General features: G+C 51.7%; 3 protein-coding genes across 10 annotated transcripts; all 3 read right to left on the bottom strand.

Annotated features, from left to right (window-relative positions):
• Window positions 1-7201: 7201 nt before the first annotated feature.
• Window positions 7202-34244, bottom strand: LTBP4 (latent transforming growth factor beta binding protein 4). 6 transcript variants are annotated; one of them, XM_074314301.1, is made up of 33 exons: window positions 33963-34244; window positions 32084-32142; window positions 31767-31907; window positions 31145-31254; window positions 26210-26401; window positions 25779-26026; window positions 25600-25702; window positions 25134-25208; window positions 24910-25032; window positions 24221-24385; window positions 23320-23469; window positions 23084-23191; window positions 22362-22493; window positions 22151-22276; window positions 21296-21421; window positions 20508-20750; window positions 19922-20047; window positions 19714-19833; window positions 18650-18778; window positions 18305-18430; window positions 17951-18073; window positions 17625-17756; window positions 15977-16108; window positions 15772-15897; window positions 14509-14655; window positions 12901-13167; window positions 12529-12600; window positions 12106-12234; window positions 11771-11917; window positions 10622-10774; window positions 9260-9640; window positions 8750-8902; window positions 7202-7642 (listed from the first exon to the last, which is right to left on the bottom strand). In XM_074314301.1, the coding sequence occupies exons 1-33, from the start codon at window positions 34227-34229 to the stop codon at window positions 7488-7490; spliced, it is 4986 nt and encodes a 1661-aa protein (XP_074170402.1). In that variant the 5' UTR covers window positions 34230-34244; the 3' UTR covers window positions 7202-7487. The 6 variants fall into 6 exon arrangements, with proteins under 6 accessions (XP_074170402.1, XP_074170403.1, XP_074170404.1 ...); XM_074314302.1 differs by having other exon boundaries at window positions 31767-31917; window positions 33963-34138; XM_074314303.1 differs by lacking the exon at window positions 19922-20047.
• Window positions 34245-37840: 3596 nt separating this feature from the next.
• SHKBP1 (SH3KBP1 binding protein 1) lies at window positions 37841-48851 on the bottom strand. Its single transcript, XM_019751372.2, has 18 exons — window positions 48469-48851; window positions 48187-48240; window positions 48011-48056; window positions 47830-47903; window positions 47449-47507; window positions 47143-47223; window positions 46018-46179; window positions 45817-45907; window positions 45542-45732; window positions 44894-45009; window positions 43985-44072; window positions 43755-43871; window positions 41618-41788; window positions 40375-40530; window positions 39899-39995; window positions 38780-38958; window positions 38378-38492; window positions 37841-38256 (listed from the first exon to the last, which is right to left on the bottom strand). The coding sequence occupies exons 1-18, from the start codon at window positions 48657-48659 to the stop codon at window positions 38025-38027; spliced, it is 2220 nt and encodes a 739-aa protein (XP_019606931.2). The 5' UTR covers window positions 48660-48851; the 3' UTR covers window positions 37841-38024.
• A 118-nt stretch (window positions 48852-48969) lies between these two features.
• SPTBN4 (spectrin beta, non-erythrocytic 4) lies at window positions 48970-120959 on the bottom strand. Of its 3 annotated transcripts, XM_074314307.1 has the most exons (37): window positions 120805-120958; window positions 119821-119925; window positions 118216-118402; window positions 108628-108779; window positions 107358-107531; window positions 104517-104608; window positions 103380-103460; window positions 102136-102251; window positions 99651-99763; window positions 99367-99554; window positions 99175-99292; window positions 98762-98920; window positions 97740-98042; window positions 96828-96978; window positions 92574-93504; window positions 91105-91242; window positions 88147-88897; window positions 85968-86170; window positions 81861-81951; window positions 78233-78379; window positions 76481-76744; window positions 66386-66610; window positions 65684-65773; window positions 63067-63345; window positions 62846-62976; window positions 61774-61978; window positions 60497-60877; window positions 59017-59261; window positions 56557-56695; window positions 56381-56465; window positions 55821-56017; window positions 54645-55264; window positions 53782-53851; window positions 52916-53208; window positions 51595-51768; window positions 51408-51450; window positions 48970-50015 (listed from the first exon to the last, which is right to left on the bottom strand). In XM_074314307.1, the coding sequence occupies exons 3-37, from the start codon at window positions 118385-118387 to the stop codon at window positions 49857-49859; spliced, it is 7680 nt and encodes a 2559-aa protein (XP_074170408.1). In that variant the 5' UTR covers window positions 118388-118402; window positions 119821-119925; window positions 120805-120958; the 3' UTR covers window positions 48970-49856. The 3 variants fall into 3 exon arrangements, with proteins under 3 accessions (XP_074170408.1, XP_074170409.1, XP_074170410.1); XM_074314308.1 differs by lacking the exon at window positions 119821-119925 and having other exon boundaries at window positions 120805-120959; XM_074314309.1 differs by lacking the exons at window positions 48970-50015; window positions 51408-51450; window positions 51595-51768; ... (23 more) ...; window positions 119821-119925; window positions 120805-120958 and adding an exon at window positions 80373-80529 and having other exon boundaries at window positions 58564-59261.
• Window positions 120960-121656: the final 697 nt, after the last annotated feature.

The raw sequence follows: 121656 nt of genomic DNA on the forward strand, positions 1-121656 counted from the left end.
GATAGTGGGCTGTGCCCCCTGCAACTAGCAACGGCAACTGGACCTGGAGCTGAGCGCGTGCGCTCTCCACAACTAAGACTTAAAGGACAACAACTTGACTTGGAAAAAAGGCCTGGAAGCACACACTGTTCCCCAATAATAAAAACAAAACAACAACAAAAAAACTTTAAAAGCACATTGTGATTGGGAGCGAGGGACCTGAGGACTGGGACTGTCCTATATCTTAAGCTGGGTGGTGAGAACATGAAGGTTCATTTGGGTTTTATTTTCTTTCTTCTAAACCAGTTCTTGAACTAGACGCACAGGCAAACCAGTTCGAACCACAAGTGTACAGCGGGGGTGAATTTTCACCAACTGAACACACTGTGCTACCAGCTCCCAGACCAGGGAACATTTCCAGCCCCCCTGGGAGCCCCTTCATGGCTCCTGAGTCCACCCCACTCCCTTCAAGTCACCATCACTCTGACTTTTGGCTGCACAGGTTGGTTTTTCCTGTCTTGAATTTTATATAAGTGGAATCAGAGCATACATTCTCTTTAGTATCTTGTCATTGTCCACTCAACATAGTGTAAGACTCTATAATGCAGGGTCTCCGTTCCCGCTCCCCGAACAAGAACACAGGATATGGCGAGGCCAAAAAGGGAACACCCACGGACCCATAGATAGGGGAGTCATACCACTATATTCTCGCTGGCGGTTGGGGGAGACACCGGAAGCAGGAGACACATGATCTGCAGTCTGACGTCTGCTTCTTTAACAACCAACCAACCCCACTTGCTAGCTGCAATCTGCAGTCCTCTTCTCTGCCAACCAACCAACCAACCAATCAATCCCTCAGTGTAGCCATGGCAGTTATATTAGTGGCCAATGGCTAACCAGTAACAGCTGATGGCCACCCAACCACAGCAGATGGCCACCTGATTACAGCTGATGGCCATCTAATGACCGAACCAGCACCTTTCCACGTGAGGCTGAGAACCTGGAAACTGCTCTCTGGGACTCTGTCCCCACAGACTCATTCCTGTTACCACATGTGGTTACAAGTTATTCTCAGGGTAGTGCATGATTCCATTGTGTGACAATACCCTGTTTATTTATCCATTTTCCATTGATGGTGAGGGAGTGAGCCAAGTGGAAAGAGGGAACAGCCAGTGCAAGGGTCCTGAGGTTGGAACATGTCTGGTACAAGAAGGTGCGTGTGGCTGGAGAGGGGCAAGCAAGGTGGGGAGACGGGACAGGTGAGGTAAGAAGTGGGGCAAAAAGCAGATGGTGCAGAGGCTTACAGGCCACAATGGGGATTCTGGCTTTTACTCTGAGTAAGATGGAACCACAGGAAGGTTCTGAGCAGAGGAGGACCTGGGTCTGACTTGAGCATTCAGAGTCCCTCTAGCTGTATGTGGGAAGAGACCTCAGAGGCAGGGGCAGGAAGCAGGAAGTCCAGAAAGGGAAGATAGTGGAAACAGCAGAGGGAACCAGAAGTGTTTAGATTCAGAAGGCATTTTTTGTGTATGTGATTAAGGATATATTTAATTTACTTTCACCTTCTTACTTTGTGATTCTATTGTCCCCGTTTTTTTCTATGCTTTTCCTCCCTCTCATTTAGACTTGTTTGAAATGGCTTCATTTTTTGTTTTGTTTTTGTCTTATGTTTTCTTCCTCTTTCCTTTCCTTCTGCTAGTTTGGAATCTATGCACCATTTCTACTGTTTTAGTAGTAATGCTTGAAATTTTACCATGCACACTTTTAAAAATCAGGTCTGAAGTTTAACCCAGAGTTGAATCATCAAGCTCTACCTGGATCATAGAGCACTTTCTCTTATCTCCCCAGTTCTACTTATATTGACGGTGTTGTCCAGAATTTTATATCTCTCATTTCTTAAAAAAAAAAAAATTAACTTTTTATTTAGAGATAATTTCAAATTTACCAAAAAAAATGCAAGACTAAGAATAGTACAAAGAGCATATAAATGTTTTACTCAAGTTCAATTGTTTACATTTTTTCCCATTTACTTTTTTACTTTCTCCCTTCTGACCCCCGTTTTCTCTCTTTTTTTTTTCTCTGTACCATTTGAAGCTAAGTTACATACACCATGGCCTTTTACTCCTAAATACTTCAGTGTATATCTTAAGACTAGGGAAGTCCTCTTACATAACCACAGTATAATAAATAACTTTAGTAAATTTAACATTGACACACAAAATTTTCCTAATCTATTATTATATTCCAGTTTTGTCATTGACCCAATAATGTTTTCGTTTATAGCATAGCTTTTCCTCCAATATAGGACAGGCAAATTTTATAGGTAGAGATGACAAAATTTGCTGATCAATTTGATGTAAGATGTGAAGAAAAATGTACATTATTGAAATGTTCTGGAGATTGGATGAACTCAGAGGCACAGACGATATACTTCAGGTACAGTCCCTCTGTTCATCCCTCACCCCGCTTCTTCCTGTGTTGGCTTCATTTTCAGACTAGCTCTTCCCTCATGGAAGCCCTCACTGCTCCAGGCTTATGCCCTTCCAGTGCAGCAAGCCCCACCAGTCCAGCAATAGTCCCAGTGTTGTTTCTTATTGGTCCAGCTTTGAGGACATGCCCATTCCTGAACCAATTGCAAAGGCCCAGGGGAAGGGATTCATTCATTGGCCAGGCCTGGAGTCTTCCAATGGGTTCAGCCTCCTGGACTCAGAGTGAAGGAGGCCAGTACTCTCAAAGAGGGAAAATGAGTGCTGGACATACAAAACAACCCATGGTAAAAACCTGCATTATTTAGGGCAGTGTTTCTCAAAGTGTGTGTCGTGCGGGGAGGCCTGCAGGGTCTCTGGTCCCGCTCCCCACATAACGCAGGATATGGTGAGGCCAAAAAGGAACACCCACGGAGCCATAGGTAGGGGAGTCATACCACTACAGTCTCACTGGAGGCTGGGTTCACTGGACGTGCGACCTGCTGTCCCTTTTGTCTGCAACCCACCGACGACTCTCTTTCACTCTCCTCCACTCTCCTCGGCTCTCCTTCGTAGCCGCAGCAGTTATATCAGCGGCCAATTGGCTAACTGGCCACAGCCGATGGCCAACCAGCCACAGCCGACGGCCATCTACTACCCGAGCCAGCACTCCTCCACGTGAGGCCGAGAGCCTGTAAACCACTCTCTGGGGCTCTGCCCCCACAGTGTGGTTCCTATCAGCAGCAGCAGTGTCACACAGGGTGTCATGCGGAGTCTCTAGTCCAGCTCCCCACATAAGAACGCATGATATGGTGAGGCCAAAAAGGAACACCCACGGAGCCATAGATAGGGGAGTCATACTACTATATTCTCACTGGCGGCACTATAGTCTCACTGGAGGCTGGATCCACACTGTCCCCAACCCGCCATCCTAACTAATCCGCGCTTGCTAGCTCAGCCACCATCTTCTTGCTAGCCCCCATTTGCTGCTAGCGTAGCCACACCAGTTATATTAGTGGCCAATGGCTCACTGGTTACAGCTGACAGCCAACTAGTCACAGCTGATGGCCATCCAATCACAGTTGATGGCCATTTACTACCTGAGCCAGCACCTTTCCATGTGAGGCCGAGAGCCTGGAAACTGCACTCATGGCTCTGTCCCCACAAGCAGCAACAACAGCCCCCTGAGAACTTATTTGAAATACAAGTTTTCCATCCCTATTTCATACTTACCGGGAGTGGGGCCCAGCAATCTGTCTTTTAATGAGCCCTCCAGGTGATTCTGATGCCCTCGTTTTGGGATATGACCTTAGTCGCTATAACAAAGAGACTTCAAAATATGATGACTTAAATAAAAAAGAAGTTTACTCTCACATAATACTCCAGTGGTAATGATCCAGGTTGGCAGTGTGATGATCCAGGCACCCAAGTTCTTTCCACTTTGACTAAACGTTCTGTCGAATTATTTTGAAGCAATCCCCAACTATTATTTCACTTTATGATTATTTTAAATGGTTCAGAAAATGGTCTCTGGAGCCAGACTGCCTAGATGAGATCCAGACTTTGGCACTCAGTAGCTGTGTGATCTTGGGTATATTTCCTTAACCTCTCTGTGCTTCAAATGAGGAAAATGGAGATGATAATAATACCCATTTCATAGGCCTGACAGATGAAATGAGCTGATATATACAAAGCAGCATACTGCCTGGCACATAGCAAGCGCTATTTCCGTCTTAGCCATGATGATGACGACGACGACAGTGATGACCCTAGCCTGCACACCAAAGCAAAGGAAGTCTCTAAGTGGCGGTGGGTGCTCGCTTATGACTGACTGCATGAGCATCGGCCACTAGGGGCACGCGGGCGGCTTGGGATGTGTCTGCGCGCGGTGACCGTCAGGGGGCGCTGCGGCGCTTGTCCCGTGAGCGCGGTGACCTCCTGGATTATTCCCCTCTGGAAATTCCAGAGGAGAATGCGTTGGTCTTGGCGCATGCAAAGGGCCCCACGGGATTAGTGCGGGGGATGTAGGGAGGATAAAACCTAGATCCTTGGCACACCCACCAGACCTGGTGGGAGATGAGAGGAATGTTTTGGGTTCCCAAACCCCTCACCACTCCACTCCCAGGGCACTGAAATTAGACCTCAAAGTTTTCCAGTTTGTCCCAATTTCTGGGACATTTATACAGCAAGGTGGTCGTGGGGCGAGTGGGGAATGGTATGCCCACGGGCTTCCCAGGCACAGGCGCTTGTGGGAATGGGAATATTTGGGAATCGCCTACAATGTTTGTGTTTTTCTTCTGTGAATGTCCAGAGCTTCTAGTAGATTGTCAAAGGGATCTAGAACCCCAGAGACTGCTCAAAGTCTATCTCTTCCTCCAGGAAGCCTTCCCTGATGTTCTCCCAGACTGGGTCAGGTACCTCCTCTGACCTTCCCCATCCCACCATGACCCCTCTGCCTGTGCCTCCTTATCCCAGCACAGATTGTCATGTCTGGCAATGTGTCTATGTCCCTCTCTGGATCTCCATGAAGGCAGAGACCAGGGATTTCTTAAGCACCAAAAATGTCACCAGTATAGAGACTGACATACCCCCTCCCCCGAAAAAAAAGACATTTAAAGAAATTTGTCTTTTTCACCTCTAAGCCTTTGCAGATGCTGTTCCGTCCATGGGGAACACCCTTCACCACTTCATCTGGCTGAATTCGCCACATCATTCAGGTCTCAGCTCAGACATCTCCTCCGAGAGCCATCATTAGCTGTTACCCCCATAGCTGATCTAAAGTCTGTGCTCCCAACACTCTCTTATTACAAAGCAGATATAGAAAATATTTGTTGAATGAATGACTCAGGGGTCAGTGTTTGAGCCAGTTTCCCTGTATCTGCTGGAGAGTCACTTCTCTTTGTAGAAGTGTTTGTGTTTGTTTTTTTCATTTTAATGGCTTTGAGCTATAATTTACATATCATACAACTCCCCATTTAAAGTGTACATACAATTCTGCCTGATCCCTGTGCTGTACACCTGAAGCTGAAGCTGAATAATATTATATGTCAACTATAATTTAATATATATAGTCATGGGATATGGAGTACAGCTTAGGGAATAGAGTCACTGGAATTGTAATAGATATGTACAATGTCAGAGGGGCAACAGATTAGGGGAGGGGGTTTATCACTTTGTGAGAGATGAAATGTCTAACTATTACATTGTTTTGTACACCTGAAATTAATTAAAAAATAAAATAAAGTGTACATACAATTCAATGGTCTTTAGTACAGAGTTGTGCAGCCACTGTCCCTTTTGTAGATCTTTGAGCCCCTCATGGTTTGACACCCCTCCCTGACAAGACCCCTGTGCTAGGTGTTTCTCACTGTACCATTGAAGGGGATAGATTCTGGTTCCTCCCTCACCCTGGGAGGGAGATCGGGAAAAGACTAAGACCTAGCCATCTGCCCTCACCATCTGCCCAGCCCCAGGGCTCAGCATTTCCAGGGGAGCCCAGGGTTATGCTAACAATCACTGAGCACTTGCTATGTGCCAAGTGCCATTCTAAGCACTTGACATAGAGAATGATTTCATTTAACTGCCACCAACACGCCTGTAGAGTAGGCATTACCATAATCATCCATGAGGCACCAGTGAGAATATGACCCCTCCTGAAGCTCTGAAGGTGGGGAGGGGGCCCAGTCAAGAAAGAGACACCCATTTACACAACTTGAGCTGTATCTAGATGATTAAAACTGGTGGTTCATGGGCCAGATATGACCCAGAAATTGGTTATAAAAATATTATTTAAAATGGGGAGATTTCCCACTGTTGCATCCCAACCCTTAACCAGTGTCTTTGGTCATGCATGCTCACCTTGTGCTTTGACATTCTTACTCTGCACCTGCTGCCTTTTAACCTCACTCGCCTAGTCCTGGAAGCATTTAAATTGGAGACCCTAACAGTAACAGGTGGGTAGAGAATAACTCAGTTACAGTCTTTTGTTTTGTTTCAGTGCCAATGAGTCCCTCCACTCCCAACTGTCCTGTCCCCTGAGCTTATGCCCAGCATACTCTTTTATGGGTTTTGGGGTGGGAGGGATTTTGGACTCCCCACATGGCCAGGAAGTAGGCAGGGGGTACTGGAGGGTCCATGCTGGGCACTTTACTGTCACACACACAGCTTGTTCCAGCCTCCACCAGGGCTGTCACTCCGTTTTTCCACAGCCAAATCCAGCGGGAGGCCCAGGCCTGGGTTTACCTCTCCAGGGACTCCTGCCCCCACCCTCTCCCCATGTCCCACTGGTCCCAGAGTAGCTTTTGACTTCTTTGAGTGCCCTCTAGCTTAGAGGGCCCTGAGCAGGGGCTGAGGCTACCCCATCCCATCCCTTACTGAGGCACCAAACAGAGGGAAGAGGTGGCCACGGCCGGATTTATTGAGAGTGTCAGTACAGTAGGTAAAAATCCAGAGACAAGATCTCTCTCGAGATTAGAGACATAATGAAACAGAGAGACAAATACAAAGAAACAGACACTAGAAGACAGACAGAGAATCAGGCAGAGAAGATAAAGCAGAAAGATAAGAGAAGACAAAACAAAACAAAAACAAAAAACAGACATAGGAGAAAGATCAAGGGAGACAGAGATTGACTAAGCAACAGAGGCACGGAAATTAAGAGGCAGACACGGAGTCAGGAATGGGAAGAGGATGTAATTTAGTGGCTCAAAGAACAAACTCTGGGAGCCAGACTTTGAGAAACAGGCAGACGCAGAAGGTACAAAATAGGTACTTTTTAATTGAAAAATTTTATAAAAAGGAGTGGAAATATGAAGGGGACCGTGGGCTAGGCCTGGGCCTCTGGCGTCGGTAGGAGAGGTTGGGGTGACGGGAGCAGCAAGGGTGTCCCTTCTTCCATCTGTCTGTCCGTCCGTGGTGCTCTGTCAGGGCCTGCATCCCTGTGCACATGCGCGCAAGCGGGCAAGAGCGTGTGCACGGCTGAAAACCCGTGTGCGCAGGCGCGAGGAGGGCGGCCTGGGGTCTATGGCCCAGGGCGGTGGGGGCTCAGGCCCGGGGCCGTGCAGGTGCGCAGTGGTGAGGCTGGTGCGAGGGTGCGAATCCTGGGCGGCAGATGCAGCGGAAGGAGCCATCGGTGTTGACACAGCGCGCGTTGATGCAGAGCGGGGAGGCTGCCTCCGCCTCATCACACTCATTGATGTCTGGGGAAGGGGAGTACAAGAAGCATGGCGACTCAGGGCTGGGGACCCAGGAACCCACCTCTCTGTCCCCTGAGGCTCCTGGGGCCGAGGGGTGCCGGTGCGCAGCCTCCGGTTTGGAGTCGAATTTGGCCACTACAGGTTGGCTGTGTGAGCCTGGGCAGGTGGCTTAACCTCCCTGTGTCTCAGCTTAGTGTTCTGTAAGATTGGTACAGTAGCCCCTAGGTCACTAGGCTGTTGTTAAAAAGTAATACTGATGAGCATCAACCACAGTAAATGCTTACTTTAAGCAAGACATGTGCAGCTCATTACTGGTATTAACTTTATCCTTCTAATAACCCTGCAAGGTAGGTTCTGTGATCACCTTTTACATACGTGCAAACTGAGGCCCAGCGTGGGGAAGCCCTTTGCCCAGTGTTACACAGCAAGCCCACACTCTGCCCAGTGGGTTCTCAAACCAGCTCTCAAAGACTCTGAGTGCCCAGCCCCCTGCTATTTCTCAGCTGTGAGACCTTGGGGAACTCATTTCTCTTTTCTGAGCCTTGGTTTCTACACAGGCCTCAGTGTTATTGTAAATCAACATTAACGATGTTCGTAACTCTATGAAATGGGTTCGATGACTATGGTCATTTCAGATGAGAAAAACCAAGCAAGGGACAGTGATTTGTCCAGGTCACACAGCAAGTTGCTGGACTGAGTCTGAGGTTTCTTCGATTCCCCCAGAGTCCTCGATTGTAACCACTCTGCATTATTACTGTCTAAACTAGGCAGACATGATTCATATTCCCATTTTACAGATAAAAAGACTATGGTTAGGATTGAAAGTCCAAAAAGACTGAAGCTCTCCAAAGAGGTCAAGTAAATTACCCAAGGCAGCACTGGGAGTCCTCAGACATCACACCTGCAGGATTCTACCCTCCTGCCCTGCTTCAAGCCCAGCCCCAGTCCTGGGGTCAAGCTCGGCAGCCCGACCTCACTTTTGTCAGGCAAGCCCCACCGCCCCAGTGCTAGAATCACCTCCTGCTCCCTCCTGGTTGGCCCTAAGCACCCAGATCTAGTCAGGGCTTCCACCCTCTCTCCTCACACGCTGGCCCCAGCCAGTCCCCTCACCAACGCAGGCCATGCGGGTCATGTCCAGGCGGTAGCCGTCGAAGCAGTCACAGGTGAAGCCCTCGGGGACCCGCACGCAGCGGCCGTGGGCACAACCGTCCAGGATCCCGCACTCCTCCGCCTCTAGCCCCTCATAGGGCCCAGCCAGGGCGCCTGCGGAACATGTGTGTAATGGACTCCGTGCCTTCAGTCCCTTTTCACTGGATGGCCGGGTGCACGGTGTATCCCCATCTGAATAGTTCATCCCACTCCAGGACTGTGGGGGATGCAGTGGGGCCAGGAGGCGTACCTCACTCTGCTCTACCTAGCTTTCCCTCTATCCGCACCTTTCTTGGTGGGTTTACAGGTATGTCTGTTCTCTCCAAATGTATCTGAGCTTTAGTATCTCTCTGAGCCTGTCTCTCCCCCTGGCTTCTTTGTTTCTGCATCTCTCTCCCCCCGTCCTCCCTGTCTCCATCTCTGCACACCTCACTCCTCATCTCAGCCCATCACTCGGCGCTCAGTGCTCACCAGCATAGCCGCCACTGTTACGTGGCTCGTCAGGCTCTGGGAAGGAGCCACGGGTGTCGCGGGACCGATAGCGCCAGCGGGTGCCCGGGCCAGGTGGAGCCGGAGCTTCAGATTCGCCATAGGGTCCACCATCATCCTCAAAGTCGGGCATGTCGAAGGGGGGTGCCCCATAGGGGGCCTCCCGGCGGGCGAAGGGTCCAGGTGGCGGTGGATAGGGGTCGTAAGGTAGCACGGGGGGTGCGTACAACTCGGGCCCATACGGAAGGCCCTGGTAAGGAGGACCCAGGTCTGGACCATACTCGTAGGGGAGTCCAAAGCCACCTGGTCGCGGGGGTCCATATGCAGGGGGGCGCAGCACATTGCACAGGGCCTCAAAGTCATCTGTGAACAGGAGCCAAGCCTAACAGTCAGCCATTGCTTGCCTTACACACACCATTCATGTCCCCACTGTGGGAAGAGCCCAGAGGAGAGGGAGGGAGGGCCTTGGGCTGAGGCATGGGAGGGGCTTCAGAGGAGGGGGCTGAACTTGCATGGTGGGGATCAGGGGTTCTGGAACCAGAATTGAGAGTCCAAGAGCTAACACTGGAATTCCAAGATGCTGGGGTCAGTAGTATTAAGGACTGCTGCTAGGAATTATGGTCCAACATGCTGGAATTTGGGGGTCCCATGGAAGCTTGGACTAGGGGCCTACAGAAATGGGATGAAGGTGTTTTGGGGACGAGGACTGGGAATTTCCAGAAACTGCTACTGGGGGTCTGAGGGGCCAGGATGCATGAAAGGGATATGATACTCAGGACCTGAAGGTCTGAGGACTGAGGATGGGGTCTTTTGGCCTGGGGCTGGACTGGGTTTCCAAGGGCTGAGGATGGCGGGACTCAGGAGTTTTAAGAGCTAAGACTTGGGGATCTCTGGGGCTGTGTGTTGGGGTCTTAGGCACCTGGATGTTGGTGTCCAAGGCACTGGGACTTGGAGGCCTGTGGGCTATGACCAGAGAACTTGTGGGCCAGGATGGTGGAGTCTGAGTAACTGGTACTGGAGGAGTAAGGGTCCAGAATTTGGGGGATGGGGTATCATGGGCTGTTTTGGGGTTCTGGATACCAAAAGTTGAGGGTTGAGAGTCCAGACCTCAGGGCCGCATGGGACTGGAACTATGGGACCTGCTGATAAGACTGGGAGGTCTTTGGGATGCGACTTAGGGACTAAGGGACCAAGATTTAGGGATGGGCTGGGACACACAGGTCTGAGGGGCTGGGTTTGGGGAGACTTGAGGGGTCTAAGGCTGGGTCTAAGACTAAGAGACCTGAGGGCCTGGATTTGGAGCCTGTGGGGTAGGGCCTCTGAGGGCCAGGCAGGAGACAGTACCTGAGTCCTGGGCGGGGCAGAGGGCACAGTCCATGCCCCAGGCCTCCCCGTAGAGGCAGCAGCACTCTGTGTAGGTGGCCTGGCGGTCAAGTCGAGGGCGACTGCACACGAGGTCAGCCCCCACTTCTTGCCAGCACACTCCCAGATTGTCATCTGAGGGCAGAGACAGCACGCATCAGGGTGGGACCCGCACTTGGATCCTCCCAAATGCTTGGCCTGCTCCCCTGCTAGAGCAGCCCAGACCACCCTCTGCCTATCACCAAACCCATATCAGCTGTGATCTGACTCCTGGAAGCCCTGCGAGGCAGTTCCCAAGTTCTGGATTGAGGATAGGGCTTGGTCTGGCATGCATGAGGCTGTCATATAGGAAGAGAGAGAGAAGAGGGTTTCCAGTGGCTGGGGGATAGGGTCTAGGAGGGCTCTATCCAAGCCTGGCCTCTGGAAGGCTGTGTGACCTTCGGGCAGTTCTTTTTCCTCTCTCAGCATTGTTTGAATAAGTCTCAAGGTGTGGGGGAATGTTGTAGGAACAGGAAGTGGGAGAAGAGAGTTTGGGTCAGTTGGGCAAAAAGAGAAAGAAAGGACCCAAAGAAATAGAGACAAACACATCCAAACTGTCAGAGATTCAAAGAAAAACAGGAAAGCAAAAATGCAGCGAGAGAAAGAAACAGACCTAGAAACAAAGATAGACCCAGAAAGTGTCATGGAAAAACCTAAAGACAGAAACCCACAGAGAGGTATAAAGAATCAGAGATATACAGGGAAATAATAGGAAACACGTCTTTAGTACTTAGTAAGACCAGTTCCGTTCTGTCCTTAAAAATAAAATTCCTCACAACCACCCTATAAGGTAGGGCTACTGCCAATCCACATGTTCACAAAGGAAGCTGGCGTCCAAGAGGCGATAAGCAACGTGCACGTGTACACAAGGCCAGCAAGTGGCAGTCTCCTCTAAAACCTTCACCTTTCACCACCAGGACAGCGGGCCTCTAGGAGACACGCAGACTAAATAAGGCTCGAGGGGCGTGGCCTTTGCGAAGGCGTGGCCTGGGTGCGGGCTTATGGTTGGGTGAGGGGCTGGACGGCATGCGTGGTGCCGGGGCGGAGCGTAATCGGCTGGGCAGGGTGAGGCGGGCTTGGGGGTGGGGTTACCGAAGCTCTGGCTCTCGTTGGAGACGCAGCGGCGCCGTGAGCCGTCCAGCACCAGCGGGGGCTCGCAAGTGCAGTGATAAGAGCCCACTGTGTTGACGCAGCGGCCGCCCTCACAAGCCGGCTCCTCATCTGCGCACTCGTCATTATCTAGGGAGGCACGGAGGGAGTGGTTAAGAAGCAGCCCTCTACCCTTTCCCCAAAGCATTGACAGTGATAAATGAAGTCTAGACTCCAGGAAGGACTTCCTGCTGGTAGTGGCCACATTCCAGAGGGCAGCTGGCGTTGTCGAGGGTTGGGAAAAAGTCCCTTGGGGAATGGTGAAGATGGGCTCGTACCAACGCACTCCAATCGCTGGGCATGGTAGTAGTAGCCGTTGCTACAATAACACGAGTAGCCTGGGGCCGTGTTCACGCATACGCCACTCTTGCACACCTGGTCTCGGAAGAGCTGGCACTCGTCCACATCTACAGGAAGGATGGTCAGAGGTACCAACCCCATCAACAAAAATGGGAGCAGGCCAGGTTTTGGGGGGCGCTGGATGGAGGGAGTGTGTGGCTTTGAGGCATGACAGGGGAAGAGAGAGAGAAGCAGCAGAGACCCAGAGGTAGATATAGGAAAGATGAAGACAGAAGATGGGGGTGAGGGGGGCTGGGGGAGACAAAAAGAGATAGGGTGAGAGATAAAGAAAACGGAGATAGGGTGAGCCGAAGATGGGCCTGGGGGGCTGAGGATGGATAGGGCTTAAAGTCTGGCCTCACCTCTCCGGAGGCTTGGGTCTCCGCTGGGCACCAGGTAGCCTCGACCATGGGGGCACAGGGACTGGTATTCAGCTGCACATAGAGACAAGGCTGAGCCCAGACACCTGCGTCCCAGCCCGGACCCTGCTCATGCCCACCTGTCTCACTGCTTACTCTGGCCCCATGCCCACCCTTCACTGCCCAAGTCTTCAACCCTCATGCCTGTTTGTGCCCACCTCTCAGCTTCATGCTCACTGGGCTGACAGCTCACTGTTGCTCTTGCAGTACTAGTATCTCAGACCTATGTCCAAATGTGTCCCCTGTCCCAGACCCATGCCCACATATTTCTACCCAAACCCTCAGCCCTGTGTCCACCCAGCAGCCCATGCCCACCTGTCTCGGTGCTCGGACACTGCTGGATGCGGCAGCCGCTGCCCCAGCCCTCACCCACAGTGCAGCAGCACTCCTGCCAGGTCACATTCCGTGCTAGGATGTTGTCACATGCATCCGGAGCCGCTGTGTCAAAGTAGCACTCCCGGCGCCCACTGCCCACAGGGACCTGCCTAGGTGGGCTAGGCCGGCGGGCTGGGGGTGGTGGGGGTGGCCTGGCTGGCAGACCTGGGCTGGCGGGTGCCTGAGGCTGAGAGGCTGGGAATGTGCCTGAGAAGACAAGGGGCTTTAGCCAGTGTGGGCTGAGCCTCCAGTCCCCATGTTATAAATGGGGAAACAGAGGCCCAGAGGGCTCCCAGCCATTAGGCAGAACAAGATTCCACTCTGTCATTGCCCCTTTCTCCCAGTCTCACCCGCTGTCATTTCTGTACCTCTTGCCTCCCTACCTCACACTGTCCGAGGTGGCTGGCTCATTATCGTAACTGCAGTTTAGGTAGGAGGAGAGGAAATTTCCCTGGCCTCCTAGATGCGTCCCTGAGTCCTCACATTCAATGTGTCCCAAACAGGCCTCAGAGTCTTCATCCCCAAACCTAGGCTTGGGCCAGGGCACCTCCCCCCAACCCTGGCAGCCCCACAGTCTGTCCACTTGACCTCATGAGTGTTTCTCCCACCTGTCCTCCCCTCCCCACCCATGGCCCCCACCTTGGTCTAGCCCTGTCCTCTCTGCCCAGTCCCTGCCCCAGCCTGCTGCCTTGTCTCCCAGCACCCAGGGTCACCCCCTCCAATGGCAGCCAGAGGAAGATTCAAAGTCTGATTAAACCACCTCCTGCTCAAAACCCTTCCATGGTGCCAGGCAAGTCCAGTCTCCTGAGCATGGTGAGTCAGTGTGACCTGGCGCTGGGCTCCTCCTGCAGCCTCATCTCTCCCCGCCCTTTCCCTTGCTCTGTAAAGTCTGCCACCTGGAACTTATTTCAGTTCCTCCAATATGCCAGACCCTCTATTGCCTTGCCAGGCCTTTGTCTTTGCCCTTGTTCTCTACCCAAATCTCTTCCCTCACCCACTTGGTCTGGCTCATTTCTACTCATCCTACTGCTCTCAGGTCAGACATCCCCTCCTACAGGAAGTCCTCCCTCTCTCAGGCTGGGGCAGACACCTGCCTGCTCTGGAGACCTCCAACCCGGTAGCCTTTCTCCATGTCAGGCTCACTCCCTCTGGCCTGTGCTTCCTCTATCCCAGCCCTGATTTCTCTGGGGTGTCTCCGTCTGGTGATATCTCTGTCTGCTCCCACTGGATTATAAGCCCCTTCAAGGCAGAGTGGTCTTCCCTGGTCACTACTGTGTCCCCAGTGCCCAGAATAGGGCCTGAACACAGTGGATGACCTGTGAATGTCTGTTGAATAAAGGAATCTGGTAAAGTCAGGCAGGGCCAGGATCTACTTCTTCTGCACACTGAGTCCCAGTACCCAGGATAACCCATGTGTTCTGAAGTTTCTTCTTGTTTAAAACAATGGCATTTAACTGATGATAGCTGTCCACATCAGGAATGGTAGACCACATTATTTTTCTGTGGGGCATCAACCATCAGTTAAATAGACACTGACATCAGTCTCACCAGCAGAAGTCCTCGGGGGAACACAGCGTCCAGTCATGGGGTCAAACTCCTCGGGGCTGGTAGGGCAGACACACAGGAAGGAGCCTTCTACATTCTCACACAGGGCAGCGCCACACACACCCTGCAGTGTTTCACATTCATTCACATCTGTGAGCAGGAGACAACAGGGGAGTCAATAGTGGTAAACTTCTCCGATTCCAAAGGTCTAAAAGTCTGAGCTTTCAAATATAATGGGTATTTTTAATGGCTCAGACCCACTTATCATCTGGTGACAAACCTGGAATTTCCCTTGGGAGCCCTCTGCTCCTCCATTTTTAACCCATGTGTTTTGAACAGAGCTACATCTACTCTGAGGGGTGGGCACAAGTCCTAGGCATGGCCAACCAGATTGCTGATTTCTCTGGTTCAGTGAACAAGCTGGGCCAATCAAAGCAAGTCCTGGGACTTTGGCTGGAAATATTGAGAAAGAACCTCCCTCTGTAGTTAGGGCTGTCAAGATGAGGATGTTAACCAGAGGTGCTAGGGCCACTATTGTCATTGTGAAAAGAGAGTCTGCCTGAAAACAAATGCAACAGAGAAAAGCAGAACTAAGAGAAAGAGTAGCCTTGTTACAATTCCTGGATCCAAGTGTGCCTGCAGTTCAAATATATCCCAGGACTTGATGGTTTTAAAGAAATAAAGCCTGTTGTGTTGGCATCTGTCAAAATTTAGAGAATGTATAATTAAGATTCATGTATTTCACTGTATGTAAAATGAACTGCAAATGAAAATAACTATAAACACATATTGAACTCTGGTTAATAATATGCATACTGAAAAATTTAGGGGGTAGTGTACTGATGCCTGCAATTTAATTTTAAATCTATCCAAAAAAGTTATATGGATTCATGGATAGATCTATGAGGAAACAAGTATAAAATGATAATAACAGAATATAGGTCATTGGTGAGCAGATGTTCATTCCACAGGTCTTTGAATTTGCTCTATGTTTAGAAAATGTCCTCAAAAAATGTTAGGGAAAAATAAATTTTATGTGCACTTAAGATCAGTGCATTTTATGTGCTTTATGCATGAATTTTTTAAGCATCCCAAAATAAAATCTGAATGAAGAGGATTTCCTGATTGACATGAAGATGATCTTATATTCCAAGGTCTAAATTCCATACCCCCAAAGTTCATATTGTTCAGATCTATGGAGAGGAGCAGGGCCTGACCAACCTCTTCCCCACCCTCTGTCCCCACCCACCCCTTGGAGCCCCGTACCCACGCAGTGACGCCCGTCCCGCGCCCCCTCGTAGCCCTGGTCACAGAGGCACTGGAAGGAGCCAGGCAGGTTCTGGCACATGGCATGGGCCCCGCAGAAGGACCGGTTCCGGCATTCGTCCACATCTGCAATCAGCAGACAGTCAGGCCATTGCTGGACCTTCTATCCCCTCCACAGATCACCTACTGCCCGATGGACACCCACCCTGGCATCCGCCCCCCAGCGTGGGCTGGTAGCCAGGGTCACAGGCCGGCGTGCAGCGGTAGGAGCCAGGGGTGTTCTCACAGCGCTGGGCTCCACAAATTGCTGGGCCATATTCTTGGCACTCATCCACATCTGTAAGAGTAGGGACAGGGTGAAGGAAAGACAGGGGAATCACAGGCCTGGATTCACAAGTTCCCAAGGCCGCTTCCAGTTCCATGACTGAGAAGTCTCTATGACTCTGGTATTTTAGAAGTCTGGGCTTGTAAATATTAAGAATGGTGATAGCTCTTAAGGCCTCATTGCCATTTCTCAAGTAGCCCAAACATGGTCCCACCTCAAGGCCTTTGTACTTGCGGTTCCCTGTCAGGGATCTCTTCCCTCAGCTATCTGCTTGGTTTCCTCCCTCACTTCACTCAAGTGTTGGTCAGCCCTCCTAGTGCCCTTCCCCCCACTGCCCTGTCATCTCTGTCCATTTATTTTGTTATATTTTCTTCCTCAAACTTGATATTATGTCTACGTATTTATTGGTATGCCAACTGTCAGTCACCTTTCTAGAAATCAAACTCCACAAGGACAGGGAATTGCACTTATGTCTTTGTTCCCCAGTGTATCTCCAGAGCATAAACTGCCTGACACACACCAGGTGCCCCCAAATTGTTGGCTGAATGAATCTTGAATCAATTTAACTATATTTATTGTCTCTCCTCATCCTACCTCCCTACCCCCAGAATGTTAGCTCCATGAGGACAGGAATTTTGTTTGACTCATCGCCTGTTGTGCCCACAGTGTCTGGCACATAGCAGGTGCTTAGTGCATTCTTGAGGAATTAGCAAATGAGAGCCCCTGATACTAGGCTACCATGAGTCAGAGGTCTGGCAACCAGAGAGGCAAAGGCAGCCCACAGTCATTTCATTTAGTCCACAAAATGCTGACCCATACTCCATCCAAAATAATAGATTAGTCCTAGCCTCCTCTCTTGACCAGGGCCCTGCGTGAACTTGCTGGGGGAGTGAGACAGAGGGGCTGGGAGGTGAGGGGTGGGAACGCATGGAGAATGAGAAGAATAGGCAAGGGGTGGTGTGAAGATGCAGCAGAGACAAAGTTGTGGGCCTGTAGTTCCCAAGTTCTGGAGAAGTCTGAGGAAAGAGGGTGGAGCTTAAGAGTGCTTGGAAAAACCTTTTGCATTGGGAAAGGATGGGTTCCAGGACAGCCAGGGTTGGGCCTCTTTGGAGGGACAGCGGGAAGTAGTGAGTGATGGAAGGTGGGAAAAGGGTAGGTCCAAAGAGAAGGGGCCTGAAGGGGGAGAAACAGGTAGTTTTAATCAGATTGGAAACGGGGAGGGAGGCTAACAGTTAGAAAATGTCATACTGGGGTAGGACCCAAAATGTGAACTGTGTTCAACCGGCAGAGGGGGCTTGGGCTGCTTCTGGAAGCGAGGCTTGGCTTGGTTCCTGATAGGAGAGATGTTCCCCCATCCTTTCACCTGACCACCACAAGAAAATACAAGGACACACTGGTGGCTTATTTCTGGAGTTGAGACGGGGAGTTAAGTGCATTGGTTGGGGTCCCTTTCCCTCCCCCCAAGTCCGTGAGGGAACCAACTCTTGCAACTCATCACAGGGTGTGTGTGTGGGGGCAGTAGTCTCACCGTCACAGGTGCCCTCAGGACCCGCGTGGTAGCCAGGTTCGCAGTCATGGACACAACGGTAGGAGCCGGGAGAATTCTCACAACGCTGGTTTCCGCACAGGGCTGGGCCCCGCTCACGACATTCATCCACGTCTGAGGGGTGAGGCAGGGCAGGTCAGATGGGGGAAACAGGAGGGGCAGGGAAGCAAAGGAGAAAAGGTGGGGGAGTCAAGGAGGTCAGAGGAGGGTCAGGAGAGGGAGGCGGGGGACGCAGACAAGAAGGTAAGAGAGAAAGTAGACGGGAGGCAGAGGGAGGGAAGTTATGAGGCCGCAGCAGGGCCTCTCACCCAGGCAGGAGGCGAGGTCTGGACCGGCACGGTGTCCCGGAGGGCAGACGCACTCGAAGGAACCGTCAGTGTTGGTACAGATGCCGCTCTGGCAGAGGTCCTCCTCGCTGCACTCGTCCACGTCTGAGGGACAACGTTGGAAATCGGGCCCACCTCCTCCTTTGCTTAACCTCCCAGGCCACGCCCCTCCACTGCTCTTTTCCCGCCCTTCTGGCTTCAAGGCCTTTACCATCTCCCTCCATTGCAAGCCCCACCCCTCCGACGGATTTAGGCCCCTTCCTTTCCAATCACTGCAAGCTATCCAGACTCCGCCCCTCCTCTTCCCCCGGATCCGTGTCCAGCCTGAGAACCGACCGAGGCAAGAGGCTCCGCGGGGTCCAGACCGGTAGCCGGGGGCACAAGTACAGGCAAAGGAGCCGTCGGTATTGAGGCACTCGCCGTGGGGGAAGCAAAAATCGCCCTCTAGGCACTCGTTCACGTCTAGAGCACGCGAGAGATAGTGCTGGGGTCACCGAACACGCCCCCGTGGCCCAAGCCCCGCCCACAAAGCGGCAATCCTGTCCCCAAGCCTCTCTCTAGATGGCCGGTTTCTAAGCTCCTCCCACAGCCCCTCAGTCCAGCTTCACCTCCCCAGCAGGCTTCACCCGGAAACCCAGAACACACTCCCAGTCTCCCTGGGCCTTGCCCCACTCTGCTCACCTGCGCAGGGCCCGGGCTGGCCAGGCGGCACCCGGTAGCCTGGCGCACAGCTGCAGCGGAAGGAGCCTTCCGTGTTAGTGCAGTGACCATGCCGGCCGCAGGAGGCGCCGGAACTGCATTCGTCCACATCTGTGGGAACCAGGGTTTTCAGAAAGGGTCCAGTGTAGGGACTCACGGGACAAATCCCCTTGAGGCAGAGGGTCTGGAAGAGTTGGTGGGAAGTATCTTGGGTTGGACATGAGGTGACGGCTCAATGGCAGAAGTGGGTTGGGGAAACCAGGGTTCCTTGATTCTGGGGAACATTATTAGATTGGGAGTCCTGTGGGTCAGGGTTTCTGGGAACTCCCGGTGCCAGGATCCTGGGGTAAGGAGAAGGGACTCTGGACTGGGACAGGATCAGAATTTAATTAGGATAAGGGTCAAGTATTCCAAACCAGGATCATTGGATGACATTCTGCTGAGTAAAGGGTCAGAGTCAGTGACTAGGATCTGAGACCAGTTAGGGTCAGGAGTTACAGTCAGGGTCCAGAATTCTGCCTCCAGTCAGGGTCAGGGCCAGGGATCATGACCCCAATCAGGTCCCAGGGAAAGGACTCTGAGTAGGGGCAGGAGCAGTAAAAGAAACTGGATCAAGGGTCACACAGAGACAGGGGTTGTGGTCAGAAGTTATGGTTAGGTTAAATGTCGCAGTCAGGGGTCACAGGTTACACACAGGATCGGGACAGGTAGGGTCACAAGTGTCACAACTGCTATCAGGGTTGTGGTCAGAAGTTAGCAGGGGTCATAGCTAGGTTCAAATATCACAGTAAAATTAAGGGTTCAGGGGTCACAGAGTAAGCAGTCACATTCAGGGTCGAGGTTTGTGGTCCAGGTCAGGAACTGCAGTCTGGGTCAGGGGCCCATAGTCTAGGTCAAGGCTCTGGGGGTTATGGTTCAGGTAATGGGATTGAGGTCCAGGTCAGGAGGTTATGGACCAGGTCTGGATTTTAGTCCAGGACAGGGATCACGATCTAGGTCAGAGGTTATGATATAGGTCCAGGGTCACAACTAGGGCCTAGTCTTACCAGTACATCGGCCACGGTGCAGGTGGTAGCCAGCAGGACAAGCCCTGCACTGGAAGGAGCCAGGGGAGTTCACACACTCCTGCCCAGGGCATGCCAGGTGGTTCTCACACTCATTCACATCTGGGGGGCAGGGGAGAGGGTGGCCTTGAAGGAGTGGCCCAATGCCCCCTTCACCCATCCAAAGTCCTCCCTCCTTCCCCGGCCTCACCCTCGCACTCAGAGCCCGCGGCGTTGGGTTGGAAGCCTGTTGGGCAAACACACTGGAAGCTGCCTTCCGTGTTCTCACACCGGCCGTAGGCACAGGGCGGGGGGCTATGGGCACATTCGTCCACATCTGGGGCAGAGGGGATCAGTGGGGCTGAGGAAGGGGCGTGGACCCATCCCCATTATCATCACCACCCACCCCAGCATTCCAGTCTGGAGGCAGTCTCCTGGACTTTGCCCGGACTGCTCCTTCCTCCAACGAGGAAAGACTCCCTTCCCCATTTCCCACATTAATGGTCCCTCCAGTTGCCAGGCCAGGACACCACCTCCTGTATGTGGCCTTCCTGCCTCAATTTGTCCCCCTCCTCAGGGTCCCACAAACACAAGACTATCATCCAAAAGGGAAGGAAAAATAGAGGGCACCTTAATATTTGGAGAAAGGGGAGACAACTCTGGAGTCAGATCCTCCCACTCAGTCCTCCCATCCCTCTGCACTGAGCCCCATCACCCATCTCTCTGCCCCCAATCATGCCTCTCTCCAGTACCCACAGCAAATGGGGGTGGAGTGTGCTTGGACTCAGCACCCTCACCTTGGCAGGGGGCCCCTGGCCCTCGGGAGCGGAAGCCAGCAGGGCAGGCACAGTGATAGGAGCCTGCCGTGTTGTCACAACGGCCTGGTCCGCAGGGTGGTGGCTCCTGGGCACACTCATCCACATCCTCTTCACACGCTGAGCCCCGGAAGCCAGCCGGGCAAACACAGTGGAAAGAGCCGGGCAGGTTCTCACAGACCCCTCGGCCACAGAGACCCGGGCTCTGGGTGCACTCGTCCACATCTGTGGAGGGCAAAGGGCATGTGTCACATCTTTTTTATGCCCTCCAAGCTCCATTCTGCCTTCTTGACCTTCATCGCTTTGACTTTCCACCTGTCAACTTGTCCCCATCACTCTGCACTCCATCCTCCATCACCCTTCCTCTTTGTCTCCAACATTCTGCTACCCTGCCCCCCCATCATTCTAACTCTCCATCCTCCATTCCTCTATCTTTTCAATTCCTATTAAGCTGCCTGTCTGCCTCCTAGAATTCTGCCTTTCTAGTCCCCACCAGTAGGCCTCCTTCTACTCTGTCCCTCATTACTGACATCTCCATCCTCCATGACTCAGCCGTACTGTTTCCCATCACTTGGCCTCTCCTTTCCCATGTCACTCTGTCTCTAAAGCCATTAGGCTGTACGTCTGGTTCTCAAAACCTGGCCTCTGTCTTCTATCAATCAGCCTCTCTGCCTCATTGCTGTCTCTCCCTGCCCCACACGTCCCCTCCCATCACTGCCGCTCTGCCCTGCCCCACGTTTCCTTCCCATATGCCCCTGCCAGTCCCTCACCCTGGCAGCCGGCTCCGCGGGGCGCAGCCTGATACCCAGCAGGGCACACGCACAAGAAGCTGCCTGGCGTGTTCTCACAGCGCCCGCGCTCACAGGGAGGGGGCACGCGGTGGCACTCGTCCACGTCTGCGGGCACAAACCGGGAGGCTGAAACTGGGGCAGACACTCCCTCCCGTTCGCACGTCGCCGGGAGGTGGGGAGGGGCGGAGCCAAGCTTGGGCCTGGGCCCGGCTGGGCGGGAGTCAAGGAAGGTAGGGAGGGGCTCGAAGTGGGTAGGTTTAAGGCGAAGGCGGGGCTTGAGAGGAGAGGGCAGAAGGTGGAGAGGGGAACCGTGAGGGGGGCAACTTGTGTTGAGCAGAGCCTGAGCAGGGCAAAGGCAGAAAGGGAAGCTTTGGGGACCGAGCAAAGAGATGGCATGTGGCAGGGTGAGAATCGGGGTCGTGGTTAGGAGACAAGCTTGGGCAGTTGTAGGACAGAGGCGGGGCCTGGGGGCGGGAGTGAGCTAGTCCTGCATTTGGAAGGGGCGAGGTCAAGGGTCTGGAATATAGAGAGGGCGGGGCCAAGGGATGGGCGGCGAGGGATACGGTCCGAGAGAAAGGTCCCGCAGTAGTAGGGCAGGCACTGACCCCCACGGGAAGGGCCAGATGGGCCTGGAAGAGGCAGCAGTGGGGTTGAAGGGAAAGCGGGAGCTAGCCTGGGGGCGGGATCAGGGACCAGGGCCGCAATAGTAGGGCCGAGGGGACTTGGGGAAGCGTTGGAGGACGGGAACTGCTCTCCAACAACAGCAGGGGCGCGGCCTGGACAGCAGGGGGGGGCAGGGGTGAGGCCTGGAGTTGGGTGGGGCGGATTTCTCACCCAGACACTCCGTAGCCCGCGGGCCGGCTCGGAAGCCGGGGCCGCACACGCAACGGAAGCTGCCTGGAGCGTTTTCGCAGCGCCCGGGAGCACAGGGCGGGGGCACGCGGCGACATTCGTCCATGTCTGAGGGTACAGAGGGGATTGGTCAGGAGGTGACCAAGCAGAGCCCCCCAGCTCTGCCTCCGTCCACCCCATCTGTCTGGCTCACCAATGCAGTGTGTGCCCTGCGGGCTGAGCCGGAAACCGGAATCACACGCACAGGTGTAGCCACTGGGCCGCGGGATGCAGCGTCCTGGGCCGCAGACCTGGGGATTGCGCTGACATACACCCACGGAGGGACCTGGGGTGTGTCCAGTCAGCCAGGGTCCAGTCACCCATCTCTGAATTCTCTGTCCCATTCATCCCAGTACAATCTCCTCAAACCCTCTGCCTAAAACACCCTCACGGATGTCCCTCCCCAAGCCCAGTCTTCCACCTCTGATCATCCTCTCCTTTATCGTGCTCGTTCTCATCAGACCTTCTGCCTGAATTCCCCATAATACCACCCTAGTAGCCATTTTTTAAAAATTTGCTCTTCCATCCTATGCCTGAGATACCCCTTAGTGTCCTCATGAAAAATAATTATTTATCTAACATTAACTGAGCATTTACAATATGTCAGACACTTTAGAGACAGCTGATTGAATCCTCACAATGATCCTCATTTTACAGATGAGGAAACTGAGTCTCAGAGAGGTGAAATGACGTGCCCAATTGACAGAGAACTTGAACCCAAGCCTATCCAACTCCAGCTTCTTGTGTAACCACCACTAACCCTCCATTCCTTAACTCTTCGGACTGTGACCTCCCTATTTGTTCTATCCTTGGAGCCTCCCCCCAAGGCCCCACCTGTAATACCCTCACCAACGCCCTCAATTCCCTCTACTGCACCTGATTCTGAGACCTCAGGACCAGTCCAGGCCGGGATGCTGGGCAGGGGAAGCTCAGGACCTGGCCGGGGCTGAGGCCGGGGTTCCGGGCGATGGGTGGGCAGAAAGCCTGGTGAAGAAGGGGTATCATTGAATGGAGAGTTGGATTTGGGTGTCCCTGCTCCTCTCTCCTCCTTTCCCTATGGGGCTGGGGCAGCCCCTTGGGGACAACACCCCCTCCTCCAGAAACCAACTTACCTATGGGTGACCGAGGAGTGGAGGGTGGGGCACGGGGCTGGCTGAGGGACACTCGGGGTGGCTCCTGGCTCAAGGGTCTGGTGTTGTAGCGGAGGTCAGAGGCTGAGTAGTGGTAGCCAGGGCCAGCAGGGCAGATCTCCCGAAAACCCTCTGGAAACAGGAAAGAGAGGGAAAGGGGCAGAAAGATGGAAGGAGAGCAGGGGACAATGAGAGAGAGAGATACTCAGGGGAGTCTGGGGTCTGGCCTTGGCTGAGGTTGGGGCTTGGCTTGGGAGTATGTCAGGGTTAGATTCTGGAATAGGGTGGTACTTTGGCCAAAGAATGAGAGATCTCAGAGGCTATGTAGGACCAAGGATATTTTTCCCTATTTGAGATGGTGGCAGGAACAGGGGTTGAGGGCAGGGTCTGGTTTAGGTCTACAGAGACTGGGATGCAGGCCAGGAAACAGTCAGGTCTATTTGTGGGGTCTGGTTTTAGGCAGAAGGCAGATTTCCATTGGGTTGTCTCAGGGAGGGGCATCTGGGGCGGGAACCAAGGCCTGAGTATCAGCTGAGGCACTGTCTCAGGAGCTGGGGGCTTGGCTAAAGCCTTGGGACAGGGTTGGGCAGGCAGCATGTCTCAAGGGCGAGGAGCTGCCAAAGCTGGCGTGGTGTTCAGGAGACGCAGCCTGACATCAAGGTGGTGTGTCTCAGGGAGTGGGTATGGCCACGGATGGGGTGTGGCCTGGGGCGGAGTCCAGTCTGAAGGTAGCAGATCCCAGATGCTGGGGCCTGTGGCCAAGACTAGAGCCCAATCTGGTTTGAGGGCTGAGCCTCAGGGTTTGAGGGCGGGCCTTGGGCTGGGCCTAGAGTGGGCACTTTGTGCATCAAGTCTAGGAGTAGACCCGGCAGGAGGCGCTCACCTGAGCCGAAGGGTGGGCAGAGCTGGCAGCCCCGACCCCAGGCTTTGCCCACGCGGCTACAGCAGCAGATTTGTTTGGTGATGTTGCGTAGAATGGGCAGCGAGCAGCCACCGTCGCGGAGCACGCGGAAGCAGGGCCCCTTGGCCTCGGAGATCACATGTTGGGCTGGGGGAGGGGGAGGAAATTCTTAAGGGTGGGGTTGGGAGGGTAGCGGAACTAGGGGATTTGGGAGGTGGAGCAATGCTCCCAGGGAGGGTTTGGTGGGTGCAAGGTGCATTCGGGAGAGGTCTGTGAGGGCCTGAGAGAAAGGTGAGGGGTCTGGAGGTCTAAGAAAGGTTTGGGGCCTGAGGAGAGTCTGAGGGATGAATGAGAGAACCTGAGAGGATCTCAGGGTCTAAACAAGGTCTGGTGGTCGAGGAAGATGAGGGGATTTCAGGGGCTGAGAAGAACTGAAGAAAAGTATGGGGATCTGAAGGGATTTGGATCCAAAGGTTTGAGGAGTTCTTAGAAATGGCTGAAGAAGGTCCAGGAAGTCTGAAAGGGATCTAATAAGAGTGCCGTGGGTACTTGGGAGTCTGGAAGCATCTGGGGGTGTTTAAGGGAATTAAAGACCCAAGGATGATCTGGGATGGGGTCTGAGGAAAAGGCAAGACATGGGACCCAGCCTCAGCCCGCTCTTGGTGGCTCACAGATGCAGCTGCTGCGGGACGAGTCGAGCAGGAAGCCGTCGGGGCACACGCACGTGTACCCACCACGCGTATTCGCACACTCCCCGTGCTGACAGCGCCGACCCGTCGCGCACTCATCCACATCTGCCAGGGATCAAGCAATCGATGGTCTCAGCGGCTACAGGGAAGAACTCCCTGCTGGCCCTGCCCTAGAGCCACGCCCTTCCCACCTGGTCCCAGCTCACCTTCGCAGGACCCGTTAACCCTTTCAAAGCCAGTTGGACATGGACCATCTGGGGCTCCCATTCGGTCAGAGTTCCCTGTAGAGAGAGGAGAAGGGTGGGTAGGCGTGGCAACAATGGAATGGACGGGGACGAAAGTGGGGAGGGAGGGACTAAAAGGTGTTTGGTGTGGTTTGAGTTTAGGGTCAGTCTTAAGTTGGCAGTCTGACAGAAGGCAACGTGGGAGGTTCCAGAAACGCATGAGTGGGGCCATGGCACAAAGGCGGAGTGACAACAGAGTAGTCAAAGTCAGACAGTGGAGTGGGCAGTCCTAGAGCGGTATGGCTAGATCTAGACTGGGAATGATCCCCACAATGGGGTAGGCGTGGCTAATTGGTCAACCGAGTTTAACCGTGCATAGAGTACCGCGAGCGGTGGGGTTTTCACCTCTCCCCAGCTCCGAGCACCTCGGGGATATCCTGGGGCTTACCCAGGTGCTCCGAGCACGACTGACAGTCGTGAACGCCCCAGGCCACGCCAGCCCCTCTGCAGCAGACCTCTTGCGTCCGGAGCCCGGGCAGCGGGGACGCACACTGTGGGGAAGTGTTGGGTGAGCGCGCCCCCGCGCGGTGGCACGCTCCGGGCCCCTCCCCACCACCCTCCTCTCACTTCGCCTCTGCGCAGCTCCTGAAAGCAGTAACCGAAGCCCGAGGCGTCGGAGTAACTGTCCTCGCGGGGCGCATTCTGTGCCAGCACGGTATAGGGCGCCGCCGCCTCCGCCCGCGCCGCCGCCTCAGCACGCGCCACTGCCTCGGCGTCTGCCACGTCCCAAGGGCCGGACACACGCTCCACCTGGTGCACCACCACTGACGCCTCTTGCGGGTGTTCCACGTGGACACTCACCATAGACGCCACGCCTGGAGGGGGGCAACGCAGGGCAAAGAGGTGTCTACCCGGGTCCTTACAGGTTAGGGCTAGGAATGGAGTAAAGGATGCACTGGAAAAGGGTACTCAGGGGAATGCAGGAAAGATGGAGGTCGGAGGAACGGCGAGGTGGTGGATAGAGGAGTCGGAGGGGACCCCGGCCGCACTGTCCTCACCGTGCTCGTCGTCGCGGTGGTTGGCCAGTGGCATGGTGTACACGGAGCGGGTGAGGCCTTGCATGGCCGGCGCCGGGGGCCGGGCGCCCGAAGAATGTAACTGGCAGAATTTGCCAGCGAAGTCCGGAGGACAGAGGCAGCGGTCAGGCTTCACGCACACACCGCCGTTGTGACAGATCAAGGGACACAGGACTGGGGGGAAAGCGAGGACCCTCAGGGTCAGCAACACTCCTGGCAGGCATTCTGGAGCCACCGCACACGAACTAGCTCAGTCTCTAATATTACTACACCCTCAAAAGTATCACTCAGTTCTAAGACGCTCTGTCTTGGGCTGTGTTGTGCCACCCCCACCAATCCTTGGCCACCTGCATTGGCTGGGTCTAGTCGTCCAGACCTCAGTGGAATAGCTCTCTGCCCACTGGGTCGGTTCGCCATGTCCTCCGGCTTCTCATTCACTTTCATGTCACCCCGCCCTCCCTCTGGAGTCCCACTTTCTGGCCGAGTCCTTGGTGTACCAGCCCCGCCCACACAGTGCTATCCCCGCCCACTGGTCCAGCCCCGCCCACCCTAGCTTTCCTTAAGCGATTTAGCCCCGCCCATCTCATCCTCCGGCTACGACTTTTACAGTTCCAGCCCCGCAGACCCAGCTAGTCCCTTGCATTGACTAAAACCACATTTTGGTCTCTCCCTGGCACCACGCCCCCTTTGCTGTCCCGCCCACATCACCTTCTACACGCTGGATACTGAACTCCGCCTGTCTAGGCGTCTAACCAGCTGCCCTTAGCCCCACCCCGCCTCCTTTCCTCATTCTGGTTTGCCCGAGCTCACTCGTTTCCTCCCCTCTCACTCCACCTCTCCGTGATCTGGGCGTCCCAGCTCCGCCCACCGCGCTTTATCTCCGCCCATCTCCCGTTTGGCACCGGCTCCAGAGTTCTAGCTCTGCCTTCCCGCCTCCAGTAGCCCCGGAGTGGGGCCACCAGCGGGAACGCGCCTCCTCTCCCCCTTTCTGCGCGCCCTCGCTGGGCCCCAGGCCACCTCTGGGCGGGGCACTGCCAGCTGTGCGGCGGGGTAAACAAAGAGAGGGGTGCGGCGGGGGTAGGGCGGTGGCTCCGCATTCCGGATCCTTGGGGAGCCCCAGGCCCGCTGAGCCAAAGAAGGCTGGACTATCCTGCTAGGGCACCCCCTCCCTTTCTCCCCCGGAGAGGCCGAGAACAGCTGGAGACAGCTGTGCCGAGGGAAGGGAGGGGGCAGGCAGCCGGGGCTGTTCAGGAAGGCGTGTGTGGTATTGTGAACCACACACTGGAGAGAGGCAAGCATAGAGAGAGCCTTCTCAAATTTAGAAAGGTAAAGAAACTGGACTCTTGGGAAGAAATCAGCTAGAGGCCATTGCTCTGGGGTTTAAAGACAGCTGAAGGTTTCTGGAATGCAAAGGGAGCCTAGCTCAGAGGAAACTGAGGCACCCATTCAACAAAAGGAGTACATTAAGTCCTTCTGGGAAGAGTTATCTAGAAAACAGGACTCTAGGGCCTTCTAGGGGATGGCCAGTTTGAGGGTGCTGAGAACCTTACCCCAACCTCCCTCCTCACAGGCTTAGACAGAGAAGTGGAATTCCTGGGAGTTATCAGCAAGTAAACGACAGCCTCAATTATCTGGGATGATTAAAATACTGTGGAATCACCCTTCCCCTTCCATCTAAGGGATTAGGTGCCCAAGTCTTTGGATCAATGGCTGCCTGGGGGAGCACAGTGTCTGGAGTCCTCTTGGAGGAATCATCTGATCAAGACCAACTCTGGGGTGCTCTAAAGATGGATGGATCAGAAGTTCCTGGGGAGGGGGTCAGCTGGAAGACCAGGATTTGGAAAGACAAGAATTAGGAATCTCTGGTGGGACTTGGTTGGAAATAGAAGAAAATGGTCTTTTGTGGGAAAAGAATTCAGCTAGGGAGTGGAGTTATCAGTGTATAGGGTTTTTAATCTGGGGCTTCTCTGGGGAGTGAGGGGGAAGAGCTGAGGGACAACACTACAGAATTCTCTGGTGAGGGGCACAGTTTGGGGAGATTACATCAGAAGAATGGGAGGGAGGGAACTTCACTGGAGGGGCTGTTCTCTGGAGTCTGTTGATGGGAGTAGGGAGGTGGCTTAGGGTCTGAGGGCAGAGACTCTTGGCTCCCCTAGTTAGGGGAACCAGGCCAGGACTCCAGGGTGCTCTAATAGGGGTCTTTAATTGAGTGGCAGGCCCAGGAGAAGCTTAAGTAGTAATCAAGATTCCAAAATAGGAAATGTCTCTGCTGGGGGTGGTGGTAATCCAGCTAGGTCTGGGGGACATTGCCCAGCCTCCCAGGGCATTTATCTCCCTTCTCTTGGCCTGAATGCAGGACCGACCCCTGCCCAGCTCCCTGAGGGCTCCCACTACTAGGCAAGCCGCTAGATAGGTATGGCCAACTCCATGCCTCACGCCCCTGGAGGAGTGAGGAGCTGAGGACATCGGGGTCCTGCCGAGGTCAGTCCCCCTTCACATGCCCCTCCTTGTGCCTCCAGGGGTTTGGCACCCGCCTGGGCACGACGCCTGGCACGGGCGCGTTGGGGCTGGGTCGGGAGGGAGTGAAGGAAGGAGGGAGAAAGGGGAGGAGAGAGGGAGTGGCAGCAGGCGGGGTCTCGGGCGGGAGATGAGCTCACGCCGCCAGGGCTGGGTTGGCTGGGGGCCAGGCTGGGTGAGTTCTCGGCGCCAGGGGCCCCCACTCCCCACTCCAGAGGGCCTCTGGAGTTGGGAGCAGGTAGGCCCCGACCCCAAGAGCCCGCCCACCCCCACACCCTGGGGCTAACAGGTGGCCCGATCTCCCCACCTCACCTGAATCCCCTTGGGGGGCTCCCAATCTTCACTGGTGCTTGATGCGCACCCTCCTCTTGTCCCCTCTGCCCCCAGGGGGCGACCCGCCCCATGGCCTCCGATATGGATTTCTCTCCCACGTGTGACCCTTGCCACTCAGGGTCCTGCAGAAACCTTCCTTCTATGAACACTTTCCCCGCTCAGTTCTCTGGACCCACTTTTCTCACCCCTATCACCCTCCTCACAGGCACTCCCATCCTGAACTTTCCTAATCCCTCCCACCTATGGATGCAGAAACTGGGCCCTGAAACTCCCCCTTAGTCTCCAGGGACCCCTTACTCAGTCTCAGGCCCCCTTTCCTCAAGCTCCCATGGCCCTCAATTCTAGTATTCTCAATTTTGACTCAAAGACACGAAAGTCGGCTCCAATCCCCTCACGTGGGACGCCACAGGTCCCTAAGAACCCCCACTGCTTGCAGATCAGGACTCTCAAGACCCAACCCCAAAAGCCAAGAATTTGAAGCTCCCTTCCTAAGTACCCAGAGATCTTCCAGCACTGCTGCACAGGGATTCTGAACTCCCTCTCCCTGGAGGGCTGTCTCCCCCATCCCCGGGGGTTCCTCCTCCCCCTGGGAAACCCTCCCTCGGGACCACCACCCCGCACTCACAGGCGCGGAAGCCGGGTCCCCCCGGGGCCGCCCCGCCGGGCGCGCCGCTGTCCACGCTGGTGGCGTTGCGGGGCGCGCAGATCGGGGTACAGCGGGGGCCGGCGGGCCCATGGACGCAGCGCAGGCTGCACACAGCTGGGGTGAAGCGCACGCGGAGGCGCTCTCGCGGCTGGCCCTGTCCGGGCTGTGGCCCGAGCAGCGCTAGCAGCACCAATAGCGACACCCAGAGCAGCCGCGCGCCGCCCGCCATGGCTGCAGCGCCGCGCTCCGCCGCGCCGCCGCCCCAGCCCGCCGGAGGGGCCCGGCCGCGCCCGCCCGCCCGCGGGGGAGGGCGGCCGCGCCCCCGCTCAGGCCTCCCCTCCCCACCACTCCCTCCCCAGCGGCCGCGCGGGGGCGCGTGGGGCTGGGCGCGCAGCCAGAGGCGCGCAGGCTGGGCGCTAGATTCGCAGGGGGAGGGGGGGCGCCCCCTCTGCCCCACCTAGCACCAACAAGTGAATGAGGTCCGCAGGGGAGCGGCGGGGAAGTGAACAGGTGGGGGCGGGCCGTTTCCCCCCCAGACAGGGCTGAATCCATAAAGAGGAAGGAAAAGTGGGGGCCGCATTTGGGGCGGCTAGGGCCTGATTTTTGGCCCTAGAAACAGAGAAAGGGGCTTCATCTGGACAGGGGGCTGTCATGGCACATCTGGGCGGCCAGGTGGCACATCTGAGAGAGGGAAGGGTCGGTGCACCTGGGCACATGAAGGAATTGGGGGTCTGGATGGTGGGCAGAACGCTGGGGGGCATTTGAGGATGCACTCACATCTGGCCAGAACCCCCCACACCTGGTAGGAGAAGTCAGAATGCATAAGGGGAAACAGTGGATTGAGGCTGTGGGCGAGGGTCCTCACATCAGGCCAGAGGCCTACATCTGGAAGACTTTAGGAAGGAGGGGGACACATCTGGGCTGAAGGCCACAGCAGGAGGGGGACTTTTGAGGGTGGTTTAGACTGGGAGGTGTGCTAGCCCAGGGGCGAGAGCTGGAGCGAGAGGAGCCCTGGAGCAGGGGAAGCAGGGGGAGGCCCTTGGCCCCTAGCCGCCCCGCAATTTTGGGCATTCGGTGATCGGGCAGGCGCCAACCCGCACAATCGCTTTTGTTGTCTGGGCTAGTTCGGCTTCACCCTCTGACAGGACAGCGCCCCCCTCTTTGGCTGCGGGGAGCCCGGACGCCTGGCTTCCCGCCCCACCCCCGCGGGTCAGCGCCTCTGGCCGGCGTCTGGTCCTGTCCCGGGCTCACCTCGCGCGACCGGACGCCAGGGTCCCTAGAGGGGGCCGCGTCCTGGGGTGGGGTGCTGAGCTACAATGGGGGGCGGCCAGGCGGCGGCTGGACCGTGGGAACCAGACAGCTTTATCTGGCCCGGAACCCCCCCTTCACCCCTCCGGAGGAGGAAAAGCGGATGTTCTTACCCCGGGCCTGGCCGGCAGGGGCGCGCTGTGGGGGCCTCCTTCTCAACAGTGCCCGGCCCCCCGGCCCTCGGGGCCGCCGTCGCCTCAGCAGGGCTCGGGCCTCCTGCAGCCTGGGTGGGAGGGGGCAGAGAAGGAGCTGTCACTGCGGTTAGGCTGACAACCCTCCCTCGCTGGAAGGGGCCTCCCAGCCAGGAGGTCTTCCAGTAGCGGCTCTGCCCCCCGCCCCCACTCCCCCATCCCTCTACCGGGACCAGGCCTTGAGCATTCTTTAGAGGCTTAGAGAGAAACAGAGACAAAGACGGTGGGAGAAATAGATGAGGAAGGGAGAGAGAGAGGAGAGACACAGAAGAAAAGAGACAGGTAACAATGAGAGACAGAAAGAGACAAATAGAAAAAACAAATACAGAGAGAGGGACTTGGAGACAGAGACAGAGATAGAGACTGAAGTCCCAGAGAGGGTGATAGGAAGGAAAAGGAGAAATAGAAACAGAGATACAAGTTGAGAGAGAGAGAAAAAAACAAGCTGGAGGAGGAAACCCAGGGAGCAGAGCGAAATGTGCCGGAAATGGTGGTGGAGCTGGGAGCTCCTGAGCATTTGGTAGGGTAGGGACCGCACACTCACGTCAGTGGCTGCCAGTTAAGGGACACCTGTCTCTTCCTCACGCTGGGACTGGGGCTGGGGCTCGGTAGCGGCAGCGATGGGAGTGCTGGTGTCAGGCACCGCTGAGGGCCTGCACACTTTTCCGACAGGCAGCTCTGGACCCTGCAGGAGGCTTCAGAGACAGCCAGGGACTAAGTGGAGAAGGATGGGACAGAGTCCTTCTTTCCATCAAATGCATCCAGCCCTCCAGCTGGGATGAAGGGTAGGGAAGGTAGGCCCCCCGCCCTACTGCTCCTACCCCCGTTTCACCCCCTACTTATACCCCACCTAGAACCCACCTCTGAAGCAGCGGCTCCTCCTGTGTGATCGGCCTGGACAGCAGCGACAAGCAGCAACACTATAAATAGAGAAGTGGAAGTCACTCAGGCCCTTATAGCTCTAGAACTCCCCAAAGGAGGTCAATGGAGATAAGGGAGGGAAAGCCAAGATAAGGCGTGAGGGTACTCTAAACAGACCTGTGGTCAATTTGAGGCACTGCGCTCAGTGCCTCAGTTTCCCTATCAGTACAATGGGAGGCAAATTGGCTTAGACTCTGAGGATGAAGGTCACAGCAACCTGATTCTTATTTGTCTTCTGAAGTGTTTGGCGGCAAGGTATTATTGGAAAACACATGTCAAAGTATTTTTAATAAACGATTTTTTAAAAAACTCGAAAGATTTCTAAACGCATTTCCCAGCCCGAATAGTCTAGGAATCTAGAACCGCGCCCTCCCCTCACATCCCTGTCCTGGACTCAGCCGTCATCCCGCGCGTGGCCGACAGGTGGCGTCACTTCCACAGGCCTCAGCGGCTGGGGAGGAAGGTCCTCCTTCGACTGTGGGTCCAACAGAGTGCTGAGGTGGAGGGGGATACAGAAGGAGCCACGGCCCAGGACTGGGAATCCAGAGGCCTGAGTTCTAGCCTGTTCCTGCCCTTGAATGCTCGTGTGTCCTGGAGTCAGCGTCTCCTGGTCTTTGGGCCTCAGTTTCCCGCCTGACCAGGAGGAAGGAGTCGTTCTTGGAGAAATCCCCGCGCCCAGAGGGTCTCAGATTCTGGGTAGAGGAGTCCTCAGCTCCGACGCAAGTGCGTCGCAACCAAGGGCCCCCTAGACAAATCCATTATCCTCAGGCTAAGGGGGACGAGGGACGAGGGCGCGCGTGCAGGCCTCGAGAGTAGGGCAATGACAGGACGCTCTGAAGGGGACAGCGGGCGCGTGGACTCTTTCCAGACGGATGGGACCCAGTGGGGAAGGAGGCCGGTCGGGTGTGAACCTCCGGGACCCCGGATCTTGCCGTTATCCCTCCCCTCTTTTCTCCGGGTTAACCCCTTCCCGGCCCCGCCCCCGGCGCGGCTCGGGTTACTAAACGCATTCGCAGAGACCGAGGCGGGAGCAGAGCCCAGGGCCTTTGTAACGGAGCGCAGGGTTGCAGGGCGGGGGTTGGGGGTGCTGGGCAAACTGTTTCCTTCGATCTCGTCACCGTAGACAGGAAGGGTGGCTATAACCCCCAAATCTATAGGAAATTCTGGATCTATTGACTTGAAATCACTGGTACCTCATTCAAGACTGATATCCCCTAATTCTAGGACACTAGAGTATCCCCCACCCTCGGGAAACCTGAGGGACAACCCCCCGCCTGCACAATTCCCCACAAGCCCCTCCGCCATTAATCCAAAAGTCCACGTCTTCTTAACTCATTAGGAAAACCCAAGTGTCCCTTTTAATTAATCCAGGTACCCCAAGCCCTAGAAAACCAAGACATCTCAAATCCCCCACAAACTCCCTTCATAACCTCCCATACTCTTCCTTCTTAAGCACCCAAGAAACTTGGGGAACCCCATCCCAGCTCGAGGGCCCCACCCATCTATCATCCTAGAACTCAAAGCCCCGCCCCCATATAAACTAGGACCCTTCTCCGAAAAAACCCTAGAATTCCCTGGAGCCACATCCATCTTTATCACAAACACAAGAGGGAAATCCTTCCGTCTCAGTTCCCCCCGGATTCTAACCCCTACAAAACAGAGGGCCTTAATAAATCCCAGGGCTCTGGCTCTTTTATTCACCCCTCCCCGGAAGAAATGGGTTCGATTCCCCCTAAATCCGCTGGTCCTGAGCCTCCCAAAGCACCAGGCTTATTGGATGCAGGGGGCACAAGAAAGAGGGGAGCACAGCGGTGCTTACCCAGCTGGGAGGCCCGGGATCACCGCAGCCTCGACGGCCTGGTTGGGACGGGGGCTGTGGCTGTGGCTGGTGGCAGAAGCGGTGGCTGCGAGGAGCAGCACCAGCAGCACCAGCTGCACCAGCGGGAGGGGGCGGCGGCCGTTGGGGCCAGGCCGCCGCATCATGTCCGGCGTGGAGTCCCGCTTCAGGTCGACCGTCTGTCCAGCGGGTCCGGCTCGGCGCCGCCCGGTCCCCCGACCCCGCCCGAGGCCGACTCATTTTCTCCATCCCAGCCGCGGGCTGCGAACTTCTCGCCAATCAGAGCCCGGTGCCATCAGGGGGCGCTGCCCGCGCAGCCAATAGGGAGGCGACAGGGGCGGGGCTAGAGGGACAGGTGTCGGGCGGGGGGCCCTGGGGCCTGCCTGGAGTTCTCAGTGCTGTGGAGGGATATCGGGAATCTGGTACTGACTCAGTGAACCCTCTCGTGAAGGACAGGCCTAAGTATAGAGGTGTTGGGATCCCTCCCACGACTGGGAGGGATGCGTAGACTGTGGGCAGGGTCCCCTAAACTAGACTCCCACAGGCAGGCCTCATCCCTCAGTTCACAGTTGTGGGAGAATTCTGTGATCAGAATTTGCTCCCTGACTGGTGTGAATGTTGGAAGCCCCTACAGGTCTCCACTTCTCTCGTGAGAGACTCAGGATTCTGGGGACAAGCGTTTCTTCTGAGTCTGGCCTCCCTAAGGGTTCCGGACCCACTCTGGACATTTCCAAAGGATTGGCCCTTTCTCCAAGTCCTGTGTTTCAGGGGTTCCATGCTCAATAAGCCGTAGCTTGTTTCTCAGAAGGCTGTAGCCTCTGCCCCTCAGAGGACCCAGATTCCACCTGGACCCACAGACTCTGCTCCCAGAGGCCTACCTGCTCTGTTCTCCTCCTTGAACCCCTATCCACTGGCCGCCTCTAAAGGATACCAGATGCCCCTCTCCGCCAAAATCTTTAAAGGTTCCCAAGAGCACCCCTCCTACTCCCAGAATTGTAGACTCTCTCCCTAGAGAATTCTAGTCCCCTCCCTTCCTAGGGACCTTTACGGTTAGGAGCTCCAAGCCACGGAGGGCCTCAGGCCCCTTGTACCCCCTTTAAGCGGTTCCAGGCTCCGAGCCCTGCTCACAGCCTCAGAGGGTCTCAAGCCCAACTCTTCCCTTTATTATAAATTCAAGGCCCCCCCTTCTTTACTTGGAATTACAAACCCTACCTCTCTTCCTCAAAGGCACCGCCCCCGGAGCTTCAGATCCTGCCCCCCAGTTGCCCACTTCTCTAAGTGTCAGGCCACATTCCTTCCTGAAGAGAATTGGGGAGGGGCCCCACACTTAGGACTCCAAGCCCCACCCCTTTTACATTTGCCCCGCCTCCGGGGTTTCCAGGTTCCATATCACAGCAGTTTAATTCTTAAGATTTCTAGTGCTGTAGCGTTAGCCCCGCCTCCAGTGGCTTCGCAGGCTCCGCCCACAGAGGGTACTAGGCCACCTGCCTAAACCACAGGGCTGACCCTAGACTAAAAGCAACAGATTCAGTTTTGTCTTCATCCTCCACTCCTGCTAGTACTTCCAATGGAAGGTGTAAAAGGGAGCAAGGGACCCCTTTACCCTCCCCCGTTACAGTGAGGCACACGGGCTGACTCACATAGCCACATTCAACACCGTTACTGCTATCTACAGCAACCCACGCCTCCATCACACACTGACACCCAGAACTCTGGGCCCACTCACTGTTCAGGGACACACAGCCCCTTGAAACAGTAACGACGGCACTAAGCCCCCCTGCCCGCACTCACTGACATTGGTGGGTTGTCACATTCATGAATGTGCTCCGTGTCCCTGTCCTTGTGTAGCCCCATTTCTGCTAACATAGCCCTGCAGGACAGCTTGTCCCTGCCCCAATTGCCCCCCTCCCCACCTCCTACCCTGTGGCTGGAGCATTTGCTGGGGGCGCTGCGGAAATTTCTCCTTTCTGCCTGGGATCCAGGGCATCTTCAATGCTCGTTGCTAGGCAACAGCCTCTGGCTCACCACTGCAACTTCCGGGTATGGCGTCGGTTCCCACTCCCCCTCCCCCGCCCCAGCATTTGGAGTCCCCAGCTCTCAATCCCCATCACTGCCACTTTTCCCCAGGGTCGTTTCTATGTCACTCCTTGGATACTGATCTGATCTCAACCCTTCAGAACCTCCCGAGTTCTAGAGTCATAACATTCCAGAAGCTTCCTCCCAGTGTGTGCTCACACACACTGTTTTATGCCTCCTATTAATGAACAAACACACACCCAAATCTCTTCAGTGCTCTAGATTTTCTGAAATTCTCTCTCTGTTCTAGAATCACTGGCATTCCAGAAACACACATGTTCTGGATTCCCTGGCATGGAAAAAACTCAATATTTCAGATCTGCAAGCATTACAAAACTCTCCCCTATTACCCCATAGATTCCCTGACATCCCCACCCTCTCCTATGTTCTAGACTTCCTAATATCCAAACATCGCCCAGTGTTCTGAATGTCCTGGCACATAAAAACATTTCCAGAGTTTAAAATTCACAGGCATTCCAGAACACTCATGCTTTAGAATCACTCACAGTTTAGAGCTCCCATTCCTATTTGATTCCCTGACAATCCAGAACCCCCTGCCATTATGGATTTCTTGGAATGCAAACAAACCTTCTAATGGCCTAGAAGGGTTGGCATTCCAGAATTCCCCTATGCTTTCGATTTCCTAGTAATCCAGATTTTCTGTGTCCTATAATTCTTAGCATTCCAGAATCCCTGGCATGGAAAATATTCCTACTGGTGTCTATTCATAGGCATTCTAGACCACGCCCCTGTTCTAGAACCATTGACTTTCCAGGTCTTTTGTCAAGAAACTTCTACAGTCTGGATTCTCTGATGTGCAGGGGAGAACCCTAACATTGTTCATCCACTAGAACTCTAGAATATCCCTGTGTTCTCTACTCCCTAACATTCTAGCCCTCCTCTCCATGTTACAGAAGCTCTGGCATTCCAGAAACCCTGGGATTCTAGAATTAACATATTGTAAAATCCTTTGTTCCTATTCTGGCCCACAGTCTTTCCTCTTCATTGGCCCAAGGAAAAGATGCTGAAAACTTCCCTGAGGAGGTACCTTAGGAACAGGTATTATTTTGGGGAAAATCCCCAAGGACATCAAGCTGGAATGAACTGAACCTGTCCTACAAAGCCTCTGGTGTGGGCAGGAAAAGGGTGAATGACGGGGCAGCCAGGAATGTGGGCAAGGTGTTTGCAGTGGCGAGTTTGGGGTACAAATGTTAAGGGTGTGGCAATTACGTAGTCAACAGCTGTCTCCACCAACCTGTAGCGGTTCATCGGAGCTGGTGGTAACAGAACCCTGGTTCACCTTTTAGGAACTCCTCCTCCACTCTGTCAACATGGGGCTGACCTCACCTTCTGAGTTGTGAGGGCACATGACCCCCAGAACAATGGAAGGCCTCCATTCATTAGCCATAGTGATTGGTTCAGGGATGGCCATCTGACTCAATTCAAGCCAATGAGAATCAGTCTTGTGATTTCTCCGCTGCTAGAGAGAAAAAATGTTGCTAAGAAGCTACCTGGAGTTACCCTGGCACAGAGAAGGGAAAACCTGACTGAGAATGATGCATCCCAGAGGAAAGTAAAACCAAAAATGGAAAGACAATCTGGATGAGAGTTTGAACCCCTGGATCCAGCCATGCCTGAAGCTGAAGTGTAAACTTATACATTCCCTTTCTTTGTTTAAACCAAGAGAGGTTGGTGTTTCTGAATCTCAGCCAGGGACCTGGTTGGCCCAACATCTCTCCCACCCTCTCTGGGGGTCCCAAAATCCTCTAAGAATGTAAGCAAGGTGTTGGCAGTGAGAACTTTATTAGGAGAGGGTGACTTTGGCTCCAGAACAGGGGGATAGTAGGAATCTAGTAACAGTGACCACTCCAAGGAGACCCTGGCCCTGAACCCAGGACTCTGAAAAGGAAGCGGGGAGGCACCCGAGTCCCCAGGACCTGGGTAATAAAGGCACCATGGCAGCTGCATTCAGAAGGAAGTTTCATTGAGTTTCATCTTGGGGGGTGCAAGTGGAGCCCCGAGACCCACAGAGGGCCGGGGGGCTGGTGTTGGTGGTCGTCGGGGCTCCGGCCCACTCCGCACCAGTTCCTGGCAGCGTTCCACGAAGCTGCCTCCCCCACGGCGCCGGGCCTCAGCCTGTGGGGGGCTGGGGCTCCCACGGCGGCCAGACAAGGAGGTGTTGCTGGAGGCTGAGTGGAGACTGAGGGGGTGATGAACGTCATTCAGGCCATCATGGGGCAGCTGGGCCACCATCCCTCCCCAAGGCCACCATGTTCCACCCTCTCCCCGCTGCACAGAAGGGGAAGTGGAATCATGCCTACCTGGTGAGAGAGGTGCGGGGTGAGGGGCTAGGGATAGAGCCCCGCGAGGAAGCCAGTGGGGCTAGTTCGCACTGCTCCAGCTGTTCCATTAGCTCTTCCTCTGTCAGGCCACCTGCTGGGGGGGCAAGGAAGTAGGGTCAGGGGCAAAACAAGGGTCACAGGGCAGGGGACAAAGGTCATGTGCAAGGATTGAAGGTGGAATAGGAAAAAAAGATGCAAGGTTCAAGAGACGGGTCAGAAGCTGAGAGGGGTTGAAAAGCAAGGGCAAGGAGGGGTTGGGGGGCAGAAAAAGGGGTCAGAGGGCAAGGGCTTGGGGAGAGAGATCATGATGAAGGAGGTTGTGAGAGAGTTCAGGGAGAGTCTGTGGGGCTTGGGACAGGATTGAGGTGGGCTGGGAAGTACCAGGGGCCTGGCCAAGACCGTCCATGGCGGTGGTGAGGTCCCACATGGCCAGGCTGCCGTTGGCCTGGCCAGTGAGCAGGTAGCGCCTGGGCCGAGAGCCGAGCCGCCGGGAACCCTCACACTCCAGTACTGTGAAGGCGGTGGTGGGTGAGCCATCCACTGAGCGCACTGAACACACCCTGAAAGGGAGGAAGGAGGGGTCATCCTGGCCATACCAGGGCCTGGCCTCGTCCCTCTTCTCATCCTTACACCCTTCCTGGGCCACAGTCCCTACTGTTATGGCTTTTACTCCTGCCTTTATACCCCCAAACTTCTTCATTGTCCCCAATCTATTCTCTGGGGTTCCAGTCCCAAGAGGCCAACCACCCACACACCAACCATGTGTCTCAGGTGGGCCTCAGGACTCTCCCCCACATCTGCTGCTCCCCCTGTTCCCATCTCAGGGAAGGCCTGAGTCTCATCTTGGGTGTCTCCTTCACCTCCTATCATTGCCATGGCTGTTCCCTCGGCCTCCTGCTTCTCTCCCACCAGCCCCTCTGCCCTGCCCCATCACCCTGGTCAGCCCTGCCCTCTCCGGCCAGGGACCTGTCCAGCCTCCTCCGTGGGCTCTTGGTCTCCTATCCAACCTCCAGTCCATCCCCCTCACAGTGACCATGGCTCCCGGTAGATGATACAAGCAGGACAGTCTCAGTTCTTCCATTTGATTGACAAGGCCCTGCCCCTCTGCAGCCCCATTGCTCACCTCCAGTTCTGTGCTCCGGCCCCCAGGGACCACGTGCACTTCGCTGGCTACCCTATTTAGCCATCCTCAGCCTTTGTACATGGCTCCTTTGCCTGGGCCCCCATCCTGGCCCTGAGCCCTCTGCCCGGGCTCCCACCCTGACTACACCGGGCCGTCTCTGAGGTCCAGCACAGGTACCAGCTTCTCTAGCTTCACTCCTAATCATACGTCACACCTTTGACACCTCCAGCCCCCAAACCTGGAGCAGGCTCATGCTCCCTCCCAGCATTTGCTCCTTGAATGCCCCTTGGCTGGGACCTCCTTCTGGCCTCTGTGAACCAGATGGCCTCTTGCCTTCTCCTCTGACCACCCTCCCCGTTTGATGGCACGGCCCTCACCGCTGGCCAGTAGATGAAAGACGTACGAAGAGCTGGCTGGCGCTTGGCACCACCTTCTGAATGAACACCTGCTGATCATCCCGCTCACCGAAGGGGCCTGGGCCAGGCAGGGGTGGGGGTCAGGCCTGCTGGGTCCCGGGGACCTCCAGACCCCAAGGCTCCGCCCCCTCCCTATGGATGACCCCCCTCCCAGGACTAGGTCCCCAGCTCCAGATTGTTGGAGTTGGGTAAGGTCAGGCAGGGCTGGGGGTCAGCAAGTCAAAGGGTTCAGGTACATCAGGGATGAGGGTGGCCCTGGATTAGGCGGCAGTCAGCAGGAACCAGTGGGGGGAACAGAATTCAACAGGGGGAACGGGGAGTAAAGGGAGATCCCACAGGGGTCAGATGGAGTTAGGAGACGTCTACAGGGGTCAGGTCAGGCGTCAATGGAGGCCAATGGGGGTCTGCAGGGTGGGGAGAGGGGGGCTAGGAAGCACCAATGTCATTGCCAGCACTGCAACCACCATGCCCGTCGGCCGACTCCAGCGCCAGGATCTTGAAGGAAGCGAGTGGGGTGGAGCCGGGCTGGGTGGAAATCATGCCTCGGAAACGAGTCACAGACCATGTCCGCACGTGGTTGTTGTCAGCACAGACTGAGGGGCAGGGGGCAGCAGGTCAGGCTGGGCTGTGGCTGCCGACATTCCCAGCCCTGCCCCAGGAGGATCACCTTTCGAAAGTGTCAGGATTCAGGTCCCCCTGAATTCTTCCCTTTCAGAGAATTCTCTCTTCCCCAGAACTCCAAATGGTAGAAAATCCTGTTGGCTCTGCCTCCAAAATAATTTTGAGCCTGATCGCGCCTTACCACGTCCACTGCCCTCAGCTGCTCCTGCCCATCTTGTCTCCCACCTAGACCGGCACAGCAGCCTCCTCCCTCCGCTCCCTGCTCCATCCCCACGCGAAGACAGAGGAGACTGTGCACACCTGCTTGGGGTCACAGCCCTCCTGTCACAGAGCACTCCTACGGGTGCCATCTCAGCCAGGGTCAAAGACAAAGTCTTCTCTGTGGCTTACAAGGTCCCACTGACCTGCCCCCATCATTTCCACCTTCTCCCTTGCCCGATCCACTTCGGGCACAGGGGGCTCCCCACTTTTCCTCAGCTATATGAAACATCCTCCCACTGCAGAGCCCTTACAATGCCTGTTCCTTCTGCCTGGAATGCTTATCCTCACTGACGTGCAGTGTTCATTCCCTAATTTCTGCTCAAAGGCCCTTCCTCAGAAAGGTGTTCCCAGAACCACCCACTTTCTTGTAACCCGGACACTCTCTAGCTACTCACACAACGTTGGTTTTTTTCCCTGGCCCTCATCATCGCCTGGTACCGATTTATATTTTTATTAGTGTATTGTCTGCTGCCCCCACTGGAACCCCATGTCTGCTCCATGAGGGTAGGGACTTGGCCTGTCTTGTTCACCACTGTATCCCCTGTGCCTGGCACACAGTAGGTACTCAATAAATGTTTATTGAACTGGTGAATAATTCACTCTCCCTTAGAGGGATCCCCCTCATAATATCCTCTCACTTCTGTGGTTACTGTTCTAGGAAAAACTTCTCTCACCTGCAGAGGTCATTCCCTACACGTCCCTCCCCAGTGGAAACCCTTGTACACCTGGTTCTGTGCTCTGATCCGAACCACCCCTTCCTGCAGGGAGATGGGCGCCCGGGGCAGCCCGCAGGCCCACCTGAGATGAGGTGCTTCTCCGACAACATGATCTTGGTGACGGGGCTGCGGTGCACAGTGAAGGTCTGGAAGAGCTGAGGCCCTGAGCCCACGGTTTCGGGGTGCTGCACGATGACCCGCACGCCCCCTGAGCTGGTGCCATAAGCGATCTCAATCCAGTTCCCACTGTCACCTGGTGAAGGGCCGAGAAGGAAGAGAGGGACAGGGTCACAGAGAGACAGAAACCAAGGCAGAGAGAGACAGATGGACCGGTGAAGAACAGAAACAGAGTCATGAAGCAAGGAGTGTGAGATGAAGATCGCACGGTGGTAGGAGATGTGGTGAAGTCGGAAAGAAGAGACAAAGGGACCGATCATAGACAGAGAAACACAGACACATCTGGGGTGCCAAAAAAATATATACAAGAGGACACTTTGGTGAGTGTTACTCAAGCAGTAGTTCACCGTAATCAGAAGTGTCTGGACGCTGATGGTACCCACTGTGAAGACCTCTTGTAATTGCAGAAGTCAAACATGACTTGTATTCACCTTTTGTTGTCCGTATATATTGAGTATTGCAATCTTAATACAGTTTTCCTTTTTCAAAATGTATATACATTTTTTTGGCACCCTCTGTATATACACAAACAGCAAGACAAGAAAGTACAACCCTGTGTGTCTAAGGGACTCCCCGCCCTCGCCAACTTTCCAGAGGGCAAAAAGTTATTTTGCAAGTGTCCAAAACTTAACGGGCCATCTGAAGGACTGGGGGTAGGGAAAATGTGGTTGTAATATTTTGTACAGCAGTTAAAGTAATGGATTGGGGTTATGCATTGCAACATGGATGGACATTAAACCCAGGACAGGTTTAATAGTAAGAGGATAGCTGAGATAGTAGCCGGTACTATTTACATAAATTCAAAACCTGTTCTCAACACCCATTATGTAAGGACACAAACAAATGAAAAGATAAATGTTAATCATGACAGAATAGTGGCAGGTGGTGGGGAGGGCGGTGGGGAGGAAAGGAATAAATGAATGAAATAAGAAAGAGGACTTATGGGTGGGGGATGGGTGAAAAAGGTGAAGAGGAATGTAGTCGATAATGTTGCGATAAGTTTGCACAGTGACAGATGATTACTAGATTTAGTGGGGTGATGACATTGTAAGGTACAAAAATGTGATTTGTGAAATAATATTATACACCCAAAGCTAATATACCAAATATAATATTGTATACCAACTATACTTAAATAATAAAAAGAAAGAAAAGGGCCTTATATGATGACTTGCTGTGAAGTTAGGTGCATTATTAATTTACGCCTGCTAGAAAAAAATGTACCGTGACTCTTACCTCACACGATACATACAAATTAATCTGAAGTGGAAGAGAGACCTTTGTGTAAAAGCTAAAAGTACAAAGCTTCTAGAAGAAAACAGAAGGAAATCTTCATAACCTGGGGACAGGCAAAGATATCTTAAGATCCAGAAAGCACTAACCATTAAAAATAAAATAATTAACCATTCTGCTAAGGGAAAAAAAACAGATGCGAAAGGCCGTGTATTAAATGACTCTATTTACATGAAATGTCCAGAAGAGGCAAATCCATAGAGACAGAAAGTAGATTAAGTTTCTAGGGGCTGTCAGGAGAGAAGAAGAGGTTATGACTGCTAATAAGTTAAAGGTTTCTTTTCGGACTGACAAAAATCATGTTCTGGAATTAGACAGTAGTGATGATAGCACAACCTGAGTCTACTAAAAATCACCAAATTGCACACTTTAAAATGGTGAATTTTATGGTATGTGAATGATAGCGCTATAAAAACAAATAAAAATTAAGCTATTTCTCTGCATTTGAGAGCATGAAAAGACAACCAAAAACTGCCCCAAATGAGAGAACTCAGCTTTATCCACTATAAAACATGCTTCCTCTTTGTTTTATGGGTATGCAAGCATGATGTCATAATCTTAGAAATGGGAAAGAAACCCACAGATGAACGGCTAGTGGCCAATTTTGCCCCTAATGGAGGGGCTCGCTGTGGTCTAGCACCTAGAAGCGTGCTCATATACAAATGGTGTTCAGTGAGTATTTGTTGAATGACTAAACGATAGCTGAATCTGGCTGCTGATGGAAGAGGGGGCGCCAGGCCATAGCTTACTGGTCTTGGGGGTGAGGTAGACACTGAGGGCTGTGACCCCGTCTTCTGCTGGGTCCCGGTAGAGCTCGCTGACAAGGAGGTCATTGTCCTTCATGCGCAGGGGGAACTTCTGCACATCTGCAGTGGGCAGGGAGGGTAGAGAAGGCTTGTTCAAGGTGACCTAGCTTCTGCCCTCCTCTCCCTCTTCCTTGGGAAGGCTCTCAGGCATCTGGGTGCCGACTGCTGCTCACCCACGTAATAGATGGAGCCATTGTTGCAGCCCAGCAGGAGGAAGGATCCTGCTGCATCGTAACTGGTGATGGGCTGCACCTCCTGGACCTGGGGGAAGACAGGGCAGGCTGTGGCTGTGGAGTCCCTCCCTGCCTTTGCCTCCACAGTACCCCCTCCTGGCATGCCTTCCCCTCCCCGCTCCAGAACCCACCAGGGTTTCTAGGCCCACTTCTCTCCAGCCTTGCCTGCTCCAGGCCTATCTTGATCTGTGTCTGTCTCTGAATGTCTCTTGGTCAGCACTTGTCTCTTGGCCTCTCCTTGCCTCTGTATTTCTGACATTCTCTATTCATCTCCATCTACCGCTCTGCGTCCCTTCATCTACCAGTCATTCAGTCCTGGTTTCTCTCTGTCTACCCTTCTCTCTCTGTCACCTCTTTCTGATGTCCTGCTTCCATTTGTCTGTTTCTCTCCCCATCTGTCTTTTTCTCCCTCCTTTCTCTGCTTGTGCGTCTCTCTCTCCCAAACACTCACACTTTAGCAGGAGAAAATAGCAATGCAGGTGTATTGTTTTTACATTTTGGACACTGCTACGGGTGGGTGCAGAGACACTGACAGAAGTTTACACGTCTCTCTCGCTAGGTTTCTGTCTCCTACACCATCTCCCCTCACCTGCTCCCCAATCCAGTGCCTGGAGAACCCTCTCTTCTCCTTTCTAAAGCCACCCATCCTTCCTGTCAGCATGGCAGCCCCTCTTCCAGGAAGGCCTCCCTGATGCTCCTTAGGCCTTCAGCACACACATCCAGATTCTGGCCCACTGCTGAGCTTGCTGGTTCTCTCCACATCAGGGGGAAGCAAAAAGGAACCCCTCCCTGGATCTGTACAGTCTGGACACCTGGGAAAGGGACAGCCAGGCTGAACAGCATTCTGACCTGCCAGTGCTTAGTAACAGCATTCCACACCCCGATACGTCCCGTGTGGCTTGTGGCGATGAGCTGGTTCCCAACGAAGAATAAGGCCTCCACAGGCACCCCCAGGTGGAAGACTCCTGTAGAGGGCAAGAGGTGCTCAGCCAGGACCCCACTTCATAGGGTAGAAGAGGGCTGGTAGGAAGAGTTCCGAGGGCCAGAGGATTCAGTTGGCCATGGAATCCTTATAGGATAGAGGGTTCCAGCAGGAATTACAGGGGATTCTCATGAAGACTGAGATTTGTGAGGGAACAGATTAGTTAACAAGTCAGAGATTTCTAGTGGACCCATAGAGTCTAACAAATGCAGATTCCACTGGCATGGAGAATTCCAACAAAGCAAAGAAATCTAACTGGGCAGTGAATTCTGATGGAGGAGAGAATTATATGTGGGTGGATATTTCTATTAGGCCAAGGATTTCTAATAGGATACGGAATTCTAAGTGGTTAGAGTATCTTAATAATGCCAAGAATTCTTAAGGATGTGAGAACTGTATAGGGGGTGTATTTTAATAGGTCACAGAATGTAAACAGGGTAGAGAATTTTAACAGAACACAGGTTGGAGTAGAATTCTAAAGGGCAGAAAGTTCTGCAAAAAACCTGGTGCCATACCTATCTCAGAGCCACCGCCTTCTGCCCGCAGAGCCCACAGCAGGATCTCGCTGCCTGTGGCTGCTGCCACCATCTTGTCGTGCTCACCCAAAGCCCCACCAAGCACCCGGGCTGTGAGTGCCAGTCGCTCGATGGGCCAATCCAGGCGGGGACTGGAAAACACCAGCTGCCAGCCAGAGGCTTCCTTCAGACTGGAGGATTGGGGGACATCATCAACCCTCAAATGCTTCCCATCAACAGGCCCAAAGCCTCCTGCCACCGCCCTCCCCAAGCACCTGTAGCAGACAAGAAACTGGGTATAGGCCACAGCGATCCAGTTGTGGTGTCCACACACCAGGCGCACCATCCCTGGTTCCTCCGGCAGCCCTTAGTGGGGAGAGCAGGGGTCAGGGCAGGGTCACAAGAGCCCCACTGGCTCTTGTAATAGATGGAGCCAGATGAAAGCTGTCCCAACCTTCCAGGAGACAGAAACATACCTGATGGGGAGGGAGGGGCTTTCTCGTCCAGCATTCGACCCAGCAGCCCTGCATTGCCCAGGTTGGGGGGCATGGTATTACTCCGTCGAACGGGGGCTGGGCGTCCCCCTGTCTGCTGGGGACCCACCAGGCTGTGCCGGTTCCGCCGCTTCACCGGGAACACTATAGCAGGGAGAAGGGGCAGAGTGACAGTCATTGTAATAATGGCCACGTGGCAAACACTTAAAATATGCCAGATACGATTTGCCCAGGTACGGAACATAGTCTCCTAGTGAAAAGAATGTAGGTGGTACAGAGACAGCATTAGGTGAAATTGAATCACACAGCAAGTTACTCCATTTTCAGTTCCTTTCAGCCCATCATAAAGGAAGAATCAGTTTGGTGCTGCCATAATACTGATACCTCTCCAATATTTGCTAATCTTCCCTTTTAAGAAACGGAAGACTGTCCTTTGGCAGGCAACACCATCTAGGCAACACTGTTATGTTTGCATCTTGTTTTCATGTTTACTTATTTATAGTATAAAGGTAGTGATATAAAGCTTTTATTTAAAATGACTTTAAAAAACAGAGTAAAACTAAGTTATAAAAACAAGGGCATAGATCATCATATTTGGTAAAATTCATGAAGATAGTAGGTATTGACTGAGGTTAGGGAAACAAAGTAATACATTGAATTTCCCCACTGTTACTTCTATCAATCAACAAAGCTTAGTAGACTACAGTTCCCAATAACCACTGGGGCATAGTTTCCATGGCGAGTGGGCTGGCTGCATCAAAGTCTCAGGGAGACTATAGTCAATAACTCCTCTTTAATATTTCTCCCCTCCATACAACAGACCCCAGTTCTTCCTAAGCCTTCCGAAAACGAAATCAAACCTGGACTACAACTCCCATCCGACTCTAGGGCATGCATCGGAGCCTCAAAGGACTTAGCCGTTCCACTGTCTCACTGGAAATGCTGTTTCCTATTTCCTTTCAAAGCATCAGTCCAAGTAGCTGATATAGAAGTACAATCCCTTAGTGTATCAAGGCCCACAGCACGGCACCCAAGGATGCAGCCTTATGGTAAATGTAATCTTTATTCCACCCAGCCTCCTCTCTATCCTTTAGTAGTAGTGCCCACCTGGTGGAGGCAGGTAACCATTGAAGAGGACGTTTCCGCAAGAAGATCGATCCAACTCCTCCCGCAGCTGCAGGCGACGAACTGAGGCGGAAGGACTAGTAGGCTGGGACTTGGCGGGTAGTGAGGCCGATCTCTTTCCCCTCCCCCAATCCCTTTCTCCATGGAATGGCACCACTCCCCAGAGACCCAGGACCAAATCTAGTGCTGTCAGCTCTAACCCAACCTTCTTTCAGGAGGGGGATGAGGGAGCATCGCTAAAGAGCTGGTTTTCTATGCAATGAGAATGCTAATGGGGCCCCTACTTACCCAGAGGAGTGAGCCCATAGAACTGGGCTTCGTGGAGGAGACTGGAACCGTGGACGCCCCTGGTTAGTAGAATTGACTAGGGGTCAGGGTCTGGGTAGTGGGAGTGGGCAGAGAATTCTGAGGAGGAAGTTTCAAAACTGCACAGAGCACCCCAAGAGGTAGCAAATTTTGACGGGATCAAGATTCTAAGGAGGGATGATATGGCCAGTGAGAATGTGTGTGTGTGTGTGTGTGTGTGTGTGTGTGTGTGTGTGTTGGGGGGAATTCTAAGGACACATAATTTAACTATGATCAAGGAGTTTAAATGAACATTCTGAAGGGAAGAAGAGACTTCTCAGAGGTGAAGCCTGTGGGGGACTCCCCTTTATTCTCCATGCCAACCTGGGGTCCAACTCTTTGGTACGCAGGAAGTTGAGGATAGGGGCGAAGACGGTGGGGTCCCTGTCGATGAAGATCTGCGAGGAAGGGGTGCAAAGGATGAACGGGACAAATAGCGGGGTTGAGTAGGAATTCTGTCCCTCCTCGTAACCCGCGGCCCCATTTCAGCTCTTGCTCTACTCACGGCTCCGGTCTCATCTTTCAATGTCGAGATGCGTCCGCTCAGAAGACTGCAGGGAGGGGACCCAGAGCAGGTGTCACGGGGCGGGGTGTGTGTTTGCGGGGCGGGGGGAATGGGTCTTCCCATACCTTCTCCTCCCGCCTCCCAGCCCCCCGCCGCAAACGCGCTCTCCCAATCACCTGGAGAAGAAGGAGTCTGGGATCCAGGTGAGAGTTTGGCGAGAGGTACTGAATCTGTGAGGGGAAGGTGAGTAGACTCGAGATGATGTAAGGAGGATGAGGAATGCGGCATCCTACCCCATCACCGGGCGAACTCCCTACCCTCCGCAGGCGCCAGTCGAGGATCCCGCGCCTCCCTCAGGGGGCGGAGCAATCCTGGAGGACAATTCCCCCGGGAGAGGCGGTACTCCCACCCCGCTTCCCGCCCCTGAGCATGGGGCGTCGGGAGTCGCCTACACTCACCTCTTGCCTCCCACGTTCAGATGAATCACCTCCCCAGGAGGTCCCCGACCTGGGACGACCTCTGCTACAGGCGCCGCAGCTGCCATGGCCCCCGGGCGAATCTGCGGGTCAGCACCCGCTTCCGGGTGTGCTTTCCGCCCCGCCCCCATCGCGTGGTGATTGGACCAGAGATTCCTCGAGCAGCCGACCATTGGACAAAGCACTCATCCGTCGCAGTTAAATTCTCCGCCTCCTTAAAGGGGCACACCTTTCCTGTCCTGGACGGGGCGGACCTGGAAGCTTGTTTGGGGAAGTTTAGTTACGAGGGTTAGCAAAACATTCCTGCATCCTTCTGGGTTTCCCGTTTTAGGAATGGCATCTAGGTGTTTCGTCGGGGGCACGTGTTTAAACCCCGAAATTAATCCACACCAAGGGGGACACCTAAATGTTCTCCGCGGCCACATTCTCTTCCCGCCCCCAACCTCCCAGGCGGAGCCCATGAAACGCGAACAAACCAGCATAGACCGTCAAAGCCAAAGATTTATTATAGGTACATACAGTGTGCGCCCGCGACACCGCCCCACACTCTCAAGCCCCAGCGGCTTCTCCAGGAGGCCATGGGGGCTGCCAACAACCCGCTTTCCCTACGCCCCTAGAAGGTGCTCCAGCCAGAAGCATGCAGGGGGAGGGCTTCCCCTCGCCCCTCCCCTCACGAAGTGCCTTTTTCAGCTGGAGGGGGGAGGAGAGAGGAAGACAGTTTTGAGCTTTGACGTCCCTCCCATGAAAAGCCTTCGCGGATGCGGGACGGGAAGAGGTCGACGTTTTGCAAAAATAAACTACGTCAAGAATTAACCGCATGGCTCTGAGGCGGCGGAGTACGGCGGCTAGGGCCCCTTCACTCCCCCTTCCCAGACAGAGATCAAGGCAGCATTGGAAGTGAGGTAAAGGTGGGGAGGGGGCGTCCCCTCCCCACCCCCTAGCACCCTGGATGGTCCAGGGGACCTCACCAGCGCCCCTGTGCCCATCCCTAGGGTGGAGAGGGGGCAGGAATTATCGTTCCTACCACTCCAGCTTTCTGGGGCAGGATCTGGGGATCCAGGCATGGGGCTTGGCTCAACTGGCCCCTTACCCGCCCCCCTAAGCTCAGTTATTGCATAAAAATAATGGAGCCCCAGCACCTGGGGTGGGGGTGGCGAGCGGGAAGAGGCCGAGATATGGCTATAGGGGCAGCAATCTCCGCACCACTTCCTGGGGTGCAGGAGAAGTCCCCTCCTTTCCAGTGCCCGTCATGGTGCGTCCGCAGTGTTGGTGGAACTAGAGGCTCCCGCCCCTGCGGAAGAGAAAGTGTCTTTGTGCCCACAGTGCGAGAGGAGGGACGGAGAATCGTGTCAGGTCCTGGGGGTAGTAAGTCACTTCCGGCGCCCGCTGGCCCTGCGCTCCCCCGCCTCCCGCTTGGGATTGCCCTCGTCTGTGGAAGACGTCGTGGGTAGTGTCTGTCCCCAGCGGGCGATCTCGGCGTGTTCCCCCACTGAGGCGGCCACAGCCTCCAGCCAGCCGTTCATCTCCTCCTGGAGAGAGAAACAGGACACAGAGTCTGTATTTAGAACTAGAGAGGACACTGAGTAATAAGCAAGTCTGGAATCAGACTGCCCTCTCTAAACTTCAGTTTCCTGATCTATTAAATGGGATGATGATGATGATGATGATGATGATACTGCCAACACTTTCATAGCACTTATTACATGCCAGACTCTGTTGTAAATACTTTTGTGGATTATTTGCTTAATCCTATGCAATAGAATTATATCTAATTTTCACTATAGAGATAAACAACACACAATAACATCAGCAGACACTTTTAGAGCACTGATATTTACCAGGCCCTTGTAAATACATGTATCAATTTATTTAATTCTCACAATAACCCTGTGATGGAAAACTATTTTTATCTCTATTTAAAAGAGGTATGGAGAGAATAGAGGCCTACTTCATAGCCTCTTGTGAGGCTGAATGAGATAAAGAGATAAAAAGTATTATTTTTAACATCCCTTCAAAGCACCTCCATGCTTGCTCCTCCTCCCCTGATCTCTCCACTTAGCCCCAGTCCCAAGGTTCACTCACATTACTGTCTCTCTCACCCACCTCCACCTCCCCTCCCCACTAGCCTGCCTAGGTCCAGCCTATGTTCTCCTATACTTGAGTCCCTGCCCTGGCCACTTCCTGGGCTCCACACCTCCACTCTTCCCCTCTCTAATCTATCCTGCAAATGGTAGCCAAAGGGATCTTTCTAATGCATCACTGTAACTGTCCCTTCCTCAAAACTCTGCCATGGCTCCCCAGTGCCCTTAGGACAAATCCAACCTCTTCTAAATGGCCCACAATGCCTTTTGAGATCCAGCCCCTGGGAACTTTCTGGAAACCTTCCTCCTTTAACTCTCCTCTGGCCCTGTGCGAAGAGACTCCTCCCAGCTCCACACACACACATCTGCCCTGGACTCTTTCTCCTGTCTCAAATTTCCTTACAGATAACCACACACAGAGAAGAAAGCTCCTTCTGGGCACAAAGCACAGTGAATGCTTTGAAATTCTGCTCCTCTAGTTCTTTGCACTTGCTGTTCTCTCTACCTGTATCATCCCCCCTCATTTTTTTTTTTTTTTTAGCTAACTCTCTCCTATCTTTTCAATCTCGCTTCAGAGGCCAAGGCAAGGAGGTTGCACTTTGTCCTGGGGCCTCTAGGCAGCCCTCCTGATGCTGTACCTCTCTCCCCTCCTACTGCTCCCTCCGCCCAGCTACATTAGGAACTTCCTCTGGGCTCTCACTGCGCATGGGCTTTCCCATTGCAGCCCTGGTAACTCAGGTTTGTGCTTCCCCTCTCACAGCCTCATCACTCTGAACCAGGAACCAGCAAGCCAAGTGGTTCCTGAGGTTTGACTAGGGGAGAGAAAGGATCAGATCTCACCTCATCTTTAGCCTGGAGCAAAAACTCGCTGCCATCCTGGGTCCTGTAGGAAAGGATACAGGACTTGGGGGATCTGGGGTAGAGGTCGGCCCATAAGTCCACTAACTGTTCTCCAGAGGAGCAGGGGATTGCTGGGAGGGGGCAGCTGGGCCTTGTATTCCTCCCTCTCACCCATTGGGGGACTCACTGGAGCTTGAAGACATGCTTCTTTTTTTTGTAATCACTAGCCACCTCGCTGATGGCTTTGTGCAGGCTGAGCAGTGGCTCTCCACCATGTGTACCCCCGGATGCTGGTCCCTTGGCGTCCTTGTAGAAGCCCAGCTCTCCCTTGCTGAGCACGCAGTACAGATTCACCCACGACCTGGGGCAACGAGACCAGGCTCAAGGCAGAGTCACAGCACTCTGCCTAGGTACCCTTCATCAGTAGCCTTCATAGGCTGAATTACCTAAGTCTTCCTCGCTCGGGGCCTTTGCACTAGTTGGGACATATGCTTGTGGTGTTCTTCCTATGGCTGTTCCTGAGCTGAGGGAAGGGCCTAAGTCTCTCATTACTGAGCCTTTCTTTGCCCAGGCTGGTCCTGCTGGGGTTGCCCCTCCCATACTGAATTTCTAGAAGGCAAGATTTCATAAGCCTTTGCTCGGGCATGTTCCTAGCTGTTATAGCCACTCCATCTTCCACGGAATCTCCTGAAAGGAGAGCTATTGGTCTACTGCCTGGAATGAGGAATTCCTGTCTTCCCATTCAGCCAAAGTCCCACCTGGGGAGGAGGAAGTCCCACAAGACCAAAAACACCAAGGTGACCCTGTTTATTCCCACCTTGGCCTCAGCACAAGGAAGAAAGACTACCTGAGACCCCACAGGCCATCTCAGGCTGTTCTGTCCATTTCACATCTTGGATCTAGGCCTCACTCTGCTCATTGGCCAGTGCTACCCTTTTTGGCTTCACCTCTCCCCAGATTCTGCCTCCCAGTTGGACAAAAGGGGTTGGACAACCAGGAGCTAGAATCCAAGAGTAAATGCATCACCCTTAGGTTCCCATTTGGAAACTTATATGATGTGCCCTCACCCCTCAGAGTTTGGGCTCTGCCTCTTTTCAGATCTTCCCCCAATTTGAAACTTCGAGGTGGACACACTTCACTCATTAGTTGGATGGACATCTCCAGGCTCCACTTCACGAGCCATTGAAACCATCTAGAAGAGACCCCACATCTAGTTTGCTATTTTAACTCCTCGGTTGGCTGTTATGTGATTGGGTCGCAATTTATTCACGTTTGGAATATTTTATTCAAGTCCTGCTCCCATCTAAGCCCCAGCTGCTCACCATTGGACACACTAAAGCCCCACTCCTCTGGTTCTTGGCATGAGACCTTGAAGTAAACCACGCCCCTTATAAAGCCACGCCCACCTCGCCACTAGTTGGACACCCACCCCCTCATTAAGGCCCATCCTTAGGCTCATGGACACTGAGCTTGGGACCAGTTTTACAAAGCCCCGTCTGCACGCTCACCGGTTTGACGACTTGCGGTTAGCGTCGACCTCGCGCTTGCGCAGCAGGAAGCCCTCGTGCTGCACTGTATGAGTGGGCGGTGGTGGAGGCGCTGGAGCCGAGCCGCCTTGGGCCGGGGCAGAGCGCGAACGCCGGCTTCCCCCGCCCTCACCACCCTCTCGGGGCCGCGGCCGCCGTCGCGGCTTAGGCCGGTCCCGCGCCCGCGGCCGGTCTGGCCGAGGTGTCCTCTCGGGTGGTTCAAGCCCGTTGGGCAGGCGGCCTGGGGGAAGCTCGCGAGGCTGAGGCAGCGACGGCTGTGTGAAGGGAGGGGGAGGAGGGGTTGTGTTCAGAGTGTGGTGTGGGGGCCATCTCTCTGGGGGAACTATGGGTCTGGGGGGGGTGTCCCATCTATTTGCAGGACCATCTGTCTTGGAGGCGAGTATGGGAGGACCTCAGGGCTGGAGGGCCAATTCTTAGGGGCTCCACCGGTCTTGGGAGTGAGTCTGCCAGGACTCCTAGGTGTGGACTCCCTCTTGATCTTGGGGAGGAAGCTATGGAGGTGCAGTGCAGGCAGGTGGGTGTCCCAGCTATCTCTAGGACGAATCTGGGGTTTCCTGCTCTGTGGTTGTCTGCAAGGAAAGTTGAGACTGCATAAAGAGTCCAGGGCAGATGTAGGAAGAAGCTCCAGTCTGTGTGTGTGGAGAGGGGAGGAGTCTCTGAGATCGGTGGCCTCATTTTTCTAAGGGAGAAAATTTCAGACTATGGGGGGGGGGGCATCTGGGGGCCCTTTCCATCCCCTGAGAGTCTCTCTGCAGGGTTCAGATGGGGGGGACCCAGGGCTAGGCACCGGTATCCCCATTCCTCACCCATCCAGAGGCTCAACTTACCCCAACAGGGAGCACTGGACCTGCCTCTTTCTCCTGCAGCTGCTCCACAATGTCAGCCAGGGTGGCCTTCCTGAGGTTTGGGGGGGGGGGTTGGGGGGCAGAAAGACCCAATGGAACTGGGGTGCCTTCTCCCAGGGACCAGCCTCCACCTCTTAGCCTGAGACACCAGGCCCTTCCCTGTTCTGCAGCTGCCTCACAGATGTTGGCCTTACACACCACAAGTGCTGAATACATAGCTGCTGAATGGAGGACGGAACCTCTCTTCCCTTTGAGTTTTAAGCAGCACAAAGAGCAAAATGCAAACTGGTACCTTCTAGCCTTTGAACATACTGTTGTTGTTTTTTTTCCACCCACCCCTGAGCTCCCAGGTTCCCTGGACTTCCTCCAACCCAGCTCTAATCATTCTGGGTCATCACTGTCTGGTAACAAGTCTGTTTCCCCTACTGGACTGTGAGTCCCATGAAAGCAGGGCTCGAGCTGACTGGATCACTGCTCTCCCCAACACATACCACACACAGGGTAGGCACTCAGTAAATATTCATGAAATACGAAATTGAAAATGGGTGAAGAAGTCATGGTCACTGAAACATATTCGACCAAAGACCTCTTTCTGGGGACACAGCTGATCAATCTGCACAATACACTCTGGCTAACTCTATCCTTCAACAATTAGAATTGCAGCTGTGGGACAATGGGCCTGTCTCCTCTCTTAGACTCAGTTTACATCTCTGCAAAATGGTTACCACGACACTCTCCCCCTCCTTAGGCAATTCTGAGCCCAGAAGCCCTCTCCACTGGGCCTGCGCGGCTCAGGAGCGCTTTGCGTTCCCCTTCCCTCACTCCCTGGGCACATAGGGCCTCACCCCCTAGCCAGCTCTCCTCTGGTTCCCGTCTCCTGTTCGCTGGACTCCTGCCGCTCCAACCGACGCTCACGTCGCTCGCGCCGCCGCTCCATCTGCTCATAGCGGCCCAGGGTAAGGCTGTGTGCAGCCTCGTGCTCCACCGACTCCTGCCGCTCAGGTCGCCGCCTCCGCGCAGCCTCCTCGGATTGATCCGCGGATTCCTGCCTCTCCGACCGCCGCCTCCTGGGCAGCTCCTCAGCGCGATCAGCTGACTCTTGGCGCTCTGGCCGTGGCCGGACATGCTCCGCCACAGTGGGGACCCCTGGGGTCTCCGCCACGTCCTCTGGTGCCGCTGGTGGGGCTGTGGGTTCCATCCTAACCGGGACCTCCGGCAGCCGGTCGATGCGTGGCTGGAGGCGCTCGGGCTTGAGCTCTTGGCGCACATACCCCACCCGGGTCCGCACCTCGGCAGACAGCGTGTCCGAGGCCCTGCGGGCCAGGGGCTCCAAACCTCTCTCATAGCCCCCTGGCCGCAGCAGAGGCGCTGCTTTAGCCGCCAGTTCCATGGGGTCCCCAAAGAACTTGCGCCCCAGCAGAGGGGTAGGCGGCTGCTTGCTCTGTTCCGCCTTGAGTTTCTCTATCTGGGGACGGAGGCACCAGGGTCAGGTGCAGGGGCGTGGGACTGGGAAGGTGGCTCTGGGTTGTCTTGACTCATTACCCAGTTTATTATTAGTTTTTATTAGTGACAAAACAAGGTTGCCCAGGCCTGTGCCCATGCTTTGCTCTCTGCCAGGAACTTAATTCCTATTTTCTCCAGGAAACACCTAGTGTTCTTTTAAGAATCAGCTAAATAATTTTCTCTAGCTGCCTTTCTGAACCCCATTGCCTCCTTCCTTAATGTCCCCCAACCTAGGACCTTAAGACTACAATGGACTCCTTTCCTCATTCTTTAAGTCTCAAATCAGATTCCCCCAGGCCAGGCCAAGTGTTTCTAGGCTCCCACAAACCTTGTGCTTTCCCCATCCCAGCCCCGGACTGACAGGTCAGTCCCCGACACCCCCACGCCCGGACTGGGAGCCCAGTCTGTCTCTGCCTCACCCAACACAGCACTGAACCAACTCCCAGAGTGTCTGTCTCATATAGAGGGATGGGGTAGGGCCCTGGGTGGGAGGGAATGGGGCAGATCTGGGTGCTGACCGTGGTCAGGCGCCGCAGAGAGCTGAACCTTTCTTCCCAGGCTGCAGCTGCTTTGCGGAAGGCCTCGTGTCTCCGGATAAGCTGCTCCACCTCGTCCACACTGCTGCCCAGCTCCCGGCTCTGCAAGAGTGGCTCTTGGGCTGTCAGCCAGGCATCAGCCACCACCGCCTCCTGGGCAAATTGATGCACCTCCAGCACTGAGGGGAGACACACGGGGTAGGGGTGCTGGGGCACCTGTGGGCACTTCATGGGGCAGTGGCTGTTTATTCTGGCCTTCCACACCCCCTGGCTTCTTCTATGCCAGCCCTGACCACTCTGAGCTCTTCAGGAATGAGAGAAGCTGGAGCTACTTCTGAGGGCACCAGCTTCTCCCCTAGGTATCTGCCACCAGGGCATCAGTGGCAAGGCAGCCCCCCATCTGCCCTGCCAGGCCTCCATATTTGCTACTGGGGACCCATGAGTGGTACACAAAGTATGCCTGTGTCACCCTCTGGGCCTTTCTAAACACGCTGGAGCATGTCCCTTTGCCCTTGAGGACATGTGTCTGGGCCCCCACTCACTCTGCTGCAGCCACTCCCAATGGCGGTCCCACTTGTCCGACACCTCCTCCTTCCTGGTTCCCAGCTTGTCCAGCTGTGCCTGGATCTGGGAGTGGTGGGTGGATGGGAGGGGTGTCAAGGGTGGCTCCCATCCCAGTGGGCACGGATGGTGGAGGACCCCCTGTGCCCCTCCCCACCTCATCAGCCATGGCACTTTTGTTGAGCAGCAGAGAGCGACCCAGCTCCTGGCAGGCTGTCAGCTCAGGCACCCGTGCCTCCAGCTCGGTCTTCAGGCCCTGGTGGTAGTTCATGAGCACCTCCACTGATGACACGTCCCTACAGTGGGTGGTGGGCAGGGATCTGAGCCACAAGCAGCCTCCCTCTGCCCGCCCCATATTCACAGCTCCAGAGGAGCCCAAATCCCTGAGGCAGAAGTTCCCCACCATCACTGACACCCACGCACCTCTTATGACCAAGCTCTGAGCTGAAGATCCAAGGTTCTCCACTGAGTCAATGATTCCAACTTTTTCCAGGGTGCTACAATGGCACACTCCGTGATTCTAAACTAGGGCTTCCAGGTCCAAATTTTTTTAAAATTCTTAAAGCTATGCTTCTGAAGGTTCCACTAGCCAATGAGTCTAGCTTTCTAAGTCGGTGCTGTTCAACGCGATAGCTAGACGTGTGGCAATTGAGCACTGGAAATGTGGCTGTTCTGAACTGTGTGGAAGTGTAATGTATACCCCATATTTTGAAGATTTAGTATAAAAAATAATAAAATATCTCAACGATTTTAATATTAACTACATGTTGAAGTGATAATATTTAGGGTATACTGGGTTAAATAAAGTGGATTACTAAAATTAATTTTCACTTGCTTCTTTTTACTTTCATAATGTGGTTACAAGAAAATCTTAAATTATATATGTGGTTCACATTTGTGGCTTGCATTGTATAACTACAGGACAGCGTCATTCTCCACTGTCATATGTCCAAAACAAATTCCAAATTTCCAAAGGTTCTACCAGTCAGCAAGTATAGCTTTATAAGACTTAAAATATCCAAACTTATTTATGAAGATTTCACATTGTAATGGTCCCTACCTAAGACTTAGACTGTATAGAATGATCTGATTCTCCCCTGAAATTCTGCATCGGTACATTCACCATCATTCATCTGTGATTCCTTTTCCCCTCAGACCTGAAGCTAATCTATCAGTCAAGAGTGGACATTTATAACTTTAAAGCACATCCGGTGAAATGATATGATACCTGAGATTTGTTTTAAAACAACTCAGCAAGGGGTAGCGGGGGAGTGGGAGAGTTTATAGGTGCAACACGATTGGCCAAATAATGATGGTTGTTCAAGCCAGGTGTTCACTATATATATGTGGGTTCACTATACTGTTACGGCTATTTCTGTGTGTATTTGAAATTTTTTATACTACAAAGATTTTTGTAAATTCCTAAAAGCAATCCCTTCTCCCCATCTCTATAACCACCACAATGGGCCAAGCCACCATCATCAAGCAGCACCCTCCTGACCGGCCTACCTGCTTCCATCCTTGTTCTCCACACTTACTTCTCACAAGGCATCTGGAGTGATCTTTCTCAAATGTACATCATATCACATCACTCTCCTGCTCTAGACCCTCCCGCAGCTCCCATCTCACTCCAAGAAAAGGCAAACTCCTCACCACACCCTATTGCCCCTCAAACCTCATTTCCTGCCGCTCTCTACTCTCCCCCTCACTCCCTCCATCCCGCCACAATGATCGTCTAGCTCTTCCTCAAACATACCTTACTTACAACCTACCTCAGGGCCTTTGCACCTGCTGATACCCTCAAGCTGGAAAACCCTACTCCTCAAACTTTACCCAACTCATCATCACTTCACTCAAGTCTCAAACATCAATCACATCCTCAGAGAGGCCTTGTCAGCTAGCACCTCGTCCCCTTACCTTGCTTTATTTTTCTTCAGAGCACTTATTACTATCTGAAGTAAATTAGGTGTTTCTGTTGCCTGTTTCCACCCTCAGAATGTAAGCTGCATCAGGGTAGGGGCTTGGCCCTGCTCAGTATCTGGCACACAGTAGGCATTCAATAAATATTTGCTGAGTGAAGGAATGTAGACCCCAGGCCTCACAGTCACAGAATCAAAGCTATGTGAGTGCTGGCTTAGTCCCTAAAACCTCCCGTGTGATCCTCTTTTTCTCATCTGCAGCTGGATGCAGAGGGTCCCGCAAATGACTCCCAGGGCTGAGTGATGGAAAGACCTGGCTCCTAATCACTGTGGGATAGGCTTCTGCCAGACACTCATGTGAGCAATAAATCAGTGCCCACTGCAAGTAGGTTAAGCCACACATACGGTCCCACACCTCCCTGTCCCTATCCTGGCTACAGCCCATAACACCCCACAGGGAGGACAGTCGTGGGCAACTGGGAAGGACAGAAGCAGGAGGTCACTCCATGCTCTGAGCCCCCAATGCCAGGCCTGAAAAGGGGTCTTAAAACACATGAAGCATTTAGAACAGTGCCTGGCACAGAGAGGGGACACGCAGGTATTGGTTATTGTGATTTCTTATGGGAAGGGAACTGCTGATGGGCTGGGGAGTGGCTGCCCAGAGGCAGGTAGGAAGCCTGAGGTGGGATGAGGGGCACCTGGGCTTGTCAGCTGCCCCAATCTGCCCGGCGATGCCATCCATCCAGGAGAGCAGGTCCCGGGCCTGGCTGTGGAATCGCAGGGCGTCGGCCGTGGAGCTGACGTGAAGGCGGGCGTCCTCACAGGCTGCCAGCAGCTCCTTCCAGCCCTGCATCACCTCCTGCTCCTGGCTGGCGATGGCCTCCGCATGCTCACCCGCATACACCGTCCGCAGCTGGGCTGCGCCTTCCTGCAGCTGTCGTACCTGAGGGGCACGCCAGGTCGAGCACGAGCCCTCCATGGGGTTCAGGCTCTGCCTTCTCTTTCCCCATCTGCTGGCTGGTGCAGATCCTAACAATGAAAGGAGCCTGCACCCTGGTGATCCCACCACTGGGTTCCCTTATCCGCTGCTGAGTTCTTTTTGACTTCCCCACTTCCTGACTTCCTTTAGACCCACTACCATGAGAGCATGCACGTTGCCTGATTTTTCTCTGACTTACCTGCATTCTGACTTCTTTTAGACATACCACCGGGTTTCTTTTGGTCTACTGTCTGATTTCTTTTGGTCAGAGAACTCGATGTCTATTGGGTTTCTCTCATCTCACTTCTTCAGGCCCACCTCTATCTTGTTTCAGACAAATCTGATTTCTTTCAGGAAACCTCTTGCCACCCTGATGTTTATGAGATATGCTGTCTAATTTTTTTCACTCATTTTTTTTCAGACCCACTATCTACTGCCCAATTCCCTGCAGAATGGCTATTAGATTACTACCAGGTCTCCTGCCCAATTTCTATTACTTCTGCTGTGTGAGTTCTATTGGGCCCACTGTTCACTCTCTGATTTCTTTTGGAGCGACCACCGCACTTTTATCAGGTCCACCACTTAATCACTGTCAATCTCTCCACCTGATTTCTAACAGTCATTTATTTGATTTATATAAAAATAATTATTCAATTTCTGCATTGCATTAGCTCTGCATCCCCATTTCCTGCAGTTCTGCTGCCTGAGTTCTATTAGGCCCACAGCTTCATTTGCATCTGATCCACCTCTCAGTTCCTGTCAAACCCACTGCCTGATTTCTATTAGCTTTGTTGCCATTTCCATTCAACCCACCCCCATTAAATTTTTTTAAGGAAAATCATATTATTTCTATCAGAGACCTGATGCCAAATTTCTATCTGCCCACAGCCACATTTCCCTTAACCCTTTTGCAATTTCCTTTGGACTGTCCATCTGAATTTGGGTAAAATTCACTCTTAGGAGAACCCCTGCCCAACCTGCATTGAAAATTTGTCGAATTTCTGTACACTATGAAATCAGTCCATTTTCTACATGTCCCAATATCTAATTTCTCCCTATTCCATGATCTGTTTTCTATCTGTCCCACCATCTCATTTTGATGTACTCTACAGCCTGATTTTTGCCTGCTCTGATGTCCATATCCCTTGGCCACGCTGTCCAGACCCTCCCACCTCCCCTCCTGGCCACCGGCGCCCCACCTGGGACACGAGGAGCTGCAGGTCATGCTCAAATGCGCGCAGAGTCCGCTGCATGGAGCTGGCACTGGGTCTCGGCTCAGGTGGGGCTGTCAGGCGGGGCAGTCGCCTCCGCTTCTCCTCGATCTGTCCCTGAAGCTCTCGGGCATCACTAAAGAACTTATGCAGCTCCCGCGAGGCAGCCAGCAGCTGGGCCCGTGTGCCCATAAGCTCTAGCAGCTCGGCCCAGGCCTCGTTCAGCCCATCCTTCCACTCAGCCATGGTGGCCGCCGCCGTATGGCCGCACTCGATCAGCTCATCCACCATCTGGTTCACGGCCGCCAGCCGCTCCCGCCCTGCCGTGCCAGTCTCGCTGGCGAACTCTGAGAATTTTTCCTGCAGCACCTGCCACCAGGAAGTGGAGGTAGAGCATGGGCAAACGTGCTGTATACACCATGCTCTCTCAGTCCACCATCTTGTGGCAGGTGAGAATAATAATAATGACAATCATAATTTAAAAAAGCTAACACTTATTGAGCACTTACTCTGTAGCAATAAGAGTAATAATAATAAAAATAATAAGATGATAGTAATAATAATTAATACTATTAGGCACTGTGTGTGCTGAGTACTGACCTAAGTGCTTTATATTACAGAAGTCCACCCCTTATCCTGTTTTGCTTTCTGTAGTTTCAGTTACCTGTGACCAACCATGGTCCAGAAATATTAAACGGAAAATTTCAGAAATAAACAATTCCTTAGTTTTAAATTGTGCGCCCTTCTGAGCAGCATGATGAAATCTCACTCCATCCTGCTCGGGATGTGACTCGTCCCTTTGTCCAATGTCTCCATTGGACTGTATACACTCTCCACCCACTAGTCACTTAGTAGCTGTCTAGTTTATCAGATTGACTGTTGTGGTATCACAGTGCTTGTGTTAAAGTCACCCTTATTTTACTTAATAATAGTCCCAAAGCTCAAGAGCAGTACTGCTGGCAATTTGGATGGGCCACAGAGAAGCTGCACAATCTTTCCTTAAGTAAAAAGGTATGTGTGTACAGGAAAAAACAGTATACATAAGGTTTGGAATGATTCCAGGTTTTAGGCCTCTACTGGGGTCTCAGAACGTATCCTCTGTGGATAAGGGGGCTGCTATATACTAATTCATTTGGCTCACAACAGACCCACAAGGTGGGTGCTGTTATGATCCTCATATTATGGGTAGGTAAACTGAGCCCCAGAGAACGTCAGTAGCATACACAGTAGTCACTAGTTTTATTCTTATTACGGACGATGCTCACCGTGACGTGCTCAAAGTCCTGGCCAAGCTCAGGTGAGCCAGCCACCACCTCCTTCTCCGCGATCCAGTGCTCAAGCTCGTCCACCTGGCGGCTGAGCTGGTACAGCCAGTACTGCTGCTCCAGGCCCACCCTGCGCTCCTCGCCCAACTCCTTGAGTGCCACGTACAGACGGTCCACCTGAGACTGCCGCCGGCTGATCTGCTCACTGATGAGAGACAGGGAGGGGCAGAGATGGAGCCCTGGAGACTTAAAGGACAGAGTTATGATCCTCTGACCCCCCCCTCTCAGGGCATGGCTGTATCTCCTCTGAATTTTCAGGCAGGGTAGGATCCCCTCAGAGCCCTTCGCGCAGGACTGTTTCCTGCAAATCTTGGATTCAGTCAACCCAGTACTTGCATCTCAGCACTCAGGGATAACTCTGCTTCCCTAAGCCTGATAAGCTTACCACCCCTCTCAGAAACTTTTCTATCTGTGGCCCCACGCCGCTTCCCTCCAGTGACTTGGGTGGGGTTCCAGACTCCCTACTTGGGTCCGCAGCCAATCCACTTCACCTCCAGTCCCAATCTCCAGGTACTAGCCCTGTGCCCCGTCTCAGATCTCACTCCTGGGCCAGGCCTCCAAGATGTGGCCCTTACTCCTGACCTCAGGGAGGCCACTGGTCCTTCATCCAGGAAGCCTCAGGCCATGCCCCATCACAGCACTCCAGGCTTTCAGTCCTCCTAGCTACTGCTCAGACACTGGGTAGGAAGAGGGCCTTCCCCAGTCCTGAGCTCTTACTTATCTCCTCAGTCCTAGACATCGCCCCCCACCCCTAGGCCAAATCCCAGTGCTCCTGGCCACACCCTTTCAACCATCCCTGGGCAGTGCCCTTCCATTCAGGCCCCAACTACCTGCCAAAATCCAAGTTCCCCAGCACGCCGCAATGAGGGCCCCTCCCACCCCAATGGTCAGTTCTGGCCTTGTCCCAGGTTCCACCAACGAAGCTTCAGATCCTACTGGACTATTCTCTAAGAACTGGCCCTGCCCCCACCTGGCCCCCTTCTCCCCACCCCTCACCCCACCCCCAGTCCACCTGTCCGGGTGCCCCATCTCCAGCAGCGCCCGGCACTGGCGTGACAGCTGTGCAATGCTTTCCTCGTAGTTCTCCACGCCCTGCTCCAGCTGCAGGTGCTTCTTGAGCAGCTGCAGGGTGCTCTGTTCGTCCTGGGGACACAGGGGGTCCACGATGAGGCGGCAGCGCCGGCCCCCGGGCTCCAGTGCCCCAGGTACCCCACACCGCCAGCCCGGGCGCACCTTGCCCTTGTCCTCACTCATCATGAGCAGCTCTTGCTCGCCCAGCCACGCCTCCACCTCGGCCATGTCGAAGTAGTATTGCTCCACCTGGAAGGCGGCGTCCAGCACGTGCTGCCGCCGCTCAGAGGCCTCGCGCAGTCCGGCCCAGGCGCTCTGCAGCTGCTCCTGGCCGCAGCGCACCGCCTCCGCCTCCGGGCTGCGCAGCGCCGCCAGAGCGCCCGCGCGCTCCAGCACCTCCTCCAGACGCGGCCCGTGCGCCTGAATCTCCCGCCGCAGGCCCTGGGGGCGGGAGGTGGGGGGATGTGGTAAAGAGGGTCATTCAGAGGCTGGGCAAGGCCACGTGCGCCTCCACGACTGCCACGTTCCAGGAGAGACATGCAAACAGCTGCACATCTACCAGCCTGTGCCAGGTCCCGCGTGGATTTACTGTTACTCACTCCCCGTGTGGCAGGTGGGAAAATGGGCACAGAGAGAAGTACGTCGCTGGATAACAAGCAACTTGCAAGGGGTGACAGGATTTGAGCACAGGAGGCTGGCTCTGAACCAAGACGCCTGGTGACACAACATCCCCCTAATAGTTAAACACAGGCCTGAGAATCAGGCTGCTCAGGAGCAGCTGGGGTATAATTTACCCATAGCAAAATGTACAAATCTTAGGGGTACCACTTGACACATATTACATATTACATATGTGTACCCAGATCGGGATATAGAACACTTCCATCACACCAGAAGTTTCCCTCAACCAGCTCTGTACTGGCTGAGTACCTTACTTAACTTCTTGTATGCCTCAGTTTCTTCAACTGGCAAATGGAGACCACAATAACAGCCAATATTTACTGTCTGCCAGGCACTTTGCTAAGTAAGAGCTTTGCATAAGGCAGCCACTCATTTAGTCCTCACTCCATCGCCAGAAGCCAGATGTTATTATTCTCATTTTACAGATGAGGAAACTGAGGCACAGAGAGTCGAGGAACTTGCCAAAGTCACATGGCTAGTGGTGGCTGCTGATATCTACCCTGTGTTGTACCATGGTGCACTTAGAATTGTGCCTGACACACAGTAGGTGCTCAGTCAATGTCAACAGCTATTAATCGTTTAACAGCCCCCACGGATCCAGCACTCTCACACATGGCCGAACTACCCACCCCCTCCATTTTAAGCATTAAGCATTCTTGATCATTTTCCTCAACCATGAAAATGATGGGCCAGTTCTGTTTGTCCCCAACACTGTCCACAGCCAAGAGTATTTTCATCAAGATGGAAAAACAAAATCTACAAAAAGCTCTAGCCTCTTAAAGAGCTCCATCTAATGCAGCATGCTCACGAACCTTTCAAAATCATTTGTGCACCCACCTTCCCACCACCCTTCAGTGCCCCCTTCTCCCAACTTATATTATTTTGGTAAAAAGGGGCAATAACAATACCTACCTCACAGAGTTATTGTGGGGATTCAATGGAATATCTGACATAACCCTGTAGGACAGTACTTGGCACATAGTAAGTCTTTCATCAATGAGTTGTGATTAGTAGTATCGTTACTCTTCTTTTTTGTGTCTTACTTTGGGCTTTGGTGAAACAGTTGCTTTGACCAAAGGGTTCCTCTGCTAAGCTTTGGAGAACCAATGCTCTAGACCAGGGGTGTCCAAACTTTTTTCAACATTTTTCACCAAGGGCCATATGTGGTAAAATACACAAACACCCAGGCCACTCACTCGAGGTGAAGTACATACTGCCTCACCTGGTTTATTTAAGTAAACTAAATATATTTTTGGAATTTGCTGCGGGCCAATTAAAAATGGATTGCAGGCCACAGTTGGCCCGCGGGCTGCAGTTTGGACACCCCTGCTCTAGACCACATGTCTACTTATTTAGATGTGGAAACTGAGGCCCAGAGAGGTGAACAGAGATCTAGAGAATTTTAGGGGCTCAAAAGTTCCCCGTCGTGCTCAGCTTAGGAGTCAGCATTCTCTTAGGAGTCCTCTCTCCTCTCTACCTGTGGATGTTTTGAGTTTTCATTTATTGTTTTTTGGTTTTTTTCCATGGCTCCACAGAATTTCCCTTACTTCTAGTCACGGGACCCCGATTTTCTTTTGGGGAACTTACCTGCCTCCATTTCAGCCCAGATATTAAGTTAAGGCTGACTCCACCTGCCATTACAATGGTGGGCCTTTAGCCCAGACCAGTCCAATCAAAATAGTCTAAATTCCAGGCCACCATGATTAGCTCAGGGGTGGATATGTGAATCAACTCTACCAGTAAGAGTTATTCCTGGAACTACTGCTGATTGGTGAGGCTGGGCATCTTTTTAGAGAGAGAAATTCTCTTGAGTTTTCATGGTGGGATGTAAACTTGAATCTGCTGGAGGTCTTTTGCCACCAGGAGAGGAGAGTTGGCCCGAGAACAAAGCTAACCCAGAAAAAAACAAATACCGGGCTAAGCTGAATGATCCATGCCATCATGGAAGCACCTGAATGCACCTGCAGCTGCTGTCCCGTCTTTTCAATGACAAGAGCCAATACATTCCCCTTTTGGGCTTTAACCACCTTGAGTCATTTTTTCTATCACTCGAATGCAAATGTGTCCTAACCCATTCCCTCACCCAGGGTCTGCTCACCTGGTTCTTTTTGATGTACTGCTGGACAGCCTGCAAACTATTTCCTCGCTCTGTCTGCATGGCCAGTGGCAGCCGCTCCTGGACCCACGCCTGGGGAGGATACAGCGAGCAGGTCAAGGGGAGAATGCACCCCCAGGAACCCTGCATCTCAACTACAGTCCTAACCACACTGAGTTGTCACTCTCTAGGGACGTGTCTGTTTTCCCCTTTGGACTCTGAGCCCTCTATAGGCAGGAATGGGGTCTGCCTTTGTTACCCCTGCGACTCCAGCATCATCTAAGCACAGGGCTAGGGCCAAAATGATCAAATTAATGAGAAAATTAGTGAGTGAATGAATGAATGAGAAAGTCCGGAAGTGGCCGAATGAGGAAATGAATGGAAGAGTGACGAGTGAATAAAATAATAGAGTGGAGGAAGGAAAAAAATGAATAAGTACATGACTTCATGAATAAACCAGTGAGTAAATGAATGTGAAACAGTGAATGAATTAATAAGTGAATGGATAAATGACTAAGTTAAGAAATGAATGATTGAGTCTTTCAATATACCAGGTCTCTAAGCCAGCTCCGCCCTAGAACCTTTCAAAGTTCCACGGCCCACCCGGCTCCCAGTCTCCCCCTCCTCGGCCCGCTGGGCCGCCTCTGGCCTCACGCCCCGCCCCATTCGCCTGGCCCCGCCCCAGAACCCGGAGCCGGGCCTCACCAGCTCGTCGTCGAGGTCGTGGGCAACCTGGTGCAGCTCCTTGGAAGCGAGCAGCAGACGGCGGCGCTCCTGCAACGGCTCCAGCAGGCGCACCAGACGCTCGCCCACCGCGTTCTGCCGCTCGCCCACCAGCTCCTTGCTCGCCGGTTCCAGGGGCAGCGCCGCCGTCTGTGCCTGCAACTCTCCCACCTCACGGTACCACTCCTCCACCTGCGACTCCATCGACTGTGGGAACAGGGGCGGGTTCAGCGGGACCCATCCTCCCTCCCGATCCTACTGTGGCTCTCAGTACCTTCATGGTGACAGCAAATCCCTCGCTACGACCCACCATTCCACTTTCCCCTTGCTCACTTCCCCTCCAGAAGCGCCACCCTCCTCCCGTATCCTACAACGCAGTGAGCAAGCTCCTTCCTGGGGGCCTTTGCCTTTGCTATTCCCTCTGCCAGGCATGCGTTTCCTTGTCATCAGATTTCAGCTCAAACATTACCTTCTCAAAGAGGCTTACCTGACCCCCTGGACTAAAGTGGTTCATTATTCTCAGAAAAACCCTTCACTGTTGATGGAATCCCTGTTTTACGGAGGAGGAAACTGAGGCCCAGAGAAGTTAGGTAATTTGTCCAAAGAGCCAACCTTTCCAAATATCAAAAATAAACACAAAGCTATAGTGATTTAAATAGTTGATGTGCCATAGGGATAGGCAGAAAGCACAAAAGCAGACCCAAATACACAGGAGAATTCATATATAGATGCCATTTCAAATCTCCAAGGAAAAGATGGATTATTCACTGTATGGTCATGGGCCAAATGGCCAACCAATTTAGCTGGATACCTTCCTCGCTTATGTTGAGAACAATTCCAGATGGATTAAAGACTTAAATAGAATAAGTAAATCCATAAGGTACTAGAAGAAAACCTGGGCAAATGTTTTTATAATCTTGGGATGGAGAAAATCTTTCCAAGCATAAAAACCATAAAGGGAAAGATTTACAAATTTGGCCACATAAAATGCTTTTGCATCAACCAAAATTTCTAGATGTAGTTAAAGGCAAATGACAAACTGAAAAAAAATGGAATACCTATTAGAGCAAGCAGTTTCTTTAACAAAGAATTCCCCTTTATACTGCTTCCTTTGTTTCCACAGCACTTAGACCATCAGATTACTGTCTTTGCTTGTGGGTTTTTTATCAGTCTCCTGCTTCTAGAATGCGAGCTTCATGAGAGCAGAGGCTGTGTCAACTCATCTCTGTATGCCCAAGTGCCTAGAAGCGTGCCTGGCACTTAATAAGCCTTTAATTGTGATTTGCTCAAGGTACAAATGAATGACATCAACAAAGAAAGACTGCCCCAAAGAGAAATGGGCATCAGATGTGAACAGAGAGCACACAGAAGAAAAAATGAGCACATGAAAAGATGTTCAGTCTCACTAATCAGCAGGAAGATACAAATTAAAACAAGGTATCCTTTTCTATTGATCAGATTGGCAAAAACATAATACATAATATCTAGTGTTGCCAAAGATGCAGGGAGATGGGCACGCTCGGCTACTGTCCGTGGTGGTGTAAATGAGTAGAGCCTTTTTGGAAGGCAATTCGGCAGGTCCTATCAAAATGCAAAATGTGTCAAAATGCTTTGACCCAGCAATCGCATTTCCACTTCTAGGAATATATCTAAAGAAATACTGACTGGCACATATGGACAAAGATGTTTGTCCAAGGAGCTCATCATAGCAGAATTTATAATGGGAAAAAATTGTAAACAACCTCAATGCCCATTAGGAGTAAAATGGTTAAACAACTCCACAACAGTATGGAAAAGTGGCCAAAACTTACTGTTAAGAGGCAAAAGCAATTTATAACATACATATGAATATATATTTGCAGTGAATTACACATGCATGAAACTCCCTTGGAATAAATAAGAAATTAATAGCAGATGGTACCTATTGGCGGGATGGACACTTAGTGAATGGGGACAAGGGTGAGAGACTTCTCACATAGGATTTTATATAGTTTTTGATGTCTGAACCATAAAAATTTATTCAAAAATTTAAATTAAACATGGAAAACAAAAATAACAACTAAACATCCACATAGGTACATCTGTAAATGCATAGAAAGAGCTCCAGCAGGGTGCACACCAAATAATAAATGAGGTTCTTTGGGGTGTGAGACTGGGAGGTGTATTAAAGGGAGGTTTTGTTTTACTGAAGATTTCTAGGTCGGTAAGATCTTTTACCAAAACAATATATTTACGCATTACTTGTGTGATTTTAAACAGATGGGGGCAAGCTAGAAAAGAAAACAAAATAATAATGCAATTAAGTGGTAACAGATTATGGCAAAAGACTGCAACCCAGAACTCAAAACTTAAGAACCAAGTCAAAACTTTTATTCCAAGGTTCTGCAATGCAGAGCTGTTGGTTTTGCCTGCCCAACATACAATCCCTTCCTTCTCAGGACTTCACATCCCACTTTCAGGTCTTGAGCTTCTTGAGGGACTAATAAAACCTAGAGGGCTGGGGTGGCCACATGACCCAAGGCTGGCCAATCAGAACACTGAAATCACCCTGGCCACAGGGATTGGGTCAGGGATGGTTGGGGCTGATGAAACCCAGCAGGCCAAGAATGGCCATGTGACTCAGGCCTGGCCAATGAGAACACTGAATCACCTGTGGCCCTAAGGATTGGGTAAAAGGTGGCATGTGACCTTAAATCAGCCAGTGAAAACTCTTCCCACTTTTGTTGCAAAACTATGTGAGCTCAAAAGGTATGCTTTCTTTCCCACAAGGTTCCTAAACTGATAGAATGTAGGCCTGGAATACTGGGGCCATCTTGCTGTCAAGAGGGAACAGGCTCCCCAACAATGAGGCCAACACAGAGGAAAGCAAGGCACAGGAATGGAGACAGAGATTCCTGAGGACAAATCTGAGTAACTGATCCAGCCATGCCTGAAGCTGCATAACCCCTAGATCTTTCAGCTATGTCCCTTTTTAGCCTAAGTCAATTTGGGTTGAAGTCCTATGAACTGCACCCTAAAGAGTCCCAAATGATACAGTTCACACTCTGTACGAGTCATAAAAATGGTAAAAATCTAACTTTATAACAAGTCAAAACCATGTAAGATGGAAATTTTTAAAAGGCACAATCACAAGCTTCAGAAATCAAAGAAAACAGCCACCCCAAAATATTTTTCACTAAGAAAATCAAAATGCATTAGAATTCAGGAAATTCTTAACACGTTGCGTACGGATCACGAGAATCTTCATGAGGGATTTAAACCCTGCCGTACGCAACGTGTTAAATATCATCTGAAATGTTAAGGTTATAAGTTCCCGGTTTTCATTAGATGAAACCCTTCTATAACCTCTAGCAAGTGGCCATATGACCTGAGATAGAATGATTCCAGACACTGACACTATCCATTTAATGTGTATCTTTTCCTGCAAATATGGGCAAAGGATGCAAAAGTACAATGGTCATTAAACACACGAAAAGATGTTCAGCCTCCTTCAATGTTCAGGAAAATGCAAATTAAAATAACTACAAGACAGTATCTTTCACTCAGATTAGCAGAGATGAAAAAGTTTGACAATATCTAATGATGGTGACCATGGGGGGGTGGGGGGAGAGGGTTGCTGTCATATCGCAGGTGTGTGCACTGCATTTTCAGGAGGATATTTGGCAATATCTATCAAGAAGTTTAATAATACATATGCCTTTTGGCCTAAAAGTGTCACTTTGAGGACTATTCTGTACAGAAACACCTGCACATGGGCTCAAATACGTATGGACAGGGACGTCTGCTGTGGCACTATTTTTACTAGCAAAATATTGGAAATAGCCCAAAGGTCTCTCTCTCAACAGAGGCTGGTGAAAGACAGATTGTCAAACCAGCCTATGGAATACTATGCAACAGTATAAAAGGACAGGAGATATCAACAGATTTTTGAGACAAGGAAGGATGCCTAGAGTGTTTTGTCAAGTGAAAAGGCAAGCTTCAGTATGGTATGTATGTCATGCATATGTGTGTGTGCATAGAATATTTCTAGAAGGATAGCGAAGAAACTATGGGGAGCAGTTACACCATGGAGAGTGGGACTGTGTGTGTGTGGAGGGGAAGGAAAACGTTTTCCTTTTCACCCTTCTGGTTTGAAGTTCTGACCATAACAGCAATAATAGGTAACACGTCCTGCTGCCCCCTCCATGACAGGTGCTGCTCCAAGCACTTGACAAGGAAAAACTCACCTGATCCTCACGACAGTGTATGAGGTCAGGGTAGACAGGGGTGTTTGTTTTGTTCACAGTTGGAGGCCAGCCTGTCACTGTGCTTGCACAGAGTAGGGCTCCATAAATGTGTGTTGATTTTGTTGGACGAATTACTATGCTATTCTACTTCTCTGAGCTGGGTAGTATTCAAGAGTCACATTTAAAAAGTTAAACTAGCTTTAAACATTAAAGCCAGAGGAGCCATGAAGTACTGATACATTCTACAACATGGATGACGTTTGAAAACATTGTTAAGTGAAACAAGCCAGACACAAGGACCATATATTATATGATTCCACTTCTATGAAATGCCCAAAATAGACAAATCTATAGAGACAGAAAGTAGATTAGTAGAGAGTGTAAATCAGTAGAGGGAGCTAATTGGTAGAGGGTCTCTGTTTTGGGTGATGAAATATTCTGGAATTAGGTAGTGGTGAGAGTTGCTTAACTTTGCAAATACATTGAAAACCACTGAACTGTACACTTTAAAAGTATGCAATTTATGGTATGGAATTAAATTTCAGTTTTTTATAAAAGACATTAAAGTTTAAAAAAACACAAAAAAACAGAAGAGCCTACCACCCAAAAAGCCTCAGGTGCTGGCCACATAGTAGGTAGTGACACAGCAAGCCCTGACCCCAGATCAACCTGATTCCTACTCAGATCCACCAGGCTGCCTTCCCATTTTCCAGATGGGGAAACTGAGCCCTAGACAGGAGCAGTCCCTTGTCCAGAGTAAAAACTGTCAGAGCCAAAATTTGAACCCAAGACCACATGACTACAAAACCCTTGTGGCTCTTAGTCACTGCTTTTCTGTAACTGGGGACACTGAGGCTCGGAAAGATGGGGTCACTTGCCCTAGGTCACATGGTAGTGGAATGGACTGTGGAGCTCCTGAATCTGGCCTCTTCCCCTAGGCCGCGCTGAGGTAGATGAAGAAATGTGGCACAAAGAATGAAAAAAGGCGAGGGTGTTTCCCTGGCCAGAGAAAGAGCCTTGCTTAGGGTGGGGGAGGGGGTGGTAAATGTCCCCAGGGACTCAGCCCAACAGCTGCAAGGCCTCCAGTGCATTTTCCCCTGGCGGTCCCCCTCAGATGGTAGCAGACCAGCGCTCCCCCCACCCTCCCAAGCAGGAGCCGGTGGCTGAGCCAGACCAGCTGGCTGGGTCCCTGAGGACTGGGAAAGTGGGGGCTTGGGACTTCACCATCTGGCCCCTCAGCCAGAAGGACAGTTGGGCTGGAGATGCTGAGAGAGGACTCTGGGTCACGTGGCTCAGACCTGGGAGGTGGGGTCCCGGGAAGCCTGCTGCAGCGGTTGGCGTGAGGACAAAGGGAGGACACAAGGAGGACACAGGCATAAGAGATCAAGGGAGAGAGGAAGAGATGGAGAACTGAAATAAAGACAGGGAAAAGAGTGAGAGAGTAAGAAAGAAAGAAGAGACAGAGAAGGAGATATAAGGACAAAGACAGAGAGAGACAAACAGAAAAGATGAGAAACAGAGACAGAAGAACTAAGGGAGCAGGACTGTGAGACAGGCCCAGAGGGAAGCAGAGGGGGGACAGACCACTCACATATCCACACTCCCTCAGGCCCTGAGCCAGCATCTCCCCCAGCCCAGCCTGGCCCCATGGCCTGCAGGGTGGGGCAGCCAGAAAATGTGCCCAGCTGGCCGGCCCCTTCCCTTCTGCATGTCCCCAGGGTCTGGGCTCTCAGGCGTACCCCAGAGGATAGCGGGTCTTGGGAGGCCCCTCCCTTCCCAGCAGCAGCTCCTGAGTCCCAGCTGGGCTCCATCTGGGGGCCGTGGCCCACTGGTCACTCCTTATCTCGGGCTCCCTCTTCTGGGGAAACGGCCCAGGAGTCCTCTACTGGGGCCTGCCGCTGATGCCCATCCACTGTGACACTGAGCTAGTCCCCCTTCCCCTCCGGGCCTCCATCTTTCCTTTAAACAATGGAGACCCCGCCTCATGGCGTCCAGGGCTTGGTGGGGCTAAAATCCCCCCATGGGTAGGGAAAAGATGGCTCTGCACTCTGGCTAGAGCAGAAGGCCCCAAATCCTCCCTCAAGGATTTCCAAGCTCAGCAGTTCTCCCCAAAACTGCAAATGCCACACCACAGTGAGATATGCTTCCCGTCCACGAGACTGGAAAAATCTAGAAAGTCTGATGACACCAGGTGTTGGCAAGCTGGAAGGAAGCAGGAATTCCTAATTAGCATCAGGACCTGAGCAAGCAATTTGGGAAGATCAAGTGAACCAAAGATAGTTCTGACTTTGGGCACTATATTAATGTTGCATATTACCACCACCCCCAAATACAGTTTTTAAAAAGCTTTATGGATGGGGAGAAATGCCCAAATGAAATACAAATAGAAACAAATGAAACAACTCTTTCACATAATAACATAACCACAGCAAAAGTGGAGAAATAACTAACCCAAATAACTTTTGAACCCAGTATAGTGATACTCCCTCTGGCTGAAGACAATTAAAATGGAAAAACCTGCAAACAAATATCAAATCCTAGGTTTGTTGGGCCAACAATTCTGAAAACCCTTTATGCATTACCTCTTGTAAACTTCACAATGTCCACATGAGATCAATAGTTATTATGCCCATTTTACTGAAGAAACTGAGGCACAGAGAGAAGAAATTTCCAGGTGACATAGTTGGTAAGTCACAGGGCCAGGGCTTGACCCCAGACAGCCAAGCTCCGGCATCGATGGACTGCTCCTACAGTCCTGCTGTCCAGGAGTCCTTAGCATTAGGTCCTTCCTCTGCACAGAGGAAGTAGCTGAGGCTCAGAGCCAGAGGCAAAGCCACTTGCCTAACGTGACACAGCTGCTAAATGACAGAGCTACAATTCAAACCCAGACCTGCATGTGCCTTTATCCACCGCAATAAGCTGCAGGGGAAGAGTTCATAGTAATGGTAAGACCATGAATAATCCTAGCAATAGTTGCTGCTGGGCTGGGTATCTTCTTTGGCCACTCTTGGCTCACAATCAAGCTTCTCTACTGTGCTCTGTGCCCGGGCGGCTGACCTGTATGGACCCAGCCTTCTAGCTTCCGGCTGGGATAGGCTCAGGACTGGCCCCATAATCTGTAGGGCCTGGTGCAAAATGAAAATACAGGGCTCCTGTTCAAATATTAAGAACTTCAAGACAGCGACAGCAGAGCATTAAACCAAGTGTGGGGCCCTGTGCGACCACACCTATGAAGCGGGCCCTGGTTGGACTAAGGGGCGCCAGCAGGGGACTGGACGGAGAGAGGGGAGGCTGGGGTATCATTTGCCAGCTCCTTCCTGCAGCAGTGCCAAGGGTTGGCTGCCATTCTTGGCTAAGGGCCCCACATCCTGCCTGGTGACTTTCTCCTCCCTCTGCCTCTTCAAGGGAGGTAAAGGCTTGGGCTGTGAAGCCCTCCCTCCCCGCCACCCGACACTTCAACCTTCCTGTGGCTTCCCCATTCCTTGCTCACACCTTTGCCAAGATTCTTGATAAGCCCTCCTCAAACTGTCCTCAGTGGAGCATGCCTCTGTTTTGGTTGGGACCCTGACAGTCACAGACCCCATTTCTTGGGAGCTCACCACATCCCATACAGGTGCCATACAGTGCACAACCTCACGTGGCCCTGGGAGGCCCCCCACTGATGTAGTCCGACTTACCAAGGGACGCCAGAGGCGCAGAGAGGGACTAAACATGCACCCTGGCTGGGATTTGAACCCATGTTATTAAGTCTGCCTCCCCTGCCCAAGCTTTCATCACTTGGCTCCTAGCTGCTTATACTGCCGGCTCCCTTCTCTAGGCCACCACTCGTTTCTGCTGATATTCTGGGCGATCCCTCAGAGCAGACTTAGGGCCGAGTCACCATGTGTCCACTGCTTGCCCAGCCCATGGGGTCTGGAACTCGGGCAGTGATCAGTGCTTCAGAGGCCAGTGAGAGGATCACCTTCCCGACTGTGATCTGGGAGTATCAGGAGAGGGGGGTGGACGGAAACAATACATGGTCCTGAATGGCCACTTAGTGGCTGTGTGACGTGGGGGAGCCACAGACCCTTTGTGTGCTGTGGTTTTCTCAGACGTACAGTAAGGATAACCACAGCCCCACCCTGGTAGAGCTGCTGGGAAGCAGGGGGCTATCAGTGCCTGGCATGGCTCTCAAAGTGGGGTCCGGGGACTCCTGGGGACGCTGAGATCCCTTTGAGGGGTCTGTAAGGTTACATGGTTGTTGTTTTTTTTAAGGAGGGCACAGCTCAGTGGCCTATGCAGGGATCGAACGGGCAACCTTGGTGTTATTAGTTAGCACCACCCTCTAACTAACTGAGCTAACTGGCCACCCCAGCTTACAACTCCTTTTATAAAAATACTTAGGTGTAATTTGACTTCATCACTCTCATTCTCTCCCAGGTGCAGTGGGGTTTGCAGGGACCATACGACCCGTGGTCCTGCAGCAGACTGAACACGGAAGCAGAGGTCAAAATCCTGTGCTTCTATGCAGCCAGACACGAAAGAGTTGCAACACTGAAAACAATGTGTCTTCTGACTACATTTTCTTTTGTCTTGGAAAATATGGTTATTCTTCATAAAAGAATGCTTTTGGGTTAATAAGTGATGGGTTTCTTATTGCTGTTTTTAAGTCAACCCATTTAAATATTTCCCAATTTTAATTTTTAATATAATAAATACCAAATAGGTGTAATCCACACAAACAGAAGCTCTTTGGGGACCTCAATGATCTGTAAGAGGTAGAGGGATCCTGCAGACCAAGGCATTTGAGACCCACTGGTGTATATAAAGTGATGACACCACTGGCATCATATTCAGATTTGTTAGTCTCTTTGCTCCTTTGCCTGTCTTCCCCACCAGAATACAAGCCCCTTGATGGCAGTGATTTTTGTCAGTTTTGCCCACTGCTGTATTCCAGCACCTAGAAAAGCACCTGGCATACAGTAGATGTTCGATAAAGATATGCTGCACAGATAAATGAAGAAATACTAATTACTATCATTATGCTTTTATTATGACTTGACTTTTTTCTGCCAGACCCTATGCCAGAGAAGTATAATTATGCAGGAGGGAGATCAAAAGTAGTGCAGAATCAAGGATCCTGGGTTTGAATCCAGCCTCTGCCACTTGCTACCCTGGGCCAGTAAGTCCATCTCCCCGAGCCTTAGTTTCCTTTTGGTCACACCTTGGGAGGTGACATGTAACACCTCCATTTGAACCTCCAGCCATTTACATCACAGGGTCAGATACTTAGCATCCACCAGCTGCCAAGCTAGGAGCAGAGTTACAGCAGACACTGTCTGTTCTCTAAGAGCCCTCCGTTTCATAAGGGAAACACTGGCTAGCTGTGTGTCCTTCGGCCAGGTGCTTTACCTTCTGTGCCTCAGTTTCCCCATTGGTAAAATGGGGGATAATAATAGTATCAATGTCTAAGGGTTGATGGGAGCAGTCAGTGAGAGCTTGGCACAAAGAGTAGTAGAGGAAGCACTCCACAAGTGTCATTATTATTCTGTGCAAAGTCATTCCCCTCCCTCTGGGTCTTGGTTTCTCTATCCAAGAAGCAGGGTTCTAGGACACCCTCAGGGTGCTGGTTATTTACCTACTGGTTCTTGGATCTAAATCTTTCTCTCCCCTTTGTACCCCACAAAGGTGGTGGCTGCTTCCAACACTTACTAGCTGGATTGCCTCAGTGTTCCCTTTCTTCTTCCAGCCCTCCTAACACATTTGAAATAAATCCCTATATTAAATCTCTTCTGTTTGAAATACCTTGAGTGAAATCTGACCCTGACTTGGGCCCCACTGTGGTCCCCATCTGCTGTCAGACAGGCCATACCTGCAGCTTCTTGAGCTGACTATTGACGGTGGCCAGGTCCCCGCCAGGGTCCACATCTTGCAGCTGGCTTTCCATGTGAAGGAGCTTCTTGTCCAGCTCAGTGAAGCTTTGCACCAGCTGATCAGCCTTGCTGGCCTCAAAAAGCTGCCGCGCCTTCGCCTGGGTGGTGCTCTCTAGCTCGGCCCAACACTGCCGGATCTCACCCAGCTTCTTCCGCACGGAGGCCGCCAGCTCTGGCTTCTCCTGCATCAGTTGCTGGCCCTCCTGCTCAGACAGTGAGAAACAGGAAGTCAGGTGTGGGTGGTTGGTGGGGAGGGACAGAGAAATATGGGAGCAACAGGACACAGGGAGAGATGTGGAGAAAGAGACCAGCAAGGGGTTGGAGACACACAGAGACAGAAACACGAGGGGTGGATGCAGAGATAGGTGTGGAGATGGAAGGAACCAAGACATGGTAAGAGAGACAAAGAGACAGACAAAAGTGTTGGGAGGGAAACACAGAGACCCAGAGACATCGGAAGAAGACCTGGAGAGACAGTCACAGAATGATAGACACAGAGACATTCACATAAATTCAGACACATGGGGAGAGGACCATGAAAAAGTCAAGGGGAGAGATAGAGAGAGAAAGAGAGACAGAGACAGAAAGAGACAGAGAGACAGAGACAGAAAGAGAGGCAGAATGAACTTCCATTAAACTCAAAGTCAAGAAGAGTGGCTTTGCTGGGGGAAGCCAGTTAACCAGCTCAGTTGGTTAGAGCGCAGTGCTCTTAACAACAAGGTTGCTGGTTCGACCCCCACATGGGCCACTGTGAGCAGTGTCCTCCACAACTAGATTGAAACAACTACTTGACTTGGAGCTGATGGATCCTGGAAAAACACACTTAAAATAAATAAAAGTTTTAAAAAAAAACCATTGACAAAAAAAAAAAAGAAGAGTGGCTTTGCCATGTGCCACCATTTATGGAGCATCAATGGCCATTTAAGAGGTTAAGGCCCACCTGGGTGTCTCCGTTTGAGTCAGAAGAGTGGGGGTATCCAGGGCTGCAGGTCTAGGGGTTCAGCCAAATTAGGGGGCAGTTTGGGGGGTTGAGACTTGGAGCAAGAATGTGCCTGGGTCCCTCCAAGTCTGAAGTCAAGCTCCAATATATGCTGGCCTAGAGCATATTAAAAATAACAATACCAGAGCAATTATAGCTTCTAGGTGCCTGGCCTTGTGTTAAGCACAAGGGCCGAGAAAAGTAGCCATATTCATTATTTCCTCAATTTTAAAGCAGAGCCAACTGAGGATCAAAGACATTTACACAATCCTCTAAGGCTCCATGGCTGGTAACAGGCACAGACACAGTTCTTAGAACACAGGGTTGTCAGAATGCAAAGCTCACTTTCACCCTAGACCCCCAGGATTGCCCCAGCCTGTCTATCTGACCTCCCATTTTAGATGCTCCAAACAGTGTGGAAGGAAGCCTGCTGGGGAAGTTACAGAAAGGGGTGAAATATTTTAACAACCAGGAGTGTATGGGCACCATTTGGTAGAGAAGCTGGCCATTTTGCAAATGGGCAAACCAAGGCTCAAAGAGGTTACATGAATTGCTCAAGGCCACATAGCTAGGAGCAGGTGTGGAAATGATCTGAACCAGTTCAGAGGTGTGAGAACAGCAGGCTGGCGGTGGAGGGTGTAGGAGGTGAGACGTGGGTTCCCTGGAGGCCTCCGGCACCTGGCATGGGCAGAGGGGCTTTCTGCATCCTCACCCTCTCGATCTTCTCCAGCCACTCCTTATTCTGAGCCAGCTCGGCCATGAAGGCCTGGTGCCGGAGCCATCTCTTATGCAGCTTGTGGCCGTCTTCCCGCGTGCCATCCCGCGCCATCAGCATCTTCTCATGGATCCAGCCATCCAGCTGTGCAGGACAGGAGGAGGGGCTCAGCTGGTCTCCCCAACCTGGCATAGCCCCCCATTCCCTCCCAAGGGTGTCCCAAATTCAAGGCCTAGGCTGCTAGATTGGTGGGGGGGGAGGAAGGGATGGAAAATCTTTCCAAGTACGGCTTTTATGTGTGTGTGGAGTCGGTGGGGGAAGCAGCTCAAGCTCTTTCCTAGGGGGCGGAAGATGGATGGAAGGGTCCCCAGAATGCACCATCCCTCAGCGCCCCTGGCCTCAGGGCAGCCCTCTCAGCTCCCCATACGGCCTAAGTCCCAAGGCATGACTCCTGAGCTAGTCAGCCTCCTCCTATCCATGGCCAAATCAACCTTCCAAAATAAGTCCTCCAATCTGATTTAACTCACTTCCAACTCAGCCCCAGCACTCCGCCACCAAGAGCAACACTTAGACCCTTTGATTCAGTCTCAGCCACCTCTAATAAGGACCAATTCAAGACCTGCAACCCACTCCCCAGGGAACCAAGTGAATCCCCCATACCTAGCCCCAGCCCCCTGATATGGACATATGAACCTCTAAACAACCTCCCAACTAGTGCCAAGTCTAGTTCCCTCCAAACCAGCCCTCCAATCTGGGGTAGACCCACTCCCCACAACCCAGATTCAGCCTCCCTAACAAGTCCACAGGACTCCCAAAATCTAGCACTGAGAATCCAGCCCAAGACCACAGTTCTTCTAAACCATAACCATTTCTAGGCTCCAACAAAAGCCAACCCTCCAAATGCAAGCAACAGGGCTGCCTTCTGGCTCCCCAAATGAGCCTGCCCAAAAGCAGCCCCAGACTCCCCAACGGGGACCAGATCCTCCCCATCCAGCCTTCTCCCAAACTAAGCCAATTCTAAGCCCCCACTCACCAACAAAACCAGTTATCCAAAATGCAAGCACCAAGAGTGGGCCCCTCTCACTACCCTGAGCAGGACCAATCACAAGGCTGCTTTCTGAGCTCACCCCCCCCCCCCCACAATAAGACTTGTCCTCCAAGCCAGAACCTCCCCACTGATGACCAAACCGGGCACCTGGGACAGTTTGCTCCTCCCTCTTCTCCTCCCCCCAGTCACAAGATCCTCCTCCTCCCTCCTGCCAAAAAAAAAAAAAAAAAAAAAAAAAAAAAGCAGACTCCAGCTCAGCGGTCCCGGGAGGCAAATGCAGTCATAGCCAAGGACAAATCCCCAGCCACCAAAACCCCACCCCGTGTCCCCCGAGCATGTGCTCCCTAGGGGTCCAAGACAGCTTCAGACTCCCTCATACACACTAGAAGTAAAAAACTGAATCCCCTAACTCAATTCGCAGGTTCTCACACTCAGGGAAGAGTTTGCCAATGGCAGCCACAGCTTGCAGTGAAGGCAAAGCTCCTAAATGATATGGTACTCCGTCATCAAGGTAAAGACCCCTAGAAGTGACTGACCCCCATCAACGAGAGCAAAACTAGAGTCCCCAACAACCAGGGGAAAGCCTCCCAAAGTCAGAGCCCCACAAATCTAGAGCAAGTCCAAGATCTTCATCACCCAAGGCAGACCCCCCCAAAGTGATTCGCCCCATCATCTAAGGCTAATATAGATCCCGCAAGGACCAAAGAAGAGACCCCACTAAAAGGTTCAGAGTCTCCCAACCCCAAGGCAAATCTCAGATTCCCCACTACTCAAAAAAGGGCCCCCTACAGAGGTTTAAGTCGCCTCAACCCCCAGGGAAAATCCACACTACCCTAGAAATGGCTTTAGAAGTCCCCCCTTTTCCGCTTCCCTCCCTTGGGACCCGGTCCCTCAGTCCCGCCCGCAGCAGCACCGCGGACAGCTCCCGGCGTTCCCGCCCCTCGGCAGGGCTGGGGTCCAGGACCCCGCCGACCCGCCCCCGCGCCCCTCCCTCCCGCGGCTTAGGCGTGAGAACACGCGCTCAGCCCCCTCCCCCGCCTGCCTCAGCGGGGGCGCGCATCAGCCCCCTCCCCCGGGCGCCCTCGAGACCTGAAGTGGCGGCAGCGTTGGCAGGGCGTCCCTGAGGCGGGCGGGCGGGCTCTCGCCCCTCCACTGCGACGGCGGCAGCAGCGGCGGCGGCGGCTGAGGCTGAGGCTCTGGCAGGCGCGCGCCCCCGCCCCCGCCTCCGCGTCGCGGCAGCGCGCCCGCCCGCGCGCGCCCCCTGCCTGCCTCCCTCCAAGCCCTCCTCCTAGCTAGGCCCCAGCTGGGAGGTGGAGGAAGAATCACCTCCCTCCCTAAAGCGTGGGAGTGGGGGTTCTGCGCCATCTCAGATGATTGCTACTTGGTCCAGAACAATCTCATGAGCGAGGGAAGGGCTCCTGGGCCACATCGAAGCGCGGGGGGTGGGGGTGGGGTGGGGGGGATGGCCTACCTTCACTGTGTGAAGGTGGGAAGTATGGAGTTGGGGATGGGCTTTTGAACCAGCTCTAATGGGAATGGGCTCAGACTCCTGTATACTTCAGCTACACAGGGGTAGGAGATATGGGGCGGGAGGGGGAGGGGCGGCGGATGCTAGACCATCTCCTATAAGACTTCAGTCCAGAATAATCTCCAATGGGAAGGAAAGGGTCAGGGGTTCCTTGATGTAGCTCTAATAGGCTTCTTGAGTCCCAGACCTATCTCTAATAGGTTTCAGTTTTGGGGGGTGGGGGGGGAGACGGCAGCCCTTATTAATTTCATTGTGAGGAAACAGTTTCCCATGGGGGGTTACCATGGAGAGCGTCAAATCATCTTTAATGGAGGGATCGGGGCCTGGTTCCTGAACCATCATTGTTTGGGGGAAACTTGATCATCATCGGGGGAGGCGGGCAATGATTCTGGGTCGGGTAGATGGATGAGGCTGGGACCATCTCTGTGGGGGTTAGGAAAATGTTTACTGGGCCATCTCTATTGGGCCATCTCCTATGTGGTCAGAATCCAGAACAGTTTCTATGGAATGCAAGGGAAGGAGTGGAAAGCAGCGTGTCTCCTGAGCCGTCTCTAATGGGGAAGGAATCTGATTTGGGGCGATCCTTACGGGTGTACAGATCATCTCTAAAGGGGCAGAGCTTGATTCCTGGACACTTTTAGAAAGGCGAAGGCTTGTTTCTGGACCATCTGTGACTGAAGGTACACCCTAGGCCACTGGTCCACTCACACCTCTTTCCCCCCACCCGTCCCTCTCCTCTCCCCCAGCAGGGTGCTTCTCACCAATCACCAGTGGGAAAGGTGAGATTGGCGCGCGTCCCCGCGGGACCCGTAGGCGCGGATACGCGCCGTTGCCTGGGGCTCCCTTCTTCCCCAGAGCCCGCGTAGGCGAGGAGGGCCCTGCAGAGCATGCGCACTGAGGCCGGGTTCCGCGCGCCTCCTGGCGGCGCGTAGTGAACATTGCTCCCCGACCCACTTAGACGGGGCGTCCCCGCCCCCACCACCCCTTTGCCCTGGAGCACTTCCCTCCCTAAGAAAGAAGTCACTGTCCAGCACAGCTAGAGTTCCTACCTCGTGGCATTCTTGGAGGAAGTGCTGCAGCCCAAGTTGGTCGTGTAGCTTCTGCATCCACTGCTGGGCCTGTAGTTGGTTTTCTTGGCTCCTGGGGATGGGGAAATAGGGGCTGGGGGAAGCCTGAGTGGGGGCGCTAGCAGTAGGGCTGTGAGGGCATCGGGCTTGGCAGGGCTAGAAACCTGGGGCATATGTAAGAGCGAGGAGGAGGAGAGGGAAAGGTGGGGATGAGGGGAGTGGCAAAGAAACATCAGTGGGGCAAAACCAGGATGGAGGTGGAGAGGGCCAGAGAGACAGACTGACAGACATCTGAAAAGAAAGAGATACAGACACTTAGCAAGAGAGAAAGAAACCCAGAGCGAGAGAGAGATAACAGAGACAGAGTAAGAGATACTAAGAGACAAAACTTAGAGAGTGAGACACACCTAGCGAGAGCGATCAGGAGGGAGAGAGAGACTCAGAGAGGTAAAGGCCTAGAGAGATAAACTGAGACACACATAGATACAAGACCAGAGACAAAGAGATGAGCAGAGACCTCAAGAGAAAGTGATTGACAGAGACCCAGAGAGAGACAAAGAGAAAGAGACACAGGGAGAGACAAAATAGGGAAAGACAAGGAAAGAAATAAAGCAGGGTTAGAGAGAGAGAGAAGGAAGGAAGGAAGGAAGGAAGGAAGGAAGGAAGAAGGAAGGAAAGAAGGAAGGAGAGAAAGAGAAGGAAGCACAAGGAGGAAAAGAAGGGAAGTGACAGAGAGTCAGGGCAGGGATAGCCCAGAGAGGCAAAGTGACAAGATGCCATTAGTAAAAGACACAGCTACCCAGACAGAAGGGCACAACAGAGTTAGAGAGAGGGACTTGAGCCGGCATGGGGAGAGAAGGGGCTGGAGCCACAGGGAGAGTGGGCAGGTGTGTCAGCGAGGAGGAGCAAACCCTTGGCTTCAGTGAACTAGCCAGGCTGGACCCAGGCCACAGGCAGCCTACCCTTCTGCCGACAGGGCAGGGCAAAGTGCCCAAAAGGCCTAGTGGAGGGGGTTGGGGGTATCCCACTACAATGTGCCTTGAACAAGCCACTCCCACCCCATGGCCTCGCACTGGCTGTTCCCTCTGCCTGAAATGCTCTTCCCCCAGATATCCACTCCAATGTCACCTTCTCAGTGAGACCCCTCCTGACCACTCCTCAACATTTTCTGGCCTTCTTTCCTATTTTAATCTTCTCCTGAGGCGGCCGGTTAGCTCAACTGGTTAGAGCACAGTGCTCTTAACAACAAGGTTGCCAGTTCGATCCCCACATGGGCCACCGTGAGCTGTGCCTTCCACAACTAGATTGAAACAACTATGTGACTTGGGGCTGATGGGTCCTGGAAAAACATGCTTAAATAAATAAAAGTTTAAAAAATAATAATAATTGAGGCCGGCCTGGTGGCTCAGGCGGTTAGAGCTCCATGCTTCTAACTCCGAAGGCCGCCAGTTCGATTCCCACATGGGCCAGTGAGCTCTCAACCACAAGGTTGCCAGTTCAATTCCTCGACTCCCACAAGGGATGGTGGGCTGTGCCCCCTGCAACTAGAAAAATGGCAACTGGACCTGGAGCTGAGCTGCGCCCTCCACAACTAAGATTGAAAGGACAACAATTTGACTTGGAAAAAAGTCCTGGAAGTACACACTGTTCCCCAATAAAGTCCTGCTCCCCTTCCCCAATAAAATCTTTAAAAATAATAATAATAATAATTTTCTCCTTCGCACTTAACACTATCTGATGTACTTAATTATCTGTCTGTCTCCCCCACTAGGATGTCATTCCATGAAGACAGGCATTTTTGTCTGTTTTGTTCACAGCTATATCCCCAGTGCCTAGAAAAAGAGCCTGGTACACAGTGGACAGTAGGTGCATGATATGTACTTCTTGAATTAATTAATGAGTGAATGAATGCGAGAGACATAAAGGCAGAGAGAAAGCGAGATGACAGAAGCACAGGTAAAGTATCTGAGAAAGACAGATAGAGAAAGAGAGGCAGAAGAAGAGTTAGAGAGAGCAGATGGGGGCAAGGAAAAACAAGGAGGGACAGAGAGAGAGAGATGGAGGCCAAGAGACGGAACATGTGGGAGAAAGTTACAGAGACAACCAGGGCACAGCTGGAAGGAGGAACAGGAAGGGCCAGAGACAAACAAGCAAAGGACTGACTCCCTCCTGCCTCAACTCAGCTCAGAAGCCAGGAAATAGGAAATGCCTCTGAAACTGAACTGAAATCAATCTCTCTACACCTTGACCAGCCAACTTGTGAAATATCAGTCCTTGGATGAGGAAAACCTCCAGGAGGGTGAAAAAAACAGCAGGGTTCAAATCCTATCTGTGACACTTCCTGGCTGTGACCTTGAGCAAGTCAATGACCCTCTCTGAGTCTCATGCGCAAAATGTAGATAAGAGCACCTAGTACACAGAGCATCTAGGTTCCAGGCGAGATGAGGCCCATGGAGAGACTAAGTGACTTACCCTAAATCTCACAGGTTGAGGGGTGGAGCTGGGACTAGAACCTGGCCCTGTCTAACCCCAGGGCCCCAGCCACCACCCCCAATCTGCCAGGTTCTGCCCCCCTTGTGGATGTGGAAAGCAGCCCCTGCCCACCAGTGAGAGGATGTTGTATTACTTTCACCATGTGGGAAATGAGTCCCTAGACAAGTAAGTAACTGGGACCTGGGGTGGGGGCAAGAATTGAGTCTGTCTCAATTCCTGCTGTGTTTCCAGCCTCACCCAGCACAGCCCCCTCCATTTCCGCCATCCAGGCCTTGACTACTCTGGGTCATCCTTATCAGATAGCGTGCGAGCTCTGTGAGGGCAGGAATCATGTCCTGTCCTTGGTTATCACTGTGCCCCACACAGGGCCTGCAACAGAGAAAGGACTCTACCGTACTTGGCTAAAGAATAAAGGAATAAACAACAGCATGAAAGGAACAACTAATGACTGAAAAGGAATAATGGAGTGAATCTGAGAATGAACAGTCCTCCAGACTCCTCCTCCTCGTTCTGCAGAGCCTGGTATACAGCAGGCACTCAAGAAACATGGGACAAAGGAAGAAAGGGTCCAGGCCAGCAGCTTGGGGCACTAAATCATGAGTTTACAGCCTTAGGACCAGAATCCCTAAAAGTTTCCTTTAGAAAACTCCAGCCTTGTCCCAGAGGAATTTAGGGGGAAAAGATGCCTGAGTCCTGGACAGAAGCAGGACAAGAACAGCTCAGAGAGATACAGGCAGAAAAGTAGCAAGGGCTGGGGTCTTGGGGCTGTGGATGGTGGTGGAGTGACCAGGTGTGCTTTCCATCAGGAGACCGGAAAACACAAGGAGGGGTGCTGGGCTCTCTACCAGCCTGGCTCAGGTCAAAGAGGGGAAAGCTGGGGTCACTAGGAGGAGCAGAAACAGTGAGAGTAACAGACAAAGAAATAGGTCTGGAAGAAACCCTATAAAGGACTCCTTGAGGGCTGGGATTTTTTTTTTTTTTGAGGGGGTGCTGTTGTGTTCAGGGCCTAGAATAGTGCCTGGCACACAGTACATGCTCATTAAACGTCTTTGCTTGATTTGTGTAAGGACAGACAAGAGACAGGCAGAGGGGACAGACAGATGGTGACCCACAAACATACACATCCTACATTCTTCCTAGAGTACTGGGGTTGGGACCGAGCAGAGGTGTTCATTCCCAATATTCAAGAACTAACATGGCAAGGACACTGTCTCATCTGGAAAACTGGGAGAGAACGTGTGTCTGGCTGGTAGCTGCAGGATCTGAGGACGTCCCAGGGTTCCCAGTGAGGGGCCAGAACAGCAGGGCAGATGCGGGGCACCCAGGAAAATACGGTAACATTTTAACAACCAGTCCAACTATTCCAGGCTGAGGGCAGGCTGGGGAGAGAAACTTTTCGTCATCTATCCTTCTGTATCTTTTGGGTTGACAACTGCAAGCTACCTTTTCACAAAATATCAATTTAAATCCAATCAAAAGCAATATGGAACTAAATAGAAATTAGAGAGGGGCAGAGGAGCAGAAATTGTGATGGAAAGGAGCGGAACCCTGGCCTCCTCACCCCTCCCCTCTGCCCTTGGGGACGGAGGGACCTACTTCTCCAACAGCCGGGTCACAGCCTCCTGGGCCTGCTCCCCATAGATATTGCCCTGCCTCAGCAGGCCCTCGGCAGCCTGCACGGCCACCTGCATCTTTTGCTGGTTCAGCTCCATCGTGGTGAGAAAATCCCGGTGCTGTTTCAATGCCTCCTCCACTGATTCCACTGTGCCAGGGAGCTCCAGACCCGACAATGCCATCTCCTGGGAAGGAGGGAGAAATGGCACACAGGTCAGCCTGGCTCCATTCCAGGACCTGGGAGAGGCGGACAGCCTGGTTTGCCACCACTCTCCTCCCCCTTGCTTCTAGCATCAAACATGCCAGGCATGATCCTACCCCAGGGCCTTTGCTCATGCTGCTCCCTCTGCCTGGCAGTCTCTCCCTCCAGATATCCCCATGATTGACTCCTGCACTTTCTTTCTGACCACCTGCCAAAAAACATCACCCTCTCCAGCCATATCCCTTTACCCTGCTTTATTACTTTTCATAGCTTATATCTGATATAATATCATATGTACATTTACTTGTTTATCGTCTCCTCCTTGACATCCATACACACACACTAGAACGCCAGCCCTATGAAGGTGGGATTATATGTTTTGTTTCCTTATGTGTACTCAGCCCCAGAACAGGGCCTGGCACAAAGGAGGCACTCAGTGAATATTGGTTAATTGATAAAGACTCAAGTGGGTGCTGTGTGTCATTAAGGAAGTTCTTTCCCTCTCTGGGGTTAGTTTTCTAACTGGAAAAATGTGTGTGTCAGAAAGGGTCTCTCAAGGCCACCTCAGCTCCAATATTTAGTAGCCTCATCATTCTAAAGGCTCCCTGTCTGTCCCCCCAGATAATCCTCTAACTGGGTCAGCTTTTTCTAGACACCAGCACTGGTGGTCATTCTTTCTCAAATGATCCTGCAAAACTGGTACCTACTCTTGGACGATCTGACAACGGGGTGTTCTATCTTGCCCAAAAGCCAAACTTGGTTCCCATGCCAGAATAATCTCCACACTGGATTAGCTGTTTCCAGAGAACCACTGTGCACAGTTACTTCAAGCCACAAACACAGTTACCCCCTCAGAAGATTCTGCAAATTGCCAGCCCCAATAAGATCATCTGCTAATTTAGACACCCATAACCTCATACAAGGTCTGACAAGGAAGTTCCCGAACTTGTTGCAACAATGTTGCTAACCTTTTTTGATATCAGAGGGATTATTCATCATGAATTTGTACCAACTGGACAAACAGTTAACTAAGTTTACTATTTGGAAGTGCTGAAAAGGCTGCATGAAAAAGTTAGACGACCTGAACTTTTTGCCAACAATTCACGGCTCTTGCATCACGACAATGCACCGGCTTACACAGCACTGTCTGTGAGGGAGTTTTTAGCCAGGAAACAAATAACTGTATTGGAACACCCTCCCTACTCACCTGATCTGGCCCCCAATGACTTCTTTCTTTACCCAAAGATAAAGGAAATATTGAAAGGAAGACATTTTGATGACATTCAGGACATCAAGGGTAATACGATGACAGCTCTGATGGCCATTCTAGAAAAAGAGTTCCAAAATCGCTTTGAAGGGTTGACTAGGCACTGGCGTCAGTGCATAGCTTCCCAGGGGGAGCACAGCGACGGTGACTGTAGTGATATTCAGCAACGAGGTATGTAGCACTTTTTCTAGGATGAGTTTGCCAACTTAATTGTCAGACCTCATAATCCACAATCACTTACTGACCCCAATAACCTCTCAGCCTGAATTACCTGCTTCCACAATCTTTATCCTAACAGAGGATAAGGATTATCTATACCAAGATCTTTGAACCCTATTAATCATCACCAATCAACCTTTTATTTCCTTCCAGATAACCAACAAACCCAGGAAGCCACTCCAATGAATAGCCAAGTGCATTACCCACTCAGGACAGTCCCGTTAGTCACCTCAGCTAAGACACAAACCCACCCATCGTAATTCTCAAATTCTGTCACACATCTACCCACACACGTTCACACTTGATGGTCTACAGACCCAGCTATCCATGCCAGCTACCCTCCCCCTCCCAACCACCTCCGACAAGCCACGAACCCAGGGGTGGTCCGCAAACATACTCTTCTATTCGTTTCCCTGTCCCGGAAGTCCCCCAAGGTCTGGGACCCCCACCTCCGTGAGCCCCCAAGCTGGCACCTGGTTGCGGAGCACAGCGCACGCCTGGTGTAGGTCTCGCAGGAAAAGCTGATAGACGTGCGCCTGGACCAGTGCCTCCCTGCGCGCCTCCCACAAGCCGAGCAGCTTGTGCCAGCCAAGTTCGAGGTGCGGCAGCCACTCGTCGAGTGCCACGCCCGGGCCCAGCTCCGTGCCGTCAGCCGCCAGCAGTGCCTCGCTGGCCGCCACGATGCGCGCATAGTCCTCCTCGCGCTGGTCCACTTCCTCCTTGAGCGCCGCGTGACGCGTCAACAGCGCATCAGCCTCTTCCAGGCTGCCGGGCAGGGGTCCCTCGTCGCCGCCCGCCGCCTCCTGGGCGCGCACCAGCCAGTCCAGGAAAGCGTCCAGGTCGTGCAGGAAACGCTGCAGGCGCCCGGCCGCTGCCACCGCTTCGCCACAGGCCTGAGCCGCGCTGGCCAGCTCACCCCACTCTGCGCCCAGTTCCTCCGCACCCTGGTGTAGCCGTGCCGCCTGCGCCGGGAAACGCAAGGCCAGCAACGCTGCCTCCTCCAGGAGGGCCGCCTGGCGGGGCTCCAGCGCTTGCAGAGCCGCCTCAAGACCGCTAAGGCGCCACTGCAGCGCGCCACCGGCGCGGGGCGCACTCTCCACAGCCCTCCGCTTCTCGCGCACCTGGGCGCGCACCTCGGCCACCTCCAGCACGTGGTTCTCCACCAGCAGCACTGCGCTCACCTCCTCTTTGCGCTGTTCCACCAGCTCCACGATGCGGTTCCACCTGCACAGGGAAGGAGGGCAGCTTGACGAGGACAGGGCCTCCTCTTGGGTGTGGAGAGCCCACCCACACAGTGTAGAACCCAACCACTGTGTGACCTTGGAAAGTCACTTTATCTCACTGAGCCCCATTTAATGCCTGTGTAAAAATGGAACCTTACCTGCACATTTGCTTAGAGCAGCAGTTCTCAAAATGCAATCTGAACGAGGTCAAAACTATCTTCAAAATAACTCTAGGACTCTATCTGCCTTTTTACTCTCATTGTCACCAGAGTGTACAGTGGAGTTTTCCAGGGCTGCGCGACAGACTGAATGCAGAAGCAGACCTGAGAACTAAGTTGCCTTCTCTTAAGCCAGACATTAAAGACATTTGCAAAACACCAAACGATGCCACTCTTCTCACTACATTTTTTATTTTGAAAAATATTTCTCATTTATAAAAGTTAACACAATAGGTTTGTTATTATTTTTCAATGACAATATTTTTAAATTACTCAGCATTAATTTCCAATATTGTAAGTATTGATAGATATAAACCACTAAAACAAGCTCTTTGGGAATCCTTAATAGTTTTTAAAAGAGCAAAGGGGTTCAAGACCAAAGAGTGTGGGAAGTGCTGGCTTACAATATCAGATAATATGTTGAGTCCAACAAATAGTGATTCATCAGGTACTATGAACCAGGTGCTGAGGATAGTGTGGTACAAAGGCAAACCTGTTTTACTCCAAAATAAATTAATGGAAAAATTAGCTATTGCTCTGTGCCTTCTGGCACGTGATGATTCTAGCCTGGGCCATACTTCCCCTTCATAGGTGGTGTGTGGTCCAGGTTATAAGCATAGAATGGCCTGGAGTCAAATCCGAGATGTATGCCCTTTGGCTAGTAACCTTCTCTGTGTCTCACTTTCCCCGTCAGTAAAATGGACACGATCATAGCATAGTGCCTTCCTCATAGGGCTGTTGTGAGGATTAAATGAGTTCTGATTTATGAAGTGCTTCGAACAGTACCTTTGGGATACTGTTATTGAGTGGGGATGATCTCTGGAACCTATCAAGCCCTTCTCTGCCTCAGGGCTTAGCCTCTGCCAGGTCACTATCTGTGCTGACTGCCAGGTTACTATCCTCTAATTCCTGCATAAATCCGTACAATTCTCTAAGTACCTTGTTCATTCATTAGTTTGTTAACCATCTCTCTGCCCCCTCTAGAATGGCCATGCCACAGGGCAGAGATTAGAACTCTGAAATCTGAAAGACTCAAGTTCAAGTTCTGCTCTGTCCAGATTCACCCTATGACCTTGGACAAGTCATTTCCCTCTCTGATCCTCAGTTTCCTTATCTGGAAAATGGGGATAATAATGTCCACCATAATTAAGTATTTAATGAGATCATATGGCTAAAGCACTTGGCATATAATCTCACTAAAGGCTGTGAATCATTCTTTTTGTTATTTTTTTTAGGATTTGATGCTTTGGGATTGTCAAGGCTACAAAGGCTTTAAAATCACTGGATATTGGGATCTTACAGCACAGCATTTAAGAGCACAGTCTTTGAAGTAAGACAAATCCAACTTCAAATCCAGACTTGACTCCCCAATTTGCTGTGTGACCTTGAGCCAGTTTCTTCACCTCTCTGAGCTCCAGTTTCCTCATCTCTAACATGAGGTAATTATACCCCATAGGGTTGCTAGAAAGGCTGAATCCAAGAGCCCTAGCTCTGGATTCAGACAGAACTGGGTTTCTAGATTGAGTACTCATGTTAAGTATTGCATTTCTCTGGATCTATGTCTTTATCTGTGAACCCTAACCACACTGGGAGAACTGCTGGTAGTGTTCCAGGTGGAAAGTAATCAATTTGTTACTATTTTTAAAGAGTCCTGAATTCTGGAATCTTTACAATGGAAATTGGGATATTAGGAGATAAAACAAGATATATAAAGGGCTTAGGAAAATGCCTGGCAGACAGTAGATATTCAATAAATCTTTCTGAACAAATAAATTAATAGCCCACTGAAGTGTATTATATCCTCATTTTACCACATCATCACTAGCACTGGCTATTACCATTTTAAAAAAGATTTTGCTGATTTACTAAAGGACCATTATCATTTCAGGGTTTGAAATTGCACATTCTTGATTTCCATAGTTGAGTGAATAAGGAAAGGAATGATGGAAAGATATACGTAGAAGGACTTCCAGTCCCAGGCCCCACCTACCTGCTGTTGAGGTGGTCCTGGCAGGAGCGCACCTCATCTGAACTGGGGTGGCCTCCTTCTACCAGCTCCTGAACTGTGTGGTTCACGTCCAGGACACGGCCCATCAGACTGTTCATCTCCTGGTCCAGACTCTCAAATCTGCAGAAGAAGGATAGACATGCTCAAAGAGGCCTGGACCCTGGGAACCCGGCCACTTCTTGGCTTTTATGAAACTGCCTTCTCCTGGATCTCCTTCTAACTCTCCAAACTCACCTTCTCAAGATCCTTTGCCAGCTCCTCCTCTTTTTACCTGCTGCTTAAATGTTAGATTCCTCAGGGCTCTGTCCTGAGCCCTCTGAGCTTCCCCTCACACCCTGCCTGGGCCATCTCACCCACCTACCCAGGTTCGGTCCTTACCCCTGAATTTATGACCCCCATATCTCAGTCTCCCGCCCCAACCTCTTTCCTTTTGAACTGTCTCCACCCTCAAAGCCTGTTGTACACCTCCTTGGGGCTCCTTACACCCAGTGTGACTCAAACTGGCTTCAGCATCTCCCCCCAAATTTGTTCTTCCTCTGGGTCCCCATCTCAGAAACAGCCCTACTATCCCCCAGGCCAGAGCCCTTAGCCCTTTTTTGGACAACAACTCCTCCCCAAGCCTGTCCATCCCTGTGGCCTGTCCACTTGGCCTCCTGCCCTGGTCCAGTCCCATTCCCTTTTGTGCACTGTACACTGTACCCAAACCAGCTGCCCCTCTGGGCTTCCAGCCACCACGCTCACCCCCTCCAACCCATCCTCCACATGACAGCCAGGGAGATCTTTTTAAAGCTGGGCAGGTCCTCCCTTGTTTAAAGCAATGCCCAAGGCTGTGGCTTGGGTAACTGTGGGTACAGTAAGGGACCAGGCCTGTGTTCCCAGCAATGCCCAGCACAAGACCTAGAACAGAGCAGGAGCTCAGTAAGTACCTGCCAAGTGAATGAATGAATAAACAAGGTGTCCAGAGAGAGTGGTGCAGAGGGTTCAACCACTAATTTAACAACTCATTCCTAAGTTGGCCAACACGCGAATCAGTAGTATCCAATGTTTCACAGGGGGGTAAGTGCTACGAAAAAAGGTAGAGCAGGGCGAGGGACGAGAAAGTGACAAGGGCGAGAGCTATTTTATTAGCAAGGAAAGTGAGTGTACAGGTACAGTGAGAGTCCCGAGGGAGGGGCCAGGCTGGGGTGTCCCTGGAGAAGCTGGGTTTTGTGCCAGATGAATATAAACCTTCTAGTAATAACAGCAAACGCTCCTGGAATGTTCTTTGTCCCCTGGTATTTGCTAAGGATTTGCTCATTTTAGTTTACCGAAGCCTGTGAGGTTGGGACTAATACCATTCCCAATGTACTGGAACCCCTGGTTCTAGGTGAGCGAATACAGAACTGTTGAACCAATGAAGGCGAGACTGTGCTTTAGGAAAGGGACCCGGAGTCCCACAAGTGCGCTCTTACCGGTGCTGCACCACCTCGACGTCGTCGAGTGAATCCGGCACGCGCATGGCAAGCAGCCATTGCTCCTTCTCTCCGATCCACAGCTCGCACGCGTGCACCTCACCAAACATGCGGTAGACAGCGAGGGCATCCCGCAGCCACTGGCGCCTCAGTGCAGCCATCTCCGTCACCTCGGCGAACAGCTGCTCGGCCTCCACCACGCGCACCTGTAGCGCCACCACCAGGGATCCGGCGCCGCTGGCGCCCCCCAGGGTTGCCAGCTGACGCCGCAGGCCGCCCACTGGCCCGCGATGCGCCTCCACCTCCCCGGTGAGCGCGCGGTGCTGGCGCGCCAGGCGGCGGCTGGACGCTTCGTCGTGGCCAAAGTCGCCTGCGGCTGCTAGGCGATAGGCATCGCGGAGCCAGTCCAGGAGGCCGTCGAGGTCCGCGCCGAACTGGTGAAGCGCACGCGCCTCCTGCAGCCGCCGCTCGCGCCGCGCCGCCGCCTCTTCCAGCCGCTGCCAGCGCCGCCGCGCGCTCGCCGCGCGCTCCGCGAGGCCCGCCAGGTGCACCGTCTCGGCGCCTGGGCCTTCGGCGCCGCCCGCCGCAGCCAGCTCCTCGCCGCGTCGCAGGGCCTGCTGCAACAGCGCACGCCGCCCGCCCAGCTCGCCCTGCAGGATCTTGTGCTGAGCTAGGAGGCGCGCGGTGCTGGACAGGTCGTGTGCGCCGCTCGCCGCTCCCGCCACGCCGCCGCCGCCCGCCGCCTCTAGGAGGCGCTCCTTGTCGCGGGCCCAGCTCTCGGCCTCCTCCAGCTCCTGCAGCAGCGCCCACAGGCTCCGCGAGGCTTCCAGCTCCGCGCGCCGCCGCGCCGCTGCCTCCTGCAGCTCCGCCAGACAGCCGTGCACGTGGTTCACGCGGTTGCAGATGACCTGCGGATCGCAGGGCTGGTAGCCTGGGCCAGGAGAAGGGGAGGATCCCGGGTTGGGCACCGGCTAGGGGACACCCAAGAGACAGTGGTGCGGGCTACCTGCTCAGTCCTTGGATCAGCATCATCAGGGGCGAGGTTATGAGTCCCCTCCTCCAGGCAGCCTTCCTTGACACCCCGAGTCTGAAGCAGGCGCCTTCTCTGGCGCTCCCAGGCTTCTCTGTTCCCTCCATCCCGGCCCTGACCACTCTGGGCTATCACTGCCTGTTCTGTCCCCCCTCTAGACTGGGAGCTCCTTGAGGGCAGGGCGGGGGGCTGAATCCATCACACCGTGTTCCCACCATTGTCCAGCACAGGGTGGAGCTCAGAGCAGTAGCCTAACGAAAATGGTGACTTATTGATTGAATGATGGAGGGAAAAAGGTTCAGAGAATCCTAGAATCAGTATATTTTAGTGTAAATTGTGTTTCCTTCAGAACTGAACCAAATGAAACCACTCTAAGGCCATTTCCTGGGTTCCCTCTCTCGTCCTCTGTTGCCTTACCAATTAACCCTAGTGATGACCTGAACTCCCATTTTTCTTCAAACATTTCACTTTCCTCCCAGACCTCTAGTCTGTGACTAGAGAACTGTGAAGTTAACTTAATGGGTTGCAACCAGCATTTCTTTAATGAAATAGAATAGAGTGAATAGAAAACATTAGACTGCAACACACGAGGTAAAGGGAAGTATTGTTTTATAAGACCTTGGTGTGTGTGTGTGTATGTGTACTCTGGATCATGAGTAAATGTATTTCTGACTGGGTCAAAACACTGCCGTTGATGGTGTGGGGACAGAGCCAGGAGTGCAGTTTCCAGGCTCTCGGCCTCAAGTGGAAAGGTGCTCACTCAGGTAGTAAATGGCCATCAACTGTGATTGGATCGCCATCAGCTGTGGCTAGTTGGCAGTCGTCAGCTGTAACCAGTGAGCCATTGGCCACTAATATAACTGCTGTGGCTACGCTAGCAGCAAATGGGGGCTAGCAAGAAGATGGTGGCTGAACTAGCAAGAGCGGATTGCAGCTAGCAAGTGGGGTTGGTTTGTTGGCAGAGAAGCAGACAGCAGGTTGCAGATCATGTGGATCCTGCTTCCTGTGTGTCCAGCCCAGCTGCCAGCGAGAATATAGTGGTATGACTCCCCTATCTATGGCTCCCGTGGTGTTCCTTTTTAGCCTTACCATGTCCTGCGTTCTGATGTGGGGAGCGGGAGCAGAGACCCCGCCTGACGCCCTGCGTGACAGATGGAATGCAGGATTTCTGGAATTCTGGATGTTCACTGAAACTGACCCAAATACCAAGGTATCCAACTGAATAATAAATAAAAACGGTGTCCACATATCCAGCCCTTACTCTGACACCATGTCATTTAATCCTCACGACCATCCTATGAGGTCAGCATCCTTACTAGCTCCATTTTACAGATGAAGAAACAGAGACTCAGGGTGGGAAGCCTGCTTGCCCAGGATAAGCTAAGACACAGCAGATCAGGACATCACACTCTGGACCACTTGTCAGGCAGCACTGCCTACCATCACCATGACAACACCCACCCCCCCCACTAGCCTATTTGCTGTTTTCTCAGTGCTGCTGGTTGTCACCAGGCACCAAGATCTCATGAAAAGAAGACAGAGGGAGCCTCCTGGGACAAATATCCCTAAGGTGAAAGAGAGGGTCCTATCAACATCTCGTTCAGTTCTGGTAAGGGTGACAGAGGCTAAGCCAGGATGGGGTGTCAGTCTGCACCAGGACTTGGAAGGAGACCTCAACACTTGCTCTTAGGATGAGATCCAGCCCACGAGGCTGACAAACTCCCCCACCATCCTGCAAGCCTATAGGCTCCTCCTTTTCTAACAAAGTTCCAAGATTCCAAATGTTCCTGGCTCTGGATAAAGGAACAGACAGACCAACCCCAAAACCTTCTTATCAGCTCAGGGCCTCAGAGTGAAAGAAAGAAGCAGCCCTGACTGCTGTCTGCACACACAGCTGGCACACACAGTTCCACAGGGCACCAACATCAGACAAGGCCACTCCACAATTGTGATGGAGTGGGACAAAATGAGACCACCCATTATCATGGTGGGCACACACAAAAACAAGGTCACTGTGCAAACCACAAAAATGACCACCCATCTCCCTTCACCTGGCTAAGGTGAATGACCTGCCAGTTACTGTTCCTCCCACCACCTGGAGAAAAATGATTCAGATGCGCAACTACCCCCACTTCCCAACAGTATTCGGTCTGCAACAAGACACATTACGTGAAATCATCCCCAAGTCACCTAACACAAGCCTACATCTTATAACAAGCCCCCTTAACACCCTCTTACTGAGAGGCCCCATGGTGTGTGCGAAGAGCCAATAAACCCATCTGGTTTGACTATAGGGGACCCCGGCGGTCCCTGGCGGGAGGACACTGACACCAGTAAATTTATGTCAGCCAGCCTTAATTTTGCCTATCAGCACCCTGCTTCTGGTCATGGTGGCCCACTTCGTCTCTCCCAGTCCATGTGTTTGGAGGGAACTGACCCCAATCTTGGCCCTGGGGTGGGCACATCACAAAGATATGGCCATTAGATCACTGCATAGCCTAGGGCCATGATACTTGGCTGAGCGATGGGGATGGAATCCACAGAGAGCTAATGAAAACCTTCCCTGGACCTTTTTTTATTTTTATTTAAAACCCTGGACCTTTTGTTGGAACTATTGGGGAAAGGAGGCCTGTCTCCTGCTGGGTCTGCTAAGCTGCTGGGATGTAAAGATAGGGCTGAATGACCCCAGATTTACACCACAAGGGGAAGGACTGTCCAACAGTGACACAAACATAGAGACTAGATTCAGAGAGAAACAATCTTAAAAGCATCACTGAACCATGCCTGGATCCAGTCCTTCCTGAAGCCAAACTCACCCCTCCGCAGACATTGTAGTTACATCAGACAATACATTCTCCTTTCCTCTTTATGCCAATTGAATTGAGTTTCTATCACTTGCTTCTGAACAGTCCCTGACAATGCATTACCTTATTACCTTTATCATATTCACTGAGATGTGGCTGTAAGGCCTTAGCACATAACAAGTGCTCAATAAATGGGAACTATTGCTACAGACTCTCAAAGCAGAAATAAGTCATGTGGTTCAACCTCCAATCAAGGTACTGATTCCCTTGATGGTATATTTCTGGTGGAGTGGAATCCTAGTCTGTGCTTGGATGCCTCCAAAGACAAGGAGCTCACTCCATTTGTCGCTCAGGACTCATTCTGCTTCTATTAGCACCTGCCCTGAAAGTCTCCACCTCAGTCTCCAATCCCAGGCTCACCCTGCAGCTGAGAGAAACGCAGGGCAGCAGCATTGAGGGCCTCCACCCGCTCACTCTGGGCAGCGACATCCGCCTCCAGCAGTCCATGCTTCTGCAACAGGTCCGCGGCCTCCACCAGGTGCTGCCCACACTCCCGGGACAGCAGTTGCGCCTACAGGAGGGGGCAGCACAGAGCAGTCTTGGCATTGGCCCTCAGTTCACTCCCCCTCCCTCACTGCTCGGGCGAGCCCTCTGCACCCCTACACTGTCACTTGAACTCTGAGCTCAGTCTCAGTCTCCTTGTGTCTGTCATCATCTGTCTCTCTCTGAATATTCCCTCTCTCATCATCTCCACACTTCTGGGCTCTGGCTCTATCATGGCGCCCCTCTCTATGCCTGCATATCTATCTATCCCTATCTCTTTCTCTCCATGTTTCTCTCGGTCTGTATCTCTCTCTGCTTTCATCCTTTTCTCCATCTCTGTGTCTATCTACATACCAATCTATCCATCTACCTGCATCTGGCCAGTCTCTCTTTCTCAGGTGAACTCCCTCTTCCTATGTGTCTTTTTCTGGAACTGCTTAGATTTCTATTGCTAACTTTGTCCGTGCTTCTGTAGCGCTCTCTCTCTCTCTCTCTCTCTCTCTCTCTCTCTCTCTCTCTCTGATTTCTCTTATTCTCTCTCAAACTGTCACTATCTTCCTCTGGGATAATCTCCCTGTCTCTGGCTCTGGCTCTCTGTCTCTATAGCTCTGTGTCTTTTTAACCTATTTCTCTGTCTCTGTCTCTCACTTTCTTTCTCTGATTTCTCTTTATCTCTTTCCATCTCTCTCCCCTTCCCTCTTCATGTCTCTGACAACCCTTTCAGTGCCTATACCCCTCCCGCCCCTCCTGGCACACCATACCCATCCTTGGCCCCCATCTGGCCCCCACCTGCATCTCTTCCATCCAGTCCACCATGTACACCATCTCCTGGAAGACCTTCTGCAGTGCCAGGTTCTGTTCGAGCCGTGTCCGGCGGGCACCTACCAGCCCGGTCAACAGGGCCCACTGGCGCAGGACGCTGTCACGCTGGGCTGCCACCCGCCGGGCATCATAGTAGCCCTCAGCTGCCAATGCCTGGGCCAGCTCCGCCACGCCCTGCACTCGTTCCTCATACGCTGCAATGTCCGCCTCAATTGCCTCGTGCTTCTTCATGGCTGCCTCCACCGCTGGCAGCTCATAGCCAAAGTTGTCCTGGGACAGGGCAGGGCTCAGACACTCACCTGTGCTACCTCAGCAGCCTACCTCCTACCTTGACCCTGTGTGAACTTGGAAACTCCCCCACCTGATTCTTTTGCTCTGGAGACCAGTCCCACCATCCCAAGTTACCTTGGAAACCAGCCTCACCATCCCTACTTACCATGGATACCAGCCCCACCCTTTCCTGTTACCCTGGAGACCAGTCCTATGCACCCCTATTACACTGGGGACCAGCCCACCTTACTCTGTTACCATGGAGACCAGCCCCACCCTTCTCTGTTACATCTCTAACCTTAAACTTGTTACCCAGGAAACAAGCCCCATCCTTCCATTTCACTAGAGACCAGGGACCAGGCCTACTGTATTCCGTTGCTTAGGAGACCAATTCTATCCTTCTGAGTTACCCTGGACACCAGATACAACCTCCTTTGTCACTTACAAGATAATTAAATACTCTCCCTATTTCTGAAGAAACTAATTCTGTCCTCTCTAGTTACCCTGGAGACTCTCTCACTCTCCTGTTACCCTGGAGATCAGGCCCACTCCCCTTCCTCACAAATCACTTAGGAAACCAATTCTCACTTCCCACCCTCATTTGTCACCTAGGAGACTAATCCAACACTTCTCTGTTGCTTAGGAGACCAAGTCTCACTCCCTGGTCCCAGGGCCATCATCCAACCCCACCCCCCAAAGCCAAGCCCTAGACCCGGTACCTGGGAGACCAGGCGCTGGTTCTCATTCAGCCAGCTCTCCCTCATGGCCACCTTGTGGTCAAACCTCTGGGCCAGTAGTTCCAGCTTCTCCTGCCGGATCAGCTCCGCCCGAAGGGCAGCCTCCCGCTCATGCTCTGCCTTCTCCAGCTGGCCCCATGCCTAGGGAGACAGGAGGCGGCAGTCAGACTCCAATAATTCCCCTAGTTTAATGGCCCTGGCTTCTCTGTCTGAGGTCACTCCTAGCAATAACAGCACTTTTGTGCAAATTGGAAAAAACACACTGCTTCCTCATGACACTTTACAGCTGGAAAACTGTCAGAATGAATGTCCAATCCACAATGTCTACCATGTGAATGGCTCCCGTGAGCAGCTCCACAGAGCAACCCTGCCTCTCCCCACACCTTCAGCCTCACCTTGTCAATATCCCAGATGCCACAGCCGTCCCGCGGCACGTAGAGACGACGGTTGCAGGCACGCAGTTTGCTCTGGATGCTGAAGAGCAGCACCTCCAGGTTTCCCTTCTCCTGAAACCTGAAGGGGCGTTAGCTCAGGAACCCGGACGCCATACTTCCACCTGCTGCCCTCCCGCCCGAGCTGGGCCTCACTTGACGGGCTTCTCCAGCGTGCAGTAGGCCGTGAAAGCCTGAAGCTGCTGCTGCACCCCACTCAACGAGTTGGCGAACTTCTGGTTGCTGATGAGGCCCACGGTCCGGTGGATCCAGGCCAGCAGTTCGGCCGCCAGCTCCTCGTAGCGTTCAATGATCTTCCCCACCTCCAACACCTGGTCCAGGACCTGGCCCGGCACAGGAAGGTGGGATCAGCCTCACCCCAAATACACCCCCATGTGGTTCCCCGGCTCCCACCCAGCCCATTCCTTGGTTCCTCAGACCTTCCCAATCCGCTTCCCCTCCACAGCCAGAGCTTTCATCTTGGAGAAATAGTGGTAGAAAGAGACCACATAGGTAATGATGGACTTCTCATCTGGAGCCTCCATGTTGACATCTAGGGGGTAAGGGAGAATGGGGGAGCATTATGGTGAGCACTCGGGCAGAGGGATTGAAGGTATTGGGGAGGGAGGGAGAACCCAGTCTTACTAGCTGTGTGACTATGGGCAGGATAACCAACCTCTCTGTTCCTCAATTTTTGTATCTGACAAATGGGGATCTATCTCATGGGATTAAACAGTGCCTGACACATATAAACCACCATAGAAAAACTATAATTATTTCTTGAACACACCAAGCTACCTTCCACCTCAGGGCTTTGCACATGCTGTTCTCACTATGTGGAACACTGTTCCCTCTTCTGTGTGCCTAACTCCCACTCATCCTCCAGGGCTCAACTCAACTTAAATTTCCTCAGACAAGCCTCCCTGTTCACCTTGGCTAGAGTTGGTCTCCTCCTGTTACTCTTCCCCAGAGTAACTTATCATTTCCTGCTAGTTCCTCCAAATTCCTTATCAACAATTTTCAATTAGATATTCACTTATGTGATTAAGTCCTTATCTACAGTTTGAGCTCCATGAGGACATAGGCTATGCCTGTCTTTTTAACCACTCTTCCTGCCATGCTTAGCATACAGTACGAGCTCAGTCAATATTGACTAAGTGTATGAATGGTGCATGAGGTTTGAGGTCAAGGACATGAGCTTTGGAGGCAGCATGAACTTGAATCCCAGCTCAATCACTTACTCACTGCATGTCCTTAGAAAATAGGACATGTTGAGCCTCAGTTTCCCCATTGCTACAGCAGTGATAATCACAGTGCCTGCCACCTAAGAACACTGTAAGTATTACAAAGAATAGCCTGGCACAAAAGAGAAACTCAACGAAGTCTAACGATTGTTTTAACTTACCTATGTGCATTTAATTTAATGCACATTATATTGGGCCCTTATTCTTCCCCACTTTGTGAAACTGACATCCACTAAACACCTATCATGTGCCAAGCACTGAGCACAGAATACAGCTCGACGAGGCAGGTAGAGGAATGATTAAGACCATGAATTCTGAAATCAGAAGTCCTGTTTACTGGTTTTCAGTGTGACGCTGGGCAAGTGACTTCGTATCTCTGAGCCTTTGTTTTCATCACTTTAAAACAGGATTGATCGGGCGGCCGTATGGCTCAGTTGTTAGAGCACGAGCTCTTAATAAGGTTGCTGGTTCGATTCCCACATGGGCCAGTGAACTGCGCCCTCCACAACTAAATTGAAGACAGTGACTTGAGTTTGGAGCTGAGCCGGTCAGTTGGCTCAGTGGTTGGAGCGCGACAGTGCTCATAACACCAAGGTCACCGGTTCGATTCCCACATGGGCCAGTGAACTGCACCCTCCACAACTAGATTGAAAAACAACGACTTGACACCCTGGAAAAACACATGTTCCCCAATTAAAAATAATAGCTAAATAAATAAATAAATAAATAAATAAATAAATAAATAAATAAATAAAATAAAACAGGATTGATCAATCTTATCCAACCAGGTCAGTGTGAAGACGAAAGAGAACAATTTTATTTTCTAATGTCTTTTCTTAGCTTTTTTTTTTTTTAACTTTTATTTATTTTTTAAGTGTGTTTTTCCAGGACCCATCAGCTCCAAGTCAAGTAGTTGTTTCAATCTAGTTGCGGAGGGCGCAGCTCACAGTGGCCCATGTGGGGATCAAACCGGCAACCTTGTTCTTAAGAGCACCACACTCTAACCAGCTAACCAGCTGCCGTAAATGGGAACAATTTTGATCAATTCCCAGCCGTGTGCTTGGCTCATACTAGTAGATGCTCAGAAAAACGGAGCAGCTGTCATTCCAGATATGGGACCCTGGTGTGATCCTGGGTTGGGAATGAGGCTAAAGTCAGGGGTGGGGTTGGGGATGGACTGAAAATGGAAAAGGGGTGGGGTGGGGCTGAGTGAGGACAGAGCTGTGGGTGGGGATAGACAAAGGGATGGGCTGGGGATAGGGATGGGGTTGGAAGTGGGATATGGATAATACTGGGAAGGAGTTTGGGGTTAGGGATGAAACAGTGCTGGAGATGGGGTTGGACTGGTGTTGGTTTGGGGGCTGGGGCTAGAGTTCGGGAGAGAGAAGGGGTGGGTTTAGGGGGAGATGATTGAGGATGGGGTTGGGGAAAGGGAGGGGCTTAAGCTGGAGATAGAAATGGAGGTAGATTGGGGTTTGAGATGGAGATGGAGGAAATAAAGGATGTGGGGTGGAAAGAGGGAGGAATTGGAGATGATAAAGGGGAGGGCGCTGGGATGGAGCTGGGGTTTGGAATGACCTGATTTGGGACGGTGTTGGGGTAGAATGGAATTGAGTTTGGGATGGCATTGGGGTTGGGAACCCCAAAGAGGATGTCTAGGCTGGGGCCATGCAAGGCTCACCCTCAGGGTCCAGCAGACGTGCCAGCCCTAGGTGCTGCTCAGCCGTGCGGAAGGCTCTCTGCAGGTTGTAGTTGGCATTGGACTTGGTGAGTTTGCTGAAGTCCACGAGATCAGGCCTGGGCAAGGGCATAGAGCGAGCAGGCAGCAGGCAGGCTCCAAAGCCAACAGGTGAAAGACACCCTTGTCTGAGCCCCACCCAGGGCAAGGGGCAGGAGGGGCAGGACCCAGCCAAGGGAAAAGCTGTGTGTACTGGTGCATGTCTGTGCACCATTTATTGTGGGTGTGAGTGCTGTGGATGTAAGGGCATGTGTACATCTCACTGCTACCTGGCGGCCCATGTATCTACCTGGGTGTATTTCTATACAGTATTAGGTAGAGGTTAGAAGTGTGAGGTCAGCAGCCAGCCTGCCTGGCTCACATCCCAGCTAGTCCACTTCCTGGCGGTCACCTGTGTGAGCAACTTCAACTCCCTGTGCCTCAGTTTCTTCATTTGTAAAATGGGGATAATAATAGCATAGCACCCTGCTTCTACAGTCACTGAGTATTGTTAAGTGCTTTCCAATAAGTCACTGAACCAGGAAAGCACTTAGAACAATGCTGAGCACACAGAGCATTCAGTAAGTGTTACCACTGTTAGCTGGACCCCATTACAGCCTGTGGGTTTCTGGGTGTGTAGGTGGGGCTGGGTCTCCCCACGTGTGTATGAGTGCATATGTGTGACTTCTGGCTTCTCCCACACCAGAGCAAGTCCCTCCCATCCTCTAGGTCTCTGTTTCCCCAATCTGTCATGAGGATGGCCACGACGTGGGTACAATTTGTCTGGGTGCCCACTCCTCCACCAGGTCAGCGCCAGGCTCTGAGGACTCACCTTGAGCAACTTCTCTCTGATGGGAGGAGGCACTGTGCACACACCCATGTGCAACCCCCACGGAGCATAAGCCCCTTACCTGAGGGCTATCTAAGCAGCAAGTGCAGACCGTGTATGTGCATGAGTGTCTGCGTGTATGCACACATCTGTGCAAGGGCACATGTTTCTGTGTGTGCACAGGGTACGTAGCCTGGACAGAAGTCTGTGTGGGTGTGTGCACCTATGTGTATGAAGGGAAATGTGTGTGTGTACACAGAGGTGAAAGCATGGGTCCTTGTGTCAGTGTGCCATCTATATACATATGTGTACAGGCATGTACCCGAGGGATGTGGGGTAAGAGGCAGGGCAGGGCTGGATGCCCCAGGCCAGGTGGTACCTGTGCCGGTGAATGAGGGCATTGAAGGCCAAGCCGTCCCGCCAGCTGGTGGTGAAATTCTGGATGTTTACCTCAGGGTAACTGGCAGCGTGGAAGGGAGAGACAGGCAGAGATGGAGAGTCAGGAGAGAAAAGAGAGGGGGAGAGAGAGGAAGGGAGGGAGAGACACACATAGATGAATGAATAGATATATAGGTCGATGGATGGATAGGCAGACAGACAGATAGATGATAGATGATAGAGTGAGTCGGGAAGATAGAGATAGACATGGACATAAAGATAGACATATAGATAGAGAGAGACAGGAAAGGAGCAAAAAAGAAAGAGGCAGAGGAAGGAAGGGAGAGAAGGGAAAAAGGAGGGAAGAAGAGATAGAGAGAGCGCAAGATACAGTGATGGGGAAAGAAAGGAGGGGAGAGAGAGAGAGACATGAAGGGAGAGAGAGAGATGTGAACAAGGAAAAGCAGACATAGAGGTAACAACTGACACATGGAGAAACAACATTGCAAGACAGACACCCTCAGAAGGACGAGAAAGAATGCCCAGTCTCCCTTCTTCCTCCCAAGGGCTGCTCTCCAGACGGCACTTGAGTTTCAGGCCATGGCCCTCCCCACAGAGCAGAGATTTGGAGGTCCAGGGGACATGCCCAGCAGAGTCTGCGCACCCCATGTCTCAACCCCACTGAAGGCACCCAGGACCCTGACTTTCCCACGCAAGCTGCCCGAGCCCTGGTGTGTGCCCTCCTAGGGTGAATGGCGGCTATTCGTGGAAGAGGTGGCTGGAACTGAGAGCTGGAGGATCCACACAGGTGCATATGAGGCCTCTTGAGATGCAGGATGAGTTGGGGGAGAAAGAAGGAGCAGACTGGGACAGTCCACCATTTTCCAGCATTGATCTCTGAGGAATCCAAGTTCTAAATTTGAACCTGGCCTTCCAGATTGTTATACAGGTTTATTTGGCAAAGTCAGAAGAGTGGACGTGTTTCATTTGCCAGTTTATGAGTTCCAGACGTAACTTTTGACACTGAGGATTTGAACTGCCATTTGCACTCTCGTCCCCAAAGGAATTCCAGAGGTTAGGGCCCAGCCTGTGGGGGTTGGGAGGAGTGGGAGAGGGAGTAGGGGTGGGAGGGGCTTACCCAGCTGTCTTCATCTGACACCACAAGAGCAGCGCATCTTTAGCAGAACGTGTCTCTCTGTTGTCCTCAGTCTCAATTTTTATGACTTGAATCTGTGAAGATATAAAACATGACTGCTAGGGCCTGGAGGGCTTGAGACTGGGAGAGGCCCCCTGCCCACCTTGCTGCCAGGAACAGTGGTAGGTGACAGAGGAGATGGGAGAAGCAGCTTCAGGCTGGGAATGGGGGTTCAGAAGTGTGAGGATGGGTTCTGCAGTAGGCCAGGACCTCCAAGAGGAGGAGGGGTGGTGGTGGATTAGGATCTTAGTTTCCAGGGAAGGCTCCATTCTTGGCTTCTGGGCCATTTCCCTAATCCCAGCCACCATCATCCCCCATCTGGGCTAGTGCAGTGTCCCCCATGCTGGTCTCCCTGCCCCCCTCACAGTGCTCCCCATGTGGTAGAGAGAGGGACCTGTGAACACCCAAATCAGAGAACGTGCCTCCTATCCTCAATACCCTCTATGGCTCCAGCTCACTCTGGGTGAAAGTAAAAGTCCTCACAATCTCCTCTCATTACGGCTCTGACCTCATCTTCAACAGCTCACTCCATTCCAGAGACCTCCGTCCTCTTCACTAAATCACTAGCGTCCTCCCACCCCAGGTCCTCTGCACTGGTTGTTCCTTCTGCCTGGGATATCCTTCCCCCATGTCCCCACAAGGGGTGATGATGGCTGGGATTAGGGAAGTGGCCCCAGCTCCACCCCTCCTTGAGGTCTGTACTCAGGTCACCTTCTCAGTGAGGACTTGACCAACCAGTTGATTTTAAATCTCATTGTGTACACCCAAATTCCACATCCTCCTTCCTGCCTTATTATCTCAGCATTTATCATCACCTATACATTTTATTGATCTGCTTTGTGTCCTCCCCAAATTCCTAAATTGAAGAAGCCCTAATCCCCAATGAGACTGTATTTGGAGATAGGGCCTTTAAGGTGACAATTAAGGTTAGATGAGGTCATACGGGTGGGGCCCTAATCCAATATAAATGGTGTCCTTATTAGAAGAGGAAAAGACCTTAAGGACAGGCACACACCGAGAAAAGGCCATGTGAAGATGCAGAGAAAAGGCAACTGTCAGCAAGCGGGGGAGAGAGGCCTCATGAGCAACCAAACTTCTCAGCATTTTGATCTTAAACCACAGCTTCTAAAACTGTGAGAAAATAAGTTTCTGTTGTTTAAGCCCCCCAGTCTATGGTATTTTGTTACACTAGCCCTAGTAGACTAATACACTCACTAACCTGTAAAAGTTCCAGGACCACAGGATATTTACCTATTGTTTCCTGCAGTAACAGATGTCTGTTTTGTTTCTACTATGTGTTAGCACACGTAGTAGGTGTTCAATAAAGTTCTGAATAACCCAGAATCTAGAACAGGTTCAAGAGCCTCAGGTGGGTTTCGAGAGTTGGGTCTTGGATTCAAGACTTGAGTTTGATATTTGGGTGCAAGGGAGAGAACTAGGTTCCCAGGAGGTCCCAGCGCCTGGTGCAAGGGTCCAGTCACCAGCCACCACCCCGAACCCCACAGTCACATCCCTGATTCTGTACTGACAATGCCCATACCTGCCTCCAGCCTCCACCCCTCTCGTAAGCTCCATTCCCAGGTTCCAGTGGATTCCTAAATGCCTCCTCCTAATGTCCTGGACCCCTTATGACCAGTGCATCTCAAAATGACCTTAGTGTCTCTTCCGAACCTGCTCTTCCTCCCTGACTCTGTCTCAGGGCGGCCCCACCATCCCTCAGGGCCCAGGCCAGAGCGTTGGGCCTTGGCCTGGACACCTCCCTGTCCTGTCCCTTCCCCTATGGTGTGCCCAACTCCCCTTCTGAGCATCTCTCCCATCTTCCCTCCTCTTTACCTTCCTATGTTCCAAGCCCCCAGTTTTGGCAACCACCCCAATCCAGAAGGGTCCTTCTAAATATGACTATGCCCCTCCTCTTGATAAATGTTCCAATCTCTCCCCATCTCAGACAGAATATAACCCAAACTGCTAATCAGAGATCACCTAGGCCTGCCACACCCTCTGACCTCATCTCCTCTATCTTGCCCTTACTTCCTAGTCTCTAGCCATACTGGTCTTTCTGTACTTCCAACAGGCCAAGCTCATTTCCACCTCAGGGCCTTTGCATCTGCTGTGTCCCCTGCCTGGAATGATTTGTACCTTCATCTTCATGTGTCATCCAGCCATCAGCTTCTCAGAGAGCCCTTCTCTGATCACCCAGTCTAAAATCTCAACACCATCAACTTAATATTTTATATCCCTTTTACTGATTTATCATAATCTCTTCTGCATAGCTCTGTTTACTTCTCTGCCTAGAGTGGGTCCTTTTCCCATACATCTCTTGTTTATGTATTTATAGGTTTGCTTATTTTCTGTCCATAAAGGCAGAAAATTTGTCTATTTTGTTTCTGAACTGGAACAACATTGTCTGGATTCGAATTCCAGCTCCACTACCCAGCTGTGTGACTTTGAGCATATTACTTCACTTCTCTGGGCTTCAGCCTCCTCACTGGTAAAATGGAATAATAAATTGTTCCTAATTTATCAGGCTTTTGTGTGTATTAAATGCCAAGTGCTTAGAACAGTGCCTGGAATGGAGTAAAACACATATAATGATGAACATAGTGATGGTGATAATAATTATTACTTTTATCATTATTTTCAACCCCACCACCTGGAACAGGGTTCCCGGTGCATATTAAAATATTTTTGGAGTTAATGAATTAATGAATAAACATGTGAGTGGGGGACGCCCTCCTAAGGCCCCCACCGCGGGGTGGGCTGGGCAGGGGTTACTTGGAGAATCACCTGGAAGCGCAGGATGATGGTCCAGACCAGTCCTAGGGTCAGCCGGTGGTTCCCGTCCACGATGTCATGCGAACCCACATTTTCCAGGTGCACGCGCTGCTCCTTCAGGAACTGCAGCGCCTTGTCCACATTTTCCAACGAGTGGATTCTCATGCGACCGCGCGTGGGCCTTGGCTAGGGCGGCGGGGGCGTTGGGAGATGGAGGGCCTGACCTAGAGCACTGTGCCCTAGGCCCCACCCCTTCCAAAGAAGCCCACCCAGTAGCCAGGCTCCCTGGAAGTCCAAGTCCACGCCACACCCCTTCAGTTTTATCAAAGACCCAGGACCCAATCCGAAAGAAGCCCTCCCTTTTCCATGGCCAGAGCTTTTCAGGAGCCAGTTCGCGGCTTATTCAAATTTCTGTCCCCAGCCCTTCTACCGAAGCTCCACCTCCGACCTTATAACCGCACACGTCTTATCGTGAAGCCCTGCTCTCCCTGCCTGTAGCCATTGTCCCGCTCCTTCCATTGGATCTCACCCTTAGGCTACCAGTGTTTCTCCATTCCATACTTACACCCCTCCCTGCCTCCCTCTTAGGCCCCTGCCTGGAGCCACGCCGATACCTATCAAGCCACTCCCCACCCCAGGACTCTCCCCTTATTTCTAGCTTTATTCCTTCCAATGACAGCTGTGTCTGTTCTATAGCCATGCCTCTCACGACTTGAGCTCCAAGCTCTGGGCCTTTAATGAATCTCTAGCTCCATCCAAACCCCACTCTGCGATGAAGCCCCATCTAAGCCCGAAATACAACTGCAACCCACACAAGCCACACCCATAGGACAGTTCTGTCTGGTCCCCCAGACTCCCACGACATCGGCCTCCCCTTCAGAAGACAAGCGCATCCTCATCCATAGACACACCCCCCGACAAAGTTCTGCCCCTGTTTTATAGCCACTACCCCCCTGCTACCGCACTACCCAGGCCAGTCTTCTAATAAAGTTCCATCTGTCTCCCATAGCCCCACCCCTCCCAATGGAACCCCACCCAAGCCCAGAGTCCCGCAACCATAGCCCTCACCTTCATCAGGATCCCTCTGTTCCAAGCCACACCCCCAGGCTCCTCACAACCAAGCTCCACCCCTTTGCCATATCCCGGCCCACCAGAATTAGGAGCCTCTAACCCACCCTCACCTTGTAGGACGCCCCGCCCATGCATTAGCCAGTCCCTCGTTCCAGCCCAGTCCGAGACCCCAAGGCCAACACCTTTCGTCCAACACTCCACGCCCCCTCACCAGCTGCTCCCCGGACAGCACTTCCAATAGTCGCGTGAGCACGAAGCCGTCCCGGAGGTCCGCATAGAGGTCCCCGATGTGGCAGCCAATGCGGGCGAGGTGAGAGTTCACCCACTTAGTGAAAGTTTTCTTCTGCACGGCCTCCCGTTCATCTGAAGGACAGGCTCTGATGAGACCCCGCCTCCCCGAGGAACCTCCCCGGGAACTCCCCCTTCATCTTCATCCCAGCCCCACACTGCCCACCGTTCAGGCCTAGCTCTCTTCAACAATCAGGTCTTTCCGAAGACAGCTCCTCCTACCTGGGATGCCTTCCCCTTCCCTCCGCTGCCCACCTGAAGACAGCCTTCTTAGTCTTTTAAAGTTTTCCTGAGATACCACTTCCACAAGAAGCCTTCCCTGTTTCTTACCCCAGTTGGCTTTGTTCATTCAAAAGTACTTGAATGTCCTACTATATGCCCCTCACTGTTCTAGGCTCTGAATACAGGCAGAGTGCTTTGGTCATAGAGCTCAGTTTAGTGGGGGGTCACTAGGGAGCCATGGAGGGTCAAGGAGGAGGAGGAGCATGATGACAGGTGTGTTTCAGCAATATCTCTGGCTGCTGTGCAGAGGGTAGATCAGAGAAGGCAAGAATGGCAGCCAAGAGACCAGGGAGGAGATTGGGAAAGGGACTCAGGAGAGAGAAGAGGAGGCTGGAGGAGGGTAGGGCTGTGGGAATGGGAAAAGAGGGCATATTGGAGTCATTTGAATGAGAAAGTGAAACTTGGCAACTGACAGGCTGTTGCCAAGGGGGATGAAGAGGAAAGAATATGCTAGACTGAATGTTCCCTGAGGGCAGAAACCGTGTCTCCCCCTCTGTAGTAGCTGGACTATCAGCTAGACACTGCATGTCCCACATCCCTAGGGCAAGAAGTAGGCATGTGACTACTGAGGAAAGCATGAAGAAACAAAATGGGGACACCATAGCCAAGCTAACAAAATTACTTAAATCAGAATGGGCTGAAATGTGAGGGATTGATTTTATTTTACTTTAGCTAGCCTGAGGATTTAACTTTTGAACTTTTCAGTTATGCATCGATGCCTGGAGATATATATTAATCCTATAAATAACCCTCTGAAGAACTTAGGAGAAAGAATGTTCATGGGTCCAGATGACCTGGCATCCATTATCCATACCGCCTGAGATCTGAAAGATTACCACCTCGGACCAATCCAGAGGCTAAGAATGCCCGACTGATTCTTCTCAAGAACGTACTTTTTACTATAAGAACTCTCAATTTTTCTCTTTTCTTCAGAACACTCTGGGTGTTACCTAGTAGTGTTTCTAGCTTTGCAAATCTTAAGACCCTTGAATAAAACTTATTTTTATGAAGCCTCCTGATTCCTTTATGCTCAGTTGACACTACCAATGGGAGGCAAATGGAAGTATGTGCGCAACTTCTGCCTCACTTGCTTCCAAAGAAATTGGGAGCTCTTTTACTATCTTTTTTTAAATAACAGCTTTAGTGTGAGCTATATAATTCACGCAGTATAAAATTCATCCTTTTAAAATATAAATTCAGTGGTATTTAGTATATTCACAGAGTTGTGCAACCATTGCTGCTATCTAATATCAGAACATTTTCAACACCCCAAGAAGAAACTCTGTACCCATTAGCAGTCACTCCCCGCTCACTCTTCTCTCAGCCCTAGGTAACCATTAATCTATTTTCTGTCTCTATGGATTTCCCTATTGAGAACATTTCATATATTAATAAATGGAACCACACAATATATGGCCTTTTGTGTGTCTGGCTTCTTTCACTTAGCATAATGTTTTCAAGGTTCATTGATGTTGTAGCGTGTGTCAGTGCTTCCTTCCTCTTTATGGCCAAACAATATTCCATTGAGTGGATATACTACATTTATTTCTCAGTTGAGGGACATTGGGTTATTTCCACTTTTTGGCAATTATGAATAATGCTACTATGAACATTCAGGTACAAGTTTTTCTGTGGGCACATGTTTTCATTTATCTTGGTATGTACCTGGCAGTAGAATGGCTGGGTCATAAGATAACTGTATGTTTAACCATTTGAGGAACCGCCAGACTGTTTTCCAAAGTGGCTGCACTATTTTACATTTGCACCACCAATGTACTAGGGTTCCAATTTCCACACTTATTTCCTGGGTTTTGGTTTTGGTTTTTTATGGTCATCCTAGTAGGTGTGAAGTGGAAATGATTTGTATTTCCCTAATGATTAATGATGTTGAGCATCTTTTCACATGCTCATTGGCCATTTCTTCTTCGGAGAAATACCTATGCAAATACTTAGCCCATTTTTAAATTGGGGTTGTCTTTTCATCTACAACTTTTATCTACAACTACCTGTGAATCTATAATTATTGCATAATTTAAAGTTTTTCCAAAAAAGGAAACTGCTACCTGGCCTTTCTCCCTCTCACCCCAACTCCCACATCTTGAATAGCAAGGTCCACAGAGTACAGGATGGAAGAAGAAACCTGGACTCCACACTGACTGCTTGGAATGGTGCCTGCCTGCCAATGAGCTTGCTCATCTAGGGACCATCCAGGAGGGAGAAATAAGCTTCTGTCCCCTTTAAGCCACTGTATTGTTGGGTCTTTTGTTATAGCAGCTTAGCCTGTACAGATATTATTCATATTTCATTTCTAAATAAATTAGTAGTCACACTTTGAAGGTCACACACGAGGAAGTGATGGGTATTTGGTTCTTTTGCCTTCCAATGCCTATCTCCATGTCAATAGCAGATTTGGCCAATGCTGAAGCCAAAGTGGAACTTCAGTGCAGTGCCAGAATGAAGACAACCGGATTCAGCCCTGCCTCTATGACGACTGGCTGTGTGACTTCAAGAGGTCACATCTCCCCTTTGGGCCTTCATTTTCCCCTTTGCAAAAGTGAGAGGTTTGGACTAGATCAAGATTTCCTCTGTGGGTCCTGGAGGAACCCTACATACTTGGGAACACCTCCTTAGAGGACAGGGATCTACGAGAATATTTTTTATTTTGCCTTTTCATTTCAATGATACACAAAGAAAATTAATAGAAACACATCCTGGACCATCTGGATGCCACTTCATAAAGGACTATGCAGTGAGAGTTTGGTTTTGGTGATTACAATCTTTTTAGCATGGAGCGGGGGTCCAGAAATGAAATGCCATGGGGGCGAGGCAGGCTTTGAAATTGAGAAAACTAGGCCCTCCTTAAAGGGGGCAATGGCACATGGCCATCGTGACTGGAGATTTGAAGGAATGGTGACCCAGTGTTTAAAAAGACAAAATCTCCCTAATGTTAAACGTTGTCAACTGAGTTACATTTTTGTAAAACATAATGGAAGTGAAACCACGTATGTCCCTGAGTGCCACTTCTGACCTAAGATGACATTGAATGTTTACTGTATTGGTGAGTCTGTTTGGCTACCATGTGGAGTGTCTTTTGTTTGCCCTTCCAGTGCCACCCACCACACTTCTGCACTGCTCTGGGCCCTGAGGGGCTGGCTGATGTGGACTATATAAGTGGGCTCCTCAGCCCTCAAAGGCCTCAGACTTCCAGTTGGGTTTGGACAGCAGGAGAGGAGAGGAAAGAAAAAAGGCCAAAAAATTTATTCCCTCCCTGCCTGCCCAGCTTTGGGCAGTGCCCAGTTCCTCTCCTTACATCCCCCACCACTGCTGGGGAGGCCTCTCTCCCCTCTCACCACTCCCTGCCCGGCCCCTGGGGATCTCCATTGCCCTTGTAGGTTCCCTTAGTCCTGCCCACACCTCTGTAAATAGTTCCTTCCTTAAAGTCTCCTCCATTTTACCCCTTTGAGGGGGGCCATCTGCTTCCTGCCAGGACTCTAGCTAGCACAGATAGCTTTGGGCTGTCAAGCTCTGAGCCAAATAACAATTGTCCTACCTCTCCCATGTGCTCATATTGAGTTATTTTTCCATTTCTATATTCTTGGAGAAATATACATTCTCCACTGTGGTCATTACCAATCACAAGTGAAATACATTCCTTAGAATAAGACTTTAGTTTATTCACATCTTTGATACATTGAGACCTTCATAGAGCAGAGGAAAAACTATTCTTTATCCATGACTTTTAAGGAGAAAGGTTAGAGAGACTTAATATGTAAATGATATATTTGGATATTAGTCTGGAAAAAATTAGGAAGCTTGAGACTACCAAGTATGTGTGGAAATATGGGGATATCACAACGCTCATGCCTGCTAGTATATTATGGCGCGTTATGGACTGAGGCAACAATTCCGATGACAATCTGAGTCCAATTAAATTAGTGCCCACCCCCATGACCCAGCAATTCTTTCCCCTGTCTGTATGTCCCCAAAACCTTTTTCACACTGGTTTATAAGGAGCATGCAGGAGGATGTGCAATGCGATGCTATTGGGGCTGGGAGGTATGGCAGGGGCAAGATTGGAGACAGCCTGGTTGTCCATCACTGGGAAGGGAATGGATCACATGTGGTGACTGCAGCCGTGAGAAGCAACAGATTAGATGTACACAGAGCCACATGGATAAGTCTTAAGGCATCACGCTGAGTGAGAAAGTCATGCAAAGATACAACCTAGACAAAGACAAAATTTGCATCAGTTAGCAACACCTGCACGCACAAACCCATACATGTAGGACTCCCAGATTTATGACAAAGTGACATTGCAGTTCAGGAAGGAAAGGAAAGCCTTTTCAATAAATGGAGCTGAGATGATTGGATGTCCATGAGGAGGTGGGAAAAGGACCTTGACCCACACTGTACAAAACAGTGAAAATCATTTGGTTTATAAATAAATCTAAATGTGAAAGGAATACAACAAAGGTTTAGAGGAAAACATCAAAGAGTTAGCTCCATGACCTTGAAGTAGGCAAGATTTCTTACATAGGACACAAAATGTTAGCCACACAGGAAATAATTATTAAATAATTATCAAATTAGACCACATTTAAATTAAGAAATCCTATTCATCAAAAGTCACCATTAATAGAATGAAAAGATAAGCCACAGAGTGGGAGAAAATATTCACAACATATACATCTAACAAAGGATTTGTACCCAGAATATATAAGAACTCCTGAAAAGCAATCAGAAAAAAGCAGGAAAACAGGTAAAAGACGTGAATGGGCCCTTCACAGAATATCCAAATAGTCAATAAACATTTGAAATGGTGCTCCACTTCATTAGTTGTTATTAGTCATCAGGAAAATGCAAATTAAAGCCACAATAGAATGCACACCCACCAGAATGACTAAAATTAAAAAGAATGACCATAGCAAGGGTCGGATGTACACCAACTGAGTCACTCATACACTGCTGGGGAAGTATAAAATGCTAAAAACTGGCATTTTTTACTAAAGTTAGAAATACACTTACCCTATGACCCAATAATGTCACTCCAGGGTGGGTCTAAGCCAACCAGAAATTAGCACTTATGCCGATAAAAAACATGTACTACAAAGTTTAGAACAGCAATAGCTTGTAATAGTTTCATTTGTAATAGTTTGTAATACTAGTAATTATTAGTTTGCGATAGTCTAGTTTGTGATAGCCCTGACCCAGAAAGAAGCAACCTAAATCCATTTATCAACAGGTGAATGGATATACTACGGCACCTTCACACCGTGGAATACTAGACAGTAATTAGAAGAAACACCTATGAGTACAGGTCAGCATGGATGAATCTCACAAGCAAAGTGTTGAGCGAATGAAGCCAGACACAAAAGGTTTCAATTTATATGGAGTCTGAACACTAGCAAAATGAATGTGTGCGTTAGAAATGAGGGCAATATCCACTCTTGGGATGTGGGGATAGAGAAGTGGCTTGTCTGGGGCTGTTTCCTTATCTTGGTGCTGGTTACAAGAGGGTGCTCATTTGTGGAAATGCTGGACACTCATGATTTATCTGCCTTTCTGTGTGCATGTAATAATTTAATAACGTTAAAATATATGTCTGCATACACACCAATTGGCAATGCAAAATCATCCACGTGTGAAAGAAAGGATTTGTATTAAAACTATCGGAATGAGGGCCGGCCCGGTGGCTCAGGCGGTTAGAGCTCCGTGCTCCTAACTCCTAAGGCTGCCGGTTCGATTCCCACATGGGCCAGTGGGCTCCCAACCACAAGGCTGCCAGTTCAATTCCTCGAGTCCCGCAAGGGACGGTGGGCTCTGCCCCCTGCAACTAAGATTGAACACGGCACCTTGAGCTGAGCTGCCTCCCGGATAGCTCAGTTGTTGGTTGGAGTGCGGGCTCTCAACCACAAGGTTGCCAGTTCAATTCCTCGAGTCCCGCAAGGGACGGTGGGCTCTGCCCCCTGCAACTAAAATTGAACACGGCACCTTGAGCTGAGCTGCCGCTGAGCTCCCGGATGGCTCAGTTGGTTGGAGTATGTCCTCTCAACCACAAGGTTGCCGGTTCGACTCCCACAAGGGATGGTGGGCTGCGCCCCTGCAACTAGCAACGGCAACTGGACCTGGAGCTGAGCTGCGCCCTCCACAACTAAGACTGAAAGAACAACAACTTGAAGCTGAACAGAACCCTCCACAACTAAGATTGAAAGGACAACAACTTGACTTGAAGAAAAGTCCTGAAAGTGCACACTGTTCCCCAATAAAGTCCTGTTCCCCTTCCCCAATTAAAAAAAAAAAAAAAAAAACTATCGGAATGAGAAAGAAAAAGAAAAAACCATGATCAGAATGGTTGCCTACAGGAGAGAAGGCATTGGTGTGAGATACAGGAATAAAAGAGAATAAACTAATAGATAAAGAGGAGAAGGGCCTCTCAAAGATGGTGACAGCAAGCCACAAACTCTGGACCTCTCCAAGCAAGAGGTCAAGGCAATTTTTTAAATGCCTTCATGCTAAAACATGTTACAGAGGACTCTGCTCAAAGGTTTGGCCTTAGTTTGAATAGAGAAAAACCAGGAGAGAAGCAGGCAAAGGGATACAAAAGGAAATGCACCCTAGTGGTCTAGGTCATTGCATTTTGAGCAGCAACATGGTTTTACAGAACAGCAACATCCCAAAGTTACTGTTAAGCTGAATGTTACTGGTTTTGTGGTTTGGATCTGGAGTCCAGTATTATGTGTTTCCCTTGTAGAGGATTGTAGGCATAAGAGAGAGAAACAGAATTGTGTGTTTGTGTGCATTTAAGAAACTACAGTTATAATAATTTAAGTAGACACAGGGAATGTATAAGACATTTTTTTTCTTAAAGGGGATCTCTACAAATCTCTAGACTAGATGCTGTTTGAGGTCCAGCACTGATGTTCCATGAATCAGTGATCCTAAGATTTGAAGAGTCCTTGATCTCCATGTTACCACCTCCCACCTCTACTTGAAATCTTACCACAGCTGCCTGGTGTTCTCACACCCTTCACGGTGGCCTCCAAGGCCCTTCAAGATGTGGCTCCCACTGGCTCCTCGCCCATCATCATTTACTCACCAACTCTACCCTCCTTACTCAAGTCACTCCCAACTTCTGGAGGTCTTATATATGCTGTTCCCTCTGCCTGGAATATCCTTTTCCACTCTCCACTCCAGGGTTCACTCCTCTTCATCCTTTAGGCCTCAGCTTAGGCATCTTCTCCTCCAGGAAGCACTCCTTGACTCTCTAGGTGAAATCAGGCACCTCATCTGGGCTCCTACACCCCCTGGGGGTCCCCATCACAGCCTCTGCCTGTGCCTTCCCCATCCTGGCCCTGACCTTCTGTGTCATCACTACCTTGCAAGATCTAACAGTCCCATTGGACTGGAAGTTCTGTGGGGGCAGGATTGGGACTGGCCCAATCACCATTACGTCCCTCATATTGTGCACAGAGCAGGCACTGAATAAATATTCTGTGGATGACATAAAAAATTCTGGAATTCTAAATTGGTATGCTCCCAAATTTTTAAGCTTCTAAGCATCTAAAGGTGTAATTTTAAGTTTCCAAGAGTATACGAGTATGTTTATATCATTCTAGGTTTCTAAATCAGAGGAAGCTGGAAGTCCATGGGTTGAATCTGGTTCATACTTTGTGACACATACAGATTTTTTTTAATTGGGAAATTAAAGATAAATATCAGAGCTAGCAACTTTGGACCTGCATTTCCCCATGGCGAGGGCTGGTGTCCAGGGCGTTGTTCTCTGGGTGCCCAGGGGCGCCAGTCCACTCACTCATCTATGTCACCTGCTTCCCCAGAGGCCTTTGAGTTTGACACCCTGCTCAACATCTTTTAGTTATAAAGTTCCAAAAGCCTTAGTATCAAAGATCCCATGATTGCCAAATGCTGAATTGCTAAAATTCTGAGATTCTGAGGGAACTGATTCTCACTTTAAGGTCTCAAGATTTCATGATGATAACAATATATATTTTATGTATATAACACTCCATGTTTCTGAGATATTAACATCCGAAAAGTCAAAGGGGCTAAGGGTCTAATGTTTACAAGGCATATGATTGTGAAGTTACACGTCTCTGAAGGGTCTTTGCTCATAAAGTTTTTTGGTTTTTGCTTTTTAATTTTATTTTAAGTGTGTTTTCCCATCAGCTCCAAGTCAAGCAGTTGTTTCAATCTAGTTGTGGAGGGCGCAGCTCACAGTGGCCCACACGGGGACCGAACCGGCAACCCTGCTGTCAAGAGCACCTCACTCCAACCAACTGAGCCAACCAGCCGCCCCAGCTCATAAAGTTTTAATGCTGATGATTAAACTCTTTTGAGGTCCTAAAGCCTCATGAATACACAGTCCTAAGGTTCAAGGGTCTACAATTCTGAACGTCTAAAGTTCTAAGATTCTCTAACTCGATAGGTATCAGGTCTTTGCTTATATTGTTCAGAAACATCAAAGTAGGTGACCAACCATCCCAGTTGTCCCAAGAGTGAGGGTTTCAGTGCTAAAGCGGGAAGGTGTGGTCATTCTATCTCCAAGTTCTCAGGATCCACATTTCTAATCTGAAGTTCTAAAGGGTTAAGATTATAAAGCCCTAAGGATCTATGTGTATGAGAGTTTAGTTTCTAAGGGTTCCTAAGAGCCAATGATGACAATTTCTAAGGTCTGTGATTATAAAGTTCTGTTTACAAGAATTTCTGTTTCTAAAGGTCTCAGTTTCAAAGAATCTCTGAGTGTGACATTCTAAGGTCCTAAAATTCGGTGTTTCAGCATTTCAGAATTCTAAGGAAGCATGCTTACAAAATCCCAAATTTCTGGGACTGTACACATCTCTAAGTTTCTAAGGCTGCACTGCCCCATACAACAGACGCTAGCCACATGTGGCTATTTAAATTTAAATTAATTAAAACTAAATAAAATGACCAATTCAGTCCCTCAGATAGCACTGGCCACATTTCAAGTGCTCACAGCCACAAGTACTAGCGGTTACTATATTGGATGTCACAAATACAGAACATTTTCCCATCCTCGTGGAAAGTTCTATTGGACAGAACTGGTCTAAAGATTCAAGTTCTAAGTGTCTGTAACTATCTTCCCATCCTCTTGGCCATCAAGGTTCCCAAGCACTGACGTACACAGAGGCCACCCCTGCATCCCCCTCCCTTTTTTCCCTCCCCTCCCCCATCCCAGCCCACCTCCAGGTACCTGCCAAGGCCTTGATCCGGGAACACTCAAAGAGTGAGGCGGCTGCAGTGCAGGCCATGGGCTGTTCCCGCTCCCAGCCCCGATCTGGGCTCTCCCAGCGGGCTACAGGGTTGTTGTTGTTAGGGGCCGCCAGGCCCTCCATGTTATCCACTTCCCCTGGTACCTGCGCCATGGGGGAAGGTGAAGCCTGGGGATGGACAAAGGCAGGTTAGAGCTAGAAACAGGGCCTGACCTCAGAGGTCCCCCCTCTAACAGCCAATGGCTGTGAGTCCTGTCCCCTTTTGCCTTCAGTTTCCCTGTCTTTAAAGTGGACATAAAATAATGACAATAATGTTCACCCCTACCATTTCATAGGGCTGTGGTAAAGCACATAACTTAGCGCCTGGCCCAGGGTAGGGGCTGGGCAAATTGTCACTGTTATTTGCTATCCCATGCGGGGATTGAACCAGCAACCTTGGTGATATTAGCATCACTCTCTAACCAACTGAGCTAACTGGCCACCCCATCACTGTTATTCTTGATACCGTGTTTTCCCGAAAATAAGCCCCACTTAAGATCGTCAGCCAGATGGACACATTTAATATGTTATGACGATGTTCCAGAAGAAGATGACATGACTGTATTTGAATAAATGTAGATTCTTGTACATGAAAAAATAAGACATCCCCTGAAAATACACCCTAATGCATCTTTTGGGGCAAAAATTAATATAAGACCCGGTCTTATTTTCGGGGAAATACAGTAAAATAACATTTTTACCAATAGAACTCAATAATGCAATAACAATAACATGTTTTGAGCATTTACACTATGCTCAGTACTTTATGTGCATTATCTTATTTAATTCCCACAAATTTAATTCCCTAAAGATAGGCCATTATTAGACCTATTATACAGGGAGGAAACTGAGGCACAAAGGGGTTAATTCACTTGCCCAAGGTCACACAGCTAGTGAGTAGCCAGGATTCAAAAGCAGGCGATGTGATAAAATGATTGCATTAATGGCCCCAATTCTTCATTCTTACAATCACATCCTTTGTCATATAACTTTGATGTTCTTCTACTGTGGTGATGGGCGGGGTGGAAGAGTGGAGTGAGGGGATTTGCCCCACTCTTTGACTCTGGGTTTGGCCACATGACTTTGATAAACAGAAGTGCTGAGCCTGGGGTTCAAGAGACCTTTCGTGGGTTTGCTTGTGCTTAATTATGGCCCCAGTTCTAGCCAATGCAAACTAGAGCAGCCAACAGCCAACATCCCCTTCCCCATCCCAACACGTGAATAAGCCCAGATGAGCCCAGCCTAACTCACTGACCTCAGGTTCAGCGGCTACATAAATGCTTAAGTGTTTTAAGACACTGAGTTTGGGGGTGGTTTCTTATGCAGCATTATTGTGGCACTGTCTATCTGAGATAGTGTCTGACTCCAGAGCTGTGTTCTAGATTATACTGCCAGATTATAAATATGAAATTCAAGGGGGTGGTAGACATCAGATACATCTCCTCCACCTTCCAGGACCCCAGGCTTGATTCTAAGACTAAGAAAGGAGAGAACAGGGAGGAGATCAATGTCTCCCTTCTCAAAGATTCAGACAGTTACCAACCCACCAGATTCTAGGAAGGCAGTATCTAGGTCTTGGTCAGTGTAGTAGATTGTCTCTTTTGGTGGACTCTCCAAAATCCATTGTTATTCTTCCCTTCTTCCATGGAAAGCTGTAAGTGGACACATGGCTACTTACCATCTGTGTGACCTAGGCCAAGTCACTTCCCCTTTCTGGGCCTCAATTTGCTCATCTGTAAAATGGTCATGATAATAGTATCCATTTCCTAGGGGTGTTTGAAGATGAAATGAGTTAATAATTCAGGGGACATGGTAGCTAGCACAGCTAGCACATGCAAGCCCTCAATACATGGTCCTTGCTAGTATTATTCATCCTCTGGTCACATATCTTAGCAAATCCAAGTGCCTGTGCTGGAATAAGACAGAAATATGAATTCAAGTCTTCCTTTATTCCTGATGTATCCTTAACAGCTATCTTTAACTTGGCCTCTGTAAGCCTCAGTTTCCCTCCCTGTTTAATGGTGAACACAACAATTTCCTCAATGGAGGACACTTGGGGATGAGGAGGCACTTAGCACTTCTGAGCTCTCGGTCAGACCGCCGGGGGGAACAGCCCTGGCCATTACATGATTGAATGGAGAAGGAAGAGAGAAGAAGGCGGTGGAGGGTGGAGGGTAGAAAGGAGTGTCCTGCGGCCCCAGCAAATGCTGGCCGAGTGCTAGGCTGCGGGTGGGAGAGGATGCTTTAACCCTTCCGAGGCCGCACCTCTCTTCCCTGCAGTCTAGTCACCGTTCCCAAGGAGGGGGGCCTGGAAAGGACAAGGCCTGGGTGGAAAACTCACGCATGGCGGCGGAGGCTGGACTGGGGTGGGGAGTGGGGGGGTGGGGGCTCATTGTGCCCTCGACCCTTCGCCTCCCTCCAGCCCGCGAGACCCTAGGGGCTCAGACCATGGCCACGGCGCGCGGGGGAGGGTTGCTCCGGCAGGTAAGGAGATGCTGCAGGGAGGGGCTATCCGCCCCCACGCTGCTCACCTGGGCCCGCGGCCGCTGGTGCCGCCGTTTTCGCTCTTCGCGGAGTCCGACTGCCCTCCCTGTCTGCGTCCGCTGCCCGGCGCGGCGCGGCCCGGCTCCGCTCGGCTCCGCCGGCCCAGCTGCTCCGCGAGATCCGCATGCGCCGCCGCCGCCGCCGCCGCCGCCGCCGCGCCTCCCCCGCTCGCGCGGCCGCAGCGCTCGCGCGCCCCCGGGACCCCCTTCCGCCCGCGTACCCCGGCTTCCAACCTCCTGCAGCGCTGGCCCAGGCGCGGCCACACACCGGGTCACAACGTGTGATATACAGGTGCACTCGCAGGGGGCCAGAGGTAACGTCACACACTCTCACGGGGTCACACATTCCCACACTGTCAAACACACGGGGTCACATACAGCGTCACAGATATTATCCACATTCACATACTCACACAATGTCACCTCCTCATATGAGGTCACACAGGGTCAAACATTCAAACTCACACAGGAACGCGCTCACACGGGGTCCCACACTGGCACAGTATGCAACAGCATCACACGCTGTGATACACTGATCTAGTGCCACCACCACCACCCATTTGGTGTCACACACAAGCACACAAATGTCACACAGTCTCACTCCCACGGGGGTCACAAAGAGTGTCATATACTCACAAATCACACAGCTTCATGATCACAGTGTCACATACTTTCTTACACACTCAAACTTGTCGCACCAGTCATACACTCACATGGGGGTCACACATCCGCACTATCACATTCTCATACATCACACAGTCACAAGAGGTCACAAACAGCATCACAGCAGTAACGGCCACAGCCACACACAGAAATGGGATCACAGTGTCACACATCCTT

Source organism: Rhinolophus sinicus, linkage group LG11, assembly GCF_036562045.2.
Source record: "Rhinolophus sinicus isolate RSC01 linkage group LG11, ASM3656204v1, whole genome shotgun sequence".
Lineage (NCBI taxonomy): Eukaryota > Metazoa > Chordata > Mammalia > Chiroptera > Rhinolophidae > Rhinolophus > Rhinolophus sinicus.

Coding starts and splice junctions, on each gene's coding strand:
- LTBP4 (XM_074314301.1), bottom strand. CDS start 34,229: ATGGAGAAAATGAGTCGGCCTCGGGCGGGGTCGGGGGACCGGGCGGCG. Junction 26,402..31,144: donor CCCTGCCGGCCAGGCCCGGG/GTAAGAACATCC, acceptor CTTTCCCCCCAG/TCCTGTGTCCCTTGATCTGT. Junction 15,898..15,976: donor GCTGGGGGGCGGATGCCAGG/GTGGGTGTCCAT, acceptor TGCTGATTGCAG/ATGTGGACGAATGCCGGAAC.
- SHKBP1 (XM_019751372.2), bottom strand. CDS start 48,659: ATGGTCGGCTGCTCGAGGAATCTCTGGTCCAATCACCACGCGATGGGG. Junction 47,904..48,010: donor TGAAAGATGAGACCGGAGCC/GTGAGTAGAGCA, acceptor CCTTCCTCGCAG/ATCTTCATCGACAGGGACCC. Junction 41,789..43,754: donor CTACCTCACCCCCAAGACCA/GTAAGCTATGGC, acceptor GCCCTTCACCAG/GTGACAGTGGGAACTGGATT.
- SPTBN4 (XM_074314308.1), bottom strand. CDS start 118,387: ATGGCGCAGGTACCAGGGGAAGTGGATAACATGGAGGGCCTGGCGGCC. Junction 98,921..99,174: donor GCATCTGGGATATTGACAAG/GTGAGGCTGAAG, acceptor CTGTCTCCCTAG/GCATGGGGCCAGCTGGAGAA. Junction 78,380..81,860: donor TCCTCCAAGAATGCCACGAG/GTAGGAACTCTA, acceptor TGTCCTGCACAG/CTGGATGGCTGGATCCATGA.